At 46.2% G+C, this 142,436-nt stretch overlaps 3 protein-coding genes across 7 annotated transcripts in view; 2 read left to right on the top strand and 1 right to left on the bottom strand.

The window, feature by feature from the left end:
• Positions 1 to 7,090, top strand: part of PDIA4 (protein disulfide isomerase family A member 4) — a 12,522-nt gene extending 5,432 nt beyond the window's left edge. The window contains exons 4-10 of the mRNA XM_068152586.1: positions 680 to 818; positions 1,405 to 1,610; positions 3,001 to 3,159; positions 4,221 to 4,372; positions 5,211 to 5,367; positions 5,462 to 5,695; positions 6,343 to 7,090. Coding sequence (XP_068008687.1) covers positions 680 to 818; positions 1,405 to 1,610; positions 3,001 to 3,159; positions 4,221 to 4,372; positions 5,211 to 5,367; positions 5,462 to 5,695; positions 6,343 to 6,758 — 1,463 coding nt within the window. The 3' untranslated portion in view covers positions 6,759 to 7,090. The remainder of the gene's footprint in view (positions 1 to 679; positions 819 to 1,404; positions 1,611 to 3,000; positions 3,160 to 4,220; positions 4,373 to 5,210; positions 5,368 to 5,461; positions 5,696 to 6,342) is intronic.
• Positions 7,091 to 43,489: 36,399 nt separating this feature from the next.
• Positions 43,490 to 88,569, top strand: EZH2 (enhancer of zeste 2 polycomb repressive complex 2 subunit). Of its 5 annotated transcripts, none has more exons than XM_068152581.1 (20): positions 43,490 to 43,572; positions 58,962 to 59,085; positions 60,301 to 60,429; positions 64,437 to 64,553; positions 65,377 to 65,515; positions 69,078 to 69,221; positions 69,741 to 69,843; positions 70,890 to 71,053; positions 73,045 to 73,136; positions 74,271 to 74,511; positions 75,649 to 75,818; positions 76,204 to 76,298; positions 80,407 to 80,447; positions 81,545 to 81,670; positions 82,677 to 82,855; positions 85,171 to 85,266; positions 86,183 to 86,264; positions 87,258 to 87,338; positions 87,431 to 87,515; positions 88,214 to 88,569. In XM_068152581.1, the coding sequence occupies exons 2-20, from the start codon at positions 58,969 to 58,971 to the stop codon at positions 88,272 to 88,274; spliced, it is 2,262 nt and encodes a 753-aa protein (XP_068008682.1). In that variant the 5' UTR covers positions 43,490 to 43,572; positions 58,962 to 58,968; the 3' UTR covers positions 88,275 to 88,569. The 5 variants fall into 5 exon arrangements, with proteins under 5 accessions (XP_068008682.1, XP_068008685.1, XP_068008684.1 ...); XM_068152584.1 differs by lacking the exon at positions 43,490 to 43,572 and adding an exon at positions 43,906 to 43,988 and having other exon boundaries at positions 60,301 to 60,402; positions 65,377 to 65,497; XM_068152583.1 differs by lacking the exon at positions 43,490 to 43,572 and adding an exon at positions 43,906 to 43,988 and having other exon boundaries at positions 60,301 to 60,402.
• A 1,633-nt stretch (positions 88,570 to 90,202) lies between these two features.
• On the bottom strand, positions 90,203 to 140,441 carry CUL1 (cullin 1). Its single transcript, XM_068152579.1, has 22 exons — positions 140,356 to 140,441; positions 123,392 to 123,679; positions 117,578 to 117,752; positions 116,429 to 116,596; positions 115,423 to 115,473; positions 114,359 to 114,449; positions 112,224 to 112,387; positions 108,621 to 108,783; positions 106,922 to 107,052; positions 105,427 to 105,534; positions 105,222 to 105,328; positions 103,917 to 103,965; positions 101,801 to 101,932; positions 101,121 to 101,238; positions 99,549 to 99,625; positions 98,335 to 98,466; positions 96,800 to 96,892; positions 95,220 to 95,267; positions 95,030 to 95,112; positions 93,257 to 93,362; positions 91,661 to 91,774; positions 90,203 to 90,733 (listed from the first exon to the last, which is right to left on the bottom strand). The coding sequence occupies exons 2-22, from the start codon at positions 123,529 to 123,531 to the stop codon at positions 90,653 to 90,655; spliced, it is 2,331 nt and encodes a 776-aa protein (XP_068008680.1). The 5' UTR covers positions 123,532 to 123,679; positions 140,356 to 140,441; the 3' UTR covers positions 90,203 to 90,652.
• Positions 140,442 to 142,436: the final 1,995 nt, after the last annotated feature.

Genomic DNA, 142,436 nt, shown 5'->3' with positions numbered 1-142,436 from the left:
TAGTCTGGAGAAGAAGCAGATGAGCGGAGACCTTCTGGCTCTCTACAGCTTCCTGAAAGGAAGTTGGGGTGAGGTGGGGGTTGCTTTTTTCTCCCTAGTATCAGGTGATAGGAGAGGAAATGGCTTGAAATTGTGCTGGGGGAGGTTTAGGTTGGATATTGGGAAAAAATTTTCTCCTGAGTAGTCAGACATTGGAACAGGCTGCCCAGGGAGGTGGTGGAGTCACCATCCCTAGAAGTGTTCAAGAAATGTGTGGACATGGTGTTTGGTTTAATGACCATGGTGGTGTTAGATTGATGGTTGGACCTGAAGACCTTATAGGTCTTTTCCAACCCAAACTATTCTGTGATTCTATTTTAGAAGATAATTTTTGCAGCTGGGGGTAGTGTTGTTCCTGATAAAAGGTTTTTAGAAACATGACTAGAAGAGGGAGTAGTCTTATCCTTGCTGAAGGATAAGCTGTTAGCAACATCTGCTCTGTGTGCTGACTGTTTACAAAATCACTTCTTTCTTGCTTAGTGGCTGTGTCGCACCTTCATTCAGAGGAGGTTCTGTTCAGTTGAAGGCCGTGCTTGCCACTCTGACTTTAATCTCTTGCTACAATCACTTCACTTGCATTTGGTATACTACTGGTGTGGTACTGCAGACTTGCCAATTGGGCTGTTCAACTGTCTTTCAGCAATTGTGGCCAAGGTCAAGGAAATTTCTGACCCCAACTGGACCCCCCCACCAGAAGCAACTCTTGTGTTGACCCAGGAGAACTTTGACAACGTTGTGAATGATGCTGACATAATCCTGGTGGAATTCTATGCTCCATGGTAATCAAAGAAGCTGTCATCTGTACTTTACTAGCACAGCTGGGATGAGCACACTTGGTGACCCTGCCTTCTGTTGTTGTGCTGCTTTTTTAATGGTTGGGCTTGATCTTAAAGGTCTTTTTCAGCCCAAATGATTCTGTGATTCTCAAGAGGCTTTCTTCCTGCCAATGTGTGTAGCTCTGGTGTATCATAGTACCAATCGGGAGGTGGGATCACAGCATAACTTACTCAAAGGCACAACTGGATCTGTGTCTTAGCAAGGGATGGCCTCCACACCTTCACTAAAGATTCTCTCCTATAAATTGGTCAGTTTAGAACATACTGAGAAATACTGAAACCAAGAGGCAGTTGGTCCTCAGTTTTAAAAAGGCCTCTAAAAAATGAAGCTACATCTCTGAATGTGGGGCCAGACATAGAGGCTAGCTTCAGATTGGAGAGACAAGGCTTCCTTGACTGAAGTGTCCTCTGTAGACAGAGCAGCCTCATTTCTGCTTTCTGCCAGAAGACTTAATCTCTTCTGTTTCAGAGGCAGAAGGTACCTAGCAGGACTCATGGCTTGTAAGAACTGTCTTCTCTCCTTCCCTAGGTGTGGCCACTGCAAAAGGCTTGCTCCAGAGTACGAGAAGGCTGCCCAGGAGCTCAGCCAGCGCACGCCTCCGATTCCCCTGGCTAAAGTCGACGCTACTGCAGAGACTGAGCTGGCAAAGAGGTTTGATGTCAGTGGCTACCCAACTCTGAAGATATTCCGCAAGGGCAAACCTTATGACTACAATGGTCCTCGGGAAAAATACGGTACTGCAGCTCCTCTTGCTTTGGATTTTCTGAGAGATTGACTGCAGATGTTTTGATGTCTCTGTGGCAAAACAAACCCAGGAATGTTCCAGGCTTGGGGCAGAGTGGCTGGAAAGCTGGCCAGCAGAAAAGGACCTGAGGATGTTGATGGACAGCTGGCTGAAGATGAGACAGTTTGTGCCCAAGTGGCCAGAAAAGCCACCAATATCATGCTCCGGATCAGTAATGGTGTGACCAGAAGGACCAAGGAGGAAGGGATTGTTCCCCTGTCCTTAGTACTGTCAAAGCTACACCTTGAGTATGGGTTCAGTTTTGGGGTCCTCACTACAAGAAAAACATTGAGGTGCTGGAGCATGTCCAGAGAAGGGCAAGAAAGCTGATGGAGGGTGTGGAGAACAGGTCTGGTGAGGAGTGGCTGAGGGAACTAGTGTTGTTTAGTTGAGAGAAAAGAATGCAAGGAGAGCTTCTGGTTCTCTACAACTCCCTGAAAGGAGGATGTAGTGAGGGGGGTGTTGATCTCTTCTCCTTACTAACAAGTGAGGGGATGAGGCCTCAAGTCACACCAGAGGAGGTTTAGGTTGGTGGTTAGAAGAAACTTGTACACTGAAAAGGTTCTCAAAGACTGGCACAGTCTGCCCAGGGAGGTGGTTGAATCCCCATCCCTGGAGGTGTTTCAGAGGCAGAATTGTGGTACTGAGGGACATGGTTTAGCAGCAGAGTTAGAATTAGAGAATGGCTGGACTTGATGATGTTAAAGGTCTTCTCCAGCTGAAACAATTCTAGGACTTGCAGACTTGTTAATATCATAGCAGGGGCAGCTGTGGGAACTTCCAAACCTGTGCTCTCATACCTATGTAGGCCAGCAGTATACATCTGTCTCTCTAACAGCTTGTGGTGATGCTACAGCTCCTTCTAATGTGAAGAAAGTTCAGTCTACAGGGTTGAGCAGTGGCAGCATGAGTAAATGACCAGCTTTGATTTGCACTGGAATGCACCGTAAGTGCTGACAAAGCGCTCAGTATTTGGGTTTAATAAAAGAGAAGACTTAACCCTATCTGAATAGAACCTTGGCTCATATCAGTGCCAGGAGACAGTGGAGGGTCTGGAAGCTCAGAAAGGAGGATCACTTGGAAAATAAGCTGCTATCCATAGAACCTGTGCTTGTTTGAGTCTTCTGAAACCAACCTAGAGGAGAATACCCAGAACTGCAGCTTGAAAAGCTTGGACTGAGTTCTTGCTTATTTGGTCTTCTAGTTACCGTGTGAAGACTGCACAGAAAGAAAGGTGTCCATGGGAAGTGTGGTATCAAACAGTGCTGCAGAGCAATGCCTGACTCTTTCCCTTCAAGAAATGTTCTAAGCAGCTTTCTGAGGATGGGTTTCTCTTACAGGTATTGTCGACTACATGATTGAACAGGCTGGTCCTCCATCCAAACAGATCCAGGCTGCCAAGCAGGTACAGGAATTTCTGAAGGATGGTGATGATGTCATCATCATTGGTATCTTCAGTGGAGAGGATGACAAAGCCTACCAGCTCTATCAGGAAGCAGGTAAGGAGTGTTTTAAAATACTAATGAAATGTATGCTTTGTTGGCATCCCACCCAGGGCTTTGGACACAGAGAGTTCTCTTGTTTGTACTCTAGTTTAGTGAGGAGTAAAAGGAAGAAGAAAGAGTGATCTGCTTTGACTCAAGAAAAAAATCTCACACCAAATGTTAAGGATACAGCTCAAGTATCAGCCATGCCATTCACATGAGATACTTCCTCTTGGAACTGGTACCCTAAAAACTGCCAAACGGAGTGGGGAGAAAATTCCCAGCGTAGGAACAAACTGCAATTTCTTGCCCCCTTTCCATTTGCTATGGCTTGCTTTGTATCTGACAGCTGCAGAAACTGGGCTTTGAACTTATTTGGGGTTGGGGGAAGCCTGAAGAAAGCTAAACTGATCCAGAGGTGTATGGTGATTTTAAGCCATGGCTTTTAAAACCCCTTTGACATGACACAGTGGCAGTCCTGTGACTTGATGCGCTCAGTCTCATCAATCACTCCCTGTGTCGCATGATTGAATCAGTTGCAGCCGCTCTTGGCTTCTGTCAGAGCCTTGAGAAGGGCATAGTGGACAATACTCCTCCCTTGGCTATGCCTGCTTCTGGGGCCACCATTGTTTATAGTTGGATTAGGAGCTGATTTGGTTGCTCCAGCATGGCAAGATACACAACTGTTTCCCAGGCTGCCCCAAAGCAAACAGATTGACTGGGTGACCTTGTGGATTCTTTTCCAGCTCTGCTTTCTCTTATCTGGGAGGAAGCCAAGAGGTGGGAGACTGACAAACAAATGTCTATGTTTTGGAAGCTGTTCAGAGTTTTGAAATATGTAGCATAGCTCATCAAAGAGATGGGTTGTTGAACATCATTTACATAGTGCTACTCCAGCTGTCTGTGTTTGTACAAGCTTCTCACCCTGTGTGAGACTCTGGGTTGCTCCATATTCCATTGAGAATGGAAAGAGAGTTTCCCTGCAGTGGAATCTCCTGCAGTCTCCAGATTTTCAGTTGGAAGCTATCAGTTCACTTCTTGATGACCTTTCCTTTTCCACAACCTTCATTTTCCAGCTAATGGCTTAAGAGAAGATTACAAGTTCCACCACACGTTCAGCAATGAGATTGCAAAACTACTGAAAACATCTCCAGGAAAACTGGTTGTCATGCAACCAGAAAAATTTCAGTCAAAGCATGAGGCCAAGATGCATGTTTTGGATCTTAAAGTGAGTAACTAGTCCAGAGCTAGAAAGTTTGTGAGCAGATTGAAGGTTCTCTTTCTTTGCAGGTATGAGCAGTGGGCATCTTCCTGTTGGAAGTACTCCACTAGATATCTGAGGAGATTTGTTTTGTCCCTTTACTCTTGAGTGGGTCCAGTGGGGGCCAAAAAGATGATCAGAGGGCTGGAGCACCACTCCTCTGAAGACAGGTGGAAGGAACTGGGGCTGTTCAGCCTGGGGAAGAGAAGGCTTCAGGGAGACCTTAGAGCAGCCTTCCAGAAAAGCTGGAGAGGGACTTTTACAAAGGCATGTAATTACAGGTCATGGGGTTAATGGCTTCAAACTGGAAAAATCTGGATTTAGGTGAGACATTAGGAAGAAGTTCTTCCCCATGAGGGTGGTGAGGCGCTGGAATGGGTTGCCTAGGGAAGTTGTGATGCCTCTCCCTGGAGGTGTTCAGTGCCTGGTTGGATGAGGCCCTGAGCAATCTGGTTGAGTGGAAGGTTATGGCAGGGTGGCTGGAACTAGATGATCTTTAAGGTTCCTTCCAACCCAAACCATTCTATGAAATCATATTTCTTTCTTTGAGAAAGCTTCGTGAAATTAGCCCAGGGGTTACCTAGGCAAATAAGAATTCTCCATGTCCAGATTCAGTGTAAGAGCAGAACACTAAAATTATCTTCAGTGCTCAAGGTTCTGAAGACTATGGTGACAGCATTGTCTATGACATGTCCCTCTTTCTCACTCATGCACACATCACTATTAGCTTTCAGTAGAAAGCAGCAAAAATGCTACTGAAATCCCTTTGTCTGAACTTCTTTTTCCCAATTGTTTTCAAAACCAGGACTCTACAGATGGGTCAGAGATTAAAGAGCATGTGCTCAAACATGCTTTGCCTCTGGTTGGTCACCGCAAGCCTTCCAACGATGCCAAAAGATTCTCCAAGCGTCCTCTAGTAGTTGTCTACTACTCAGTAGACTTCAGCTTCGACTATCGTGTTGGTGAGTTACTCAAGCTTACCAGTGCCCCACTTGAGGAGGAAGCAAGTGGGGGCCACCAAGACACTGCTAATCCTGTTGTGCTCTGGTTTTTCAGCTACGCAGTACTGGAGAGGCAAAGTCCTGGAAGTGGCCAAAGACTTCCCTGAGTACGTGTTTGCAGTTTCTGATGAGGAAGATTATTCTTCTGAAATAAAAGATCTGGGCCTGCTGGAGAGTGGGGAGGATGTCAATGTGGCCATTCTGGATGAAGGAGGCAAGAAGTATGCCATGGAGCCAGAGGAGTTTGACTCTGATGTGCTCAGGCAGTTTGTAATGGCATTCAAAAAAGGTAAAACTTCTAATGTGGGGTTGTCTGAGCTGTGTGCTTTGGCTTCCCTTTGCTTGCCAAGAATCTTTGCTGAGGCAGTGGCTATAAAAGGGAGGTTTAGAGTGGATATTAGGAAAAATTCTTTTTCCTGCAAGAGTGGTCAGGCATTGGAACGGGCTGTCCAGAGTGGTGCTGCAGTCACCATCCCTAGAGGTGTTCAAGAAATGTGTGAACATAGCAACTGGGACATGATTTAGTGGGCATAGTAATCTTAGGTTGATGGTTGGACTCAGTGGTCTTGGAGGTCTTTCCCAACAAACACACTTCTATGGTTCTATGATTCTAACCCTCAGCAAGTCTAGAGGGCTGTTGCAGCTTTGAAATGTGAGCTGCTTGTTCATATTTGGGACCGATACAACAAACCATCATCTACTGCAGTGTGAGTGGGCAGCCATGAGCAGAGAGAGGAGGGTTCTAGGGAGCTGTGAAACAGCTTGTCGCCCCATTTCACAAAGGGATTGTGCTAACACATTCCCAGCAAGCTTACCTGTACTTTATGCAGAGCTGCATTCATTCCTGGTGCCAGGTTTCCCCCTTTTCTCCCTGGCAGAGATCAGAAGGATGACTGATCACATCCTAACCATGCTCTGTGTTTCACTTCCTCCTAGGAAAACTGAAGCCTATTGTGAAGTCCCAGCCAGTGCCAAAAACCAACAAAGGGCCTGTGAAGGTGGTGGTGGGTAAAACATTTGATGCCATAGTCATGGATCCCAAGAATGATGTTCTCATTGAGTTCTATGCCCCATGGTGTGGACACTGCAAGAAGCTAGAGCCAGTGTATACTGAGCTGGGCAGAAAGTACAAGAGCGAGAAGCACCTGGTGATTGCCAAGATGGATGCCACTGCCAACGACGTGCCCAGCGACCACTACAAAGTGGAGGGGTTCCCCACCATCTACTTTGCTCCGAGGGACAAGAAGAACAACCCCATTAAATTTGAAGGTGGGGACAGAGATTTAGAGCACTTGAGCAAATTTATAGAGGAGCATGCAACAAAACTCTCCAGAACAAAAGAAGAGCTTTAGATGGGATGGGAGTGGTGAAGAAAAGCCCTCGATGTGCTGTAGGGAGAAGCAAGTTCCTGACACAGCTCAAGCTAGAGAAGGCTTGAGCAGCTGGAGCCAGGAAATTATTGAGCTGTAAGGAAATGGCAGTACTTTTTGGTTTTCATGTATGGCAGAAGAGATTCTTTGGACACTGAACTTCTCTGACACAAATGTCTTCAGTTAGTTACTGTATGAACTTTTGGAGAAAAATACAGCTTTTATTTTTTGTGACTATCTTGAGCTTCATTCTTTGACTCCAATGCAACTGTTAAGAGATGTTAGCAAAAAGAGAACCAGATCCCTCTGCTGAACTGATTGTTTGTCTTATTTGGTGGCATGATTACAGTGTGGAGCAGTGGTTTGAGCCAGTCTGTCTTCTGTGATAGTTTTGTGTACCTTTGTGTGGAATCAAAGAATCATTTTGGTTGGAAAAGACCTTTCAGATCATCCAGTCCAACCATTCTCTACCAAATCTGGGGCTAAACCATGTCCCTCAGTACAACATCTCTGCATCTTTGAGACATCTCCAGGATGGGAATTCAGCATACTCCCTGGGTAGCCTGTTCCAGTGTTGGAGAACCCTTACAGTGAAGAAGTTGCTTCCATATCCAACCTAAACCTCCACTGGTACAACTTCAGGCCACTTTCCCTTGTCATTGTTCCTAAGGGGAAGAGACCAACTTGTTTCTACGCAGAGCAAAGTGTCCCCTTTCCTCTCCTTTCCTCCAAGGTAAATGGCCCAAGTTCACTCAACTGCTCTTTGCCAGACCTGCTCTCCAGACCATTCTCCAGCTTCATTGCCCTTCTCTGGGCACTCCCTAGCACCTGGATGTCTTTCTCGGAGTGAAGGGCCCAAAACTGAACACAGTACTCAAAGCGTGGCCTCACCAGTGCTGAGTCCAGAGGGACAATCCATTTCCTGGTCCTGCTGGCCACACTGTTGCTGATTCAGACCAGGATGCTGTTGGCTGCCTCCAAGTTTTGGGACACTTACTGCAAAAAAAGGCATTGAGGTGCTGGAGTGCATCCAGAGAAGGGCAATGAAGATGGAGAAGTTGTCTAGAGTACAGCAGAAGTGTCTGGTGATGAGCAGCTGAGGGAACTTGAATTGTTTATATTGGAAGAAAGGAGACAAATTCTCACTCTCTACAGCTCCCTGAAAGGAGGGTGGAGTGAGGTGAGTGTCACTCTCTTCTCCCAGGTAGCAAGCAACAGGAGGAGAGGACATGGCCTGAAATTGTGCAATGGGAGGTTTAGATTGGACATGAGGGACAATTTCTCCACTGCAACTGTGGCCAGACATTGGAACAGGCTGCCCACAACAATGATGGAATCCTCATCCCTGGAAATGTTCAAAAAACATGTAGATAAGATGCTGAGTGATAGAGTTTAGTGGTGGGCTAGGCAGTGTTGAGTTGGACTCGGTGAACTTTGAGATCTTTTCCAGCCTCTATGATTCTGTGAACAACTGGGTTTACATTGTTCCACTGTGCTGTTCATGACCCTTTCCAGTATTGCTTTCTGCACCATGCTTGAATGTCTGGCCAAGCTCCACACCCATAATACTGTCTTGTCTTGGCAGAGACTAGGTGACAGTGTGGGCATGGAAGGACTTGGGTCTGGAAGGGCATGGTTGTCCTTCAGATTAATTTCTGCATAGAGGAAGGAAGAGACCTGCTCTGTGAATGCCCATGGGTCTGTACCTGAAATGCCAGCTGCAGTTGCAGAGATGTTTGTTCAAATCCCAAGCTATCTGTGGCTTCATTGACAGAAAGGGAAAGGAGGTGAAGATGAATTTAAACCAGTCATGCAAAAATATTCCACAGCCCATGACCCCATCTGAGGTGAAGAGTCTGGAGAACAGGGCTTGTGTGGAGCAGCTGAGGGAACAGGGGTTGGTTAGTCTAGAGGAGGCTGAGGGGAGATCTGGCTCTCTGCAGCTACCTGACAGGAGGTTGCAGGCAGGTGGGGTTTGGTCTTCTCCTAGTAACAGGTGATAAGTGGAGAGGATATGGCCATAGTTGCACCAGGGGAGGTTTAGATTAGCCATTAGAAGTAGTTCCCTTTTTTTCTTGGAGAGCTCTGTACTGGATGCAGTACTTCAGCTGTGGCTGCACCAGGGCAGAGTAGAGGGGGAGGGAGACTGTCCCTTGACCTGCTGCCTGCGCTCTTCTTAATGCACTCCAGAATAGTGGAGGGCATGTTGCCTACCACTTGCCATGTGCTGTAACTGGCTGCAATTCCTTTCAGTTCATTTATGCACTGTTTTCTTAGCCACACCCTTCTTAATGCACCCCAGATCTTTGGCTTTGCTTTTGTACCTACCAGAAAGTTCCCCTCCGAAAACTTACTCCATGCTTGTTAGAGAACACTTCTTCCAATGCCTGCAGCATCAGCATCTCTGGTGTTAGCTTGTAGACTGGGAGCTGCAACCTGCCTCTCCTTGGGCTGGGGGCAGGTGTGGCAGGACTTAGTGTATAGCAAAGGGTAAAAGACGATCAAGGCAGAGGAGTTCCGGGGGGTCAGGAACACCCTCCCCCGTGTTCTGGCAGCAGCTGCCCAGCCCTACTCCAGCCATAAATCCTCTCCCAGCTGCACAGCAGCACTTCCTTCACCGTGCCCTTGTGTGTGCCCTGGTTCCCCACCAGCACCAAGGTGCAGCCCCACTCTGTCAATGTCTTTCCTGTCCTGGGGAGACCAGAATGGAACACATGCAGAAGCAACAAATGAGGGAGGAGAGCATTGTCTTGTTTGTTTGTTTTTTGGTTTTTTTTAAAGAAGGAATTAAAAGCTTTTAATAAAAGGTGATGACCAGTGACCTCTGGCAGCCTCCACCAGGGTCCCTCAGACCTCACTGGAGACCACAGGAGCGGCGGGAGCTTGTTGCACTCCCCTGGCACCACGGCCAGGCTCCAACAGCCTGTGCGGAGCTGCAGGGAAGTCCCAACAGGCTCCGACGATCGACTGATCGACGGTATTCCATGGTCCCCGCCTCTCTGACGGGCTCCGACGTCCTCTACTGGTATTCGATGTTCCCTGACGCCCTCCGATGGTCTCTGACCCTCTCCTTGGCTCTCCGAAGCTCTCCGTTCCTGGCGCTCTACAAGGGGCAGCTGCCGGCAGCAGGTGGCAGCCACTCTCCGTCTCTTGCCCATGGCTGCGGGCAGAGGAGATACCCTTTGTGAGGGGTGGGCTCTGGGGTGGTACAGCGACGAGTTCTGGGGAGCGCCCGGTGCCACTGTGGATAGCTCCGCTTACTGCTGGTGGCAGGGCTGGTGCCACTTGTTTGCAGCTGGGGGCTTGGAGCATCCCTGGGAGCCCCCGGCCGTCCTCCGACGCTTTGGGCCCCATGGTGATGCAGGCAACTGGGCCACGGTGGAGGAGTGTCCCAGGAGGCTTGATGGCACAGGATCCACTTCCATGGGCTGTGGCAGGTCCTGATGTGGATCCACCTCCATGGGCGGCATGGTGTTCCTTAGAGGGTCAGTCTCCCAAGCACAGTCAGTGTCACAGTACGGCTGCACAGCAAGCTGTGAGCCAATCGCAGGCCTGCTTCTTTGCATGGTCAACCAATCACAGGCTGTGGCTGTCATAAATGGAAATCGCTGTGGCCAATGGGCTTGAGGGCCCCACTGGAGCCGTCAGTTGAAGGCCCCCTGAGGGAAGCCATTGCAAGCCCAACTGGGGAGGCCACTGAGTGCCCCCTTGTGGGAAGCTGTTGACGGCCCCTCTGGGGAAAGCCACTGAAGTCCCCGTTGGGGAAGACCTTTAAAGTTGTTATTGTGGGTGGCCAAAGAAGGCACCACAGGCTGAGGCCATTGAAGTCCCCACTGGGAGAGACCACTGATGAGCCCATCAGGGGAGGTCACTGGAGGTCCCACTGGGGGAGATCATTGACATTCCCACTGGGGAATGCCACTGAAAAGACCTCTAAATTCACTGAGTCCAACTGTCAGCCTAAGACCACCGTGGTGCTTAAAACATGTCCTATAATGCCATGTCTACATGTTAACACTTACTTCTGGGGGTGTCAAAGAATTTATTTAGAATTTATTTATTTAGAATAAACCAGGTTGGAAGAGACCTTCAAGATCACCGTGTCCAACCCCTCAACCAATCCAACCCACCTAAACAACTAAACCATGGCACCAAGCACCCCATCAAGTCTCCTCCTGAACACCTCCAATGACAGCGACTCCACCGCCTCCTTGGGCAGCCCATTCCAATGGGCAATCACTCTCTCTCTATAGAACTTCTTCCTAACATCCAACCTAAACCTCCCCTGGTGCAGCCTGAGACTGTGTCCTCTGGTTTTGGTGCTGGCTACCTGGGAGAAGAGACAAACATCTGCCTGTCTACAACCTCCCTTGGGGTAGTTGTAGACAGCAGTAAGGTCTCCCCTGAGTCTCCTCGAGGCTAAGCAATCCCAGCTCCCTCAGTCTTTCCTCATAGGGCTTGTGTTCCAAACCCCTCACCAACTTCATTGCCCTTCTCTGGACTCGTTCCAGCAAGTCAACATCCTTCCTAAACTGAGGGGCCCAGAACTGGACACAGTACTCGAGGTGCAGCCTAACCAGTACAGTGTACAGGGGCAGAATGACCTCCCTGCTCCTGCTGGCCACACTGTTCTTGATGCAGGCCAGGATGCCATTGGCCCTCCTGGCTGCCTGGGCACACTGCCGGCTCATGTTCAGCCTACCATCGACCAGTATCCCCAGGTCCCTCTCTACCTGGCTGCTCTCCAGCCACTCTGACCCCAGCCTGTAGCTCTGCATGGGGTTGTTGTGGCCAATGTGCAGAACCTGGCACTTGGATGTGTTAAATCTCATGCCGCTGGATTCTGCCCATCTGTCCAACCTGTCGAGGTCCCTCTGCAGAGCCTCTCTACCCTCCAGCAGATCAACTCCTGGGGTGGTCACTCCACCATCTCCACCTTGACCACTCTGGCTGCTGGCCTTCTGCAGCTCAGCTGACTTGAGTTTGCTCCAGGTGTATCCCAGACCATCAGCACCACACTCAGTATAAAAGGGGAATTTTGGTATGAAGAGGGCAGCCTCTTGCCTGGGCTTCTCTTCAGGTTTCTCCTCACCCTGTTTCTCTTCTTTCTTATCTTCCCTCTCCTGCTCTTGAGGACACCTTCCCATGCGGTGGGTCTGCTGTGCCATTTCTGGGTGAGTGTAAAGTCATATACATTTCGTTGGTGTCGGTTTTGCTATTTCATTAAATCTATTTCCAATGCAGATCATTAGCTATGTAAGTGCAGGAATATATGGGAAAACCTTTAGTCAGAGAAGTGCAACAGCTCAGATACAGAACAAGTAGAGCAATATGAAGATGTTCTAGTGGGAATCATACATTTTGTGTTACTGTTTGGGAGGAAGCAGGGAGGAAGCCACAATACTGTGGCTGAAGCTTTCCTTTTGTAACTTTCCAGTGATGTTTCCAGTTTTATCACTTTCCACTTTTCTAATCACTATCTGAAGTCTGTAACCAATTTTGTAGAATGGAAAAGATCTTTAGGATCATCAATTCCAACCATTGTCTAACTCTGACAAGTCTGGTGCTAAGCCATGTCCCTCAGCACCACATCTCTGCCTCTTTGAAACCCCTCCAGAGAGGGGGATTCAGCAGCCTCCCTGGGCAGCCTGTTCCAATGTCTGCAAGGCTGCACCTTGAGGCCATTTCCTCTTCCTGTCACTTCTTACTAGGGAAAAGGCCACATGTCTTTTGTGGTGATAAAAGAATGAATGAGTGTTGCCTGACTCAGGAGAGGTGCTTATCTGAAAAGCAAAGAGACTAACTCTGACATCAGAGTCCATCAATTACGTTCAGAAATGTACTGCTTCACTTATTTGTTTGCCACCAGAACAAAGTGGTTGGTATGTGGTTCTCTGATGTCCATAGTATCTCCTTCCTCCTAGGCCAAGTTTTCATTGCAATAAAAGACTCAGTACTTAAGATTTAGGTGACTGGTCCTTGCCATGGGTTGTAAAGTCTGAAATTTGGCATTGGGGATGCACCTACAGGAGAAAAATCCTCCTGGGTTGGGAGAAGATCCAAAACAAACAGGGTAGAGAGTAAGGAGCAATCAAGCTCTAGTCAGCATGAAATGCTAAGGAAAGGGCCTGAAAGCCACCCCTCTTCCAGGCTTAAGGCAGACTTTGTGAGGCCACAGTCTGTAGTGATCTTCAGCATCGACCCGTCTCTGGAGAGCAAGTAAACAACTTGCCCCATTGAAGAGCTCTTTATGCAGGTGTAGCCCTCCACAGTTTTTACTGGTGGCTATAGCACCTGCTTGAGATCAAGAGCTATCTTCCCCTCAGAAATGCTTGGATGTGCATCTCTTGAGACAATGCTCTAGCTCTCTACCTGCCAGAGACAACTAGGCTGCCCACTCTGCTTCATCTTCTGTCAGTATCAATACAGGCTGGGAGCTGAGGTGCTTGAAAGCAGCCCCGAGGAGAAGGACTTTGGTGCTGGTGCGTGAAAAGCTGGACATGAGCTGACACTCTGCACTCTCAGACCAGAGCCAACCGTGTCCTGGGCTGAGCCCCAGCAGCGTGAGCAGCAGGTGGAGGGAGGGGATTCTGCCCCTCTGCTCTGCTGAGACTCCACATGCAATCTGGCGCCAGCTCTGGAACCCTCAGCACAGGAGAGACATGGTTGTTGAATCTCTGTCTCTGGAGGCCTTCAAAACCTGCTTGGACATGTTCATAGATTCGTTGAATGGTTTGTGTTGGAAGGGACCTTGAAGATCATTTAGTTCCAGCCTCCCTGGCATTGGCAGGGACACCCTCTGCTAGAACAAGATTGCTCATGGCCTCACTGCTCTGGGCCATGTTCCTGTGGGATTTACTCTAGGTGATCCTGCTTTAGCAGGGGGGTTAAACTAGGTGTTCTTCAGAGGTTCCTTCCAGCACCTAACAGGGAACATTGAGATAACAGGTACTGGATCAAAATAAGATTTTATAAAAGTGAACTTTTGAATAGATTTACATTTCACGGATCTCTATGCCACACCAAGTAGACGAGGTCGTGAAGAGGGCTGTGAGGCCTCACTGAGGTGCAAAAGACCAGTCAAGTGCAGTAGTGGGAAGGGGGGAAAGAGAGAACGAGGAGATCAATCTGTAACTGACTGTGAACAATCAATTGAGATGCCCCACTACCTTCGGACCAGCCGACAACTGTGTGCTAGCACAGACATATTTATACCTTCACTATTACAGTACTTCACAGCTGTGGCTAGTTGAAGAGTAGTGTGCCGTTGTTTTCTCTGGAAATGTACTTCTACTTCTAATGGGATGGCATGAAGAAAGCCACCATCAGAGCAAAGCCCTTGAAGAAGCCCAAGGAGATAGACTCTCTCGGGACGCAGCGGCCTCGCAGCATTCTGGGAGTGCAGTATGCAAATCTCCATGCACCGCCCCGCCTCCGTCCCGCCCGCCCTCCTGCGGCGGCGGCTCTGCCCAGTTTGTGTAGGGGCTGGGAGTGCTGGGGTTGCCGAAATAGCTCCAGCGATGAGCTGTGACGTGCTCAGGGTGTTTGAGGTTTTAGTGATGGCTGTAAAAGAGACACAACTGTTTGTGTCTTCAGATGCCAACAGAATCGTACAGGTCGGAAAAACTCTTCAAGGTCACTCAGTCCAACCATTAGCCCTACACTGCCATACCCACCACTAAACCACATCCCTCAGCTACACATCTTTTAAATCCCCCCAGGGATGGGGACTTCACTGTTTCCCTGAGCAGCCTGTTCCAGTAATTGAGAACCCTTTCAGTGAAAAAGTTTCTTCTAAGATCTGAAGTGAACTTCACCTGGTGCAACTTGAGGCCATTTCTCCTCGTGCTACCTGGAAGAAGACATTGATCCCCACCTGGCTCCAATCTCCTTTCAGGAAGTTGTAGAGAGCAAGACATTGTCCCCTCATCCTCCTCTTCTCCAGGGTGAAAAACCCTCGTTCCCTCAGCTGTTCTCATAAAACTCTCAGCTGCATTTCCAGACTCTTAGCCATCTTGGCTGCCCGTCTCTTGACATGCTCCAGCACCTGGATGTCCTTGGAGTGAGGGTCCCAAAACTGAACCCAGTACTCAAAAGTCTGGCCTCACCAATGCTGAGTTCAGGAGGACAATTACTTCCCTGGTCCTGCTGGCCACACTATTGCTGACCCAGGCTACACTTCAAACGCTACACTTGCAGTACTTGGTTTAAAATCATATGATAGGTTCTCAGTGTTATCCCTGTAGCAGAGATCCCTTTGGATTTTGAAGGGCCATGTCCCTTTTGAAAGGAGAGGAAGGTCTGCAGGTGGGGAATTTTTTGAAGCCCTGTGATGGAGACAGCTGAGTGCAACCAGCTGGGCTGCAAAAGGGAGCACAACTGTTGTCCCCTTCAATCAGTGCTTAGTTAAATATTAATGTGTGGCAAAGGAGAGTTACTGGAAGGTTATCTTTGGCCCTCATTAAGAAAAGGTTCCACACCCTTGGAGAAGGATGTAGTGAAATACCTTTAGGGAGGGAATCAGGAACTGGCAGATAAAATCCTGAAAGGAGAATTAAAAAAACTAAAAATTGATGGAATGCTCTGGCAGTATGCAGATTTCCACCAGTGTGTTCATGTTGTTTGGGAGTCTGGAAAGATACGAGCTTCCCGATTCCTAGAGCTGTGCCCGCTCACAGTGCAGCTGCATTTCATCACCTTTGTGTGTTCAGTCTGTGGACACAGTGAGAGGGAGGTGGTGGAGATGGTGATGGGAGTGTACCCTGCAACTTGGCCTCAGCAGCTCAGTCCACAAAAGGAAACTTTTGTTCATACGCTGTGTCTTTGTGGGGCTGGAAGGCATTTCTAAGGTCGCTGAAAGGAAGGCAATGGAAATAGAGCAGAGGTGAGTGGAAAAGAAAGGTAAACAGGAACAATAGTGGTTTAGCCATCAGCCTTCAATAACTGCACAATAAATGCTGATGTAAGGAACCTACAGGAAAATTAATCTGAACTGGTTGAGAGTATGTTCTTCTCAGCACAACTGCCATCTCACGGCTGACTTAAACCCCCAGTCTAGAAAGAGGGGGCTAAGATGGCCAGAGGTTTAGTGTTTCCCACCACCTGTGAGAAGTGATCATTAAAGAAATGATTGACCTGGGGCTGTTTAGCCTGGAGAAGACTGAGAGGCAATGTTCTTAATGTTTACAAATATCTGAAGGGTGGGTGTCAAGAAGGTGCTGGTCTCTTTTCAGTGATGTCCTGTGTTAGGACAAGGGGCAATGGATGACTGGAATACAAGAGGTTCCATCTCAGCATGAGTTAAAACTTGTTTATTTTAAGAGTGCTGGAGCACTGGAACAGGCTACCCCCAGATGTTGTGGAGTCTACTTCTCTGCAGACTCTCAAGACCCCTCTGAATGCCTTCCTGTGTCACCTGCCCTAGGCCATCAGGTAGTTGGATTTGATGATCTCTGGAGGTCCCTTCCAACCCCTACCGTTTTATGATTCTATGAAATATCTGAGGCTCATGATGATCAAAAATTAAGCAGCTTCGTGCATGAAACAAGGGCCTCTGCCTTGCTTAGCTACTGTTTTCCCTGCTAATCAAATAGCACATTTGCTTGAAGCACCTAGAGCAGAAATTCTTGCACCTTGTATGTGAGAGGTTTAGGCAGCCAGCATTTAATCTTTGCTGTTTATCCTTTTGTCCTGCTTCACTGAGCTGTGAACAGCATGCTTGAAGTTGTAAGCATGATGTAGCATAAACAAAACACGCATAATTAAATCAGAACCTCAGGTGAGTGACTCTTTGCCTCCTCTGTCCCCAGCAGTGAGCAGAGCAACACTTTCAACTGCCATTGCACTTTAAACACCTCTGAAGTCCAGAGGTTTTTAACAGTGGGGAAAATCAAGTAGCAGACACTGGCTTGTCAGAGACTGGGAAGAAAGCATATTTCATAACGGACTAAGACTGAAAACATATGTTCTGGTCTCAATGCTCATTTATTCCAGAAAATCAGAGGCTAACTAAACCTGTGACTTTACAAATTAAATTAGGGAATGGAACTTCCAAAAATATTTAAAGCACTTGGAAAAGCAGAAGCAGGATGAGGAAGGCTGGATTGCACGTGTAGTGCTGTAAATATCCTTAAACCCAAGAAATGTCCTCGACTCCATGCATCCCTGCCTTGTCCTCCCATTGGGAACTTATTCCCATCATGTCCAGCAGCAAAAGACTAGTCAAGTGCAGCAGTGGGAGTGGAGAAAGAACAAAGAAATCTGTAACTGACTGTGATCAATTAATTATAAATACCACTGCCATCGGACCAGCCGAGAGTCACTCCCTGCAGCAAAGCTAATTATAGCTCAGGAAACTATCTACTATGAAAGTCATGACGTTGAGTCTGGCCCTTGAAAAATCAAATGAGTGTGATTCTCTCTTTTCAGAGCAATGCAGCTGAAACTTTCTTAAACCCTAGAGTGTAAGACACTTCCCATAAACCTCTTGCTTTAGCCAAAACCGAGCACCGCTGCATGATGGGTAAGAGATATGCAAATCAGCATCCTCCAGCCAGCCGTTCCCCCGCACAGGCGTGCCGTTGCCTGCCTCTTTTCTCAGCAGCAAAGGAAGCGTTAAAGGTGATCTTTGACAGGAGAACCCCATCCTGTTTCCAGCTACTCTTTCTCATGGGAAGCGTGCAGAATTGACCGGAGCACCCAGTGCTGCATTTCTGCCTCTGCAGGCCTCCACAGACAGGCAGGGTCATGCGTGACCCATGCTGACAGAGCCTTTCACCGATGTCTGCTGGAGCTTCTAAGACGCACGCACCTTTCTCTGCTCGGGAGGGGCTGCTGGAGCCGTAGCTCTTGCTCCACAGCACAGCAGTGCTGTACAGGAGGAGATGCAAGACAACAGGAGCTGATGAACGTGAACGGGATCACAGAATCCTAGCATGGTGGGGGCTGGAAGGGACCTCTGGAGATGATCCAATTCAACCCCCTTGCTAAAGCAGGGTCACCCACAGCAGCTTGCCTTGGGTCACAATGTCCAGGTGAATTTGAACTCTCTCCAGAGTGGGAGACTTCACAGCCTCTCTGGGGAGCCTGCCCCAGGGCTGCAGCACCCTCACAGCAATGAATTTTCTCCGTATGTTTAGGTGGAACCTCCTGTGTTGCAGTTTGTACGCATTGCCTCTTGTCCTATCACTGGGTAGCACTGAAGAGTCTCACCCCATCCTCTTGCACCCCACCCTTTACCTCTTGATGAGTATTGAGAAGATCCCCTCTCAGTCTGTTTTTCTCCAGGCTAAACAACCCCAGGGGTCTCAGCCTCTCCTCTTCACAGAGATGCCTCAGTCCCTTCAGCATCTTTGTAGCCTCTGTTGGACTCTCTTCCGGTAGTTCCCTGTCTCTCTTGAACTGGGGAGCCCAGAACTGGACACAATACTCCAGATGTAGCCTGACTAGGGCAGACTAGACAGGCAGGAGAACCTGAAGGCTGAATTAAAGCCATAGAGGTTTCCCCCTACACTGGTTGTCTAGACTGTGTTACAGATGTTTTCCTTCAAGAGTTTTGGCACACTGCTTATGTGTGCTACAAATGGTAACCAGTCTTCTTGCCATTTTCTCAGTAACTGTCTCCAAAATGATGGTGTTAGAAAAGACCAAGGCTTAGAGACACAAGAAATTAAGGATAATTCAGTCCCTGTCGATCAGACGCCAACTGACTCCTAACTTTTGTATGTCTGAATGCTTCTGCAAAAGTGAGTCTCAGTGATCTGCTGTGTGCCTTCAAAGCAAACAAAACTAACTCTTCTTTTACCTTCTCTCTCCCCTGCATCTACAATTTAATAGAATAGAATTAACCAGGTTGGAAAAGACCTTTGAGATCAGGACCAACCCATCACCCAACACCATCTAATCAACTAAACCATAGCACCAAGTGCCTCATCCAGTCTCTTCTTAAATACCTCCAGTGATAAAGACTCCACCACCTCCCTGGGCAGCCCATTCCAATGGCCAATCACTCTTTCTGAAGAGTTAGTGAAGAACTTCTGTTAGTGAAGAACTTCTTCCTAACATCCAGCCTAAACCTCCCCTGGAAACATATTAGCATCCAAAAGAAGACATCTGGTCTGCTAGAAACCTGTCATAGACTCCTAGAATCATAAAATGGTTTGGGTTAGAGGGGACCTTAAAAATCATCTATGTCCTCTGCCAAGGATACCTCCTATTAGTCCAGGGTGCTTAAGCTTGCATCCAACTCAGCCTTGAACAACTCCAGGCCTGGAACCTCCACAACTTCAGGAGCCCAAGTTAATGATGTTACCAGTAGGCTGCCTAGACTGGTGCAGCCCTCTGACTACTACCCTTTACTAGTTATGCAGTTAGGGAATGATGATGTTGCAACCAGAACTCCCACGGCTATCAAAGATGACTTCAGGGCCCTGGGAGACCTGGTTGAGGGGTCAGGAGCACAAATAATTTTTTCATCAATACCCTTAGCTGCAGGAGGGAATACAGTAAGGAACAGGTCAGCAGCTATAGTTAACAAGTGGCTTAGAGGCTGGTGCAGTCAAAAGAATTTTGGTTTTTTTGATATTGGGAAACTTTCTACTGCACCAGACCAGCTGGCAACACATAGAGTACATCTGTCCCAGAGAAGGGGAAAGATCACTGTATATGAGAACGGACTGTCCCCCAAAGATAAAAAGATCCTGGGTAGGGAATTGGCGGGTCTCATCGACAGGGCTTTAAACTAGTTTCAAAGGGGGAAGGGGCTGAAAATAGTCCTCTCAGACAAGAGTCTGGGGGCGACAAGATAGAGTCAGAGGTGAAACCAGCAGCCCAGCTGAAGTGCATGTACACTAATGCATAAAGCATGGGTAACAAACAGGAGGAGCTGGAAGCCTTGATGCAGCAGGAAAGTTATGATGTAGTTGCCATCACAGAGACGTGGTGGGATGACTCACATGACTGGAGCGCTGCAATTGATGGCTACAGGCTCTTCAGGAGAGACAGGCGAGGAAGAAGGGGTGGAGGGGTGGCCCTTTACATCAGGAAGGCACTAGATGCCATTGAGATGGAGATTAGGGACGATCGGGTTGAATGCTTGTGGATAAGAATTAGAGGGAAGACCAGCAGGGCAGACACCCTGGTTGGAGTCTGTTATAGACCACCCAACCAGGAGGAAGATGTTGACGAAGCATTCTATAGGCAGCTTAGGGCTGTCTCAAGATCTCCGGACCTTGTTCTCATGGGCGACTTCAACCTGCCTGACATCTGCTGGGAACTCAACACGGCAGAGAGGAGACAGTCTAGAAGGTTCTTAGAATGCATGGAGGACAGCTTCTTATCCCAGGTGCTGCGAGAGCCTACCAGGGGTAAGGCTATGCTTGACCTCCTCTTCACCAACAGGGAAGGGCTGGTGGGTGATGTGGTGGTTGGAGGGTATTTGGGGTCCAGTGACCATGAGATAATTGAATTCTCGGTTTTTGGTCAAGCCAAGAGGGGCGGCAAGAAGACCTCCACTCTGGACTTCTGGAGGGCAGACTTCGGGTTACTCAAGGAACTAATTCAGAGGGTTCCTTGGGATAAAGCCCTTAAAAACAAAGGGGTCCAGGAGAGCTGGTCCTACTTCAATGAAGAATTGTTGAAGGCTCAGGGACAGGCTGTGCCAATGTGCCGGAAGATGAGCCGCCGGGGCAGACGGCCAGCCTGGATGGGTACTGAACTTTTAATGGAACTGAGGGATAAAAAGAGGGTGTATCACCTTTGGAAGAGAGGGGAGGCAACCCACAGAATGTTTAAGGATGTTGCTAGGTCTTGTAGGAAGAAAATTAGGGAGGCAAAAGCACACTTGGAGCTTAAACTGGCCTCTACTGTGAAGGACAACAAAAAGTCCTTCTATAAATACATTAATAGTAAGAAGAAGGGGAAGGAAAACCTCCACTCCTTGGTGGATACGGAGGGGAACATTGTAACAAAGGATGAGGAAAAGGCAGAGATACTTAACACCTTCTTTGCCCCAATTTTTACTAGAAGGACAGAACGTCTTCCTGACAGCTGGCCTGCAGAGCTGGCAGAAGGAGCCAGGGAGCTGCACAGTTTCCCTATGTTCCATGAGGAGGTGGTTGGAACTCTCCTTAGCAGCTTGGATCCCCACAAGTCCATGGGACCAGATGGGATTCATCCTAGGGTGCTGAGAGAGCTGGCAGATGAGCTGGCCAAGCCACTCTCCATAATTTTCCAGCAGTCCTGGCTCACTGGCGAGGTCCCAGAGTACTGGAAGCTGGCCAACATGGTGCCCATCCATAAGAAGGGCCGGTTGGATGAGCCAGGGAATTACAGGCCTGTCAGCCTGACCTCAGTGCCAGGCAAGATCATGGAACAGGTCATCCTGAGTGCAATAACACAACACTTACAGGATGGCCAAGGGGTCAGGCCTAGCCAGCATGGATTTAGGAAGGGCAGGTCCTGCCTGACCAACCTGATCTCCTTCTATGATCAGGTGACCCGCCTGGTGGATGTGGGGAGGCCTGTTGATGTAGTCTACCTGGACCTCAGCAAGGCCTTTGACACCGTCCCCCCTAGCAAACTGCTGGCCAAGCTGTCAGCCCATGGCTTGGACGGGAGCACACTGTGATGGGTTAGGAACTGGCTGGAGGGCCGAGCCCAGAGAGTGGTGGTGAATGGTGCCACATCCAGCTGGCAGCCAGTCACTAGTGGTGTGCCCCAAGGATCAGTGCTGGGCCCTGTGCTCTTTAACATCTTTATTGATGATCTGGATGAGGGCATTGAGTCCATCATCAGTAAATTTGCTGACGACACCAAGCTGGGGGCAAGAGTTGATCTGCTGGAGGGTAGAGAGGCTTTGCAGAGAGACCTCGACAGGCTGGGCAGAATCCAACGGCATGAGGTTTAACACATCCAAGTGCCGGGTTCTGCACATTGGCCACAACAACCCCATGCAGTGCTACAGGCTGGGGTCAGAGTGGCTAGAGAGCAGCCAGGCAGAGAGGGACCTGGGGGTGCTGGTTGATGGTAGGCTGAACATGAGCCTGCAGTGTGCCCAGGCAGCCAAGAGGGCCAATGGCATCCTGGCCTGCATCAAGAACAGTGTGGCCAGCAGGAGCAGGGAGGTCATTCTGCCCCTGTACACTGCACTGGTTAGGCCACACCTCGAGTCCTGTGTCCAGTTCTGGGCCCCTCAGTTTAGGAAGGATGTTGACTTGCTGGAACGAGTCCAGAGAAGGGCAATGAAGTTGGTGAGGGGCTTGGAACACAAGCCCTATGAGGAGAGGCTGAGGGAGCTGGGGCTGCTTAGCCTGGAGAAGAGGAGACTCAGGGGTGACCTTATCACTCTCTGCAACTACCTGAAGGGAGGTTGTAGACAGGCAGATGTTGGTCTCTTCTCCCAGGCAGCCAGTACCAGAACAAGAGGACACAGTCTCAGGCTGCGCCAGGGGAGGTTCAGGCTGGAGGTCAGGAGGAAGTTTTACACAGAGAGAGTGATTGCCCATTGGAATGGGCTGCCCAGGGAGGTGGTGGAGTCGCCGTCATTGGAGGTGTTCAGGGGGAGACTTGATGGGGTGCTTGGTGCCATGGTTTAGTTGTTTAGGTGGGTTGGATTGGTTGATGGGTTGGACACGATGATCTTTAAGGTCTCTTCCAACCTGGTTTGGTTTATTCTAATAATAATAAAGGTTTATTATTCTAATAACTTCTCTAGGCAACCTGTTCCAGTGCCTAACCATCCTCACAGCTACTTTCTATGCTTCAAAAATGTGCTGTGGCATGTGAGAGCAGGTTTTTGTTGAAAGACTGCTGTGTGCCAGGAAAGCAGGATGCAACTTTGGGAAAGATTCTCATGGGTTTTCTGTATCAAGGGAAAACAAAATCGTTATGTTACCCTTAAACTAACAGCTGCAATTTTACTTTGTATTCTGAGTTGTCAGTCACAGCTAATGAGGAATTTTAACTTCAGTTGAAATCATTCTGGTAGTGAACAGATTGCATTGAGTTGGAAGTGACCCTCAAAGGGCATCTTCTCCAGCCCCCCTGTAGGTGAGCAGGAACACCTCCAACTAGGTCAGGCTGCACAGGGCCACATTAAATCTGATCTTGAACATCTCCAGGGATGGAGCCTCCACCACCTCTCTCTTCAGCCTGTTCCAGTATTTGTCCACCCTCACTGTGAAGAACTCTTCCTAATGTTCAACCTAAATCTACTCTGTTCCAGTTTCAAACTATTGCCTCTCATCCTATTGCTACAGCCCCTCCTCAGCCTTTCTGTAGGCGCACTTCAGATACTGAAATGTTGTTCTAAGGTCTCCCTGGAGCTTTCTCTTCTGCAGGCTGACCAGCCCCAGCTCTTTCAGCCTGTCTTCATGGGAGAGGTGCTCCAGCCCTCTGAGATGTAGTAGTGATGTGATCCTTTAAAAGGTGCTTTATAAGACCTTTGAGCAGCACTGGGCAAGCACATGCATACACATGACTGCATAAATTCAAGCACAAGTAATGTTTATGTTGCTACAACAGTCAGGAATGACCTAAGGGATGTGAATTCAGTGTACATTTATAGTTATGCAGGCTGTCATCCAAGTTCAAGCCAGAGATTCTCATTCTGAAGGGCTTTCTTCTAGACTTTCTCTCCTTGTGTTGTAAAGCTTTTGTAAAAGTGCAGTTACATGAAAACTGCTACAAGAAATTGAAGTTCCTCCTGAATCTGGGTCCAAACCACAGCATTTAGGTACAAAAATCCCATGTGTTTGAGATCCTCTTCTCCTCTCTCTTTTTATTGTGTTGAATTCTTGCCTGTGAGAACATATTTTATTACTTTTGTTCATGCTGAGTGATGACATGAAAACACAGCTTTTAGATTATCAGGTGCAACAGTAACCATTTTCCTAATGCTTGGACTCTATGACCTTAACGGCCTTTTCCAGCCAAAATTATTTTATGATTCTAGGATTCTGTCTCTGCTTTTTTACCTGCTAGCTTACAGAAACTGGTGAGAACATTGAAATATGGAGTCACTAAGACTCTTCATAGAGTTTAGTTTAATTAGAATAGAATAGAATAGAATAGAATAGAATAGAATAGAATAGAATAGAATAGAATAGAATAGACCAGGTTGGAAAAGACCTTCGAGATCATCAAGTCCAACCTATCACCCAACACCATCTAATCAGCTAAACCATGGCACCAAGTGCCTCATCAAGTCTCTTCTTAAACATCTCCAGTGATAGTGACTCCACCACCTCCCTGGGCAGCCCATTCCAATGGCCAAGCAATCTTTAGGAAGAACTCCTTCCTAACATCCAGCCTAAACCTCCCCTGGTGCAGCTTGAGACTGTGTCCTCTTGTTCTGGTGCTGGTTGCCTGGGAGAAGAGACCAACCCCCACCTGGCTACAACCTCCCTTCAGGGAGTTTGAGACAGCAATAAGGTCACCCCTGAGCCTCCTCTTCTCCAGGCTAAGCAACCCCAGCTCCCTCAGCCTCATCTCATAGGGCTTGTGCTCCAAACCCCTCCCCAGCTTTGTTGCCCTTCTCTGGACACGTTCCAGCAACTCAACATCTTTCCTAAACTGAGGGGCCCAGAACTGGACACAGGACTCCAGGTGTGGCCTAAGCAGTGCTGAGTACAGGGGCACAATGACCTCCAAGAAGAAACCAAGTACAGAACCACAAAATCATGGAATTATATCAGTTAGAAAAGACATCAAGATGATTGAGTCCAGCCATTCTTTAACTCTTCCATGTCTGGTGCTAAACCATGTCCCTCAGCACCACATCTCTGCCTCTTTGAAACACCTCCAGGGTGGGAAATCAACCACCTCCCTGGGAGGCCTGTTCCAGTCTTTGAGAACCCTTTCAGTCAAGAAGTTTCTTCTAATATCCAACCTAAGCCTTTCCGAAGGCAATCACTTCAGGGCTTAAAATCATGGCTTTATTACTTCTGCCAAGCAAACAAACTAACAAAACACAAACTGAGAAACTCAGTGCTCCATACATAGAACAGTTAGTCCTTCTTGTTTCTGAGGTAAGAGCACATTGCACTGAACCATGTCCTAGGTGGTGAGAACTGAGAGACAGAACACAAAAATTTGAGAAGAAATGGCATTACTTTAACTACAGACTAATAGATGTAGCCAGCAGCTGGCAACCTGTCAGGAAAGCAGGTGCTGGAAAGACAGCCAAAAGACCAGTCAAGGCCAGCAGTGGGGTGGAATATAGAAAGGTTAGTTTAACTAACAGTAATAATTTCTGTTAACCCACTACCTTCGGACCAGCCAATGTGAATGCTCCTTTAGCTTTTATATAAACCTAACCAATCCATGTTCCACTCTAGTTAGGATGATTTGTTTAAGTAATCCAACCAAAGAAGATGTTTAATGTACAATATGAACTCATGTCAGGAACACCCTTTAACATTCTCTCTGTCCTCTTTCCCCATTTCTTTGCCACTTCAGGCAGTGAATTACTTCTTGGACTGCAACAAATTTGCATGATGGGAAATATAAGCAAATGGCTGAGCTGTAAACTCCTTTCTGTGCCATCAAAATTTTGAGCTGAGCCACTGCAGAGGGAGACCTACAAACAGCACTGGGTGCTTTGAAACTGCCGCAGAGATGGATTTTTCTGGGGCTTGTTCTACTTTCTGAGCTCTTCCGCATCTAACAAAGAAGCAAATCCCACTCCAGGAGCAGGGTGATAAAATGCAGCAGATGGCAGCAACATACAAAGGAAGCAGCACCCTTTGCTTATCCCAGGATTACCCTGAGCATACAGACTGCACCCTTCCTCACACTGACCCTGGAGCCCATGAATGGCTCTGTTTTACGTGTCTGGATTTCAACTCATTTTAATTTCTGCAAGGCTTCAACAGTGCCAAATGCCAGGTCCTGCACTTGGGTAACAACAGTCCCATGAATGCTTCCAAGCTTGGGGCAGAGTGGCCATAAACTGCCTAGCAGAGAAAGACCTGGGGGTGTCAATAGACAGCCAGCTGAAGATGAACCAGGGTGTGCCAAGGTGGCCAAGAAGGCCAACAGCATCCTGGTCTGCACCAGCAATAGTGTGGCCAGCAGGACCAGGGAGGAAATTGTTCATCTGGACTCAGCACTGTTGAGGCCATACCTTGAATAACAGTTCTCTTTTGGGCCCCTTACTAGAAGAAGAACATTGAGGTCCCAGAGCAGGTCCAGAGAAGGGCAACAAAGCTGGTGAAAGGTCTGGAGAACAGGAATGGTGGGGAGCAGCTGAGGAACACGGGGTTGTATAGTCTGGAGAAAAGGACACTGAGGAAAGACCTTCTTGCTCTCTACATCTCCCTGGAAGGAGGATGCAGTGAAGTCCATGTTGGTCTCTTCTCCCTAATAACAAGTGTTAAGACAGGAGGAAGTGGTCTCAAATTGCACCAGCAGGGGTTTAGGTAGGATATTAGAAAAAGCTTCCTATCTGAAAGGGTTCTCAAAGACTAGAACAGGCAACTTGGGAAAGTGGTTGAATCCCCATCCCTGGAGGTGTTTCAAAGAGGCAGAGATGTGGTGCTGAGGGGCATGGTTTAGCACCAGCCTTGTCAGAGTTAGAGAATGTTTGGACTCAATGACCTTTTCCAACTGAAACAATTATATGATTCTGTAACTAGTTATTTGTCAGCAAGTGTCTTAAATTAAGAATCAGACTAGGAGATTCAAAGCTGAATGCCTTTACATGTTCAAAAGAACATCACTGAGATTCTGTCAGCATAGATAAATAACCTGAAAGGAAAGAGCTGCTGATTTTAAGATGCACCTACTTGAAATAAGAGCATCATTTTTACTTCATTTTCACCATCTTTTAAAAGCACCTGAGCTGACAATTAAAAGGGTGAATCAGATGAGGGGCAATGGTTTGAAACTGAAACAGGGTGGTTTTAGATTGGACACTGGGAGGAAGTTCTTTACAATGAGAGTGGTAAAATACTGGAACAGGTTTCCCAGGGGTGTGTTTGAGGCCCCATTCCTGTAGACATTCAAAGTCAGACTTGATGGAGATGATCTTGTTGAAGATGTCCCTGCTGACTTCAAGAGAGTTGGACAAGATGACCTTTGAGGGTCTCTTCCAATCTGATGCAATCTGTGATCCTGTGAACACAATAAAGGATGATCTTAAAATTATATATTCTCATACATATAAGTATTTGTCCCTGCTCTGTAGGAAGCAGGAAGAGATAATTTGTTTTGTGGATGTAAAAGGTATGTTTTTTATGGACAGGCTTGAGAAGAGATGGCTTAGGGGAAACCTTGTTGCTGTGAACCAGTACATAAAGAGTGGCTACCAGGATCGTGGAGACTCTGTTTTCACAAGGAGCCCCATGGAAAAGAAAAGGGGTGATGGGTACAAGTTACTCCTGGGGAGATTCCCATTGGATTCCAGAAGAAAATGTTTCCCCATGTGAACAGTCAGACATTGGAATAATCTCCCAAGGGAAGCAATGGATTCCCCTACATTGGTAGGTTTTAAAACTCAGCATGGCAGGGTGCTGGGCCATCTCATTTCAACATGACTATCATCTAGAAAGGTTGGGCCAGATGATCCTTGGGGTCCCTTCCAAGCTGGCATTCTGTGATTCTGGGACATTTTATCTGCTCATTTCATTACTGTTTGAACTGTTTCACTTTAAATCATGCCACAGATGATTTATACAGGCTCAAACAGAATATTTATTAGAAGTGACGGTGAAGCCTGAATATAAATCGAGATGTTAAGTGAGTAGTCTCAGTGGACATTTATAATTAGCATGTGAATGTATAAACAGACATTAAGTGCAAGCTACCCAAAGAACTGAGACAAATCTAGCGTTTTCAGTATGAAGGGGGTTGGGTTTTATGTGGTTGCATTTTCTCATGCAGCACATCTGGGTAAACATGGATTCTCTGGACTCTCAGGGCCCCTGAACCCAGAGCACAGAGATTCTCTTAATGACTGGGGGTCATTCTTCACTCAAAAAAGAAGCTGGCTAGGACTGCTGTGCCCCAAGGATGGTCTTCTTACAAATCCTCCAGAGAGAGCAGTTGTGTGTGTGCCAAGCGGTGTGCAAGCAGCATGTTTAAAGAATGTTCTGCTGACTGTACTCCCAGAAGACCACAGTATGAGTGCCTAAATAGAGTCTCACATTCTCCCTGGCCCTGTCATTGCATGGGCATTGCTTACAGAATCACAGAATGCCAGCTTGGAAGGGACCCCAGGGATCATCTGACCCAACCTTCCTGGGTGATAGCCTAGTTGAAATGAGATCGCCTAGTACTCTGCCAAGCTGAGTTCTAAAACCTACCAGTGTAGGGGATCTACTGCTTCTCTTGGGAGATGATTCCATTGTCTGACTGTTCTCATGGTGACAGATTTTCTTCTGGAGTCCAATGGGAAGCTCCCCAGAAGTAGCTTGTACCCATCACCCCTTATTTTTTCCCCATGTGACTCCTTGTGAAAAAGGAATCTCTATGCTCCTGGTGGCCACTCTTTTTGTACTGGTTTGTGGTGATAAGGTCTCCCTTCAGCTTTTCCTTCTCAAGGCTGAACAAACCCAGTTCTCTCAGCTTTTCTACTTATACTGCAGCCTGATAGTGATCTGACTGCTCACTCTGCTTCCTATACTGCTGCTGGTAGGGAGGGAAGGAATTGGAATACAAATGGCACTTTCATTAGGGATTCACAAGTCCCAGTAAAACCCAGCTGACTCCAGCATCTGTCTCACTCTGTCGTGCTAATGGTAGTTAAGTGTCTGGTTGTGTCAACAGTACAAGCATGTGAAAGTCAGGGAGAGAAAAGCTACATCATGTAGTGAAGTAACAGTTTTTAGAGATGTATGGAACTGTTAGAATGGGTCCAGAGGAAGCCCTGAAGATGATTTGAGGGCTGAGAGAGTTGGCATGTTCAGGCCTGGAGAAGAGAAGACTCCTAAGTCAAGAGCAACATGTTGATGTGCCCACTCATCTGGATTGAGCACACACTCATGTGGACCTTGGCCACAAGGGATTACTTGTCCACAAGCCCTCCCAGAAACTTCTTCATGGTCCTGCTTTCCAGCAGATCAGCCCCTAATGTGTACTCATGCTTTGAGTTGTGGCCACTCTCTCCAGCTGCAGCAGCTTCAGAGTTAATATCTGGAACAACCTAACTAAACTGCCCCTGCTTGTTTGGAACTATATAATTAGACCCTTGCATAATAATAAAATACAGCTTGGTAATTAAATTATCAGAATCCACTGACTGCTGTGCTTCTGCTGCTTAATGCCTACTGTAAAACAAACCAGATGGACACTGTGACCAAATTAATGTTGCTGTAGGAGCTTAATAGTTGCATGTTGTGGTTGCTAATATCCTGCATTAGTGAATTAGAGAACAATTTTCTGCTGTAGGGTTTTTTGTTGTTGTTATCTTCAAGTGAAAAACACCCAGAAAGTGAATAACCAAGAGAGGATTCCCAGCACCACTCTGCTGAGGGAGCTTTAAAAATGTATACTCTTCCAAGGACTGCTGAAAGGGCTGTGGTAATTAGCATGTTCTTCACTAAATAATACGTGGTATTTGGCAGTTTGGTATCTGAATAACTTTTCACACACAACAAGCATTTCTGAAGCATTTCTGTAGTATCACTGACACTGCACACTGCTGGATATCATAGACTCATAGAATCTCAGAGTGGTTTGGGTTGGAAGGGACCACTTAAGATCACCTAGCCCAACCTCCCTGCAGTCAGCAGGGACATCTACAACTTGAGCAGGTTGCTAAGAGTCCCAAACAACCTGACCTGGGATGGTTCCAGGGTCTACACCCTCATTTTGTATATATATATATATATATATAAAAAAAATCTTCCTTCTATCTAGTCTAAATCTCCCTCTTCTAGTTCTAACCTTCACTTGTCACAACAGGCCCTGCTAAAAACATTGTCCTCTTCTTTCTTAAATGCCTCCTTTAACTATAAGGACTACCCAGAGACTTCTCTTCTCCAGGATGAACAACCCCAACTCTCAGTCTGGCCTCACAGCACAGAGCTTCCAGCCCTCCCTTCATGGCTGTGGACTCCTCTGGCCCCACTCCAGCAGGTCCATGTCTCTCTTGTGCAGAGGATTCCAGAGCTGGCCCCAGAACTGCAGATGTGGTCTCAACAGAGCTGAGGGGCACAATACCCTCCCTCCACTTGGGAGTGTTGGGGGATGGAAACCTCAACATGAGCTGACAAAATGTGCTTGCAGCCCTGTGTCCTGGGCTGCATCAAAAGAAGTGTGACCAACAGGACTAGGGAAGTGGTTCTGTCCCTCTGCTCTGCTCTGGTGAGAACCCACCTGGAGCACTGCATCCAGTTCTTTTGCCCCCAGCATAAAGAAGGGCATGCAACTGTTGGAGCAGGTCCAGTGGAGGCCATACAAATGATCAAAGGGCTGGAGCACCTTCCCTATGGGGACAAGCTGAGAGAGTTTGGGCTGTACAGCCTGAAGAAGATAAAGGCTCCCAGGAGACCTTAGATCAGCCTTCCAGTACCTGAGGGGGGCTACAAGAAAGCTGGGCAGGGACTTTTTACAAGGGCTTGTAGTGATAGGACAAGAGGCAATGGTTTTGAGCTTGAAGAGAGCAGATTTAGATTAGATATTAGGAAGAAATTCTTTACAGTGATGGTGGTGAGACATTGGAACTGGTTGCCCAGGGAGACTGTGGATGCCCCTTCCCTGGAAGGTATTCAAAACCAGGTTGGACGAGGCCTTAAGCAAGTTGGTCTAGTGGAAGGTGTCCCTGCCCATGGCAAGGAGGTTGGAACTGGATGACATTTAAAGTCCCTTCCAACCTGAACTATTCTATAAATCTATGAATCTGTGATCCGTGGTAGATATCAAGCCACAGCCAGACTGTGAGCTTTTGAAAATCTGCAAGAACTACACATAGACAAGCATTTGCTTGCTGTGTGGTGTAACTCACATGGCACATTGCCCTTGCTTATCTGAAAAGTTGATCCAGCTGTGGGCAAGGTTTCTCTCCCTGTGTATTTGGCCACCCAAAACAAATATGACATGATTTAACTCCCAGTTATCTGCTGATCCTGCATTTCAATATTGCATGCCAATCTTACAATCAAGAGCATACTTTGCAAATAAGTTAAAAATGTCACAAATGTGGATGTGAGTGACAACTTGCTATGGTACATTCCCATCAAAGAATGGCATCCTGAGATGCTGAAGCCAGCTTTTCTCTAGGAGGGAAAAATGCTCTGTAAACATTCATTAATTCTCCTCTCATTTTGGTAATGTGAGAATTGCAGGATCACAGAAACCCAGCATGTTGGGTGTTGAAAAGGACCTCTGGAGATCATCTAGTCCAACCCCCTGCTAAAGCAGGGTCACCCTCTGCATCTTGCCCACTATCTCAACATCCAGGTGGGTTTGGAGTCTCTCCAGAGAGAGAGACTCCACAACCTCTCTGGGCAGCATGCTCCAAAACTCCAACACCCTCATACCAAAGAAGTTTTTCCTCATGTTTAGGTGGAACTTCCTGGGTTCCAGTTTGTGCCTATTCCCCTTGTTGTGTCACTGGATACCACTGGGAAGAGTCTGACCCCATTCTTTTGCTCCCCACCCTTTAGCTCTTGCTGAGCATTGAGAAGATTCCCTCTCAGACTATTCTTTTCCAGGCTTCACAGCCCCAGGTCTCCCAGCCTCTTCTCCTCACAGAGATGCTTCATTCTCTTCAGCAACCTTGTAGCCTCTGTTTGACTTTCCCCAGTAGTTCCCCGTCTCTCTTGAACTGGGCATCACAGAACTGGACACAATACTCCAGGTGTGGCCTCACCAGGGCAGAGTAGAGGGGGAGAATCTCCCTCTACCTGCTGTCCACATTTTTTATTTATCTCAAGGTTTGATGGGTTTTGTCACAAGACCTGGACAGAATCCTATCCTACTTTTCCCACTTCGTGGATACCTGGAACATACCTACATGACTTCCATCAGAGCAGAAGGCACATACTTTTACCATTGGCACTGGGCTTGCACATACATCAATGAGCAATTTTACTGATAAATTCAGAGAGCCCCTTTGGCTTGGCAAACCTGTAACAGTCCCCAAATTGTTCCTCTCTTTGAAGCTAGTTTAAAGTATCCAACCCAAGACCAAACACACTCAGGAAAAGTGGCATACACAGAACATCAGCATTTTGCTAACTTGCAGTTTGTTTGCCAAACTGTGTCCTTCTCTGGAGGACTGCCATCCCAGGCCAGGAGGATGTCAAAAGCAAAGGAGATCTGCTTTTTAAAGGATGACACAATGGTGCGAAACACAAGATTTATGAAAAAATGCTGCCAGCTGCTCAATTTGCTGAGACATACTGAGAGTGCTGTGCAGATGAGAGGGCCGGTTTTGGCTGGGGAGCAGGAAATATCTTCTGCAGGAACAATCAGCCAACATGCAAGAAAAAGCCTGAAAATCTGCACTTGGGTCACACCAACCTCGTGAATGTTCCAGGGTTGGGGCAGAGCAATTGGAAAGTTGCCTGGCAGAAAGGGACCTGGGGATGCTGGTCAACAGTCAGCTGAAAATGAGCCTGTGTGGGGCCAGGTGGCCAAGAAGGCCAAGAGCATCTTGGCCTCGATCAACAATAGTGTGACCAGTAGGACCAGGGAAGTGATTGTCCCCCTGGACTTGGCACTGGTGAGGCCACAGCATGAGTACTGGGTTCAGTGTTGGGACCCTCAGTCCAAGAAGGACATTGAGAACCTGGAGCAGGTCCAGAGAAGGGCAATGAAGCTGCTGAAGGGTCTGGAGAACTGGTCTGGTAAGGAGTGGCTAAGAGACCTGAGGTTGTTTAGTGTGGAGATGACAAGGCTAGGAGGAGACACTAGCTCTCTATAGCTCTGTGAAAGGAGGCTGCAGTGAGGTGGGGGTTGGTCTCTTCTCCCTAGTATCAGGTGATAGAACAAGAGGAAATGGCCTGGAATTGTGTTGGGAGGTTTAGATTGGATATGGGGAAAAATTTCTTTCCTGAGTGGTCAGGCATTGGAACAGACTGCCCAGGGAGATGGTGGAGTCACCATTCCCTGTGGTTCAAGAAATGTGTGGACATGGCACTTTGGGACATTGCTTAGTGGCCATGGTCCTCCAGATGGTTGGAGTTGGTCATCTTGGAGGTCTTTTCCAACCAAAACAGTTCTATGATTCTATGAACCTGTAGGATTAATTATATCATATCTCTCTTTCCCAGTATGCTCAGATTTCAAACTGATGCTAATTTCCAGTAGTTAAAAGTATTTCAAGACATCACAGTGACTGAAATGCTGGTAACTACAAATGCTTGATTTTTAATTTTTTAATTTTTTAATTTTTTTTAAAATTTTTTTTTATTTTTACCTTTCCCACTACTAGAAGTTACAAATTGTTTAAATTTGAGGGATTTGGACTGGTTTTTATTTATGAGAGAAAATGCAGGGTAGTGAAGGCCAGTGAGTCCTCAGGAAAAAAGGAAAAACAAGCAAACAAACAAAACCCCCCAACCCAAGCTAAACAAACTAACCAACAAACAAGAACAGAAAACCAAACCACACAAGCAAAAAACCCAACAATTACATGGAGAGGAAAAGCCTCTAAGTTTTCAAAGAATAGTGAAGAGGTGATTGGGAACAGTCAGCATGGCTTTGCCAAGGGCAAATCCTGCCTGACCAACCTGGTGGCCTTCTATGAGCAGGTGACAAAATTAATAGATGAGGGGCGAGCAACTGATGTCGTTTACCTGGACCTGAGCAAAGCCTTCGACACTGTCCCACACCACATCCTGGTCTCCAAACTGGTGACACATGGGTTTGATGGGTGGACCACTAGATGGATAAGGAACTGGCTTGATGGCCGCACCCAAAGAGTGGCTGTCAATGGCTCCATGTCCCAGTGGAGGCCAGTGACAAGCGGAGTCCCTCAGGGATCAGTCCTGGGACCTGTCTTATTCAACATCTTTGTGGGGGACATGGACAGTGGCATTGAGTGCACCCTCAGCAAGTTTGCTGATGACACCAAGCTGTGTGGTGCAGCAGACACGCTGGAGGGAAGGGAGGCCATCCAGAGGGACCTTGACAGGCTGGAGAGGTGGGCACAGGCCAACCTCATGAAGTTCAATAAGAGCAAGTGCAGGGTCCTGCATCTGGGTCGAGGCAATCCCAGGCACAAATACAGGCTGGGCAGTGACTGGCTGGGAAGCAGCCCTGAGGAGAGAGACTTGGGGGTGCTGGTGGACAAAAAGCTCAACATGAGCTCTCAGTGTGCACTTGCAGCCCGCAAAGCCAATCAGATCCTGGGCTGCATCAGGAGAAGTGTGGCTAGCAGGTCGAGGGAGGTGATCCTCCCCCTCTACTCAGCCCTGGTGAGACCCCACCTGGAGTACTGTGTTCAGTTCTGGAGCCCCTATTACAAGAGGGATGTGGAGGTGCTGGAACGTGTCCAGAGAAGGGCCACAAGGATGATCAGAGGGCTGGAGCACCTCTCCTATGAGGACAGACTGAAGGAGTTGGGGCTGTTCAGTCTGCAGAAGAGAAGGCTCCGAGGTGACCTAATTGTGGCCTTCCAGTATCTGAAAGGGGCCTACAGGAAGGCTGGGGAAGGACTTCTCAGGATATCAGGTAGTGATAGGACTAGGGGGAATGGAATGAAGCTGGAGGTGGGGAGATTCAGGCTAGATGTGAGGAGGAGGTTCTTCACCATGAGAGTGGTGAAACCCTGGAATGTGTTGTCCAGGGAGGTGGTCGAGGCCCCGTCCCTGGGGGTGTTTAAGACCAGGCTGGATGAGGCTCTGTCCAGCCTGATCTAGTGTGGGGTGTCCCTGCCCATGGCAGGGGGGTTGGAACTAGATGATCCTTGTGGTCCCTTCCAACCCTGAATGAAACTATGAAACTATGAAACTATTCTAAGGTATTTCTTTTACCCATGCATCACTCCCATGGTTTGATTGGATTTTAGCAGTGTAGTATTGACTCCTAACCTCTTAATTGCATGCAGCTACAAAATGAATCATAGAATCACTGAATCATTTCAGTTGATCTTTCATATCATCCAGTCCAACTACTGTCAAACTCTACCAAGCCTGGTGCTAAACCATGTCCCTCAGCACCACATCTCTGCCTCTTAGAAAAACCTCCAGGGATGGGAATTCAACTACCTCCCTGGGCAGCCTGTTCCAGTCTTTGAGAACACTTTCAGTCAAGAAGTTTCTTCTCATGTCCAGCCTAAATCTCCCCTGGTGCAACTTGAGGCCATTTCCTCTCATTCTGTCACTTGTTGCAAGGGTGCGCAATCTTTTGTTCTAGCACATCATTTGCTCTAGAGCCCAGGAATGGTCTGGAGACCTGAGGAGCAACTGAGGGGTTCAGTCTGGAGAAAAAGAAGCTCAGGGGAGACCTTACTCTCTGCAGCTCCCTGGGGAAAGTCTCTTCCCCTGGGGAACAGATTGTGACCATTTGAGGCTATGCCTTTAAGAAAGGGTCAGTGCTGGAACACTCTGGCTGAACGTTTTGCAATAATAACGAAAACAATCAGATATTCTAAATGAATTTAATTGGTAGATTGGTAGAATGCAGTTTTAAGTTTTAGTGCAGCTGGAATTTTTTCTCAGTTTGTTCCTTTCCCTCTCCCTTCCAGCTTGCCTGCTTCTGGGCTCCTAGCCAGAGCGACCTTGGATAAAGATAAGCACTAATACTGCATGCGCTTTTAAGGCCTAACCAAATTTCATCCTTATTAATTACCTTTTTCTCTCTCTCTAGCCCTTTTTGGGAAAAAAAGGAGGTAGGGGGAGAGAGGGGGGTACAGGGGGGGGAACCCTCCTCTGTCCGGAGGAGGGAATTTTGTTCCTGTATTCTTTTTTTTCCCCTTGCTGTATATTTCTGTACATATATTGTAAATACTGTATATGTTGTATATCTAACCTGTCTTTCCACATTGCTTGTAAAATACAGCATTCCTTCCGCTTTCTCCAACTGAGTTTGCTGTGTTTTTTTTTCCTCTTTGTGGGGGAGAGAAAGCTAGGCCTTCTCTCTCAATCCACTACACAGATAAAGGACAGGAGGAAATGACCTCAAGTTGAACCAGAGGAGGTTTGGGTTGGGCATGAATATCATTGGACATGAGGAATGGTTTCTTCACCAGAAGGGTTGTCAGGCCCTGGACCAGGCTGCCCGAGGCAGTGGTGGAGTCCCCAATCCCTGGAACAGTTTTGAAGCCATGGAGATGTGGTGCTAAGGAACATGGTTTGGTGGTGACCTGGCAGTGCTGGGTTGTTGGTTGGACTCAGTGATCTTCAAGGTTTCTTCCAACACAAATGATTCAAGGATTCTGTGATTCTGAGAAGAGACCAACATCTGTCTCACTCCAACCTCCTTTTAGTGAGCATAAGAAGGTCTCTCCTCAGCTTCCTCTTCTCCAGACTAAAAGTGACAATAGAACATGATTCATACATGACAGAACAGAGCAAAGTTTTGTTCTGCTCTCTCTGTGCTGCTTGAAGGAATAAGCTTTTACAGTGCCAAAATTCTTGCTAGCCTTGTTAACTACTCTGGAAGCAAAAGAGCTGACATAAGGATAGCCAAATCTGTTCCTTTATGAAAGTGTAGTAAGACAGAAAATCACTTTATTGTCAGCTAATGCTTCAGTTTATATGACACAATTAAACTTGCAATAAAATACAAACAGATTTGGTCGTGTCACTCATAACAATCATCCTGGCAGAAGCAAGGGTGAACCATTCCATTCCCCAGTGCTACTGGGCTAAAAGCAACCTGCTGTGGGCTACCCAGTCCAGTTACACCAAAACCAGACTTAGGCACGTTATTGTTAATATTTTTTTGTCCCCAAAACTACATACCAAGCTTAGCTCTAGTCCACACATTTGGCTTGTTAGTCTAATCAAATGATGGGAAGAGCACACAGATGTCTGGATTGTTCAGCAAGCGTGACCCTGATCATTCACACACATGTAAAAGCCCTGCCATTGACTGCTGCGTGGGGCTTCTCATAAGAGCAAACAATGCCCTGCTCACTCATTCATTTCACCACCTAGTCACTGTTTCACTCACTGGGTTGACTCAGTCCTTCCTACTTACAGTCTTAGCTTCTCATCTTGCTTTCCCAATGAGTAATGCCAATTAAAATTCACTTAAGACCCATATAGATTGAGAAAACCAGAATCACACCCTCAATCTGAGAGACACTGAACTTCATCAAACAATCTCTCAGCATGATTTGGAAGTATTTTAAGAGTAGCTCTAAGGAGAATGACTTGGGGATGCTCGTGGATGAAAAGCTGGACATACGCTGGTACAATGCACTCCCAGCCCAGAGCCAACCATGCCCTGGGCAGATCCCTAGCAGTGTGAGCAGCAGGTGGAGGGAGGGGATTCTGCCCCTCTGCTCTGCTGAGACCCCGCCTGCAGTCTGGGGCCATCTCTGGAGTCCTCAATACAGGAGAGACATGGACCTGTTGCAGCAGGGCCAGAGGAGGCCACAATAATGATGGGAGGGCTAGAAGCTCTGTGTTGTGAGGCCAGGCTGGAAGAGTTAGGGCTGTTCAGTCTGGAGAAGGCTCCAAAGAGACTTTCTGGTGGCCTTTCAGGACTTAAAGGGGCCAATCACAAAGCTGGGGACAGACTTTTTAGCAGGGCCTGTTGTGACGGGACATGGGGGTGATGGTTTAAAGTAAAGGAGGAAGATTCAAACTGGAGAGAAGGAAGACCTTTTCTTTTGCACTGAGGGTGAGACACTGGCCCAGGTTGCCCAGGGAGGTGGTAGACACCCCATCCCTGGAACCATTCCAGGTCAGGTTGTTTGAGGCTCTGAGCAACCTTCTCTTGTTGAAGATGTCCCTGCTCACAGTGTGTGTGGGGTTTGGACTAGATGGCCTTTAGAGGTCATAAAGCATTCAGTGATTCTATGATTCTTAGGTCTTAAGTAGGACTTTAGTGCTGCACAGGCCTTGTCTGGTCTTCTCTTTTTCTCCTTTTTGCTTCACTTGCCTTGAAAGTAAAGGATGAGGTTCTGCCTTTGGGTTTATTTATCTAAGTAAATGTTATGGAGAGCTAAATATGGCCTTTTGCACATAAATGAAAGACAAGGTTTTAACACTTCCATAGCTGTCAGCAGTCCATCCTTCATAACACGCTTCTCAGCATCAGTCTGTGCAGACACTCATTTACTTCAATATTTCTTTGGCTAAAGTTCAGTTCCCTTAATTTCTCTTAGTTGTACATTTCATACCCAGCATGAAGGCTTCAGAGAGGTGCCCCATCCCTGGAACCATTCCAGGTTGGGTTGTTTGGAGTTGTGGGCAGCCTGCTCTGGCTGAAGGTGTCCCTGCTGACTGCACCAGGGTTGGACTGGGTAATGATTGGAGGTCCCTTCCAACCTGAACCAGTCTGTGATTTTGATTCTGTGAAAGCAGCTGTGTAACATCTTCAAGCTGTAAAACCAATGACCTTTTTTATTCTGTGATAAAAGTTAATGCAATAGGTGATTCTTGGCATCACATCCCTGACCAGCATATTCAGCTCACTCCTAAAATGTTGTGTTGCCTGCCCATGTTGTGGCCAGGTCCGACATCACTGCACAACAGACTTTAACACACAGGTCTGTCTATTTATGTACACGTGCATAAAGAACTGCACTACTGATCCTATCTGTCATCAAGCACCAAACACTCTCATCATCCTCCAGTTTTAGAAAGGGAATGGTATTTTGCCAGTAACAGCTTTCTCAGACCAGCAGTAGAATGAATTTTGGGTTTACTATTTTGATCTTCAGAGATATGTGTATGACAAAGAAACACGTATTTGGCTGCCAAAGAGACTGCCTGACAACTAGAATTCACAGAATCAGAGTGCATCAGGTTGGAAGGAAACCTCAAAAGTCATCTTGTCCAACCCCCCCTGCAGTCAGCAGGGACATCTCCAACTAGATCAGGTTTGCTCCGGGCCCCAGCAAGTTTGACCTTGAATGTCTCCAGGATGGGGCCTCCACCACATCTCTGGGCAACCTGTTCCAGTATTTCACCATTCTCATTGTGAAGAACTTCATGTTAATGTCCAACCTAAATATACACTGCTACAGTTTCAAACCAGCCCCTCATCCTATCACTACAAGCCCCCAGCCTTCCTGTAGGTTCCCTTGCAGGTACTGGAAGGCCACTATAAAGGGCTCCCTGGACCCTTCTCTCCAGGTTGAACAGCCCCAACTCTCTCAACCTGTCTTCATAGGAGATGTGCTCTGGCCCTCTGATCATCTTTGTGACCTTACTCTGGACCCTTTCCATCAGGTCCATGGGTCCATGTCTTTCTTCTGTTGGGGGCCCCAGAACTGGACATAGTACTACATGTGGGGGTCTCACCAGAGCAGAATTGCAAAATCACCTCTCTTGACCTGCTGGCCACAGTTCTTTTGATGCAGCCATTGGCCTTCAGGGCTGCAAGTGCCCCATTCCTTCCAACTCAGAAGTCAACTGATTGACACAATGTCATAGGAGGGAATGGGGCTGCAGAACCCTTTTTTACAATTTGCATTTATTTGTGAATATTTTGGTCAAGGGTTAAAACTGGGGAATAAACTCAGCTTACTACAGGCTCTCCACAAACATGCAGAGAAGGAAGAGGAATGGGGCAGCAACATTATATGGTCCTGGACCTGACAGAAGCTTTCTGCAACTCATGCCTAAGGGATGAAATTCGGAATAACTATAATTTCAAAATGCTTCTGAGTCATAAGAAACACCAGCACAACCCAGAAGCATGTTCAATTGGATATATATTTGGTACCTGCTATCTCTCTATAAACCTGTGTGAAGGACATCTTTCTTTTCTGATTTGCACTACAATTATAGAATTTTTTTGGGTTGAAAAAGACCTCTGATATCATTGAGTCCAATTATCAGCCTAATACCACCACACCCATTAAACCATGTCCTGAAGTACCATCTCCACACATTTTCTGAGCATCTCCACCACCTACCTGGGCAACCTGTTCAAAACCTGACCAGTGGGAACTTACTTATTGGTTGGAGGAGTATTGTTATATTTTTACTTTCTCTCTAAAGTCTTTCATCTTATTAAATTGACTTTCTGGAGAGTACAATTTCACGGAATCACAGAATGTTAGGGACCTCAAAAGATCATCTAGTCCAACACCCCTGCCAGAGCAGGATCACTCAGAGTAGGTCACACAGGAACTCGTCCAGACAGGGTTTAAATGTCTGTGGAGAAGGAGACTCCACAACCTCTCTGGGCAGCCTGTTCCAGTGTTTTGTCACCTTGACAGTGAAAAGGTTTTTCCCTATTTTCGTGTGGAACCTCCTGTGCTCCAGCTTGCATATGTTGCCTCACCAATGCTGAGCTCTGGGGGACAATCACTTCTTTGGCTCTTCTTTTTGGGAAATAAAAAACAGTAATTGTTGGGGTTTTTTTTTTCACTTTTAAAAGCAACAGGTCAGATGAGGCCTTGAGCAGGTTGGTGCAGTGGAAGCTGACCCTGGCCATGAGAGAGGGTTTGGAACTAGATGATCTTTAAGGTCCCTTCCAATGCAAAACGTTCTATGAATATATGAATTTAAAAGAAGGTGCTGATGGATTCATCCCCACCTATCATAGCACAGCAATGTGGCTAACACTTTGATGCTAGCTGCTTTTCTCAGAAGCACTACTGCACACTGCCATCATGAATTTGCTCTTTTCAGAATGACTTTTCAAAACACCAATTTGTCATTATTTCCAAGACATTTGCCTTAAGATGATGTCTGAATGTCTCTGTGTAAAGCAGATCCATGTTCAGACAGGTGTTCTTTAAAAACACAGAAGAAATAGAAAGCAATCTGGGTGGTTTATTCTGTGAAAGCAGAAAGCCTGCACAAAGCTCATTGCAACATTAAACTGCCTTGTGCAGCAAACAAAACAAAACAACTAACCAACTGCTAGAGTTCTCCTGGTTGTTTGAGGCAGCCTGATGGTTCCATCAGAAAATGGGCACCTAACAGAGTTTGTCACTGGGAAGCATATTGCTTTGAGAGTCTAGAAGGGAGCTTTGGTGGAAAGGTTGTTTTGCTACAGTGCGAAGGAGAAAGAGTAACTTAGTTCAAAACATGTATTTAATTTTCTAGTAAGGGTTCAGTTATAATGGGTGAATAATCCTCTGTGCAAGAGACAGACAAAGGAATCTGTGTGGAGGGTAGTTCACAGGGTAGGTTCTACAGCACAGATTTTTCCACCTTGAGCCTGATTGTTCCTCTTAAAGTCACCCTACGCTTATTTAGTGATGATTTATGTCTACTGTCTGACTAAAACCAGACTCCATGAAGTGCAGCTCTAACAAGAAATGACAAACTCTAAGTTCTGCAGAGGCTGGGTAGCCATTTTGGTGGTGGCTGCCAGCTTGGGACAGAACAGATTCAAGTAGCTGAATATCCAAAAATAATATTTTTGCAGATCTGAGAATTTTAAGATAATATTTCAAATCATCAGCCACTCCATTAGATATAGAGGAAGGGTATAGCAACCTGCTGCACTGATATGTAACTGTAAGAGCAAATAATTTCTGCTGCACATTTTGTATTCTTAACTCATAAACATTCACAAATTTAACAATAAAAATAAGCCACTAGTAGAAATCTGTTTTTAAGGCCATGAGATAACTCAAAACCAAACTGTGTAGGAATTCCCACTCTTAATGTCTTAATGTTGGAAGTTTAATATACCATGAAGTCAGGAAATTTGAAGCACTTACACATAGAAAGACAGAGACCTTTAGGAGGGACACTGAGCCTCCTAATGAGCCTTACATTTCACATGTAAGACAACTGCATGAATTGGGAATGAGGTAGTTCTTGTGACTTATTTCTCCCTCAAAAGACTTATATCACTCAGAACTTTGTTATGGTGGTATCTGCTTGAGTTTGGAGCTTTGCCCCTGAAGATTCTGGGGCCCTTAACACAAGAAGGACATGGAATTATTGGAGGGGGTTCAGAGGAGGACATGAAGATGATCAGAGGGCTGGAACACCTCCCCTGTGGGGACAGAGTGTGAGAGCTGTGGCTGTTCAGCCTGGAGAAGTCTCTGCGGAGGCCTTCCAGTAACTGAAGGGGGCCTACAAGAAAGTTGGGGAGGGACCTTTGACAAGGACTTTTAGTGATAGGACAAGAGGGAATGGATTGAAGATGGAAGAGGGTAGATTTGGACTGGATATTAGGAAGAAATTCTTTCCAGTGAGGGTGGTGAGACATTGGAACAGGGTGCCCAGGGTGATTGTGGATGCCCCCTTCCTGGAAGAGTTCAAGATGAAGTTGGATGGGGCCTTGAGCAACTTGGTCTAGCGGAAGGTGTCCCTGTCCATGGCAGAGAGGTTGAACCTAGATGATCTTTAAGGCCCCTTCCAACCCAAACCATTCTATGATTCTACATACAAAGGTAATCACAAGGAAAATGGGAGTAGCTCTTCTTCCTCTTTGAGGAACAGGATAAGGTAGGATGATGGGAGCAGACGCTGGAAACATGGATGCAGCTCATTCTCCAGTGCACCTCAAAACAGCATTCAATGTGGGTTGTGCAGAAAAGACATATGGTCACAAGGGAAGGCTAAGCACCCATTAAGGAACTTGATTTTCATTCCTGGTGATAAAGAAAGGCTGGAGTGACCAGAGAGTGAGATGAAACCTGACAAAAGGAGAATGAAACCTCAAGGTTTAAACACAACTTCAGCAACAGAAGACAGCATGGCTCACAGATTAGAAATGAGGAAAAACAGTTATAGGCTGGAGACATAACTAGCACTGAGATCTAAGCCTGATGTCAACATGTTACTGCTGCCAGGACAGGGTAGGTCAGAGTTTTTACAGTAGAGAAACCAAGGGAAACGGCAAGGTGCACAAAAACCAGCCAGAGCAGATGCTTGTGAAGTTTGAGTTTGCAAAGGTCAAATGACACGAGAAGGATGCAGCGAGGTAGGCGTGGCCTCTTCTCCCTAGTGAAAAGTGATAGGTTGGGATGAAAGGGCCTCAAGTTGACCAGGGGAGGTTCAGGCTAGGTATTAGAAGAAACTTCTTCACTGAAAGGGCTCTCGAAGACTAGAACAGGCTGCCCAGGGAGGTGGGAGGTGGTTGAATCCCTATCCCTGGAGCTGTTTCTTAGAGGCAGAGGTGCAGTGCTGAGGGACATAGACATAGTTTTGCCTCGGTAGAGTTGGTTGGACTCGATGATCTGAAAGGTCCTTTCCAACGGAAACGATTCTATGATGCTATGGTATCACGTAACACTAGAAAGTGAGTCAGACAGCCGACATCCGCCGGGGCGCCGGGGAGCGGCCGGAACGCCGGGCGGGAGCTGGGCTGTGTGTGTGTGTTTGAGCACTTTTCTCGGTTCACAGAGCCAGCCACAATCCTCTCACTGTGGCGCCGAGACACCGGCGGAGGCGAGCGGCGGACAGGAGCCGGCGGGGAGAGGCCACCCATACCCACTGGGGGAAGCAACAGGCGAGGAGAAGCGGCAGTGGCTGAGGGGAGAGACCGCCCGGCCCCCGCCTCTCCCACGGCGCTGCCGTCTCCCGCCCGCGCAGCTGTGGGACCGTTAAAAGCGTTACAGCTCCCACTTTCGAACTGATTCAAACTCGGCGAGCGCCGAACGGCGCAGCCCCTCCCCGGGCCGAGCCGCACTCCCCGCCCGCTGCCCGCCAATCCTCTCTCCTCCCCTCCTGTCCCCTCCCTCTTCTCCCACACACTCCACGTGAGACAGCGGAGAGTTTCGGGCTTCTCGCAGCCCGACGCGTCCCAGCCCGCTGCGGTGAGGGGGGAACCGGGGTCCGGGAGGCGGCGGGCGGGCGATGGGAAAGGGGCAGCTCGAAGCCCTAGCCGCGGGCCCTGCAGGCGGTAGCGAGAGAACAAAGAGTCTCATCCGCCCCTCCCCCGCTCCGCCATGCACGTGGGGAGTGAACTCCCGCCCCCCGCCCCGCCCCTGGCGTCCGATTGGCGCGGGCGGGCCCCCCGTCCGCCTCCATCCAATGGAGGCGGCACTCGGTGCTCGCCAATGAGCGCGATGCCGATTGGGCCGCCGCGTTTGGCGCTCGGTCCGGGAGGGTGAATCCGGCAGCCGGAGGCTGGAGGGGAGGGACGGAGAGCGGGCGGGCAAGCGGAGCGGAGCTGGCGGTGGCGGCAGCGGCGGCGGCGGGGCGGCAGCGGCGGCGTGAGGCCGGGGGGCGGGTGAGTGAGCGGGCGAGCGACACCTCGCGGGCTTGAGATGTTGGCGCCGGGAGCGGCTATTTATAACCGGCTCCCTTTGTAATGGCGAGAGGGGAGGAGGCGGCAGGGGCGACGGCTCTTGAGGGGTAGCCACCTTCCCCTTAAGCGGCAGCCGCCTCCCGGCCCCTTCCCGCCGGCGCGGCGGGTGGCGGGCGCCCGGTGAGGGGGTGTGGAGGGGAAGCCGGCGGCGAGACAGGCGCGCTGCCGGCCGGTGACAGCTGGAGGGGAGAGACATGGAGTCTGAAGTGTCCTTTGTCTAAGTTGGCTCCGTCTGGCCCGGCCGGCGGTTCCCGTTCCGATCCCTCGCCCGGCGGAGCGTAGCCCCGGGCTCAGGACAAGCTCGTCGTCGGTCCCCCTCGCTCCCTCTAGGGGTGGTAGGCGGGGTGCCGTGGGGGGAGAAGAGGGGAAAGGGGAAGACCCGGCGGTTTCCTTCCCCTCCTCCCAGTTCTGCCGACTGCATGCGGCGGCGGCTCCAGGCACAGTTGGATTCAGGGGCAGCGGGGAGGTGCATGTGTGCCCTCAGCGCTGCCGGCCGGGAAATCCGCGTACCTCTGGCACAAAGCTCCCCCTCCCCACGGCGAGGCACGCTCCCGGGAGGGTCGGACAGGTCCGCTCCGGCTCGGGCGCTCGGAGCCTCCCGAAAGCTGGCGCTCGGCAGGGCAAGCCTTGCGGGGAGACGAGCGCGCCCCGAGCCCTGCAGATCAGTCATGGGCTGGGGGTTGGCCGCCCTTCGGGGTCCGCTTCTGGTCAGGGAGGCTCCCAGCTTGAGGGAGGGAGCCGAAGAGGGCGAGGCGGTAAATCAGAAGGGGATCCGGCCAGCTTCCTAACGGGGAAAGGCACCGCGCCATCCTCATCATCCAGAGCGCTGCAAGAAAGTTCTTAGGGAGCTGGAAATTGTGGCAGTTGGATCTGATGTCACCAAGGACGGGTATACAGAGCACAGTCCAAAACCGGAATATCGGTGGGGGTTGCGGAGGAAGGTGCTGGGCAGAGCTGTCCCTCAGCAACACGTGTGTTGCAAGGTAGAGATGAAAGAATCGCTGTGTGGTGGCATCGCGCAGTGTGCTTGATACCAACAGGTATTCAGGGTGCTCCAGAAATTAGTATTAGTAGACAAAATAAGAGCAGGCTGTGCATAGAATGTAACAGGAACGAGATAATAAACTTGCACGTTGCTCACGATCCTCATTTCTCACCTCTAAAGCAGTATCTTTATTGGAGCTAGAGAAAAGTTTTGGATTTCATTGTTAACTGTGGAGCTGAAAGTTCAGACCATCAGTCTCCCTCATAAGCATATAAGAGTTTGAACACAGTCGTTTAATTGTTGCAAGATGGCTTTGTCTTTGTTTAAGCCTCGCAGCTGTAGTTGCGAGATTTCAGTGAAGAGTTTCACTGATGTGTTTAGTGTAACCTTCTAAACTGGGATACCCTCACAGATAGCTTTCCTTTTTTTTTTTTTTAAATCCTAGGGATTGGCAATCAGATTCTTTGTGTGATTTATAAAAGTTAAAAGGCCATTCTTTGTCCCCAGTATCTCTATCAAACTGGGGAATCTTATTTGTGGTAACAATAAAGCAACTTCAGAAGGGTGAATGTCACTTGTACATGGTATACTATAGCTGCTCTCGCTTAAGATTATTAAAATGTGGTTATTTGAGGTGTACAGTGTCTTTCAGAGAACACATCCCCAGGATATTTGGGGATAGGGCTCAAAAGTTAAGTGTTTTTAACTTGGAGAACTAGTGCTTTACCCAGTACTGGCTTTTTGTTACATCAAAACAGGCTACATTTCTTACTGTGGAGTTTCCTCTACCAAAAAACAGAGGAAAAATAACCTTTTTTTCCTTTCTTCTCCCCCCCTTCTTCTGTCTCTGCAAAGAATGAAAGTATCAATTAAACAACCTGTGGATAAATCTGTGATAGTAAAAATATTCCATGAGATGCTAACAGCTGTTTTGTCTGGAACTTTGGAAGAATTCAAGGTGGTAATTTAGGACAAAGATTAGGGAACCTTCCCCCTTTTTTTAGTTTTTCTGAGTTTTGGTTTTTTCCCTCTTAATCTGTAATTTCACTCTGGAAAGTGACAGACATGGAAAATCCTCATCCTCAAAAGGTCATATGATGTCTTTACTCAGTTTAAAACAAACTAAAGCAGGTCATACAGTGTCTTTGCTCGGGTTACTAAAGCAGTAACACGTAAACTGAGGCCAGAGACTTGCAATTCAGCCTCAACTTTTTTTTTCCCTTGCTGTACTTTTTTCCCCCCCTCTTGCTAGAATCACCAGTGAGCTGAACTCTGGGGATTTTGTTGAAGAGAGGTGTTCAAGTGGATTGTTGTTTGTCCTGTATCATTGCGACATTCATGGGTGCAGTGTAAATATGGTCTTGCACTTCTGCTCACCTGCAGAGCAGCTCTGGCTTGGTGAGAAGGGGCTTTTAAGGGGTGCATTATTAAATGCAGTAACTATACAGGGAGAATGGGTGAGCCTACTGTTGTAAAGCAGCTCACGACAAGAGGAAGCCATATGTAGTATCCAGTGCACTCCAGCACTGCTACAAGAAAATTCTGTGTGTTCCTCCAAAGTTCTTGAAATTAGTCAGAAGAATTTGTTCTTGTCACCGTTCACAGGACAGTTCAGCTCCTTTAGCTGGCTGCATCATGCATGTGTTTCACAGCTATAGTGTTAAAATGGAACCTTTTGTGACTGAACAGTGAGAGTTACTTCTAGAAATAATTGCAATGCTGATAGAATACTTTACGTGTGTGCTTTAAGTTGTGTTTGAGCACAAGTGATGTGAGAAATTTCTCAGTGTTGGCTGCAACCTGAAAGTTCTGTAATTCTACAGCTAGCACTTACAGATGCATCTTGGCTGACTTGAGGAAAAGTCTGTGAAACTTCAGGGAAAATAGAAGATTTCCCCAGCAGGAAACAGAATGTGGCCTTTGCTAAGTGGTTTACTGAGTCAAGGAGGTCATCTTTGCAGAATTACCTAGCCAAACAAAATTCTGCCTACCAGATCTTTTAAGACATGGAGGAAATGAACTGCATGCTGTAAATATAATTCTTAATGATTTGTTGAGTTGCTCAGATAATACATTAGGCAACAAGACTCCTGTTACTAGAAGCTGTAGGGCAGTAATGGGAAATCTTTTAGTCTTGAAGCTACCACCAACCTGTTCATACTGTTGTCAGGGCCCTTGGAGAATGGTGATAGCCTCATCAAAATGATGTCTGTTTGGAGACAGCACCTATGCTGCTATGCTGTCTTTATCTACACATTTAGCATCTATATGTATGACTGGTACAACTGTTTTAGAGTGGCTGAGCCTGCCTTTAAATGGCTGAGTTGCTCCAGTACTTCACAGCTGAAATGATAACTTCAGTGGATGATAAAAATGCTGGTTACAAGTTAGCAGAGTGCTTGGGCTTGATTTTTATCTCCAAGTAGATGCTTGGGACTTGGGTTGAACTAAAAATTAAAAGGAAATTAGTGTACAAAATTTTTTAACTAGGCATTCTGTCTGTTCTTACAGAGATCAGTTAGACACTGTGAAACTGAAGAGTGACATTTGTTGGAGGAGGGAGTAGGCTCTTGTGAGCTCCAGGCAAGGAGAACAGGAAAGTGCTCTAAAACACAGTACTGACAGTGCTGTTTTCTGGAAGTGATTCTAGGAGTTGATTTGACTGGCACAGGCTTTTTGTACACTAGGATGTCCACAAAGAGGTGTCAGACCATGGGCTTAAGGTCTGGGTCCTCAGCAATAGGTAGAAAACTCCCTCCAGTGTTGCAGTCAGAATATGCATTCTGAATTGAAAGGATAAAGTAACATGAGTAAACTTGGATTGGTGCAACCCTGAAGAAGAGTGAGAAGTAATGTTTGCATACAAGATTGGCAAATAAAGCTTCTTTTAGAATTGGTTCAAAAGAAGGGAATTCTTACATATCTAATGAATTATTTAACCACAGAGATGTGAGGGTTGCCATTTAATGAAATATCAGGAGAGAATAGGATGTGTTCAGAAAAGAAATTATAAACAAATCCCTCCCAGATGAACGTGTTGATGAGATTCCCTTAATTTAGGAATCTTTTGACTACCTGACAGACAAATCTCCATAGGATTTTCCAGTAATTGTAAAAGTGATCTCTGGGGTTTACCTTTATTGGCATCATACAATCTAACGGCTCTGCTCAATTTGTGATCAACACTGTTGTATTGGAAGGGTTTCTTCTGGTAAACTCAGTAGTGCTTGTAAGGTGAGAAGGCCATTTGGAAACCCCACTGGAGACTGTGCATTTTCTGAGCGCTGTGGATACAAGTGTAATGATGTGAGCGGATCAGGGCAGTATTGTCATGTGTTTGGAAATATCCTGTAGAGCTTCCAGAGCTGCTGATTTGGATATATACCATTTAACAAGTGAGGGAAAAATGATGGCTTACTGCATGCAACTGAATACTTTCTTGATACACCACTGCAGAGCAACTTCATCATTTGCTATTAATTTATTTTTATTTATTTAATTTTATTTATACATGTCTATATGCATCTGATGCCTGCTTTAATGATGTGGTGTGTGTCATTTTGCAAGCAAAGTTGTTCAAATTTCCGCCCAAGTCCTGGGCTTTCCAAGGTGACAATTGAAAAGAAATCTTCACAGGAGGGTGTGATTTCTTTCTACTGTGAAGTTATAGTTTTTAACCCAGAAGCAGGCCTGTTTCCCGTGTCAGTGTTTGTTGTATCTGGCTTCTTCCCACATTCTGCCTTTTCCATGGCTGGTTCAGTTTTTCCTGCCATGTGTTCCCTTGTTGACAGCCTGTGCGTTGGGTTTAAATCCCAAAGCCATCAGCTGTCATTTAAAGAAGCAAAGTACGTGAAAGGAACAAAACTTAAACCTTATGACGTATATATCTATATAACTAAATAAGTGTACATACATATAATGTTTATTTTAATCTGAACTGGTTTCCTTTCCATATTTCTTAGAGTGACAGGCTCTGGCAAGCTTCACGTTCTCGGTATGTCATTGTCTGATTTAATTTTTTACTAGCAAGATAAAAAAGATTACAGAGACGTTACTCAGTTTGCTGTTTTAGTCAGAAATCAGGCAGGGCAGATGCTTGATGTGCCTACAAAACTGTGCCATGGCAGATGGATTAAAGTCATTAATTGTTGGCTGAACATGAGCCAGCATGTGCACAGGTGGCCAAGAAGGCCACTAGCATCCTGGCCTGGATTAGCAACAGTATAGACAGCAGGACCAGGGACATGATTGTACGCCTGCACTCAGCACTGGTGAGGATGCACCTTGAGTAATAGGTTCCATTTTGGGTCCCTTACTCCAAGAAGGACATTGAGGTGCTCTAGCAGGTCCAGAGAATGGCAACAAAGCTGGAGAAAGGTCTGGTGAGGTGTGGCTGAGGGAACTGTGATTATTTAGTCTGGAGAAGAGCAAACTGAGGGGGAGACCTTATTGCTCTCTACAACTGTCACCCAGAAGGTTGAAGTGAGATAGGGGTCAGTCTGTTTTCCCTAGTACCAGGTGATAGAAAAAGAGGATATAGCCTCAAGTTGAACCAGGCCAGTTTTAGGGTGGATATGAAAAGAAACTGGAAGGGTTTTCAAAGACTAGAACAGGCTTCCCAGAGAGGTGGGTGAATCCCCTTCCCTGGAGGTGTTTCAAAGAAGCAAAGATGTGATGCTGAGGGACATGGTAGAGTTAGAGAATGGTTGGACTGGGTGATCTGAAAGGTCTTTTCCAACTGAAACAATTCCGTGCTTGTATGGTTCTAAGTTATCACTGCCTCTTTTTTAATGACACAACCTATAACCAGGGACAGCATAAAATGAATACATTATGTTAACTTCTTCCAGCTGTATATCCTCTAGTTTGTGCCGTGTTTCCGTTGAGTGCTTGGTGCAAAGTTAAATCCACTGTTTTAACTACCAAAAGAAGAAATGGGTGAATGTTGTTTTACTCTTAAAGTAGTTTAACCATTACTGGCTTTCACTCCATCATTTCTTTGAAACTGGGTGGCACAGCTGGTCTCTTTACATTACTACTTATCTTATCTAGTGGTAATTCTCTTCCACAGCCTAAGGCAGCTGATTTTGCTTTGTTTATGTTTTTGGGGGTTTTGTCCTCTGGAGGATGGTTGAGTTTGCTTGGTTGGATTGTTGTTTTTTTTTGTTACTTTGTTTTGGTTTGGCTTTTTTATTTGTTTTTAAGATAAACTTTCTCCTTAATTTTCTCTGTAAGATCTGGTAAAGTGGAACCACAGAATTGTTTTGTTTGGAAAAGACCTTTAAGATCATTGAGCCCAACCATTCTCTATCAAGGCTAAACCTTGTTGCTTAGCACCACATTTGTGCCTTAATTTCCTCTTGTCCTATAGCATCTTCCTAGGAAGAAGAAACCAATATCCACCTCACTCCAGCCTCCTTTCAGGGAGTTGTATAGAGCCAGAAGGTGTCTCCTCAGCCTCCTTTTCTCCATCCTAAACAACCCCAGTTCCTTCCACTGCTTCTCGCCAGACCTGTTCTCCAGACCCTTCACCAGCTTTGTTGCCATTCTCTGAACTCATTCCAGCACCTCAATGTGTTTCTTGGAGTGAATGACTCAAAATTCAACCCACTTCTTAAGATGTGGCCTCACTTGTGCTGCACTTGTGTGCATGGGGACAATCACTGCCCTGGTTCTGCTTGTCACAAAAAAAAAAGTCACCTCTGGGTTTTTGCCTTTCTAAACAACACATAATTGAAGGTACTGATGGATTAGTGCCCATCTACCTTATAGAATAGGGATGCAATACATTAGACCCAGTTATTTTGAGGACTTTAAGAGTTTTGTAAATCACTCTTGTGGTCAGTTTCATCATTTGAGGCTAATTTTGGAATTTTTCAGACAATTGGCAAACAGTATTTGAGCTCTGAAATCTGCCAGACTATTCTGCAATAAATTCTGCTTACAGGGAAGTGCGACGCCTTGCAAAGTTTAGGCTCTTTGCCTCTGCAGGAAAAGAAGTATGGAGTAAGTTATTGATCTGCTCGATTGTTGTGTTTCCAGTACAGAATGTGGGTTGGTTTTGTGCCTGTGGATTGAGCTGAAGGACCTGTGTCTAATTTAGTGGGTTTTGAGTAAAAAAGGTGTGTCCACAAAACAAGTTTGGGTGGAATAGTCGGCACACTTCAAATTCACACCCTGAATGACTTTGCCTGTGGAGACTTGCCTGAAGTGTTCCCAGCAAGTGATACAAATCTGCCAGATTTGTCTAGGATATTGAAAAGCTAAATTTTAAGATATGGAGGTGTTAGGTAACAGATTATTTGGAATGTGTGTGGGTGTCTCTTCTGGCTGTCTGAATGAATGTGAAGGGAGAAATCTGAAGGTACACCTCTGAGCAACTCCAAGGGGAAGTTCAAGTTTTGTGCATAAAACTTTAGTTTCTCCTGGCAAACAGCCAGGCTTGGTTCTGCATAAAAAAAAAGTGGGATGGTTTTAATAGTCACTTGTAAGAAACGTCATCACAAGTGGACTCCAAACCTTTTTCTGCTGTTCAGATTTCTAAAATGTTTTGTTCTTTTGATCCAAGTAGTCTTACTCACACATGCAAATATAATTAAGTATTTGAACATGCAGATACCCAATCACAAAGTAAATGGTTGCCTTACCAACTGCACCGTGTTCTGCTGATGTCTCCTCAGCTGAAGGTTGATTTCAGTTAGTGCCAATTTTGGTTTTATTTTTAATAATGGAATAGAATTATAGAATGGTTTGGGCTGGAAGGGACCTTAAGGGTCATCTAGCTCCAGTTCCCTCAGTCTGTCTTCACAGCAGGAGTGCTCCATCCCTCTGATCGTCTTTGTGACCATTCTCTGGACCCACTGTAACAATTTAATATCCTCCTTGTGTAGGAGGCTGGCCACAGTACTCCAGGTGGGTCAGTGGTCTGGAAAAGAAAATTCCACTGTTGGCTTTACCTGAGCATGAGACTGGATCAGATGACCTCTAGATGTACCTGCCAACCTGAACTGTTTTACGAGTCAATACAACTCAGGACTGGACCTGCCAGCTCAAAACCAAGGACCACGCTGTTGCTAAAGCTGATGCTATAGAGTTGGCTTGCCTTTTAAATTCCAGTTTAGTATTTCAGAAGATGAAAGTATTCACTGCTGCATTCTAAAATTGTTTTTTTTCAATCACCTACTGGTACAATTTGGAAAACACTGTTAATAAAAGAAAATAATTTGTCAAACAAAAGTCTGAAGGGCTCAATCAGACTGGTCTCTTCAGTTTGTTGTGTAAGCACTGATGGTTCTGATCAGTAGAAATATTTGTTATGCTGCAGGTTGCTTTCACAGCTCCAAACCTTTACAGAACCGTAGAATGGTAGGGGCTGGAAGGCACCTCTATTCGAGGTCAAGTCTGAAGCCCTATGCCAATGTAGGGTCACCTAGGGCATATTGCACAGGAAGGTTTTTAAAGCCTCCAGAGAAGGAGACTCCACAACCTCTCTGACAGCCTGGTCCAGTGCTCTGACAGCTTCACAGTAAAGACTTTTTTCTCTCATGTTGAGATGGAACTTTCTGGGTTCTAGTTTGTGTCCATTGCCTCTTGTCCTATCACAGGACACCACTGAAAAGAGACTGGCCCCTTCTTGATACTCACCCTTAAGGTATTTGTAAACATTAATAGTATCTCCTCTCAGCCTTCTCTTCTCTTTACCCTAAACAGCCCCAGGTCTCTCAGCCTTTCCTTGTTAGGCAAATGTTCTGGTCCCTTCATCATCCTTGTAGCCTCTGATGGACTTTCTCCATTAGTTCCCTGTCCCTTTTGAGCTGGGGAGTGCAGAACTGGACACAATACTCCAAATGTGGTCTCACCAGGGCAGAGTAGAGGGAAAAGAGAACCTCCCTGACCTGCTGCCCACACTCTTCTTAACGTACCCTGGGATACTATTGGCCTTTTGGCCATGAGGGCACATTCATGTCCCATGGATAACTTCCTGTCCACTAGCACTCCCAGGTATTTCATGGAGCTGCTTTCCAGCAGCTCAACACCTAACCTGTACTGGTGCACTGGTTTATTCCTCCCCAGGTGCAGAGGTTCCCTTTTGCCCAACTCTCCACATCTCCCTGAATGGCAGCACAACCTGCAGGGTGTCAGCCACTCGTCCCAGTTTGGTGTTGTCAGTAAACTTGCTGAGGGTACACTGTGTCCTCTCATCCAGGTGGTTGCTCACATACTCTTCCCTCTGCTATTCCCTGTGTTTGCTACTTGAAAAAAAGCCTTCTGGAGTCCTCAGTTCTACCTCTTAGAAACCATATTTTGAAAGGACAGACCAGAAAGCTAATTAAGAGTATCAGTGCAGTGCTAGGTACTCTCCATCACCTCACCATTATCTTTCAGATCAAAATGCCACACAGGAGCTGTTTTTCCAAATCAATTTTCTACTTATCTTAATAGGGTTCTGCTTCTCTTATGGCCCAACCAACTTCTGTGCCTTTGAAGTGTCACTCTTTTCAGACCTTTTACTTTCTGTTGTTTAAATGACTACAGCCTTACTCTGCACTTGGTGTACTTCAGACCAGGTGCCTGATCTCTCCTGTGGAACATGGAATGATTGGCTGTTTGGGGATTTTTGGGGATGTGGTGTTTCAGGCTTCAATTTCACTTTTTTCATTTTTAGGTATACTTAAAACACATTCTGGAAGTTATCAAGAAGCAAGTCCTGAGGTCTACATGTTCATAAAAAGCATGAGCTGCTTCTCCACAACTCCAAAGATGTGCCTCTTTCCCATGCACAACATCTGCCTTTTACTAGCCCAAAAGCTCCCCAAAAGTTAATAGCCAAGCTGATACTTCAGGTTATTCAAACTTACCAAGATGCTTGTCTCTGTATTTTGAGAAAGAATTTCAGCTTCTTTCCAAAGAGGCTTTAAAAAAAATAAATAACCCTTTTGTGTCAAATTTGCACTTGCTCATCACACGCTACCTTGATCAAGATGTCTATCATAACAAAGCATAGAATGTTTTGGGTTGGAAGGGACTATAATGATCATCTAGTTCCAACCCCTGGCCATTGGCAGGGACGTTATCCACTAGACCAGGTTGCTCAAGGTCTCATCCATTCCATGATGGGTACCTGTTTCCAACACTTGCAGGCTTGGAGCCTCCACAACTCCTCTGGGTAACTTGTTCCAGTGCTCACCATGCTCATGGGGAAAAATTTCCTCATAATGTCTCATCTAAATCCAGCTTCTTCCAGTTCAAAGCCATTACCCCTCATCCTGTCACTCCATGCCATTGTCAAAAGTCCCTCTCCAGCTGTCCAGTAGGTCTTCACATGTTGTGGGAGTCCTTCATTTAGGACGTTTACTCATCAAGAAAAAATGGTATGGGTGCTTCTCCTGGTTTGTTTTTTCTCAGTGAAAAATACAAAAGAGAAGCCTGTTATTAACAAACTAAGATGTCAAAACAAATAATTAGATTTCCAACACATTTCCTTAAACAAACAAAGGAGCAGACTTGAAAAAAACAACCCTACAATCTAGTATAATTTCTTTTGAGACAGCCTTTAAAGAGATAAATCCTTACTGGATTGTTAATCAGTCTGTATGTGCAAATCTACAACTTCCAAAGGTGTTCTTCCCTTCAGAAATTTTTGTGTATCCTTAGAGCTTCAGGATTTAGAGGAATAAAGCATGAAATAATTACTTTTGAGTAAGGGGATGAACTTCTGCTATGGAGCCATCAACACAAGGACTTGGAGCTTGGTCCAGAGGAGGCCACAAGGATCAGAGGGCTAGAGCACCTCTCCTCTGAAGAGAGGCTGGGGGAGTTGGGGCTGTTCAGCCTGGAGAAGAGAAGGCTTCAGGGGAACCTAACAGCAACCTTCTGGTATTTGAGCTGGAGAGGGACTTCTGACAAAGGTGTGGAGTGACAGGACGTGTGTGGAGTGAAGGGTAATGGCTTCAAACTGGAAGAAGCTGGATTGAGATGATATGTTAGGGGGAAATTCTTCCCTGCAAAGGTGGTGATGCACTGGAACAGGCCACCCAGAGGAGCTGTGGAGGCTCCAAGCCTGGAAGCGTTTAGAGCTAGGTGGGATGAGTCCTTGAGGAACCTGTTCTAGGAGGAGGTGTCCCTGCCAGTGGCAAGGGGCCTGGCTGATTTTTAATGTCCCTTCCAACCCAAACTGTTCTATGATTCTGTACTGAACCCTACTCACTGTGAAGAATCTTCTTTCTGTATTGAAATTAAATCCCTTGCTGAGTCTGCTGCCTCTTGTACTTCATATAGCACAGATTTGTGTGTCTCCCTAGAAGGGCTAGAACAGGCCTAGACGAGGGCTTTTGTAGTGACCCAGGTTTAGCTCTGGTTTGCACACAAAAGCCAGCAGTTCAGGGAATTATGCCTTTTACACATGGGTGAAGCTCTTGAAGTGACTCATCCAGTGTTCATAAGGCCTAGAGACAGGTAAGAACGTGAAACATGCTTAAAGGGTCTGTTCAGGAATTCAGGAGCCTTCATGTATAGTCATAGAATGATAGGGGTAGTAAGAGACCTCTAGAGATCATTGAGTCCATTCCCCCTGCCAAAGCAGTATCACCTAGGGCAGGTCACACAGGAATGCATCCTGGTGGGTCTTGAAAGTTTCCAGAGAAGGAATCTCCACAACCTCTCTGGGTAGCCTGCTCTATGATTCCATCACCCTCACAGCAAAGAAGTTTCTCTTCATGTTGAGGTGGAACTTCCTGTTCCAGTTTATAACTGTTGCCCTCATCCTATCACAGGGCCACATTAAAAAGAGACACATGTAATATGCTTAAAAATGGTTGGTACTGGAACATGCCTTGAAGCCTGAGTCTTGTACTAGTGATAGGAAATGGAAAATGGCTGTGGTTAACTAGTGACCAGAATCATACAATGGTTTATGTTGAAAGGGACCTTTAAAAGTCATCTGGTCTACTTCCCCCACCCCTCCCCCCCACAGTGAGCAAGGACATGGAATGGACCTTAAAGATCATCTAGTTACAACCCACTGCCATGAGCAGGGATGCTTTCCACTAGACCAGATTGCTCTAACCTGGCTTTGAACACCTCCAGGTAGAGGCCATCCACGCCTTCCCTGGGCAACCTGTTCCAATGTCTCACCATCCTTACTGTAAAGAATTTCTTTCTAATATTTGGTCTAAATCTACCTTCCTTATATCTTTTCATTGTTAATATATTTATCAGGTTGCTCAGAGCCCCATTCAACCTGACCTTGAATGTTTCCAGAGATGGAGTATCTACCACCTCTCTGGGCACCCTGGGACAGCTTTTTATCATCCTCAGTGTAGTGTCAAGAAACTCATATCTAGGCAGAGTCTCCCTCTTTTAGTTTAAACCCATCACCCCTTGTCCTGTCCATATGTGAGTATATACAATTGGGAATGGCTGCAGTGGGGTGTGTCAGGAGAGCTGAACAGTCCTACACCAGCTTTTTAGTCTCACACTGGGAACTAATACAGACTAGTTAAAAATGGTTGCTGCTGCTGGTTTGCTGCTCACTACACCACTGCAGAGCAATCTCAAGATGATTTGGAAATAGTGCTGTTCAGTATGTTCAGCAGTGGTACTGACAGCAACACTGAGGGCATGCTCAGCAAGTTTGAGGATGATACCAAGCTGAGTGGTGTGATTTATAAGGCTGAAGGATGAGTGCCACCCAGAGGGACCTAGACAAACTGGAGAGGTGGGCTGAGGAGAACTTCATGAGGTTCAGTAAGGCAAAGTGCAAGATCCTGCACTTAGGTACCTACAGCTGGAAATAGGTGGCAGCTTTGAAATCACAGCAGAGGAATTGCAGAATGCCAGGTTGGAAGGGACCCCAAGGATCATCTGGTCCAGCCTTTCTAGCTGATAATGTTGAAATGAGGTGGCCCAGCACCCTGCTAAGCTGGATCTTAAAACTGCACAGCATAGGGGAATCCACTGCTTCCCTTGAGAGATGATTCCAGCATCTGACTGCTCTCATGGGGAAACATTTTATTCTGGAGTCCAATAGGAATCTCCCCAGCAGTAACTTGTATCCATCACCCTTTGTCTTTTAATGCAACTCCTTGTAAAAAGGGAGTCTCCTGGTTGCCACCCTTCATGTACTGGTCCATGGTGATAAGGTCTTGACCATGATTTTCCATGAATATCTCTGGGCTGTTAAAAAAAGTTGGGTCTAAATATAGGAGAGAGATCTGGTAGATGAGACCATTGATTTCCATGTCACTTTCAAGCCTGTTTTGAAGTCAGGCAATGGATGCGTATGGTATGGATGGCTTGTTTTCATGTGCTTGGTAGTTGTAGTACATCTACTGGAAACTCTCTGGAAAGGTTTAGAGTAGGTTCATAAGAGGGTGTTCTCATGGTTTGCATTTAGGGTGCTGAAAGGAAAATGCTACAAGGAAATTTCTGACAGTTTCCAAGTAACAAAGTTCTTAGCTACAGCTGAACAATTGGTTGCGTTGGGCTGTGTAGAATTCTGTAAGGGAAAAGATGATGGCGTGGTGAATGTGCTGGAGGAGAGGGATGTCATCCAGTAACACCTGAGCAGCCTTGAGAGGTGGTCAGTGCCAACCTCATGAAGTTCAACAAGCCAAGTGCAAGGCCTTGCACCTGGATGTGGGACAGTCTCAAGCACAAATCCACAAACACAACTGTCCAAAAGTTAACTTACAAGGACTCCAGTTGGTGTCTTTGCAGAGTCTCAGCCTAGCCTACCTCAGCCCTTTCAGTCCATTAGGGTCCCTTTCCTGGAGAGGTACTAGAAGTGCTTAAAGCAAAGATGAATGGTCCCCCTGATTTGTAGTTAGAATCACTGGTGTTTGGTGTCTGTTTTAATTTATTGTTTTACATTTTTTGAGATGGTGTTGCCCACATCTGATTTGAAGGAATTCAGGTAATTAGCTGCAGAAGGTATTAAAATAATGTATCCATCTTTGTTAGATGTTGAATAGAAGTATCCAGAGAAGGGCAACAAAGCTGGTGAGAGGTTTGGAGCACAAGCCCTATGAGGAGAGATTGGAACAGGCCTCCCAGGGAGGTGGTTGATTTCCCACACTGGAAGTGTTTCAAAGAGGCAGAGATGTGGTGCTGAGGGACATGGTTTAGCACCAGACATGTAGAGTTAGAGAATGGCTGGACTCAATCATCTTGATGTCTTTTCCAACTGATATAATTCCATGATTTTGTGGTTCTGTACTTGGTTTCTTCTTGGAGGTCATTGTGCCCCTGTACTCAGCACTGCTTAGGCCACACCTGGAGTCCTGTGTCCAGTTCTGGGCCCTTCAGTTTAGGAAAGATGTTGAGTTGCTGGAACGTGTCCAGAGAAGGGTAACAAAGCTGGGGAGGGGTTTGGAGCACAAGCCCTATGAGGAGAGGCTGAGGGAGCTGGGGTTGCTTAGCCTGGAGAAGAGGAGGCTCAGGGGTGACCTTATTGCTCTCTACAACTTCCTGAAGGGAGGCTGTAGCCAGGTGGGGGTTGGTCTCTTCTCCAAGGCAACCAGCACCAGAACAAGAGGACACAGTCTCAAGCTGTACCAGCGGAGGTTTAGGCTGGATGTTAGGAAGGAGTTCTTCACAGAAAGAGTGATTGGCCATTGGAATGAGCTGCCCAGGGGGGTGGTGGAGTCACCATCACTGGAGGTGTTTAGGAAGAGACTTGGTGGGGCACTTGGTGCCATGGTTTAGTTGATTAGGTGGTTTGGATGATAGGTTGGCCTCAATGATCTTGAAGGTCTCTTCCAACCTGGTTTGGTCTATTCTATTCTATTCTATTCTATTCTATTCTATTCTATTCTATTCTATTCTATTCTATTCTATAATGTCTACCCTCACTCTAACTTCCTCTGTAAGCAGTGGCATCAGATTTGCTAATGTTATTGTGTCTCTTGCAGGATAATCATGGGTCAGACAGGAAAAAAGTCTGAGAAGGGACCAATCTGTTGGCGAAAACGTGTGAAATCAGAGTACATGAGGCTGAGGCAGCTCAAGAGGTTCCGCCGTGCGGATGAGGTAAAGGTATGTCACCTGCTGATGCTGTGGCTTAAAAATATGATGCAAAAACTCATTTTCTTCTGCAGAATGAGTTGTGCTGCAGTAACCATCAACTGGCTGAAAACTTGTCTTAACGCTGTGACTTTAGAAACAGGTTTGATGCATTTATATCTGACTGAGTCATGGAATTGTTATGGTTGGAAAAGACCTCTAAGACCATTGAGTCCAAGCATCAGTGCAACACCACCATGGCCATTAAATCATGTTCCGGTGTGCCATGTCCACATGTGTCTGGAACACCTCCAGGAACAGTGACTTTACCATCTCCCTGGGCAGCCTGTTCCAATGCCTAACTACTCTCACAGGAAAGAAATTTTTCTCAATATTCAACCTGACCCTCCCCTGGCACAATTTCATAGAATCTTAAAATCATAGAATCAATAAGGTTGGAAAAGACCTCAAAGACCATCAAGTCCAACCTATAACCCAAGACCTCATGACTACTAAACCATGGCACCTAGTGCCACGTCCAGTCCCCTCTTGAACACCTCTTTAGGATGGTGACTCCACCACCTCCCTGGGCAGCACATTCCAATGGCTAACAACTCTTTCTGTGAAGAACTTTCTCCTCACCTCAAGCCTAAACTTCCCCTGGCATAGCTTGAGACTGTGTCCCTTGTTCTGGTGCTGGTTGCCTGGGAGAAGAGACCAACCCCTTCCTGTCTACAGCCTCCCTTCAGGTAGTTATAGAGAGCAATAAGGTTTCCCCTGAGCCTCCTCTTCTTAAGCTCATTTCCTCCTGTTCTATCACCTGATACTAGGGAGAAGAGACCAATCCCCACCTCAGTTCAGCCTCCTGTCAGGGAGTTGTAGAGAGCAATGAAGTCTCCCTTCACCACCCTCCCCCCCTTGCATGTCAAGTAGTAGAAGATACTGTGGAGAGCGAGAGTGGCAAATCCTTCAGCCACATACTCTTTTCTAATTCCATTTAGCATTTAATTCCATGCTAAACCTCTGAGCTTTTAACCATGAGAACATGGTTTGAGTTAAAGGGATAATGAACTATCTAAGCCTGACATTGAACTAATATTTGGATGGCTGAGTTTCGAGGACTTTATCCTCTCTGCTTTTATGTAGCTGGCTATTAACTGTTGCAACGTGTTAAGACACCAGCAGGTGAATTCAGAGCCTTCCATTGGATTGGTAACTTTTTACCCTTGTGGTTTGGTTTTTTTTTAGGGTATGTTTAACTCTAACCGCCAGAAGATCCTGGAAAGAACAGAAATCTTAAATCAAGAGTGGAAACAACGTAGGATACAGCCTGTTCACATCATGACTTCTGTGAGCTCATTGCGCGGGACCAGGGAGGTTGGTTAACATGTGTTGTGGTAATTCCCCTTGCGAGGTCCCTAGCACGCTTCTGTTTTATTCCTGCAAACTTGGCTGTTCTTGCTTTTTCTTTTTCAGCATGATGTGACTTGGAAGCTGTAAATATTTCGTAGGAGCCTCTTAAAGAGTTTATTTATTACTTACTTTGATTGTAGAACTTTTGGAAAGCAATCAGTGCATAGCAGGCTACCTGTGGTGGTTTGAGCCTTAACTGGGGCTTAAAAGCTCAGATGGGGGCAAGGCTGAGAATCCCTTCCCTGTTTCCCCCCCTCATCTTCCCCAATAGGGAGAGGAAAAAAAAGGGAGGGGAGCAAATCCACCAAGAAATAATTTGGGTTTGGCTTGGAAGTAGAGAGGCAAAGAATTTTTCTTTACACAGTACATACATATATATATATATTTATGTAACCATGACAGGCAGGGTTCACAAGGGTAAGAAACAAGGATGGATGGGAAAAGGAAAAGAAAAAATATGAGATACAGAACCAGTCCTTGCAAAGTGTGGAAGCAGCAGGGAGGACCACGTGGCAGGAGAGCGGCAAGCCAGTAGCAACTCTCTTTCATTCCCACGAGGCAGAAGGAAGAAAGAGAGCAATGGCTGCAAGGTCCTCCCCTGCTGGACAAGGAGTGGGGGGCAGTGGAACAGACCAAGTCAGTTTCCCAGGGGGGAAAACACCCTCCAGGGAGGGGCAAAAACTCTCACAAGCCCTCCCCCCCTGTTTTCAGGATGGGCGTAGCCCACCACGATACCTAGCTTTGAAGGACACACACAACAGTGGAACTTCTTTATTTCGCAGTGTCACACAGTATCACAGTACATTAGAGGTTGCAAGGAACCTCAAGAGATCCTCAAGTCCAACCCCCCTGCCAAAGCATGATTAGGGTAATCCGCACAGGAATGCATCCAGGTGGGTTTTGAAAGTTTCCAGAGAAGGAGACTCCACAACCTCCCTGGGCTGCCTCTTCCAGGGCTCTGTCACCCACCCCTCAGATATTTATGCACATTGATGAGATCCCCTCTCAGTCTTCTCAAGACTAAATAGTCCCAGGTCTCTCAGTCTCTCTTCATAGGGGAAATGCTCAAGTCCCGTAACCATCCTTGTAGCTCTCCATTGGATTCTCTCCAGCATCTCTCTGTCTTTCTTGAACTGGGGAGCCCAAAACTGGATTTAGTATTCTGGGTGTGGTCTCACCTTGGATCATACCTCAGCAGCCTTCATCAAACTGGTTTTGTATCCCTGATGTTGGGCATTTAATCTTGCTCCTATTACAGCTCGCCCATGCAGCAGTACAAATGAGTTGTTAACTTTGTTTCTTACTGAGCTTAAGCACATGAAAGCTGTCAACATGGTGACTTGACCAAGTTACCTTTATATTAATTGAACTCAATTAACCACAGAGGTTCTTAGAGAAATTAGCTGAGTTGTTGCACTCTTGTGTTGCACAAGCAGACTGGGTACTAAATGCATGAAAAACACTTCCATGGTTGTGATGTAATTTGAGCACCTAAACTGGTTTTTGTGTTGGTAGATTGAAATTTAAGCTTCCTGTATTCAGCAGATGTTAACTTTTCTTGGTTGCTCTTCAGGCATTTTTCTGAGCTATACCAGTTTGAAGATGTTTTTACAGACTCATATAATGGTTTGACTTGGGAGGGACCTTAATGATCAACTAGTTTCAGCCCCCTGCTAGAGGCAGGGACACCTCTGACTAGACCAGATTGCTCAAGACCCAATCCAACCTGCCTTTCCACTTAGACATCAAGCCTTTGACTGTCACTCTTTGAGTACAGTACAGTCATAACCCCCAAAGTGACCTCCTTTCAGTAGGATGAGAAGGAAAAGGCTTTTCTGTGAACAAGTTAAAACCAAAACACAACACTTTTCTTCAAGGAAACTTCCCAGATTTTCCTCTTCCTAAAATTACAGTGGGGAGCTGGCAGGTTGTGTCCTAGAGGTGCGTTTGTCTGTCTGCATCTTCAAACTCAAAGGACCTTTGAGTGTGTTTTGAAACAAGACTGAATAGGTAGCTACTCATCTACATCTCTGATAGAGAGCTCTGATAATAATGAACATGGGTACACATCCAGTGTGGGTGCTTTTGTTAGTAAAGGATAATTATTTTTTTAGCTTGATTCACTATTTTGAATGTTAATTTCCTGTCTGAATTGATAGAGCACACGAATTGTTGAATTCAAATCCATTCTCTGCCTCATGAGTCAGAACTCTTATGTTTGATTTAAGATTGCCGTGATTTATTAGTGAGAGAAATGAGACAAAGCAGTGGTGAGGGTTTTAAAAGATCACTTTAAAAATCTTTCTTGCCTAACGTGCTAAACTCTTTTTGAGTTGCACAGGACACTGGCTAGAAGTTTAGTGACCTGATGGAAAGGTTTTGAAAGAGTCTTCATGTGCTTGGTGAAGTTTTCTCCTCTGATCCAGTCAGGATAAACCAGAGACCACAAGATATCCTGTGCTGGCCTAATAAACATCAAGCTGAGCTCCACACCAAAACAATCACAGAATGGTTCAGGTTGGAAGGGACCTTAAAGATCATCTAGTTCTTGCTATGGACAGGGACACCTTCCACTAGACCAGGTTGCTCAAAGCCCCACAGTAGTGGGGCAACAAACTCAGAGTTTAAGTCACTGTAGAATCCTAGGTGGAAGAGACCTTAAAGATCATTTTGACATTGCCCGTTATGGGTCAGGCTTCTAGTTCCAAAGATAAAAGTTAGTATTTTATTTTTTTACTGTTATATTTTTCTTGTGAAATACCTGAAAAATGTGGTCAGTGGTTGCTGGCTAGAAAATGAAACATGAATATGAAATGGGAATAAAGCTCTAGCATAGGACAGTGTCTTGAGTATTGACACACAGAACAGAAATCTTAATTTCATTTGCTGCAGATGAAAAAGGAAAGAAATGATTCTGGCTTGTGTCATTCTGGCAGGGTGCTGTCTGTGATGCTGTTTGTTACATTACTTTGTGTATTTCTTTAGAAATGTGAAGCTCTGTTCATCTTTCCCTTCTGGAAAGGTGAAAGATCTTTTGTCTCCACTTCCTTTTTTCCTTTCAGGTAGCTATGATAGCTGTTCTAAGCTTTGTTTTAACCTGCCTCCAAATCCTCTCTGTTGTACTCTCCCTGGCTTTTCTATGTTCCTCTCTGCTTTTGTTTGTAACCTTTTTTGTTTTTTTCAGATTTCTTCATGCTGCTGTCTAAATATTTGAGAAAAGTCTGTCTGTGTCTGTTAAGTGTTGAACAGATGCAAGAATAACCCACTTGTCTTGGTTTTTTTTCTATAGCAAGTTTATATCTTGGGGGCTACAGAAACCTCTGACTCTCAAACTGCTCCCCCCAGTTCCTGTAGCTGAAAACCTCACTGACACATCCAGAGTTGTGTATTAAGGGTTAATTTTCATTTCTCTGTTGTAGCAGTGAGGCCTGAGGTTAGGATCAAGATAAACAGCTGATAATGGGGAAACAGGGCAGGAATTAACAAGAGATCTGTGAGGTTTATTTACTTCAGATGTCTTGCTGACATTAAAGTAGAATTCTATTAAAAAAAAAAAGTAGAAATAAGCCATGATTTCTGTGCTGAAGCCAGAGGGAATTCAGTTGCCTCTCTGGTGGCCTGAGTAAATACTCAAACCTAGTGCAGGAGCAACAGATGCTGAATGAGTTTGGTGATACCGAACATCATTTGAGTAATCTGAACAAAATACTCTCACAACCACTTACTCCTCAGTGGAAAAAACCCTCAGCATCTGCTGGCAAATGTTGCGACAGAGAAATAATTCTAGCCTCTTTTTTTCCTGCTAAACCTGTTCTTCTAATTATGCCCTAAAGACCTGATGTATTTCTCAAAGGCTGATATGGACTCATTTTGACAAACACTGAATTTGGTATGTTTTAGACTGTCCTCCTGTGATTTTGGTTTTGTTTCTGATGTTGCTATGTAAGTGTAACTTCAGCCTCTTGTTGCAGTGCTCTGTTACCAGCGACATAGACTTTCCCAAACAAGTCATCCCACTGAAGACTCTTAATGCTGTTGCCTCTGTGCCTATAATGTATTCATGGTCTCCCCTTCAACAGAATTTTATGGTAAGTTTAAACAAGTGCTGGGTAGAGAACTGTGTGCAGAAAAGGGAAATAAACTAGCTAAAATCTGGTACCAGTTACCCTCCCTTTCTTTTTGGTATTGCTAGTAAGGCAGTTATAATCACAGAATGCCAGCATAGGGTGGGTTGGAAGGGACCTCTGAAGATCATCCAGTCCAACCCACAGTAGATTGCCCAGGATCACAGCATCTGAGTGGGTTTGGAATCTTTCCAGAGAAGGAGACTCCACAACCTTTTTGGGCAGCCTGCTCCAGGGCTCCAGCACCCTCAAAGCAAAGTTTCTCCTCATGTACTGATGGAGTCTCCTGCATTCCATTTTGTGTCCATTGCCCCTTGTCCTGCCACTGGACATTGAGGAGAGTCTGATTCCATCCTCCTGATGCTCACCCTTTAGATATTCATAGCCATTAATGAAATTCCCCCTCAGTTTCCTCTTCTCCAGGCTAAACAGCCTCAGGTCTTTCAGTTTCAGCTCTTGTAAGCTGTCTAGCTTCCAGTCCCCTCAGCATCTTTGTGGCTCTCCATTGGACTCTCTCTAGTAGTTCCCTGTCTCTCCTGAACTGGGAATCACAGGACTGGAAGCAGGGCCCACCTCTCAAGTCTGTCCAGGTGGCTCTGGATGATGAGATGAACAAAGATATGAGGGCTTTGTTTTGTTTGCCTGCTTAATGGTTCATGTGACAAAGCAGTGAAACCAGTTGGTAAACCTTAATAGCTAGACATGCATAGGTTGTGAAAACAGCAAAGCAAGAGTGGTCAGCTGACAAGGCAATTCATAATGATTTGATGATAAATGTTGTTACCAGGTAGAGGATGAAACTGTTTTACATAACATTCCATACATGGGAGATGAAGTGCTTGACCAGGATGGTACATTTATTGAAGAACTGATCAAGAACTATGATGGGAAAGTGCATGGAGACAGAGGTGAGCCCAAACACTCAGGTATACTAATCACTTCCTACTTAAATGATTGTTGTCAGTGTTGCTTGATTGTTACAGTAGAATCTCTAGAATCCTTAAATTGTGTGAACATTGGGTATCAGAGGCTTCCTTAGTTCCATAGATTACTTTGTGTTTTCATAAGGCTGCAAAGTATGGTAGTCCTGGGAAATTAAATGCATTAACTTATTCCCTATGACCATACATTGATTCATCTTAATGCCTAGTTGCAACCTTGATCTTGAATTTCATGTTCAGAGATTGGAATGTAATAGTGTAATTTCCTTATGTGTCTCCTGCCTAGCAGAAAGTGGCAGGAGAAATATGCAGGGCTCTGATAAATGATAACACTTGCAGCTGTGATTTGATTTTGATGGAATAACCACTTGTGGGTTTTAGTTTGTTGTTTGGTGGTAGTGGGTTTTTATTTTGTTTTGGGAATTTGTTTGGTGTGGTTTTGTTGGGTTTGGGGGTTTGTTTTTTTGGGGTTTGTGTCTTTTTCTGTTTGGTTTCTTTTGGGGTTTTGTAAGGGGGTTTGTTTGCTTGCTTTGGGTTTTGTTTTTTCCCTCTAAGAAAATTATTAGCTACTTAAAAACCTTTCTGTAAGTCAGCTCTACAAGGTTATATCCTCCTGTTGATACACTCTAGCTACGTATTATTAGGTGTAGTTTACCTTTTATTCTGTGCAGGAGCTGGAGTACTTGTGTTTTGGTTTGCTAAAGTCTCAGTGAGTCATCAACCTTCTGTGTCCTCTGTGTGCTTGCTCAGAATTGGCTTCTACATGCCTGAGCTACACAGTTGTTTTTCTGGCCTCTGTGTGTCCCCCTTCACAGAAATATTCCAAATCCCACCCCAAAATGGGCACTTGTTTTCTAAAACTCCTTAGACTTCTGTTCATGCTGGAGTGACTGAGACAGAGAACTGCATTTTTTGAGTACACCATGTGCCACTCATGAAGGTTCAGGCTGCAGTTCAACAGGAAATGATGCCCAGTCCTATGCCAGCCTCGTTAATGTCCTCAGGGTAGCTGGTATCTTGATATTTCATGAGGAACATAAAATGTTCCATGGAGGATATTTTCACAGGTATGCTGAGTGTTGACATCCTTGTCAGAAAACTGGTTATGGCAAGATGGTGACATTGCTAGTAAATGTCTTCAATTATTGCTTTAATTTATTATTAAATGAATCTAGCTTTAAAATCAATCTTGTTTCACTGTCTTGAGTCCCAGGATTATGATGGCAATTGCTGTTACTGTAGGTGCTTCAAAAACTATGGATTGAAAACAGAAAGATGTTGTATTTTGTTTGTTCTCCCAGTAACTGGTTTTCTTGAGTGACTGTAATTCAATGTCAAGGCTGTAGGAATCTGTAATCCAGAGGCTTTCCCATATAGGAGTCAGAATTGTCAACTTCCTCTGAAACTGCACTTTTGGGAGAAAAATTCATATTAACATTTTTGTGCATGTTTAATGAGGCATCTGGTGAGGGATAGACCCATTAGGGCCCTTCAGGTTACACTTTGGCCTGCAGCACAACAGTTCCACATAGCTCACAGTTTAGCAAAAAAATCACAGAATCCCAGTGTGATGAAGGTTGGAAGGGACCTCTGGGGATCATGAAGTCCAACTCCCATGCTAAAGCAGGGGAACCCACAGCAGGTTGCCAGGTGAATTTGGAATCTCTCCAGAGAAGGAGACTCCACAGCCTCACTGGGCAGCCTTCTCCAGGGCTGCAGCACCTTCACATAAAAAAAGTTTTTTCTGTCAGTAAGAGCCACTGAAAAGAGCCCAACCCCATCCTCTTGCCCTACACCCTTTGAGCATTGAGATCCCCTCTCAGGCTGCTCTTCTCCAGGCTAAACAGCCCCAGGACTCTCAGCCTCTCCTCCTCATAGAGATGCTCCAGTGCCCTCAGCATCTTTGTAGTCCCCACTGGACTCTCTGCAGTAGTTCCCTGCCTGTTTTGAACTGGGGAGCCTGCAACAGCACACAGTACTCCAGATGTGGCCTGACTAGAGCAGAGTACATGGGGAAGAGAGCCTCCCTCAACCTGCTGGTCACACTATTCTTAATGCACTCCAGGAGACTGTTGGCCTTCTTGGCCACAAGAGCACACTGCTGGCTCATGGTTGCCAGCAGTCTCTGTCAGCACCAACTCTGCTTTTCCGCTCTGCAGCAATGCTCTATGGGTCTGTGCTGCCCATTGAATGTCACAGCAGAATAGAAGCCAGGAAGCAGATCTGTGCATGAGATTTAACACATCCAAGTGCCAGGTTCTGCACATTGGCCACAACAACCCCATGCAGTGCTACAGGCTGGGGTCAGAGTGGCTGGAGAGCAGCCAGGCAGAGAGGGACCTGGGGGTACTGGTCAATGGTATGCTGAACATGAGCCTGCAGTGTGCCCAGGCAGCCAGGAGGGCCAATGGCATCCTGGCCTGCATCAGGAACAGTGTGACCAGCAGGAGCAGGGAAGTTATTCTGCCCCTGTACTCAGCACTGGTTAGGCCACACCTTGAGTCCTGTATCTAGTTCTGGGCCCCTCAGTTTAGGAAAGCTGTTGAGTTGCTGTAATGTGTCCAGAGAAGGGCAACAAAGTTGGGGAGGGGTTTGGAACACGAGCCCTATGAGAAGAGGCTGAGGGAGCTGGGGTTGCTTAGCCTGGAGAAGAGGAGGCTCAGGGGAGATCTCATTGCTGTCTAGAACTACCTTAAGGGAGGTTGTAGCCAGGTGGGGGTTGGTCTCTTCTCCTAGGTGAGCAGCACCAGAACAAGAGGACACAGTCTCAAGCTACACCAGGGGAGGTTTAGGCTGGATGTTAGGAAGAAGTTCTTCACAGAAAGAGTGATTGGCCATTGGAATGGGCTGCCCAGGGAGGTGGTGGAGTCACCATCACTGGAGGTGTTTAGGAAGAGACTTGGTGGGGCACTTGGTGCCATGGTTTAGTTGATTAGATGGCGTTGGACGATAGGTTGGACTCGATGATCTTGAAGGTCTTTTCCAACCTGGTTAATTCTATTCTATTTTTCAGTTTGCTCTTGAGGTGTCTGTAAAATAACTTGATTCTTTTTTAGCACCCTGCCATTGGCATCTGTAGTGGGGATGTGGATGCTCTGGAACTGCCAACCAAAACTTTCCCTTCCCTAGCTCCCCGGAGGATAGCTTCATAGACTGTTTGTATGCATGTCCAGGCTGGCTTAACCCAGCCATGCTGGAATTTGGATTCTGGTGTAAAATCTCCTCAGTACTCTAGCTGTGAAGTTATTTTTATGTCTTCCAAGGAAGAGATTTATTTATCTCTATTGACATGAAGCACAGGGGGTCAGGAAAAGAATAACTTTGCCAAGCTTCTTTCACCCCTTCCAAGCTGTCAGCCCAAGAAACAGATACTGAGTGTTCTACCTCTTTGTGGTTCATCCATTGAGAACAAAGAGGGGGAAAATCCCAAGATGTTTTTCATAAGTGACAACATTTGCCATAATTGAATACAAATATAAGCAGGACTGAAAATACTTCATCTGCACCTCATGCTTTTCTGTTCACTCCAAATTTTGCTGAATTGCAGAGTGTGGATTTATCAATGATGAAATATTTGTTGAGCTGGTCAATGCACTTGGTCAATATAGTGATGATGAAGATGATGATGATGGAGATGATAATCCTGAGGAAAGAGATGACAAGCAGAAAGATCGGGAAGGTACCAGGATGGGTATGTCTGCCGGCAAACTTGAAAACCAAAACCCCTTCTCTTTAATCACCCAATGCACTTGTTCACTCCTTTCTACTTGATAGTTTCCAGGTCCATAGTAGCATTGTCTTCTTCAGCGTTTCTTTTGACATCTACTTCAAGAGTTGTACAGAGAACACCACAAAAAGGTGGTTTTGCCAGTTTCTGGTTTATCTGCATACTGAGGCAGTCAAATGGACTCCAAATTAGTCATGGTCCTGCCTGATAAATGCTTTGGTGCTTCACAGAAATGAAAATATAGTTCTAAAGTAGGTAGAGATCTGAATTGCCATCTCCACCTGCTGGTGGAACAGCAGTTTCTCAAAGTTTGCTGGCAGGTTTTGTCTGTAATTTAGAAAGAGGCCCCTTTTGCTTCCTCTGTTTTTCATTTCACTATTAGTATTTTGGTGAAGTTACCCTTTCTCTGAGCACCATCTTGCAGCAGCAAAGGAGAAGAAACATAATTGGTTTTGTTTTCCCAATGTCGTGCTTCTTTGACAGAGAAAGAAAGCCACCCACCTCGACGCTTTCCTTCTGACAAGATATTTGAAGCCATTTCCTCGATGTTTCCAGACAAGGGTACAGCAGAAGAACTGAAAGAGAAGTAAGACAATATTCCTTAGGATATATTACTGCATAGGTTTGTGAAACTTGACTTTGAAGTATTTGTTCATTAGGAATGGTCCACCTTCCTGCTGGGTGCTGCAATGGTTGTGCAACTTGAAGGTTAGATTTATGGTCTTAGAGGTCTTGTCCAACCTTAACGATGCTGAGGGAGCTGGGCTTGCTTAGCCTGGAGAAGAGGAGGCTCAGGGGAGACCTTATTGCTCTCTACAGCTACCTGAAGGGAGATTGTAGACAGGAAGGGGTTGGTCTCTTCTCCCAGGCAACCAGCACCAGAACAAGAGGACAGAGTCTCAAGCTGTGCCAGGGGAAGTTTAGGCTCGAGGTGAGGAGAAAGTTCTTCACAGAGAGAGTTGTTAGTCATTGGAATGTGCTGCCCAGGGAGGTGGTGGAGTCACCATCCCTGGAGGTGTTCAAGAGGGGATTGGACATGGCACTTGGTGCCATGGTTTAGTAGTCATGAGGTGTTGGGTGACAGGTTGGACTTGATGATCTTTGAGGTCTTTTCCAACCTTATTGATTCTATGATTCTATGAACTTCTACAAGTGATACTTGAAGGAAACTGGCTGCTCCTGCCTAGTCATACAACACAGAGGTGCACATGCTTCATAATTTGTGTTAGTTTTTGAGGTGGTAAAATTAGGGATGTGGTCTAGTGGTGGACTTGACAGTGTTGGGTTGATGGTTAAACCTGATGATCTTGGGGGTCTTTTCCACCCATGATGACTCTTATGAATTAAAGCTTAAAGAAAAAGTCTCCTTTTTGGAGTTGGTGAGTAATATATATGAGGGGATGATGGTCCAGAAAACAAATGCATTCTTTCCCAACCAATTTTATAATTCTGTTAATGAGTGAGGAATTAATTACTTGTCACATTAGTGACACAGTGACCTTTCTAGCTGGCACCTCTTCCTTACATCTTTTTTTTTGGTTTGTCACATTCCAGAGGTACTGGAATGAAACCCAACGATTTGTTGTTATTATTCTTATGCTGAATAAATAACCCTTATTTCTTTCTCCTCAGATACAAAGAACTCACTGAGCAGCAGCTTCCTGGAGCTCTTCCTCCTGAATGCACACCAAACATAGATGGACCAAATGCCAAATCTGTTCAGAGGGAGCAAAGCCTGCACTCTTTTCACACACTCTTCTGTAGACGCTGTTTCAAGTACGATTGCTTCCTACATCGTAAGTACAGTCAGTCTTCTTGTCTAGCTCCTACTTTCTTGCAAGCCAGGAACATTTTAAAGTACTGAAAGATGCCGTGCAGAAAGAAAGAAAGGGCAGGAAAAAATTACAGCAGTAATACTGCTGAAACTTCATGAAAGCAACTTAGAGGATCATGGAATTGTTCTGGTTGGAAAAGACCTGAGATCATTGAGTCTAACCACCAACCCAACACCACCATGGCCATTAAACCATGTCCCCACATTTCTTGAGCACCTGATGGAAACCATGAGCCTGGGGGCATTGTCATTGAGGTGGTCAGGACACAAAGGAGAGTAGTGCTGGATGATGCTTGAGCAGAGAGCATCAGCTGGGAATGCAGCCCCCTGAAATGGCCCCAGCTCAAACTGTCCTCGTTTTCAAGCTGATTTTTTTGGTTAAATTCTGAATTTACACTTGGTGTGGAGCAAAAATTTTTACCAGAACTCTGGATACCACCAGTGCAAAATGCAGCCCAAGAAAAACCGGGAACGAACGACACCCCTCCATCAGTCCATGAAGGGATTCGGCTGAAGTCTGAGAGGAGCTGGTTTACAAAGAGGTTCCTCTGCAACTCTGACATCATTTTGTAGTGAAAACTAGACCTCAAAACACTGAATGCACATGTTGTGGGGTTGTTTGTGTCCTCTTTTTATGAGTTCATGCAGAATTTATGTCTTGGGCTAACCTGTGACATTACTCCTCTTTTTATACTCTTCAAGAAAAGCTCATAGTTTTCTACCACTATTTCTGTGTTACACTTCCTCAGTTTGTGCATGGAATATATTTCTCCATAAAAACCACCTGGTTCATCAGATTGGCTTCATTTTCCACCAGGGAGAATAAATACCCATGAAGAGTTTTATCTTTTATTCTCTCAGGTTACTTTCTACCCACATTACTTTGACAGGAAGAACAGTTTCATGAGTGAGTCTGAGAACTTGTGATGTCCTTTCCACTGAGTGGCTTTCCTGTTGCCCCATTCTGTTGAGGGAAGGATTTAACAGTGATGTGAGTTATGATGCTAGTTAGCAGTGATGTTAGTTTCCATTTGATAAGCATGGAGAAAGAGGGGAGATCCTGGACTGCTTCTTGAAACAATCTTTTTTCTAAGAATGGATTTAAATATAAAGGGGAACCTAAGAGTCCAAGCTGAAGTGGTTTCAGCTTGCAGTTGAGTACTGTGATGCCCTCTGTTTCAAATTAACTTCCTCTTTTGACTTCACTTGCATGTTCCACCCTGAGTGTGCATGCATGGGGTCGTTTAATCTGGAGGAGAAGAGGCTGAAGGGAGACCTCATTGCTCTCTACAGGAGGTTGGAGTGAGGTGAGGGTTGTTCTCTCCTCCCTAGTATCAAGTGATAGGATGAGAGGAAATAGCCTAAAATTGTGCCAGGGGAGGTTTAGGTTGGGTTTTAGGAAAAACTTCTTCCCTGCAGGAGTGGTCAGGCATTGGAGCAGGCTGCCCAGGAAGAGGTGGTGGAGTCACCATCCCTGGAAGTGTTCAAAAAATGTGCACATATTTTAGTGGTGGATTTGGCCATCTTGGGTTAATGGTTGGATTTGATGATCTCAGAGATATTTTCCAACCTCAGTGATTCTGTGATTCCATCTGGGTTTGTTGAGCATCTTGCTGCAGCCTTTCCAGATTTCAGTTAAAGAAGGTGTGTCTGGAAGAGTTTCTAAGACTTCCAGCACAACCAGGCAGGTCAGTCTCTCTGAAAACATCCTGCTGGGAGGCAGGGACTGCACGGGAGGAGCGCTGGTAGAGACGAGTGGGTAGGAAACTGCCATTCTCTGTGTGTTTAAGTGACAAGTGTGATGTCACTAGATAAGGGTGTCTTGGGTTTTGTTCTATTTACTGTCATTTTCATTTTGGATTAGGCAGGGGTTTGGTATACCTCATGTTCTGGGTACTGTTTGATGCATTGTTTCACATTCAGCCTTAGAAATGTGATGTTTTGATCCAACAGCATTCCATGCAACTCCCAACACCTACAAACGGAAGAACACAGAAACAGCGTTAGACAATAAGCCCTGTGGACCTCACTGCTATCAACATCTGGTAAGATAATGTCATCTGGTGGAATTCCATAAGTGGAATTATTAAGCAAGCTACACTTAGAGTAAGGACATGCTAGGTCTGTGAGCTGTGTGCGCTCAAGTGTGTTGTCTTCAGTCTGTGCGAAAGGGAAGAGTCAACTTCCAAGCATCAAATCAAAGTCTGAAGTATAAATAAGTTTTAGCTCTACAAGATGTAGCCTGAGATACTTGTAGGAAAGAAAGATTGTAAAGTTCTTCACAGAGAGAGTTGTTAGCCACTGGAATGGGCTGCCCCGGGAGGTGGTGGAGTCACTGTCCCTGGAGGTGTTCAAAAAGGGATTTTTGAACACTTGGTGCCATGGTTTAGTAGTCATGAGGTGTTGGGTGACAGGTTAGACTTGATGATCTTTGAGGTCTTTTCCAACCTTGTTGATTCTATGATTCTATGGTTATCCTGGGCTGCATCAAAAGCAATGTACACAGCAGGTCCAGGGAGGTGATTCTGCCCCTCCACTCTCCTGAGGCCCCACCTGGAGTATTGTGTCCAGTTCTGGAGTCCCCAGCACAAGATGATATCAAACTGTTGGAGCAGGTCATGAGAAGGCCATGAAGATGATCAGAGAACTGGAGCATCCTCTGCTGTGAGGACAGGCTGAGGGAGTTGTTCAGCCTGGAGAAGAGAAGGCTCTGAGGAGATCTTAGAGCAGCCTTCCTGTATTGGAAGGAGGCTACAGGAGAGCTGGAGAGGGACTTTTGACAAAGGGATGGAGTGACAGGATGAGGACTAATGGCTTCAAACTGGAAGAAGTTGGTTTGAGATGCGACCCTGGGAGGAAACTCTTCCCTGTGAAGTGGTGAGGCACTGAAACAGATTGTCCAGAGAAGCTGTGGAGACTTCAAGTCTGATAGTGTTGAAAGGCAGATTGGACAGGGCCTTGAGCAGATTGGTCTAGTGGAAGGTATCCCTGCCCATGTCAGGGAGGTGGGAACTAGATGATCTTTAAGGTCCCTCCCAACCCAAACCATTCTACAGTTCCGTGGCTTGTCAAGTTAGTGATAGAGTATGGAAGGAGAGCATGCTCTCCACCTCATGCCTGACCACAGGCAGAAACACTTTTTGATTCTTTTGCTGACAATTGTGGTGGTTTGTGTCCAGGAAGGGGCAAAGGAGTTTGCAGCTGCCTTGACCGCTGAGCGTATCAAGACACCGCCAAAGCGCCCAGGTGGCCGCCGAAGGGGAAGGCTTCCAAACAACACAAGCAGACCCAGCACACCAACCATAAATGTCTTGGAATCAAAGGACACAGACAGTGACAGAGAAGCTGGAACTGAAACTGGAGGAGAAAACAATGATAAGGAAGAAGAAGAAAAGAAAGATGAAACATCCAGTTCATCTGGTAAGGCTGGGCAGTGCTGCTGTGTTCAGTTAGCTGCAGTGCTTGAGAGGGTGGAAAAAACACCAAACAGTAGAGCAAGGAGATCCCAGAAGCCAAGTAGTGGAATGTGGGGAGTGGAGTGAAAAGCCACAGTGCTGCTATGGGTTAAATCAAATAGAGCCTTGGAAGGAGATTTCCAGACTGCCTCCTTTCCTGTGTGGAGTTGAGATCTAGCAAGCAAAGAGTCATTTCCGTAGTTACTGTGGCCTGATTCTTCATTTCTTTAAGAGGGATGTGAAAAGGTTAGAGTTTGACCTACTGGAAAGCTTCTTCATGCAGAAGGACCTGAGAATGCTGGTGGACAGCAAGTTCACCATGAGCCAGCAGTATGCTCTGGTGGCCAAGAAGACCAGTGGTCTCCTGGGGTGCGTTCAAAAGACTGTGGCCAGGTTCTCCTGCCCCTGTACTCTGCCCTAGTCAGGACACATAGGGGGTATCATGTCCAGTTGTGGGCTCCCCAGTTCAAGAGAGACAGGGAACTACTGGAGAGAGTCCAGTAGGGGCTTTGAAGGTGCTGAGGGACCTGGAGCATCTCTGTGAAGAGGAAAGGCTTAGAGCCCTGGGGCTGTTAAGCCTAGACCAGAGCATCCTGAGAGGGGATCTTCTCAGTGCTCAGCAAGAGCTAGAGGGTGGAGGGGCAAGAGGATGGGGCTGGGTTCTTTTCAGTGGTGCCTAGTGACAGGACAAGGGGCCATGGACACAAAATGGAACCCAGGAAGTTCCATCTGAACAGGAAGAGAAACTTATTTGCTCTGAGGGTGCTGGAGCCCTGGAGCAGGCTGCCCAGAGAGGTTGTGGAGTCTCCTCTGGAGAGATTCCAAACCCACCCAGACATTGTGATCCTGGGCAGCCTGCTGTGGGTGTCCCTGCTTTAGCAGAGGGGCTGGACTACAATGATCTGCAGAGGTCCCTTCCAACCAACCCCCACCATGCTGGGATTCTGTGAAAAGTGCTGTTTTGTTAGGATATATAGGTGAGGAAACCACAACAAAACCCTGGAATATTTTTAACTACAGTTAATAATTTGACATTTTATGGTCTCCATTAACATCCTGAATCGGCCTCACACTGAACCACACTCTCAACTGTTTTTCACAGAAGCAAATTCTAGGTGTCAAACACCAATAAAGATGAAGCCAAATATTGAGCCTCCAGAGAATGTGGAATGGAGTGGTGCAGAAGCCTCCATGTTTCGAGTTCTTATTGGCACTTACTATGACAACTTCTGTGCGATTGCCAGACTGATTGGGACCAAAACATGCAGGCAGGTAAGAAGGCAAGCTGCTCACTAAGGGCGATACTGTTTGACTTGTAAAATTGAAGCAAAGAAATAATAGTGTTGATTAGTACAAGGGGAAGTGATGTCATTTTCTTGGTTTGCCCAAGCACGAGAGTGCTGTGGTGCAGATGTGTGCCACAAACCTGTAAAAGTTAGCTTTGAAACGTTTTTTAAAATCAAATTTACAGGAAGTTTTAACTTAAACTGTTCTTAAATGACAAAAATAATCAACTTTAGACATACTGAAAAGAGCCTGTGAGTGGGTATGATCTGTGAGTTGTTGGTTAGAGGAAACCATACTGACTTAGCAAATGAGCAGCTTTCTACTGGTGAGAGATTTATTGTGGATGTATTGTGGTATCTCTTGTTGTTAGGTGTATGAGTTTAGAGTAAAGGAATCTAGTATTATTGCTCCAGTCCCTGCTGAAGATGTTGATACTCCTCCCAGAAAGAAGAAAAGGAAACACAGGTAAATCTGTTACTAAATTACCTTAGCCTAACAATACATTGGAGATACAGGGGATCAAACCTAAAAGTGTTTTGGAGGAAAAGTCATGCAACTCTCTTCTTTTTTACTTTCAACAAACAAAAATATATGCAGGAAATAGAAGAAAATGATGTTTGGTCACTTTTCTTCCTCTGTCCTCATATTGGCAGGTTCTTGTAGGTGTCTTGCTGCAAGTAGTCAAACTAAGTTTAAATTAGAAGTGCTCTTACACAGCTTGCTGTAACAATCAAGGCATTATGGTCTAATTCTGTTTGCAGCAGTAAACAGGAAATTTACAATCACAATGTGATCCAGCAATGAATGGTGGTGTTTTGTAAATTAAAACTCCTGGGGTTTTTATAGTGAAGTGTGTTCTGGTAATAGCAATAAGCAAAAATGTAGCAAACCAGGGGCATTGCCTGTTCTTTTTCTTTGAGAGAAGCTATTCCTTTGTAGCTCTCCCGTTTCATTAGCAGCTAGAACTTGAAAAACTGAACCTAACAATTCATTATTTTAATTTGCTGCAGTGAAGAGCAAATTCCAGCTTTTTGCTGGAGCCCCAGAGTCCCCCTGAAACAATTTCTGTTGAAATTAGAAACTTGGTGGCTACCATCTGTCATTGAAATGCATTTTGCTTTGAGCAGGCTGAAGTTTGAAAAGTGTGACTCTGCGCTGATTATTTTTGTTCCCGGGGATAAGAACATAGGAGACAAAAAAATGACTGAAAATTAGCAAGAACAGGGTTGGTTTTTTTCCTTCTGTAAGCAACAAGTACACTTTTGGTTTTTTGCTATAAAGTTTCCTATTTCTGTCTTTGTATTTCCTTATTTTCCCCCCAAGTTTGTTCTTGTCCAATCAGTTCTTGCTTCTCTCAAGTATATTACTATTTCTAGACTAGTGACATTCCTGGTACAGGCTCCAAGATACTGCTGACATGGAGTAGAATGTTTCAGCTTTGTGGTACAGAGGCAGCCAGCATGAGCTAGGAGGAGATTCTGTGAGCATCTGGAAGTGATTCTGTTTCTAGCAAAAACCTGTTGATTTATTTTAATGCTTTTGGCACAGCTTTGAAGCTGTTTTGGGCGTGTGGTGGCTTTGGCTGCTCAGATCTGCAGTTATTAGCCACAGTGCAGGTTTGGAATGTGCAGATGGGAATCAGCTTGCTTTCGGATTCCAGCAGATAGCCACAAAAATGGTGTCACCACATCATATTTGAAAAGAGCAGCTGGAGAGCTCAACTGTATTCTGCAGCTGAAATACATTGTGTTGTGAGCAGGTGTCGTGGGTTTGAGAGGAAGGCCCAGCCTTCTCCCCCCACAAAGAGAAAAAGAAATAAAAACCACAGCTAGCCACAGCCGGAGAAGCAAAAAGCCCCAGCACTGTCCCTTTCTTAAAGGCACAGCCTCAAACGGTCACAGCAGGTTGAAACATCATTTTGGAGGAGCTTAGAGATGGTTTTGCTTTGAGTTCTTTTTCCAAATTAATAAAAGCATGTACTCTTACACAGAATCATAGACCTTTAAGGACATTGAGTCCAACCACCATTTGAGTCCACCAAGTCTGGTGTTGAAGGCCACCAAAGAGGTGTTTCAGAGAGGCAGAGATGTGGTGCTGAGGGACATGGTTTAGCACCAGCCTTGGGAGAGTTAGAGAGTGGTTGGACTTGATGGTCTTAAAGGCCTTTTCTAGCTGAAATGATTCTATGATTCTATGCTATTAGATCCTTATTCTCTTGGATTGAGAGACATGCTTCTGTGAAAGAATTCTTCATACCCATTCTACTTGCTGAATGCCAGCTAGACAAAACAAAAAGTATTGTGATGTGCATTAGAGTAACTCAAGTCACAATTTGCACTACTTTCAGTTCTATGGGAGCTGTCTTCTTGCAAAGCATCAGCATCTCAGAATTCACAAACAGATGTTGGTAGCCTTTCTTCCGGACTCTTTAATAGGAACTTCATCCATTTATGACAGCCCTGACATTCTTGGGGTTCTCCTTAACTTCACGGACTTGGAGGAGTCTCCCTCTGGCTTTCCAACTCCAATGGGTTCCTTCAGATGCTCTTGAGAAATGCTGTTGAGCACTTAACATTGAGTCTCAGAGTAAGGTTTTGAGAGGCCAATTGCACAGAGAGCTTGTTCACCAAAAGCTGCTGGGTGTGGTGGGTGGCCAACAGGAGTAGCAGCTAAAAAATCCTACTGAAGTAGTTACAGGCAGAGATACTCTTTCAGCGTGCAGATTTTGGAGTGTTGTGCTCACTGGAGGGAGGGCAGCTCTCCAAGTTGCTGGGGCCTGTGCTCTCCAGCCTTTTGGCCTGCCAAGTAAATCTGCACAGAAAGGATGGGCATGAATCAGAGAATCACTGAACTGCTGAGGTTGGAAGAGACCTTTGAAATCATCAAGTCCAGCTGCTCACCTGCAGCTCACAATCCCACCAGTACTGCTAAACCACTCCACATCACTCAGCACCACATCCATGTCTTCTTTACATACTTCCAGGGACGGTGAATTCACCACCTCCCTGGGCAACCTGTTCCAGGGCCTGGGAACTCTTTGTCTGAAGAACCTTTTCCTAATATCCAGCCTGAACCTCCCCTGGCACAAGCTGAGGCTGTTTCTTCTTGTCCTGTCACTTGCTGCCTGTGAAAAGAACCAACCCTCACCTGCCTCAGCCTCCTTTGAGGGAGTTGTAGAGAGCAGTGAGGTGAAATATGGGTATTATTTGCCCAGGAAATGAGTCTTCTCCCATATTCTCCTAGTGTTGCTCTGGGATGTACTAAGAAAGCCCAAGAAGTACAAACTTTGAAAATCCTTCATCTAATTTTTGTTTGTTCAAGTGCTGGCTAAAGCACATAGAATTGGGAAAAACCCTAAAAACATTGATTTCTCCTTTAATTTTATGGATAGTGAAGTTTAAGTCTGGTTTTCCTTCTGCTACCTAAGGTCCAGACTGGTGGTTTTTCTGCATTGCTTCTGCCACAGCTGCTCATGGGATAATAGACATTTCCTGCCCAAAGAGTTCCAGTCTGAAACAGATACTTAAAAGGGGTAGTTGTAACCTGGAAGAACTTTAATGCATGATGACTCAACCTTATGACAACCAAAAGCATGATGTTCTTACAGAAATCCACCACCTCCATACCACCAAACCATCACTTCTTGCAAAGGCAGTGCTTAGCTGAGCTAACTGACGAAGGAAAGCTACAAGAACATAAGAAAAAGGCATCTAGAATGTGAAGGAGGAGGGAAAAGGCTTAGCACAGTTAACACCAGTGAGAACAAACTGGGGAAAACCCTGTCCAGCCAGAAGAAATAGTGAGACCCATGTGGCTGTGCCAGATGTGATCTCTTGCTGTATACTTTGAGCTCAGATGAAGGGGAACACCTGGCTGTGATCTGTAGACCACTAGTGTGGTACTGGGGCCAAGTCCAGTGAAAACATTAGTTTGGATAGTAGAAGAAACTTCTTGACTGGAAGGGTTCTCAGACACTGGAGCAGGCTGCCCAGGGAGATGGTTTGAGTCCCCACCCCTGGAGGTGTTTCCAAGAGGCAGAGATGTGGTGCTGGGGGACAGGGTTTAGCACCAGCCGTGGTAGAGTTAGAGAATGGTTGGACTTGATGATCTTGAGGGTCATCCAGCTGAACTGATTCTGTGATTCTATTCTATGATCCTAAGCAGGTGACAGACCTTCACCCCCCTACTTAGATGTGTCCCTCCATGTCTGCAGCGCCGTATCCTTCCTCCTGCTGCTGCTTCAGCCTGCTAGAAGCAGCTCCAGCAGCCTCCTCTTTGCAGATTTTCCTTTGAGGCCATCTGAATTGAAACCTCTCTGTAGCCTGGACTGGGTGGGGGCTGCTGGGCCAAGAGGAATGCCATGGGGAGGGGGTGGGAGCAGCCCTTAGAGCTTGTCAGCTCCAGGAGCCTGGGCAAGGGTGGTTCTGCTGCAGGCACTCCTGCCTTGCAGGCTGTCAGGCTGCCGAATCCTGCCCTGTTTTCAGTCAGCCTGGGTGCCGGCCGCGGCCACCTCTCACAGCCCCACTGCAGGAGGAGTTCCTGTCAACCTTCTTCTGTTCTGTGTTTTTTGCAGGTTGTGGGCTGCTCATTGCAGAAAGATACAGCTGAAAAAGGGTTAGCATCTTTCCATTCCATTTATGTCCTCAACTTCTAAGACCCTACTGTTGCTTTTTGTTGTTGTTGTTGTTTTCTGTTTTGGGGTTGGTTTTTTTTGGTAATGTCAGGCCATGCTCTGCCTGCCTTGGGGAGCTGGAAATTAGAGGGGGAATAAAAAGGCACAAAGTAAGTTCTCACTGCAGGTGCTGCAGGGACAAGAGGTGCTGTTTGATTTACTTGGCTGGACAAGCTCCTGATGATTCAATGAAAAGGGAAGGAGGTTGGATTTGCAGTCTTCTCAGTATGGCCTCACAGAAGCACAGCACAAAATTGCATGAACAGTAGTAAAGAACAGCATGTGGGTGGGTTAAAACCAGCTTATTTTAGCCTGTTGTCATCTGAAAATTGGTTGAGGGTGCTTGGGACTTGCAGCAACATAAATCATTGGTCAGTTTGTGTCTCTCTCCTTTTTGGTTGCCCCTTGCTAACTTGAGCATTGTAAGGAAGCCAAGCAAACCCAACATCAGCTCAGGAGGCTTAGCTGTAAATACAATGTACGTAACACCAAGTTCTCCTAGCTGCTCTGCAGGTCAAGCTCAAAGCTTGTTCCTCAGAGTCCCTCCCTGCCTACAAGATGTTGGTGCTGTCCATGTTGGAAAATTGACCTGGGGAAGCACAGTGGTATAATGACCAGCTGTTATTTTCCCAGCCTTGTCTGCCTGAAAGCTGACTGTTGCTCCAGAGTTGGTGTTTGGGCAGATGTGACTTTGCTGACTGACACCAGTGATGCTGCAGAGGATGCTCAGACAGGAAATTATACCATTGCTGTCTCGTTCCTCAGTTTTCCACAGTACCAAGTGTCCAGCTCCGAATGCTCCAAGCAGTGAAGCACACTAGGGAGGAGAGGCAGCTCATGCTGACGTTACAGCCCTGCTTTGGTGTCTGTGGGGCTTTTCACCCCACTCATCATAGCTTTGGGGTTTGTTGGTTTTTTCAGTTGATTCTCAGGGGGTTCTTAGTTAACTGCCACCAAAGGAATTTCTGATGTAAAGAGGGAACTGGACATTGTTTGTTTGTGCCCTTCAGCTTGACAAAATGTTGCTCTTTTCACTCAGATGGTTCATCCAATCATGTTTACAACTACCAGCCATGTGATCATCCCCGGCAGCCTTGTGATAGCTCCTGCCCGTGTGTCATTGCCCAGAACTTCTGTGAGAAGTTCTGTCAGTGCAGCTCAGAATGTAAGTAAAACACTTAGAAGCTGTCTCGTAAGTTTCTTTCACTGTCCCAGCCCCCAGCTCTGTACTAGCAGCCTGTGTGTGCTGCTGGTAGTGTTTGCAGGAGGAATAAATTGTGTTGGAGTGAGGAGGGAGAACATGTTCAGTTTAAGTGTCAAATGGTATGAGAATCAGCACTGTGCCCAGGTGGCCAAGAAGGTCACCAGCGTCCTAGCCTGTATCAGCAATGGCCAGCAGGAGTAAGGAAAGGATTGTCCCACTGGACTCAGCACTGGTGAGGCCACACCATGAGTGCTGGGGTCAGTTCTGTGGCCCTCCATCCAGTAAAGACGTTGAAGTGTTGGAGAGGTTTTCGAGAAGGACAACAAAGCTGGTGAAGGGTCTGCACAACAGGTCCGGTGAGGAGTGGCTGAAGGAACTGGGGTTGCTCAGTCTGGAGAAAAGGAGGCTGAGGGGAGACCTCCTCGCTCTCCCTGAAAGGGGGTTGGGGGATGGTCTGTTCTCCCTAGTAACAAGTGATGGGCTGGGAAGAAAGAGCCTCAAGTTGTACCAGGGAAGGTTTAGGTTGGACTTCAGAAGAAATTTTTGACTGAAAGGGTTCTCAAAGACTGGAACAGACTGCCCAGGGAAGTGGTTGAATCCCCATCCTGGGAGGTGTTTCAAAGAGGTGGTGAGGGACATGGTCTAGACCCGGATTTGGTGGAGTTGGATAGCAGTTGGACAGGCTGATCTTGAAGGTCTTTTTCAAGCACAGCAAGTCTGTGGGGAGGGATTGCATGCTCAGCTGAGTTGTTGACTCTTCACTAGCCACTAAATGAAGCCAGGCACACTGCTCAGGCTTGAAGCTGCAGCAGACCAAAGTAAAGCTGGGGAAGAATTCCCACACAGTACTTCCAAATGCCTTCAACGGGCACCAGATAGTCTGCTGTACTGTCACCTGCACTGGCTCAGTTTTTCATCCTGCTGTTCTTACCCTTGCCTCTTCTCTTTTTCCCCTGTCCCCGTGCAGGCCAGAACAGGTTCCCTGGCTGTCGCTGCAAGGCGCAGTGCAACACAAAGCAGTGCCCCTGCTACCTGGCCGTGCGCGAGTGCGACCCTGACCTCTGCCTCACCTGTGGAGCAGCTGACCACTGGGACAGCAAAAATGTTTCTTGCAAGAACTGCAGCATTCAGAGAGGATCCAAAAAGGTAGGGGGGCAGTTACACTATCTCTCGCCTGCTGCCTTGGCTGTGAGGTGGGATTGCATCTTCCCACTGGGGAGAGGAATTTAGAATCATGGAATCATAGAATCAATAAGGAAAAGACCTCAGAGATCATCAAGTCCAACCTATCACCCACCACCTCATGACTACTAAACCATGGCTTCAAGTGCCACGTCCAATCCCTTTTTGAGCACCTCCAGGGACAGTGACTCCACCACCTCTCTGGGCAGCACATTCCAATGGCCAATTACTCTTTCTGTGAAGAACCTTCTCTCCTCCTTGAGCCTAAACCTCCCCTGGTACAGCTTGAGACTGTGTCCTCTTGTTCTGGTGCTGGTTGCCTGGGAGAAGAAACCAACCCCCACGTGGCTACAACCTCCCTTCAGGTAGTTGTAGAGAGCAATAAGGTCTCCCCTGAGCCTCCTCTTCTCCAGGCTAAACAACCCCAGCTCCCTTAGCCTCTCCTCATAGGTGAGAGACCTCGAGCACAAGCCCTATGAGGAGAGGCTAAGGGAGCTGGGGTTGTTTAGCCTGGAGAAAAGAAGGCTCAGAGGAGACCTGTATTTCTTGGCCTTGGTTCTGTCAAATGGCACAAGAGCAGGAAGGGAAGCCATTGTCAGGCCACTTAAGTCTAGGTGCTGCTAATCTCTGTGTGGTTATGTCCAAGGAGCTGGTGTTTGCTGTGGAGCTCTGCAGTAGAACAGCTCTTTTCCCACTCTGCCCAGCATTGGTCAGCCCACCCCTGCAGCACTGTGTGCAGTTTTGGTCCCTGCTGTACAAAAAAGATGCAGTGTCCATAGAAGGGCCACAAGAATGAAGAGGGGGCTGGAGGAGCTGCTGTATGAGGAAAGGTTGAGAGACCTGGGTCTGTTCAACCTTGAGGAGAGAAGGCTTAGGGGGACCTTGTTACCATGTACCAGTACATTAAGGGTGGCTACCAGGACCATGGAGACTCCCTTCTCACAAGGAGTCCCCTGGAAAAGATAAAGGGTGATGGGTACAGGTTTCTGCTGGGGAGATTCCCATTGGACTCTAGAAGAAAATGTTTGCCATGAGAACAGCCAAATCCATTGGAATCATCTCCCAAGGGAAGCAGTGGATTCCCTACACTGGACAGTTTTAAGGCTCAGCTTGGCAGGGTGCTGGGCCATCTCCTATCAACTACACTATCAGCTAGAAAGCTTGGACCAGATGACCTGTGGGGTCCCTTTCAATGGATTTCCCTCGTCAGGCTTTGCTTGAGATCTACATCACAGGCTGCTCTTTTGAAGCATTAACTCCTCAGCCTTCCCCTACATCAGCATAAGCAAGTTTGGTTCAGGTGTTGATTCTAACACACAGCTTGTGCAGGGTCTGGTTGACTGTTCTCAGCCAAGCACTGAGCTGATCAGCACTTGTCTGCAGGCCCTTCAGGTTTGAAATCCCCACTGTGTGTTTTTATATAACATCCTGTCCTGGTTTCAGCTGGAGCAGAGTTAATTTTCTCCCTGACAGCTGGTTCAGTGCCATGTTTTGGGTTTTGTATGAGAAGAGCATTGATAACACGCTGATGTTTGGGTTGTTGCTGAGCAGCACTTATCCTAAGTTAAGGGGGGGGTTCAGTTTCCCATGCTCTGCCAGCCAGGAGGTGCTCAGAAGCTGGGAGGGACCATGCACAGGACACCTGTCCCCAACTAGCAATGGGGATATTCCATACAGCATATAAGCTGGGAGGGGCAGATCAGTGGGTGGTGAGAACTGCTTGTCTTGGGTTTGATTTCTCTTTCTTTTTGTTCTCTTCATTATGGTGCTGATTATATTTTACTTCAGTTATGAAACTGCTTAGGAAGAATGAGGGTGGTGAGACACTGGAAAAGGTTGCCTGGGGAAGTTGTGGGTGCAAGGCCAGGTTGGATGAGGCCTTGAGCAAACTGGTCTAGTGTCTCTGCCCAAGGCAGGGGAGTTGGAGCTAGATGATCTTTAAGGTCCCTTCCAACCCAAACCATTCTGTGATTCTCATCTCCACTGGGAGCAGAGGAGCAGCTGCGTGGTGCTTGGCTGTGGGCTGGGGTTAAACCAGGACACTCTTATTTCAAGCTTGAACTAAAATTTGTGTTAGGTTGCAAGTGCCTCATGTGGATTGTCTCTCCCATATGACTGCTGACCCACAAGCTGGGATTTTAGTGGGTGTTTGAAGAAGAGAAGAGTTGGTGTTTGCACATTTCATTAAGTGAGGCAATTAAAACCGAACCAACCAACAAAACAGCCCCCCCCAAATCTGAGCCAGGTATGTCTCAATGGTTCTTTTTTCTCTCTCCTAGCACTTGCTGTTGGCACCTTCAGATGTGGCAGGCTGGGGTATTTTCATCAAAGATCCTGTGCAGAAGAATGAATTCATCTCTGAGTACTGTGGTGAGGTAAGGGTGGAGAGCACTGGTCAGCTGAATTGGTGAAGTCATGTGTTGGAGCTCTGTGTCACGTTGAGGCAGAGAGATGTGACCAACTAAGGTACAGCTGCTGCTGCCAGAGGCTCCAAACCCAGCAGCCAGATGGCTGTGGTGCCACCAAACCTGAGGTTCCTTGCGAGAGCAAGAGGCTGGAGTGGTCGTTTGGCCCTGGAGGGGACTTCAGTGCAGACGTGCCTAGAATTCTGTGCAGAACCATTTAGGAGAGCACTAAAATTCAGCAGGCTTCCACCAAGTTAAATTCTGTCACAGTGAACCCCTGAGTTGGGAGTGCAGCCTCCCTTTTGAGAACTGACTCCTGCTTTCCTTCTGCTCTCCAAGAACTTCTTTATGCTCAGAGCAAACCAGGGGCCGTTGATGAGCACTGGAGGCTCCCTGAAAATGGAACTTTTTGCCCTCAATATTTTTAGTCCCAGAGAATAAAAGCCCTACCTTTCTTTCAGAGTGCATAGAATCATAGAACATTTTAGGCTGGCAAAGCCCCTGTGAGGTCAAGTCCAACCATCAACCATGGCCATTAAACCATGTCCCATGTCCGGGTGCCATATCAGCACATTGCTTGGAGCACCTCCAGGGATGGTGACTCCACCACCCTCCTGGGCAGCCTGTCCCAATGCCTGACCACTCTTGCAGCAAAGAATTTTTTCCTAATCTCCACAACCTAAACCTCCCCTGGCACCATTTCAGGCCATTCCCTCTCAATCTGTCACCTGATACTAGGGAGAAGATCCTGACCCCCACCTCACTCCATTCAAAGGATTGTACAGAGCAGTGAGGTCTCCTCTGGGGTTTGGGACCTTAAGCTGGTATGGACAGAAGAGGGAAGAGGAGCTCTCTTGCTCCCTTTCATGAGTGCTCTTTCTTCCAGATTATTTCTCAGGATGAGGCAGACAGAAGAGGCAAAGTGTATGACAAATACATGTGCAGCTTTCTCTTCAACTTGAACAACGGTACGGACCCACACCTCACAGCCCTGCCCCAGCAGCAGCACACATCCCACACGTGGTGGGGGTGGCAGGCACCTCTGGGGATCATCCAGTCCACCTCCCCTGCTAAAGCAGTCACCTACAGCAGTTTGCCCAGGATCACAATGTCCAGATGGGTTTGGAATCCCTCCAGAGGAGACTCCACAACCTCTCTGGGTAGCCTGCTCCAGGGCTCTGGCAGGTTTAGGCAGCCCTCTTCGTTTGCAGGCTGCAGGAAAGGGTTAGGAATTTTCCTCAGCTCATCCTTTCCCAGCAGCCTGTGGATGCCCAGTCTTGAGAGCCGGTGCTTATTTTGTTCCCTAAGTGCCAGTCAGCTAGAGAGCAGCCACAGAGCCTGTGACCAGCCATGATGAGCTGAGTAGAAGTAGAATTAATGGAGTAAAATGCTGCGCAAGCACCAAGTCAGGCAGCCCAAAGAATGTAAAAGGCTCACTGGGAATTGCCTGGAACAGTTTCATTATCTTTAAAATCTTTATTTATTTATCTAATTGTCTATTTATTTAACTTAAATTAGCAGTGAGGTCTGATGGTAGTTCTGTGGGGAGTGAGTGGGACATGCTAGCAGAGAGATGTGGCAAAGAGGAAAACTTAGCCCACAGCATGTCAGGTGTGGAGCATCAGGAAAGATTGGACAGGAATTAAAACAAAGCTGTTCTGTCAGCATTGCCCTCGGTGTGCTCATGGAGCTTGTCCCTGGGAAGTACAGGCAGGGAAGCTCCAAAGGAGAAGGCAGCGCAGTGCTGCTGTGGCAGAAGGTAAATGCAAGGTCAGTGTGGGGCAGCCAGGAGTATTTGGAGCCCTCCAGAAAACAGAGCCAGCCCTTCCCTGGGGGTAGCTGGGCAGCTATCTCTGCCAGCCACTCCAACCCAAGCACACTGGGGGTTAAACACAAAAGCTGTTTCCTAGGTGACCTCTCCATCACCTGTGGGATTTGTTGTTTTTCTTCCCCCCCTTTAGATTTTGTGGTTGATGCAACACGCAAGGGCAACAAAATCAGATTTGCAAACCATTCAGTAAATCCCAACTGCTATGCAAAAGGTAAGCTCTGCACTGGTGGGGGTAGTGGGGCAGGAGGTGGTGCTGCAGGGCTGGTGCTGCAGCCTCTTGCTAACACAGGTTCTTCCCAACAGTGATGATGGTTAATGGCGACCACAGAATAGGAATCTTTGCTAAAAGAGCCATTCAGACTGGTGAAGAACTGTTCTTTGACTACAGGTGGGCAAATGGCTTTTGTTACCTCTCCCTGGCATGATCTGGTTAGCTGTCAGCTCAGGGGCTGTGCCTGTCTCCTTCCCACCAGCTGTGGAACTCAGATATCCTGGCATTTGGGTTTTAAGCCGTAGTCAGACTGACTTGAGCAAAGCAGCAGGGTAAGGACCTTGCAAACTTATAACTGCAGCTTGTAGAGGGAAGGTTCAGTGACAGCTGGGGACAGACCTGCATGTTAAACTTTTATCTGGTGGGGCTCCCTAGGGACCAGGGTGGGATGTCTCCCCCATCACTCAGAAATGGGCAAGAGGTGTTCCTGTGTTAATACAGAGGAGGGCTTGTAAGGCTGTGGTGATGCTGTTTTCTCATTCTTTCACCTCAAGTGAAGAAAGGCAGCTGTCTGGTGAGGACACTGCCTCAGCCAGCCCTGGCAAGTGCAGCTGCTTTCCTCTAGTTAAGCTGAATTTCAGCATTGCAAGAGCCAAGGCAAAACAAGGGAGCCGTCAGCGTTTTGCTCCCTCTTGGTCACTCCCCTACAAGCAGGTTTTGGGGCAGTCAGTGTTCTGTGATTCCCACCAGGACTAAAGGCCCCAGTTTGTGAGGAAACACTGGGGAAAGAAGTCTGAGAGTGCTGCCCTGTCAGAGCAGGCTGCCAGGGCCACCAGCATGGCTTCTCACCTGGGGGTTTCTGGTTTTAATTTCAGATATAGCCAAGCTGATGCCCTCAAGTACGTGGGCATTGAAAGAGAAATGGAAATCCCTTGACACCAGCTACCTCCTCTTTTAAAGAAAGAAACAAACAGCTGCCTTATCTTCAGGAATTTTGAGTACTGTGGGCAAGTTCAGAGCGCTGACGAGTGATGCAGCTTGAAAGCCTGTATTTGCAAAGTACTGTAACAGTTAATTTATAGTAACAAAGTTTGACAAGAAACAAACCAACTTTTTATTGCCTTCTCACCAGCTGCAAAGTGTTTTGTACCGATGAACTTTTGCAATAAGGGTGTGGTACATTTTTCAACCTTGAATAAAGGATACTTGAACTTCTTCATTTTTACTGTGAGCGAGCTGGGGCTTTGTATCAGCCAGGGGAGGAAAGCAAGGCCAAGGGTTCCTGTAACTCCACACACATCCACTTCCCGTGGTTCAGGTCACATCTAAGTAAGATTCATGTGAAGGTGTAAACAGGGTAGGAGACCTCAGGCTGAGTATGAACTTCAGTATAAAGCACCAAAGTACAACTCTTGGTCGTGCAGCTCTCATGAATCATAGAACTGTTTAGGCTGGACAAGCCCTCTAAGATCATAGAGTCTAACTGTCACCCACTGCCAACATGGCCATTAAACCATGTCCCTGTGGACCATGCCCACAGGTTTCTAGAACACCTCCAGGGATGGTGACTCCACCACCTCCCTGGGGAGCCTGTTCCAGTGCCTAACAACTCTTGCAGGGAAGAAAGTCTTCCTAATAAACCCTTGGTATGAAGCTGCAGGCACATTCACTGACGTGATGGCTACAGCTTAGAATCTCTGCAGCCAACCTCCTGTCTGTAGCAGGTGCGCTGAAGTTGTATTTCTGTCCAGTAGCATTCAATGGGAGGGGAAAAGGGTCTCCCTTCAAGAAAAAAACCCAAACCGAACAGAACAGCTGCAATTTCGGGCACAAACCTGACTGTCCAGACAGTTGTGGTATGAGGCACCAAGCCACAAAGTGGTCAAGGCCAGGTTAGATGAGGTCTTGAGCAACCTGGTCTAGTGGAAGGTGTCCCTGCCCATGACAGAGGGGATAGACTAGATGATCTTTAAGGTCCCTTCCAACCCAAACCACTCTGTGAACGTGTAAGGTTTGCTTCTAGCTGCCTGTTAGCTTCAGGTGCCAGAGCTCTCTTCACTGTTCACTCAGTATGGAAATAACACAGACAAGGACAGAATCCCTGCATGGTGGGCGTTGGAAGGGACCTCTGGAGCTCATCCAGTTCAACCCCCAGGCTATAGCAGGGTCATCTGCAGCAGGTTGCCAACGATCACAATGTCCAGGGGGCAGTGAAATCTCCAGAGGAGACTCCACAACCTGTCTGAGCAGCCTGCTCCAGGGCTCCGTCACCCTCACAGCTAAGAAATTCTTCCTGCATTCCAGGTTGTGTCTAGTGCCCTGCCACTGGGCAACGTTGCTGTGGCAGCCAAGGCTCATTTCACAGATGTGTAACAAACACCAAACACCCTGAAAAGAACAGAACTAAACCTGATCAAGGAATATAGACGTAGCAACACTCAAGAGTTTTAATTCCCATCACAGCTCACATTCCATGGGAGCTCACCTTTAGGATCATAAGCCCGTTAGTCAGGGCAGCCCTTAAGCAAAGGTGATGCATTTTACAGTGCACCATTAAAACCAGCTCCAGTTTCAGCTGACCCAAGCACTGCCAGCTCTATTCCAAGTGTTCTCCAGTGTTTCTCTGGTGCGATCACCTGCTCAAAGCACAGCCCCGCCTCCTGCCAAAGCAGTACCCTGCACTCACCGCAGTGCTGCTCACTCCCTGTCCCAGTGCCAGTTTCTTCAGCCTGCTGCAAGCCCCAGGAGCCAGGGAGAAAGAGGCAAAGCGACACGAGTTTCTCTGGCTCTCATAACCATTATACCTCTTTATTTACATTTAGAAAGGTTAAAGTTGTGAAACTTAAAACGATAAAACCAGATGCGACTTGTACAGAAACCTTTTTAATTCCTTTGTTTTATTTATCACACATTAAAAAATGAAACACACTATACAAATGGGGTTTCATAGCAGAGTACACATGGCTCCATTCAGACTCGCTCTCCAAGTGCTGCCAAACATTTCAGCTCTAGCCAATGTATTGATTTAGATGCAGTAGCATGCAACCCTGGGAGGAGAAGGGTTTTGGTTCCTCTCTCTTCTTAAATTAGGTTAAATGGCATCGGTGTCCGTATTTACATACTTGAAATGTATCAATCCTGAGCAGTTCTGATGTAAGCCTGAGACTGGCTGATGGGAGTCCTGGTCTCAGTCAGTAAAAAGGGAGGTCCAAATGGCAGCAGGGTGGCTGCTATGAAGTTCGGTGGCATTGGTTCTTCCCGTCACATACCTAGTCGCTGGGTGTCACACAGTCAAGTCATTGCTAAGGAAAACGTTAAGCCAGGTAACTGTAGGTGTCCTTCTCCCCATCCACACGCTCCAAGTACTCCTTCTCAATCAGAATGTCGATGCATTTCTGTGGGACAAACACAGGTGAACAGGAGGATGCTGGCACAACAGTCCTCTGCAGGGCTACCACTGACCTGGAAGGATTTCGGCGACCCAAGATTCAGGGCAGGTAGAGGATGGGATCAGGTGATGGGCACAGACCATTGCCGTTTGCTCTCCTGTTTCTGACCCTATTCCAGCAGGGAACCTCATTACCCACCTGGATCCTGTGGGACCTGTCCTAGGTGATCCTGCTCTGACAGGGGGGTTGGACTAGATGATCTCCAGAGGTCCCTTCCAGCTCCTACTATTCTATGATACCCCACCAAACTGCACCATACTTGATGCCATTCCAGAGCAGAGACTGGGAGAGTAACTGCTCACCAGTATGCTGAGCAACTCCATAGCAAGCCAATGAAGACCTAAACCAAGCTGCTTGCTGTAAAGTTACTAATGACAGTAATTGTCTGCCTGCTTCACAACCAGACTGGGAGCAGCACTTCCATCACTGGTGCCAGTTCTATGCAGTTGCTCTCCACTGCCTGGTGGATGTAAAAGTCACTGGTAAGATCACTTAGAAGTGATGAGTTCTGCAAAATTGTCCCCCATCCCAACACTGCTGTTCTAGGAAGGAGGGGGAAACTGTTCTAGTGAGGGAGGTGGCTCACAAGCAGTAGTACTCCCACAGCTGGAAAACCAGGAACAAGAGGGGAGCCTGGAGCAGAGGCTGCTGTGAGCTGGCACTGAAGATGCCATCAAATTACTATTTTACTACTGCCAACAATACGAAACATGCATGCTACCCTATAGCAGTACTGGTGATTAAAGTATTTCCTACTTATTTACAACCCCTCCTTACCCACCCCATCTCCTCAGCTCCCCTTTTGAATTCAGAAGTATGCTTTTTGGCTCTCACCTCCTGGAACATGGGTTCAGAGATGTGGTTCTCACATACCTTAATGACTGGAACTCGTGGCTTGAACCTTGAGGACAGCTGTGTTAGCACTTCTCCGAGCAGTTGCTGGTGTTTTAGAACCTTCCTCATTTTCATGATTCTCACAATAGCAGCCTGCACAGCAAAGTCAGAGAGGTGTGCCTTAGGAGCTGACTCCTTGTCCTTCTGGACAAAGCCATTTTATTGCCCTGGCAGATGAGGCCTGCTGGTGCAAAAGCATCATTGCAGCAGACCTGAGAAGCAGGTGGGCAGAAGCCTGCCTACAAATGCCAACCACTGTAAAGCTCTCAGAGCTCCAATTCTGTGTAGCAGCAGTCAGCAGAAAGGGTTTGGACACAGGGAGACACATACATTGGAACTACTCCACTTACAAGCAGTGCTAACAATAGCACCCACTAGGACCAAGAGTAACATGAAACTACTCAGAGCAGAAAACCTCAGTTACATATTTCACTTTACTGCCACACTCTCCTGGTAGTACACTGGAATTTTCTTCCCTGCTCCTTTGCTTCTCAAGTAGATTTGAAATGACATCACTAAAAGACTTGGTAATAAGATTCTCCTAAAGCTGACAGGAAAGCCTGGGATGCATAAAGAAGACTGGGGGAGGTTCTTCTCCCATGCTACTCTGCCATAAATGAGGCTACATCTGATGTATTGTGTCCAGTTCTGGGCTCCCCAGTTCAAAAGGGACAGGGAACTACTGCAGACAGTCATGGGGAGAACACAAAGATGCTGAGGGCCCTGGAGCATTGCTGTGAGGAGGAAAGGCTGAAAGCCCTGGAGCTATTTAGCCTGGAGAAGAGCAGCCTGAGAGGGAATCTTCTCAATGCTCAGCAAGAGCTAGGGGGTGGAGGGCAAGAGGATGGGACTAAACTCTTCTCAGCATTGCCCAGTGATAGGACAGGGGGCAGAACCCAGGAAGTTTCATCTAAACACAAGGAAAACTACTTTGGTGTGAGGGTGCTGGAGCTCTGGAGCAGGCTGCCCAGAGGGGTTGTGGAGTCTCCTTCTCTGGAAAGATTCCAAACTCACCAGGACGTTGTGATCCTGGGCAGCCTGCTGTGGGTGACCCTGCCCATGGCAGAGGGTTGGAACTAGATCTCCAGAGTTCCTTTTACCCCCAGTCTGTGATTCTGTGTAAGCACTGATAGTTTCATGCTAACGAGTCTTCACTCCAGAACTGCTGAGTTGTTCATCCATGAAACGTAAACAGCCATCTACATGATGGTAGAACAGGATGAACAGTGCCACAGACTCATAGAATGGTTAAAGATCCTCTCATTCCAACCCCCTGCCATAGGCAGGGCCATCTTCCACTAGCCCAGCTTGCTCCAGGCCCCATCCAACCTGGCCTTGAACACTTCTCCAGGCTTGGAGCCTCTACAGCTCCACATCCTAACACACCTTTCTCCCTGTTCTGTTTCAGAATCCAAACACCTTTAAGAACGCTGTAGATACATTTTAGCTCCCCCAGAGTGTTCTGCAATGGCATGTTGACTTTTGATATAAGACAACCCCTGGGAACTTCATTGAAGGGTCACAAAGCTGCAGGTCTGAGCTGATAGCCCAGCAGTGTTCTGCTAGACAAGTCACCTGGATCAGTAGTTTCCTATCTTCCTCTATATTTTTATGTGTAGTTTCCTGCTCCTGCTTCTGTTCAGTCTTCATTGGCACATTGATGTTGACCCTTAACTTTTTGCTGCAAAGACAAACAGGTGTTATTTTTAATCCATTATTTATTAATAAAGCAACTAGCCTGCTTACAAACAACCCCCACCAAAGCTCCCCCCACTACAAACAGCAAACTAAACCCAATGCTAAAGTAAATGCCACCCCACCACAGCTATTTACAGCTAGCATAGATGAGTGCTCTCAAGACCAGGTACTGTGTCACCAGCTGAATGAGCCTCTGCACCGGGTGCCCAGCCTGCTGGCCCCACTGGGAAATGCTGCAGTGGAAGGGGGATCTGTTATTTTTTTCACCAGTTCTGTGTGTCACAAACTGGGACCCATCAAGCCACACAGTGCAGTGATGCTGAGCTCTTTCCACCCCCACATTAACCTCACCAACCATGAATTCTCAAACCTTTAATTATTGGTCAAGGAGGGGAGAAAACAGGTAAAGGATAGAATAGAATAGACCAGGTTGGAAAAGACCTTTGAGATCATTGAGTACAACCTATCACCTAACACTATCTAATCAACTAAACCATGGCACCAAGCACCCCAGAGAGTGAAGTACAGGGAAAAGTTTTTAAATGCTTCTTGCACTTGAGATGTTATCTTCAGGAAGCACTGAACTCCTCACTGGATTTATGTGTGTTTATGTCCATGCTCTGGTAAGCTTGATAAACAGTCACCACAACTTGAAACACAGGAGCGCTGAAAGCAGTGCTGGCTAAAGTAGGCAATAAAAGCTACTGAAAATCATGCTGATTAACTCCTCCAATCCCCACATGCTCTGAAGTGCTACAATGAGCCTGCTGATCTTCAACTTGTCTCCAGTTGGATGAACATTTTGCCATGGTCAAACTCTGCCCAAATTGATGGGTTGAAATAATAAAAAAGGGGGCAACTTCTGTCCCTGAGCTAAACTCTCCTTTGTTAACACATTGCTGCCCACCTCTCCTACCCCACCAAAATGCAGGCTGCTTAATCCACTTTGATTAGCCTAACTGCTGGTGTTGCACTGAGGTCCACACAGGTGATGCTCCCCGTGACCCACGCAGTGAAGCTGCTGAGCACAGTGTCAACAGCCTGTCCCCAGGAAAAAGCAGCAGATGAAGTTTGCAGCACCTCCCAACACAGTTAAAATGTCTTCTGAGGTTTGCTCAGCTAACTTTCACCTTCTCCCTCCCCAAAAGCAGCAACCTGCCTTTTTAAGCATTGAAATGGATGTCAGAGACACAGGAGGCAGAAAGCAGCCAGTCCACTTTTGTCACCAGGTCAGGCTGAGTTACCAGGAGGGACAAGCTGGAGCCAAGGAGGAGAAGCTTTGGCCCTTGCTGGCCACCGTGCACTCCTGTAGCCTCATAAAATGTGCATTCTGCTGAGTGCAAGTCACACAGCTCAGTCAAGGCCAGCACAATTTCTTACCAGAAATAAACTATAAAAGAACAAAACAAGAACCAAGAAACCAAAGGACACAAAAAAGTGTGCAAGGCCTTGACTGACTTCATGACAAAGTCAGAGAGCTGACCGGTAACCAAGCCCCTCCTTTCGCTGGGACACGTCGGATCTATACTTGAACTGGCACTGAGACCCTGGAGCTTTCACACCAGAGAGATTTTACCCAGATTCTGAGAGCAGAGGAGTAGGCTGCTACCCATCAGACACAAGTGATATGCTGCTGAAGGGTCTCCTTACTTTTTATAACCCAGATACAGTTTTATTAAGGTATCTGGTTTTAACTCCACCTCATCAACGTTTGCATTTTCGTCTTCCAAAACCTGCAAGAAATGAAGCAGACACAAAAATAAACATTCACTGACACCTTCTGCTGAGGGTGAAGCAGGCCACAAAAACAAACCACAGCCAACAACAAAAGAGTACTCACAAGCAATTTTGATTTCAGCAGGATCTGGAGAACTTGTGCCAAGATATCCTACAAAGCACAGAAAACGTGATCAGCACAGGCAGACAGCACTTTTCTGCAGCTTCAAACACTTCAACAAAAATACACTCATTATTTAAGACTTGAGGACTAGTAAGTGCAGAACACTGCAAAACCAGAGAGGAAACAGTAAAAGGGCAGTAAGAATAGAGTTGACAAAATGGAATAAAGACCCTGTTGGATGTTAGGACAGCTCCCTCAGCCTTTCCTCAGAAGGGAGATGGTCTCTGTGCTGGACTCTCTCAAGCAGTTCCCCAAGGTCCTTCTTGAACTGAGGGGCCCAGAATTGGACACAATATTCCTGATGTGGCCTCACCAGGGCAGAATAGAGGGGGAAGAGAACGTACTAACCACACCACTTCTAATACACTGGGATGTGATTGACCTTAGCCGCAAGGGCACATTGCTGCTTGTAGTCATCCTGTTGTCCACCAGCACTTATATCCATGTCCTTTACTCCAGAGTTGCTCTCCAGTCCCCAGCCCACCCTTGTCCATGAGGATGTTCTTTCCCAGAGGCAAGACTCTATGCTTACCCTTGCTGTATGATCTACTCTACCAAATCCAGGGCTAAACCATGTCCCTTAGCACCACACTCTCTGCCTCCTGGAAACACCACCAGCGATGGGGACTCAGCCACTTTCCTGGGGAACCTGTTCCTGAGAACTCTTTCAGTCAAGAAGTTTCTTCTAATATCCAACCTAAACCTCCCCTGGTGCAACTTGAGGCCATTTCCTCTCCTCCTATCACTTGTTACTAGGGAATAGAGACCAATCCCCACCTGGCTCCATCCTCCTTTCAGGGAGTCATAGACAGCGTGAAGGTTTCCCTTCTACTTGCATATACAGATGTACAGATATACACATACATATACACACAGAGATATGTGTACATATGAATACAGATATATGTATGCACACACACACACATTTATATATGCAAACAAACATCTGTAACCAATGGCACCACCAGAAGAATGGTGGCACCATTTAGGCAAAAAGCTGGCTTTCCTAGAAATTTGTGTTTTTACATCAAAATGTCTGTAGTGAAACACTGAAAACTTCCTAGCAGAGGTCAGCAGGACATGCACAGAGGTGTACATATACACTAAGACTCATCAGAAGATTAGACAGTTATGATTAGAATCACAGAATTCTTTCTGTTGGAAAAGACCCCTAAGACCACCAAGTCCAGCCATCAACCTAGCACCACCATGGCCATTAAACCATGTCCCAGTGTACTGTGGCCACACATTTCATGAACACCTCCAGGGACGGTGACTCCAGCAACTCCCTGGGCAGCCTGTTCCAGAGTCTGACCACTCTGCCAGTACAAAAATTGCTCCTAATATTCAACTACAGGAAAGTAAACCAGGAGAGCAAGTTGAGCAAGAGCTGTCCTTCAGGACAGAACTGAACTCTGGCTGTCCAACTGTCTAATCCCAATTTCTTATGTGGGCATGAAGAGCCCTGAAGACCAACAGCCTTGTTCACAAGGAGGTGGTAACACGTGCCATGCCAGTACCATTTTGATTTGAGTGCTGTCTGTCAGCTGCTGCACGGTGTAGGCGTCTTCTGTGTTGTACTGCAGCAAAATTGCCATCTGGAATGTGGATGCCTAATGGACCACAAAAAAAAAAGCAGAAGGAAGAGAGGGGAGTGGAGAACGCAATGAGAATGAACAAACAGGCGCCATCAACAACCTGAAATTCATCACTGGAGCATTTGGGCACCCAGCTGGTGCTGATCATGACATAACACAGACAAATCTGATGCTCCTTATACAGCCAGAGTTTGACCTTCCAGCATTAGCTAAACATAAACCCTGAGATGATGATCATTAAAGACACTTCATCAAGTCTTCTATTATGGTCTCAAAGCCTTAGCCTTCTACTTGCTAATGTAATTTAAATGATTTTCCTCTGTCACCACCTGACCCTCACCCATTTAATCTTCATTAAAACCTACAAAGACTACTGACATCATCCTCCCAACTGCAGCAGAATAATGAACCCCCATTTATAAGCTGGGCAACTACCAGTGGCTTATTCCTGTCTGTCACCAGATGGTTAACATCTGCTGGTGACAAGTCCAGAGCCTGAAATATCTTGTTTCTTATCCCTGTTGTGAGCTTTCCTCCTCTATCTATTTTACAAGGGAAAGCAGGGAAGGAAGTCCCAATATGTTCATGAATGTTCTGACATACAAATAACATCACAGAATGCTTTGGGTTGGAAGGTACCTCAAAGTTCCAGCCTCCCTGCCATGGGAGTCTCCTACAAGACCTCCTAGAACACTTGCTTGCTACCAGAACAGGTTGGTCATGGCCCCATCCAACCTGCCTTTTAACATCTCCAGGCAGAGAGACTCCAAAAATTCCCTGGGCAACCTGTTCCAATGCCTTACCACCCTCGTGGGGAATAACTTCTTGATGTCTCATCTAAATCCAGCTTCTTCCATTCTAACAGTTCCATATTCTTCTCATGTTGGGGGCTCCAAAGCTGGACATGGTACTCCAGGTGAGGTCTCACCGGAGTAGAGGTGCAGAATCCCCTCCCTCCACCTGCTGCCCACTCTGCTTTTCATGCAGCCCAGGACATGGTTGGGTCTGAGCTGCAGGCTCACATTGCGCTCTCATGTTGAGCTTCTCATCACTCAGCACCACTGAGTCCTTCCTCTCTCAGCACTGCTCTCCATCCATTCGCCACCCAGCCTGGATTTGTCCTTGGTATTGTCCCAAGCCAGGTGCAGGACCTTGTACTTGGTCTTGCTAAACTCGATGAAATGGGCATAGGCCTGTCCAGGTCCCTCTGGATGGCCATCCCCTCCCTCCAGCGTGCCAGCTGAGCTACACACCATGGTGTTGTTAGCAAACATGCTGAGGGTGCCTCCATCCCACTGTCCCTGCCACCAACACAGGCCCATTTCATTGTGTGATGGATGAAATCCAGGCTGCGTGCGGGCAGAGGCATTCCCATGAACTCCACTGCAACAGACCAGCATTCATCCTCTGAACGCATCCATCAGCCACTGTGTCTCCTGGCACCATGCCCAGCTCACCTGTAAGGTGTATCTGTTTTTGAAGCAGTTGGTAACCAATTCCCCCTTGGACAGCTGGTACAACCATGTTAGTTTTCTTCCACTATGGCGACTGGCATAAAACGCAGTAAACCTCTGATAGCTGCGCTCTAACTGCATGGAAGCAACAAAGAATATTATATACCTTCGTTTACCATGCTCTGGAAGACAGGAGTTAAATCTGATCACCCTTACTTGTCTAAGTAAGACAAACAGAAATGCAAAGTATTTGAGTTCTTCAGACCAAGTGAAAATTCCCCTTTTAACAGAGGTCAACTCGTAGCAAAGTGTCGTTAATAGCACAATGCTATTGTGCTTGTTTAGGTTCCACTCTTCCTTTGATGGTATCACAGAATCATAGAATTATTTGGCTTGGAAGGCACCTTAAAGATCATCTAGTTCCAACCTCCCTGCCATAGACAGGGACACCTTCCACTAGACATGAAGTAGGTGAAGAAGGCCTACTGGAAACCTGGGGAGGGGCTTTTTACCAGGGCTTGCAGTGACAGGACAAGAGGAAATAGATTGAAGCTGGAAGAGAGGAGATTTGGACTGGATGTTAGCAAGAAATTACTTACGGTGATGGTGGTGAGACACTGGAAGAGGTTGCTCAGAGAATCAGTGGGATGTCCTGTCCCAGGAGGTGTTCAAGGACAGGTTAGACAGGAACTTGAGCAACATGGTCTAGGGGAAGGTGTCCTTGCCCATAGCAGGAGGGTTGGAACTAGATGATCTTTAAGGTCCCTCCCAACCCATCCCATTACATGACTTTATGACAGAGCAGTTATTTATTAAGCAAGGACAGAAAGGCAATTTCTTTTAACCACCTTCTTCCTCCAGGTAAGACCAGTTAGAACTTAATTCTCCTGTGGAGTATTCATGTCTTGTCTATTCTGGTTAAAATTACTACAATAGCTAAAGGTTTTACTGGACAGAGCTGAAGTGACAGCAAGAGAAATGTTTCTTCAATAAAAGTACACACAGAAAAATACACTGGCAAAGATTTGTTTCAGCTACTCTGGAATGTTCTGGAGGAAGATCCAATACCCAGGCTCTTTGCACAGGAGAAAACAGTTTTGTATTTCACACAATTCCCTCCCCAACAAACACCAGAACAGGAGGAGACACCATCCTTGTAAAACAAACTTCTCACATGAGCATTCCATGTTGGGATGAAGCAAGTGCAAGCTCCTCACCTCAGATGGCAGAGCAAACGTGCAGGATTGCTGGAACGGCCATGATCCAGAACTTAGCACCTGGATACTGAAATCCACTGTAAGAGAGGTGGAAAGGCTGAGCTGCATTATTCCACATGCAGCCACCCCCTCCTCAAGCACTTAGTCCCAGTTCTAATACAGACAAGAAAAGGTTCTGCCTTTTGCTCAAAGTTAACACAATGAAAACTCATGAAGCAGTCTGCACTTTTTTCACCCAGACTACAAACCAAACAAATTCATGCAAGATGTTGCTGCACGTGGAAGGCTTCAGACTGCCTGTGACAGTCACTCCATGTTCTATTGTTTGTAGAAGTTATTCCCTGGTTTCTATCTCCACAGGGAATTTCTCTTTTAACATGGAAGTTACAAAGTGAAAAAAAATGCAAAGTGTTCATTTTCACGTGTCTCAAACTCATCACTCCACAGCACACAACTGCAGGAGAAAGCTTTTCATGTTTATGCTTGGAAGGCATTTGGGGCTGATCACTAAAACTAAGGCAAAGCTAAGCAAAAATGAAGGCTGGTAACTGATAGTTCTAACTCTAATCCAGCAAATCAACAATTCTTTACAGAGCCTGTTTCAACATGCTTCAATGTAAACAGTATTTCTTTATAAAGAAGGGATGGGGCTGTCTAACAACCTCAAACACAACACAGGTTTAGCAGCACACTTCTCAGAGTTAGATTATGGTTTGGCTTAGTGATCCTGAGGGTTTTTTCCCAAAACAATTCTATGATTCTATCCTTTTTATCCTTAATTCTATCCTTTTTTTCCTTCATGTTCTACACAAATATGAACTTGAACCATGGAATCATTGAGGTTGGAAAAGACCTCTAAGACCATCAAGTCAAGCCTTCTACCCATGACCACTGGAGACCATGTCCTAAAGTACCACACCTGCTATTTGTTCTTTTTTAACACTTCCAGGGATGGTGACTCCAGCACGTTGTGCTCAAAATCTGAATTGTTTAAAGAAAAATGTCCTTTTAGTCACACAAAAAAGAAGACAGAATTCAAATTATTATAACTACAGAAATAAACATCAGGTTCAAAAATCAGGAGGAGGCTACTGAGAGGATATAAAGTGCCATTAGAAGACAAAGTTGAGAACTGAAAGGTTAATCTAAAAATCCAAGCTAATACCAGCTTCCAGGTGGGGGCTGGTCTCTTCTCCCAGGCAACTAGCACCAGAACAAGAGAACACAGTCTCAAGCTGCACCAGGGGAGGTTTAGGCTGGATGTTAGGAAGAAGTTCTTCATAGAAAGAGTGATTGGCCATTGCAATGGGCTGCCCAGGGAGGTGGTGGAGTCACCATGATTGGAGGTGTTTACGAAGAGACTGGATGGGGTGCTTGGTGTCATGGTTTAGTTGATTAGATAGTGTTGGATGATAGGTTGGACTTGATGATCTCAAAGGTCTTTTCCAACCTGGTTAATTCTATTCTATTCTAGGGACATGATGTCTAAATTGGGCATTTCCTTCATTCAGTTAGATCTGTAGGAGAGGAAGTTAACTACCCAACAGCAACTTAGGTAAAAGCATTACTTACAATCTAAAGGTTCTGAGTTGGTCAGGTGCTTTTTAAACTGCTCATTCAAGTCCTTGCTTACACCAATGTCTTGGAACATCCGCTGCAGCTTGGAGGTATACTCAAAACCACAAGCTTGCTGCATTTTGAAAGCAGAGACATGTCAGTAAGACGCACTTCTGACACTGGAGACTGAGAAAAAACAAAGTATGGGAGCCTATTTCTTTAAAATGGGATGTAAAAAGTTCAGTATTTCCTTTAGTCAAAGTGTTGATCCCTGAGACATGTCATCCAAAAAAGTGAAGGAAATTTAGGTTAAAAATGAAGCAAAACACCCACAGAAAGAGAAAACCAAAAGACTATTAGATTGTACTTTGCTTGACCCTGAATGAACAAGGGTTAAGGAAATCAAACAATTTTCCAGCAGTCACCCCACTGGATAATTACATCTACTTCATTCATTTGGATAAGACTAACCAAGCTTAACTCCCTCAGACAGAGAGAGTACAAGCTCCTGGGAGGTTAAATAAAAGGGTAAGAACCAGGTTTTGTGGTTTTCAGCCGGACATAAGATCATGAAACAGAAGGAGCCCCACCACAAAAGAAGCCCCACCCACTGAAAGAAGCCCCACCAATGCTTATCCAAGGTAGGCTGAAGGCCTGCAGCGCGGTAGGTGATGGGACACTCAAGGAATACTCACTTTTAGTTTAGAGATCATGCTTGCCTCAGCATCATCACTGGCACTGTTCTGGTGCACAAGTCGCTTGGCCAGCATCTTCGCGTAGAATTTTTGAAAGACATCTTTGTCCTCAATGTACTTGAAGACAACCATCTGGAAAAGATCAGACAGTTTGTAATGGAACAAATAAAACCAACTTAAACCAACAAACAACCTAAGCATTTAAATACTTTGGGCTCTAAATTGGAAAGGCAGGGGTGTGATGGGTTGACCGCTCAGCAAATAAGGAGTTGGCTGGATTTTCTCTCACTCAAGAGAGCTGAGACCAATGGCTCAACTCCAAAGGGAGACCAGTGACCAGTGACATCTTTGTCAGCAACATGGAAAGTGGGATTGAAGCACCCTCAGCAAGTTTGCTGAGGACACCAAGGTGTGTGGTTGACACGCTGGAGGGAAGCAATGCCATCCAGAGGGACCTGGTGGCCAGGAGGCAACTGTGTCTTGGGCTGCATCAAAACCATGTGGGCAGCAGGTCAAAGAACAGGTTAGGACTGGTCTAGAAAAGGGCCATGAAGATAACCTGAGGGCTGGAGCATCTCTGCTATGTAGATAGGCTGAGAGAGTTGGGGTTTTTCAGCTGGAGACGAGAAAGCTCCAGAAAAACCTAACAATAGTGTCAGAGTATCTGAAGGGGCCTAGAGGAGGCCTAGAGAGGGACTTCTGACAAGGCACAAAGTGACAGGACAAGGGGTAATGGCTTCAAACTGGAAGAAGCTGGATTGAGATGACATATGAAGAGGAAGTTCTTCCCCATGAGGCTGATGAGGCACTGGAACAGGTTGCTGATGGTAGTTGTAGAGGCTCCAGGCCTGGAAGGTGTTGCAAGCCAGGCTGGATGAGGCCTGGAGCAACCTGGTTTAGCAGGAGACGTCCCTGCCTGTGGCAGGGGGTTGGAACGAGATGTTCTTTAAGGTCCTTTCCAACCTAAACCAATCTGAGATTCTATGAATTTTCTTGGGGGAAAAAAACCAATCAACCAAGCTATTTGAAGTAGCAGTAGCTACTTAATTTAAACTTAGATTTTGAAGAGCTGAGGTTCTGGGCTTTTTGAAAATGTATTTTTTGGAGCAGAGAGTGGTGGTATGGGTTTGGTTTAAATATGGATACTGCCTTGAACACATGAAGTGTATGTTCCTCATCTGTATTGATTTGTAAGGCTGTATGTGTCATGTGTCTATGTAATGATGAGAATATACACTATCAAAATGATACATATCTACATGTACAGAATAATGAAGTGAAAGCATAACCTCTGTGTAGCCATTTCACATCCACTGCAAAGGGCTTTTTTTCCCCCATTTAAAAAAAGATACAACTACCCAGGCCACACACAGATCAAGGTTATTACTGGAAAACTGGTATTGGAAATGACATAAAAGAATCCAACAAAGAAAAGGTTCTCTCTTGTCTGACTTGTGTCAGAGTTGAAACTGTCCTGAGCTGCATCAAGGAGTGTGTCAAGAGAGGTGATCCTGGCCCTTTTCTCTACTCTTATGAGACCCCACCTTGAATACTGTGCCCAGGTCTGGTGTCCCCACCACAAGGACACAGAGCTGTTGGAGCGAGTCCAGAGGAGGACCACAAAGATGTTCCAAAGGCTGAAGCACCTCTGCTGTGAGGATGGACTGAGGGAGCTGGGGTTGCTCAGCCTGGAGAAGACTCCAGGGGGAGCTTACAGCTGCCTTCCAATACCTGAAAGGAGCCTACAGGAAGACTGGAGAGGGACTTTCCATAAGGGTGTCTGGCAACAGGACTAGGGGGAAACAGTTTTAAGCTGAGGGAGAGTAGGCTTAGGCTGGATCTTAGGAAGAAATCCTTCAGTACAAGGGTGGTGAGACTCTGGAACAGGTTGCCCAGAGTGGTTCTGGATGACCCCTCCCTGGAGATGTTTAAGGCCATACTAGATGTTTAAGGACAGACTCCAACCAAGTCTATTTGGAGAGGCATTCCTGCCCATGGCAGTGGTGACTGGAGTAGATGATCTCTGAGGTTCCTTCCAAGGTAAGGCATTCTGTAATTCTGTGATCATCCCTAACTTGTCAAAGTTTACAGAGAACTATATACATAGACATCTCACCACTTGATTGAGGGTATCTTCCAATTCTGCTTCTTCTGGATTCTTCGAGCTGCAATTCAAGAAGTGTATTTTTAACAAGTCCTGAAACTGCTGAATTAAAACAACATATGGATGTATAGGGAGAGTTTTATAAATAGAAGGGACAAAGATTGAGTAGTTCTGCTACCAAAGACTCTTCAGAGAGAGAAAACAGGGTCATGAAATGAACACTTTACAATCCCACATAAAGGCAATTCTGAAGTATGGTATTTTGGAATAATAAGTTGAAGTTCTGGACCATGACCACCAGCCTTGGTTAGATGATGGTTGGACTCAATGATTGGACTCAATGGTTGGACTCAATGACCTACCAAAATGATTCTATGAATTGCTCAGGATTTCCTGCTTCCTGACACTTCTCAGCATTTATGGGCTTGAACATCAATGTCTCTCTTCCTGCCTTTTTTCCTGCTGCTAAATGCTATCACATTTCTTATCTTAGTACAGTAAAAACAGCTCAGAGAGCTTGACTGCATGAGAGCTCAGAGAGTACCGGTTTTCCTCCATACCAAGCTTGTCCATCAGGCCTGCCCCAAATCTCCCCTGCAGAAGGGGAAAAGTAAATCCTTTGTGGTAGGTAAGAGGGAATAGGGAAGGAAAAGTGAGCAAGTTCTCCTGGTTTTGGGTTGCTTGGTGGTGAGTTGTTTCCTTCCCTAAACCAGCTAGTAAGGCTGCCAGTGACAAAACTGACACCAACCCAGTAAGAACTGAACTGATGCCAACTCAACACGCAAGCTGCCGAATCATATGAAACCATACATCTTGGCTTAGAACTAAGATATTTTAAGGTCTCTTCCAACCCAAACTATGCTATGACCTTCCCTAAATGATGAACCATGAGAGGTTAGAAAGCACTTTTTGGCCTCCCCAGTTACTGCCCAGGTGGAGGAAGATGTATAGGAAACAACAGGAAGCAAGCAAGAGGCTTCACAGAACAAGGGAACACGTGTCTCCTCTTTGCAACATACATCACAGTTCTGTGGGACAAAACCAAACCAAACTAAATCCCCCTTCTGTTTTATTAGAAACATGTAACTTGGCTTCCAAGATCTTTGATTATCTCCATTCTATTATACAAGAAAAGCAGCCTCCATACAGTCTTTAGGAATGCTGCTACTAATTTCTTTGCATTCAGAATGTGGTACAAACGATTTTTTCTTGGAAGGTTAAGTTCTCTTTCTGAAGACTTGTATAAAACCCTACCTGCTAAACCCTCTGAACACCAAAGCCACCCTGAATCAGTAACTTCTGTCTTTGAGGACATACCTTTTCTTTAGTAAGGAGTCACAGTATCGTGCCAGTAGCTCTGGGGATTTACTGGATGACTGAGCCATTTTTGTCACTGCATTATTGTTTATAAATCGACCACAAGCCTGTAAATCACAAAAGACAGTGAAATTTTGGGAGACAAAACGCTGAGTAGAGGCAGAAAAACCCAAAGTGTCCACCTTGTACCACTACATTTACTTACTTTGTCTAGTGCAGCCACAAAGCCAGCATCATTGTTGAATGCAGACATGACTAAAGCATTGTATTTCTTATGGACATCCAACACTGTCTGTACATACATTTTTGGATCCTGCAAGAAAAAGAGGTTGCTTTGGGAGCCCATCAACATTCTGCTTTCTATCTCTTCTAAAATCAAGCTAGTAAATAGAATAGAATTAACCAGGTTGGAAGAGACCTTCGAGATCATCGTGTCCAACCTATCACCCAACACCATCTAATCAACTAAACCATGGCACCAAGCACCCCATCCAGTCTCTTCGTAAACACCTCCAGTGATGGTGACTCCACCACCTCCCTGGGCAGCACATTCCCATGGCCAATCACTCTTTCTGTGAAGAACTTCTTCCTAACATCCTGCCTAAACCTCCCCGGTGCAGCTTGAGACTGTGTTCTCTTGTTCTGGTGCTGGTTGCCTGGGAGAAGAGACCAACATCCTTCTGGCTACAACCTCCCTTCAGGTAGTTGTAGACAGCAATAAGGTCTCCCCTGAGCCTCCTCTTCTCCAGGCTAAGCAACCCCAGCTACCTCAGCCTGTCAATGAACCATTAGCAGACTAGCATAGGTCACGGGCGCAGGACAGACTTAATTAGCACAAGGTCTCATTTACACCAACCAGAGTGTAGTACAAAAAGACAACCAAAGCAGTCACTCAGCCACTGCCACCACTTCCTATGAGCACCTCTCCCATGAGAGAATTGTGGCTGTCCAGGCTTGACACAAGAAAGACCTGAGAGCAGAATTTTAATATTTGACCAGGACCTAGAGGAAGTCTGGGGAAGGACTGTTTAGAAGGGACTGCAGTGACAGGATGAGAGGCAATGGTTTGAAATTGGGGCAAGGCAGATTTAGGTTGGGCATAAAGAGGAAGTTCTTCACAGTGAGAGGGGTGACATACTGGAACAGGTTGCCCAGGAATGTGGTTGAGGCCCCATCCCTGGAGACAGTCAAGATCAGACTTGATGTGGCCCTTCGGCAATCTGAGCTAGTTGGAGGTGTCCCTGCTGACTGCAGGGGGGTTGGACAAGATGACATTTGAGGGTCCCTTCCAAACCAATGCATTCTGTGAATCTGTCTGAAAATGAAATAAAATGCAAACCACTGGAGAGAATGCTTATTGAAGCAGTGGACTTCCAGGAGTTTGTGCAAGTGTAAGATATTCTATTTGCACAGCCATCTTTCCAAGCAGCATGACACCCTGATAGAGAGCAAACTCACAGGGGGAAAACCAACCAACCAGCAGCAACACCAAAACCCCAAACCCCAATGCCCACTGGACAGTAACACAGGGGTGTGACTTGTTTTAAGATGATGATCAACCCTTGAGACCTCCCTGGGCCTCAAAAGTTTGAACAGCCAGAGGGAAAACACAATCCAACTGGAAACAGTATCAGGAAGAGCTCACACTCATGTGAAACTGGCAGCAACCACACACAGCCTTATTTTGGTGGGATACTTGCATTTAGAGCAGCTTCTCCACACTTCTCAATTGCAGCTAGACCCTGATTATGAATGTGGGTTTCCAAAAGCTTTTTCAGCTCTCCAAGGCCATCCTGGATTCGAGATACAAGGTTATACATGCGTCCCAAGTCTGAAAAAAACCACAAGAGAAAAGCCAACATCTCCTATTTGTACTGGGTACAACTCCAATTTCTTAACAGTTGTCAACAGGAGTTAACATCCATCACCAACAAAAACATACCTGCAGCTGCTCCTGTAACAGCCTAGAAAACACTACAGGAGGAGGAAAAAAAGCCAAACCACCCCCACCCCCCCAGCAGCATAGCAAGTCTTTGCAGCAAGCTTGAAAGGTAAGACTGGTTAAAGAGAAAACAAATTGCTAACATCTGATTTACCTTCACAATGCTGCATAAGTCTCCAAAAAAGCCCAACCTGATTTGCAGAAATCTGCATACTTTCTGTTTCTAGGGCTCAGTAACTCAAAGAGATGAAATGGTTTAAAAAGGGAGTTAAAACCCTCTCATGTAGATAAACTTTTCAAGAGTTACTACAAATTAGGACTGTTATTATACAATCATAGAATCATTTTGGTTGGAAAAGACCTTTAAGATCGAGTCCAACCAGTACGTAACTCCAAGGCTGGAGCCAAACCATGCTCCTGTGCCTCTTGGAAACACTTCCCAGGATGGAAATTCTACCACCTTCCTGGGCAGCCTTTTCCCAGTATTTAAGAACCCTTTCAAGGATGAAGTTTCTTCTAATATCCAACCTAAACCTCCCCTGGTGCAACTTGAGGCCATTTCCTCCCATCCTACCCTTGCTGACCACCTTGTTCTATCCTCCTTTCAGGGAATTGTAGAGAGCAATGAGGTCTCCCCTCAGCCTCCTTTACCAAAAAACTAAAGAAGCCCAGTTCCCTCAGCTCCTCCTCACCAGACCTGCTCTCCAGACCCTTCATGAGCTTTGTTGCCCTTCTCTGGACCTGCTTCAGCACCTCAATGTCTGTTTTGTAGTGAGAGCCCCAAAACTGAACTCAGTGTTCAATCTGTGATGGCCTCAGCAGGGCTGAGCCCAGGGGTACAATCACTTCACTACCCCTGCTGGACACACTATTGCTCATCCAGACTAGGATGCTGGTGGCCTTCTTGGCCACCTGGGCACATGCTGGCTCATGTCCAGCCAGTTGTTTACACAGTTCTTTCTGTGCTGGGCAGTTTCCAGCAGTTTTGTGTATTTATATATTTTGATTTAGAAGTTCCTTATTTGCTTCTACTCATTTTTAACACTTCCTATACACACTTGTGGAAAACTTGGACTTCAAAATTCTCACTGCTGACTCAGACAGAACCATGGAAGAAACTGAAACAGATGGCAAGACTACTGGTCTGGTTTTCGTCTCACACCTCTCTCACACATGCTTCAGCTCCTGTGGGAAGGACAGTTCTTGGAAGTTCTTCCAGCCATGCATAGAGAAATCAAAGTTGGTGCTGTTTTGCCTTTATGTTGGGGATAAGAATAGATTTGAGACAATATCCTAAACCACCTCACTTTGATCAAAAGCTGCTTGACAGATTCTATCTTCTCTCCCCATTTAATTTCTGAACAAATCATGTTTAGGTATCACCAGAATTTCCAGTAGTCACTAACCACTACCATGGAGGAGCTCTAAGCCTAAACCCAACGTTTGAATCTCCTTACCTTCATTTTTGTCAGCATCCAGCAGATTCTGGAACTCTGTGTGAAAGATCTCCAGGTGCTTTTCAATAAGTACCTGCTCACATTTTCGTGCTAACTCATCTTGTGTGCTCTCATGGAGGTACACCTGAACTCTACGCTGCTCCTCGAGCAGGCGAGCTTCAGCCTGTGGGGGGGAGACAGAGAGAAGCATGAAACCTGTGTGGAAGGCACAAGAGAAACCCAACAGCAGGGAGCAGCTGCCTGTTTGGTGAGGTCAGCCAGAAAACAACAACAAACCTCTCACTAATGTGCTGTTATGCTCCACCTCCTTAAGACAAAACATGAACCTATCTCAGACCTCCACAAAAGAAAAAGGCAGAAAACACCAAAAAAATTTATCATGGAATCACAGAATGCACTGGGTTAGAAGGGACTCTCAAAGGTCACCTTTGTTCAAGCCCCACTGCAGTCAGTACAACCTTCTCCAGCTAGGTCAGGTTGCTCAGGACCCCAGGCAGTTTGAGCTTGAACACCTCCTGGGATAGGGCCTCAATCACCTCTCTGAGCAATCCGTTACAGTATTTCACCACCTATCTCCCCCTGGACACTGAAAATGTGAATGCTCTCATCTACATTCTTACACAGAACAGCTTTTCAACAATTTACAACCATTTACATCACACCAGCATTTCCTCTGGCACACGTAATGCTACATAAGTCTATCTTTCTGGCAAAGCAGAATGCTAAATGCCACTCAAGAAACTCAGCTTACACCAAAATGTAAACCTGTTTATGCAACAATGACCTCCAGCTTGTTTGCAAAACCCTCAAAGATTCACTTTATAAGCCATTGTAAGGAATAAAGTGCCCAGGTCCCCTTCTCAATCCTAGTGATTTAAATTAAGATCACCAAGGGAAGGAAATGAAGTTAATGCACTCTCCCAGTATTTTAGAATACTGGCTGTGTATGAAAGGTCATACTACGGACACCAACAACAGCACAATGACACTGTGAGTACACTGCATCGCACACAGGAGCCTTAAATCATGGAATCACAGAATGGCTGGGGCTGGACAGAACCTCCAGAGATCACTGACTCCAACCCCCCTACCAAAGCAGGGTCACCTAAGGCAGATCACACAAGAACACATTCAGGCAGGTTTTGAAAGTCTCCAGGGAAGGAGACTCCATATCCTCTCTGGGCAGCCTGCTCCAGGGCTCCAGCACCACTCTTTGGGCCTGGCCACCCACCCATATTTTTACCCAGAGAAGTGTCCACCCCCTCAAGCCATAAGCAGACAGTTTCTTCAGAAGGATGCTGTGGGAGACAGTGTCAAAGGCTTTACTAAAGTCCAGGTAAACAACATCCACAGACTTTCCCCTCATCCGCTGAGCAGGTCACCTTGGCATAGGAGATCAGGTCTGTGACTAAGGACCTGTCAATTCATGAACCCATGCTGAGTAGGCCTGATCCCCTGATTGCCCTGCCTATGTTTCATAATGGCACTGAGGATGATCTTCCCCGGCATCAAGGTCAGACTGACAGATCTGTAGTTCCCCAGATCTTTCTTCCAGCCCTTCTTATAGGTGGGCATCACATTCACAATCTCCAGTCATCTGGGACCTCCTCAGTTAGCCAGGACTCTGTATATGATACAACATGCTGGTGTGCATGAAGGTGCTCCAATAGGTTTCTTTTTGAGGGTTTGGTGTGTGCGTGTTTGGATTTTTTCCTTAAGTCTGTACCATTTTGCAAGCTATGATCATAGTTACTGTATAGCCTAATGCATATCTTTTCCAGTTTCATCATTTGTACCCCAGGAAACAAGCAACAAAACCAGTTTCTTGTTAAGGTTGATTTCAATAGCTCCATGTTATCCATGAGGAGATGCCAAGACAGCCCAACCAGCTCACATACATCTCTAGTATATTAATTTGAGCAGAAGCTCTAGGCTACACCCTTTGTTGATGAAGATTCCTCCTCCTTTCCCCTCACTTGAGATGTGTTTTCAGCTTCAGCACCAGGTTCAAACAAAGTGAGTTGCCCTTCTGTGGATTTCTGAAGTTGTGAGGACTGTTTAGGGTAAAAATTAAGTTCTTTCTACTTGCTACTAATCTCTAGTTCTTGAAATAGCAATGCCCTTCAGACAGCTTTTTACTGTCCTGCACCAAGGAAGCCTGGATTAGCTCAGGCATTCAGGTTATCAACGACTGAGATTCTGGTTTTAGGATTGAAGACAAGGCATTGAAAGAGAAGCAGCAAAACCCCAATCATTAATTCATTAACAGAAAAGCAAACACAGGTAGATCTGGGCACTACTGGACAACTACCTCAATGGAGGGTTCATTTTACTGTGCAAATTCTAGAGTTGGGTTTTTTTTTCCCCCCAGTAAATCAGACTTTAATTCCAAGACTCAGACAGGATGTGTTCTGTGGCAAAAAAAAGGAGAGTTCTCCAAAATAAACACCAAACACCAAGATCCTGCAGGGAGGGATGTGTATCTGCCCACTGCATACTCAAAAAGCTTGCTCTTTTTTTTTTTAATTGAACTAAAAGTGGAAAAAAACCCAACACAACCAAGCAGCAATTCAGAAAGTGAGAAAATGTGCTGAGAATGATAGATACAGCAGCACTCGTCCAGGGTAGAAGATGATCTGTTGCACATTAGTAAGACTGACCCAAAAACCAGGCTAGAAATAGTCAGTGTTTATTCAGCTTGCTCTTACATTGACCTTCCTGGGATCCCCTAAACCAGAGACTAAGAATTTAAATCTGTCCTCTGTTGAGCAAAAGCACTGGCTGGGGCTGGTTGCATTAAAATATTCTGAGGGAATTTCCCTGGCCATCTTGATCAGGAAGAGATTCAATAAAATGTGCTGACACACAACTGGATAGGAAGAGTAAACTTCTAGATCAGAATTAGAACAACTATTTTGGTGTTTTGAAGTCAACTAAAATCTGATTTTAATCATTCTCTTCTGGTTTGGCCAGTATAAAGTCTCAAACTTTCATTGTACTTCCTGAAACAGAATCATAGAATGGTTTGGGTGGGAAGGGACCTTAAAGACCATTTAGTTCCAACCCCCATGCCACAGACAGGGACACCACCTATGAGACCAGGTTGCTTAAGGCCCCATCCAACCTGGTTTTCAACATTTCTGGGCTTGAAGCCTCCACAGCTTCTCTGTGCAACCTGTTCCAATGCCTCTACACCCTCATGAGAAAGAATTTCTTCCTCATGTCTCATCTAAATTGAGCTTCTTTCAGTTTGAAGCCATTAGCCCTCATCCTGTCACTCCATGCCTCTGTCAAGAAGTCCCTCTCCAGCGGCCCTGGAGGGCCCCTTCAAATGCTAGAAGGCTGCTCTAAGGTCTCCCTTGAGTCTTCTCTAAGATGAACAACCCCAACTATCTCAGCTCATCAACAGACTAAGGAGACAAATACCAGACCAGATTAACACAGAAGCAAATCACCACAGGGAAAAAAGAGTGAATTTTCTCTGTAAAATACTAGCATTATAAAAAACTGATAATAAAAGCCAAGAGTTTTTTTATTTCTTTACCTCTAAAAAAAAAATACTCACATCCAGAAAATACTGACAAAGCTCATTAAATAGCTCACCTTCTTCATGTACTCTGTGACTGGGTTCTGTTGCAAGAATTCAGTACTTTCCCGTGTATAAAACCTCTCTGTGTCAGCAAGAAACTGAGACTCAAAGGATTCTTTATAGACAGTTAGTGTAGGTCCTTTTGCAAAGGCATCATCTTCATTCAGTCCCAGCTCCACTACAAAAAGAACAAGTAATGACACAATTCTCTTTTACCATAGAATAACAGAATGGTTTTGGTTGTAAGGGACCTTAAAGATCATCTAGTTGGAACTCCCCTGCCATGGACAGGGACACCTTGCACTAGACCAGGCTGCCCAAGGCCCCATTCAACCTGGCCAAGAACACTTCCAGAGAAGGGGCACTTACGACGCGGTCTCTTGCAAACAAACTACACAAAGGTAATCACTTGTGACAGCGTGAGCACCCCTTCTCTAAAGCTTTCAGAGAATCCAATTTATTCTGCAGGTAAAAAATATGCAGTGGAAGACATTAGTCCTGTAAACTGCACTTTTTGATACACTAAATGGATGAGAGGATTTGGAACACATCACTAGATTATTAGTTCAAACTGCCCTTCCATTTCCCCCACCCCCACAGATTCACAAACTGCATTGGGTTGGAAGGGACATCAATGGTCATCTTGTCTGACACCACTGCAGTCAGCAGGGACACCTCCAACTAGATCAGATTGCCCAAGGGCCACATCAAGTCTGATCTTGAATGACCCCAGGGACAGGGCCTCAACCACATCCCTGGGGAACCTGTTCCATTATTTACCACTCTCTCACTGTGAAGAGCTTCCTCCTACTGTCCAACATGCATCTACCCTGCTCCACTTTCAAACCACTGCCCCTCATCCTATCACTACAAGCCCTTCTAAACAGTCCTTCCCCAGACTTCCTGTAGGTCCCCTTCAGATATTGAAATGTTGCTACAAGATCTCCCTGGACCCTTCTCTTCTCCAGACTGAACAACCCCAACTCTCTCATCCTTTCTTCACAAGAGAGGTGCTCCAGCCCTCTGATCATCTTTTTGGCCCTCTGGACCAGGTCCAGCAGGTCCATGTCTCTCTTGTGTTGGTTCTCCCATAGCTGGACACAGCATGCCAGGTGAGGTCTCACCAGAGCCAAGCAGAATTTTCCTCTTGCAGTTTTAAATTAAGTACTCATTCTTCTTATTATTAATGACCAGTTTCAATGTTAACAACAGCAATCAGAATGACAAACTCAGTTTCACATAAATAGGAAAAACCAATCCCACTCCACTCTGAAAACTGCTATGCTTTCCCTCTTCCAAATTTAGTTCCTACATGACTGAGTCCTAAACAATGAATGCTCTTGTCAGCTGTAGAATAGAATAGAATTAACCAGGTTGGAAGAGACCTTTGAGATCATCGCGTCCAACCTATCATCCAACACCATCTAATCAAATAAAGCATGGCACCAAGCACCCCATCCAGTCTCCTCCTAAACATCTCCAGTGATGGTGACTCCACCACCTCCCTAGGCAGCCCATTCCAATGGCCAATCCCTTTCTATGAATAATTTCTTCCTAACATCCAGTCTAAACCTCCCCTGGAGCAGCTTGAGACTGTGTCCTCTTGTTCTGGTGCTGGTTGCCTGGGAGAAGAGACCAACCCCCACCTGGCTACAACCTCCCTTCAAGTAGATGTAGAGAGCAATAAGGTCTCCCCTGAGCCTCCTCTTCTCCAGGCTAAGCAAGCCCAGCTCCCTCAGCCTCTCCTCATAGGGCTTGTGCTCCAAACCCCTCCCCAGCTTTGTTGCCCTTCTCTGGACACATTCCAGCAACTCAACATCTTTCCTAAACTGAGGGGCCCAGAACTGGACACAGGACTCAAGGTGTGCCCCAACCAGTGCAGTGTACAGGGGCAGAATGACCTCCCTGCTCCTGCTGGCCACACTGCTCCTGATACAGGCCATTCAAGACTTACAAAAAATCGTATCATCAACTAATTGTGTCCAGTGTCACTGCAAACATGAAGTTAAAACAGTACATAAATGTGCTTATTTTACTGAAAATCTTTGCTGGACATCCAAGGAGGTGCTCTGACAGAGGATACACTTTTACTTATTTTTAAGAAAGTAACAAAACCTTAAATAAATAAAACCTGCTTTATTACACTTACCATAAGATTGTACAACTCCACTGATCAGCCTTGTATTGATAGTTTCCCCATTTCTCTCTTTTTCAATCAGTTTCAAAACAGCATTTGTTACCTTGGAAAACAGGGATTAAAAGTCAATCAGGCACAGAGAAAGCAACTGGTAGTCAAGCACAGTAGTTAAGCAGAATTGTATTCCTCTATTCAAGGCAAGTCAAGCCTCTTGGGAACAAAACTGAAGGACAACTGAGCATACAAAAAAATCCTACAAAGTATGCTGCACCATTAAGTTCTACAATGTAATTCCAGTCCAAATAATAGTGAGCTGTATAAAAGACTATGAAAGTGCTTGTTCTTTTCTTGTTTGGTTGTTTTAATTTCAAAAAGCACCTTCTAAACCGAATTTGGTTTGCACCTGAAATACAAGAAAATTTTGCAGTGAGAGCTGAGCTAACCATCTGTACTTCACACAAATAAAGCCATTGGTTCATGCTGACAAATATGGTACAGCTACTGTTCCGCTCCACTGCAACCTAGCTTTGTAATACAACAGTGTTTTCAGCACAAAGTACTGATAAGTAAGAGTGAAATCAACATCTTGCTTTATGTTGAGCTGATTTGCTACTTAGATATATTTGTTTGAGCTGAATATCCAAGGCATCAGCATAACTATTCATAGCAACATTAGAAGAGACCAAAAATCCCAGGCCTTCCACCATCTGTCCCCACACAATCTTGACCCTCAAACCTTAAGACTTGACCTGTAACTCCTGCAACCCACCACACCTGGCTTGGAAACAGCTGAAGTTGCTACTTCATTTAAGTCCCCATAGCTTTTAAAAAAAAAGCCAAGGGTCCTGTGTGCAACTAGGCAACAGGAGAGTTTTGATATAAAAGTTCAACCACACACCCAGAGAAAAGCTTATTCACCCCAAAATGTTATCTTTTCAACATCACAAAGGAAGGCTCCTGCTTCTTTTCTGGGTCTTCCACTGCCAGCCTCCAAACTCTCCTTGGAATAATTACTAACAATATATAAAATTAACCTTATAAAGTACCACTGCAGTTGTAACACATACAATACATACCTGCTTATTTAATGGCCTGAATAAACAGTCTCTCCAGGTCACCAAGGCAAGCTGGAAGTAAAAGAAGGGAGATGAAGGAGGGCATAAAGAAAATATTTTTTATACATATACACATATACATATTCATGCAGATAACTCCTTAAGGAAAGCTCATATAGCATGCTAAATACTCAGAAATTCTTTAGTGATTATGTTTTGGCACACACATTTCCCAGGCAATAAGACTGCTTGACAAGAAAATCACCATTTGCTTCATTGCTACCTCTACCTAAGGTAACACAGGCAACTCTACTACCCTCTTCTGACAGTGATCCACTGCCAACTCTGAAAATTAACAAACCCTGTGAGTTACTTTGACAATACAGAGCTTGTTTTCTTGCCCATCTTTTCAGGCTAACACAGTCCCTTAGCATTAGGTAGTGAAGTTAGGAGGGAGGAAAGTAAGGGAAGGAAGTGGTGAAATAATAGAACACTCTCCTAGAAGTTCACCAGTAAGGACAACAATTATCCTATATATATAACAAAAAGAAAAGAAAAGAAAAAGGTTCTTTTAGTCTGAGAGACAGAACTTCTGCTATCCTTCCCTTCACATTACAAAAAAATACCAAGTATCAATCTTTCACAACTGTACCAAAATAATTCTACTGCCAAACAAATGTTGACTGAATCTTAACAGCTTGCACACTGAAAAGTCTGCAGAGATGCATTGAAGTTGATTTAAAAATAAAAACGTAATTTACTTCTCCATTCTCTATTTGAAACACTTGACTGAATTCTGAGTGGGATGACAAGGACACATTGATGCCCAGAAACAGACCACCCTCTCCAGCCTGATACTGGTAAAATCCCAGTACAAGGCAGACTGAGTATCTCACAAGTTTAGACCTGTGGGATTGTCATTAATATACTGGGGTGGAAGCACAGAAAGTTAGGAGATGCCCACTTTTTCAAAAGTTCTGGGAACCTGACAGAACAAATGGGTAAATCCCTCCCAAAAACTACTTACTGAATAAATTTCATAGATTCCTTTACGACCTTCATCACACTCACGCCGAACCCAGTGTCGATTGAGGTAGGCACATATCCCATTCAATACTTTGCTTGAAAACCTATAATCTTCCCACTGCTGAGTGTAGAACTTCAGCACACTCTCATCCATCAAATCTTCACCATCCTGAAATGATAACAGCTTGCCAGTACTGTTGGGTAGTTTTAATGTACAACCAAGGGAGGTGAGGGTGTGCAAACTGACTGTGTAATCCACTTCCACCATGCCACGTATTTCTGGGAAACAGTGCTGCTACATCTTCTTCTACACTAAGAAAGCACAAGGCCAGTATGAGAGATTGGACAAAGCTTTGAGCACCCCGGTCTAGTAGAAGCTGTTCCTGCCCATGGCAGGGAGGTTGGAACTAGATGATCTTTTAAGTCCCTTCCAATCCAAACCATTCTATGATTCTGTGATTCAGAAATTAAAGCACTGGTAGACAAGAAATGCACAACATGGACTAAGCTCCAGGAGAGACTCCCATCCTTCCTACAGGAGAGACTACGAAGCCACATTACAATAAGGCAGCAAACACCAATGAGTGTGCTAGGTAAAACATGCCAGTGCATTCAACAAGGATGATCTTCCTAAAACATACATCCATCCCACTGCTGCTGCCCATGGGACTAAAACACCAGCATGGACAGGGCCTTCTCTAGCAACCTGTCAGGTAGGAAATGGAACCCTGTGTTGTTGAAAAAAGGACTGGTATTACAGAATCACAGAATTGTTAGGATTGGAAGGGTCTTCAAAATCATCTAGCTCCAACCCCCTCCCACCATGGGCAGGGATACCTTCCACTAGACCAGCTTGCTCAAAGCCTCCTCCAACCTGGCCTTGAACACTTCCAGGGAGGGGGGCATCCACAACCTCTCTGAGCAACATGTTCCAGTATCTCCCCAGCCTCACTGGAAAGAATTTCTTCCAAATATCCAGTCTAAATCTCCCTTCTTCCATCTCAAAGTCATTCCCCCTCATCCTGTCACTACAAGCCCTTGTAAAAAGTCCCTCCCCAGCTCTTCTGTAGCCACTTCAGGTCTCCCCAAGCCTTCTCTTCTCCAGGCTGAACAGCCCCAAACAGAGCTTTGATTTATAGACCCTTCTTACCTTCAGGAGATTTGTCAAGTAGTTCTTCAGGAATTCTTTTAGCCGTTTGTACAATTCCAAGCCAACAAACTGAGCACCCCCAGGTGTCTGACCCTTTTTGGATTTGGAAGGGGGCACTCCAGCTCCCCGTGCTTGGTTAGACTGGTGGACGCTAGTACAGTAGTTATAAACATGACTGACAGGGGAGTTAAGGAACAGGTCAGCTTGGGACTTGAAAAATACAACAAGATTTTCGTTTCTATCAGCTATCTCTGTGTGCCTGTAAATGAGTGAGCCATGACACAAGATGCATTAGTCCACATAAAACCAGAGCATCATTTAAGTTGCAAAAGACTATGATCATCAAGTCCAACCATTCTCTAACTCTACCAAAGCTGGTGCTAAACCACGTCCCTCAGTACCACATCTCTGCCTCTTGGAAGGATTCAATCACCTTCTTAGGCACCCTGTTCCTGTCTTTGAGAATCTCTTCACTCAAGAAATTTCTCATATCAAATCTAAACCTCCCCTGGTGCAACTTCAGACCATTTCTCCTCATCCCATCACTTGTTACCTGAAAGAAGTGATTTATCCCCACCTGGCCACAACCTCCTTTCAGGGAGTTGTAGAGAGCAATCAGGTCTCCCCTCAGCATCCTCTTCTCCAGACAAAATAACCCCAGGTCCCTCAGCAGCACCTCACCAGACCTGTTCTCCACACCTTTCAACAGCTTCCTTGCCCTTTTCTGGGCCCACTCCAGCACCTCAATTTTCCTGCCACTGCCTGCTACTTCAGCCACCTACAGACTGATTTCAGAATTCCCTGGTCAGGTAGGGAAAAGCCACATGGCATAACTATTTTTCTCTAGAGACACAAGTTACTTACTTTGACAACCAAGAAAAACAGGGCTTACCTCATAGTTTAACTTTCAAATAGTTAATATAATGCCCTCTGAATTGCAGAGGGAGAAGCCTCTCCATCACGATACACGGAATCTAGGGCCAATACAGAAATACCCAGCTGGCAGCCTTGCCTCCTCGTTCACCTACCTCTCCCATCCTGAGTGGCTCTGAGCCAACCTGAAAACACAAGGATTGTCCAGACCATGGGGAGAAACCCAGAAAGAATAATCACAACAGACCTCAGGAAGATATAAGCGTGGAATTAGAAGACAGAAGCCTGTTAAAACCAAGATTCCTTGTAACCACTGAGACCTTTTGTCCATGTCAGAGTAATCAGCTCAGAGCTGGATTAAAAATACACCAGTAAAGCCCGTCCTTACTCGTTATTCCAGCTTGAGCCTTGCTAGCCAAAGCATCCAAGGCAGCACTTTTGAAATGCTCAAGTTTTGTTGTGCTACCCAAGTCCAACTGCCTCTGCAGAAGTGAGCTAGCAAGTGTGAATCATTCCTTGATACATTATAAACACAAGAGCACCCTCTCACACTGCTGACAATCTGTGTCCCCACTGACATACTCAAACTCAAGACTTGTGTGCAAGGAATAACAGGGCACTCCATCTGAGAATCACACCAGGAACACTATGAGAAGAATTCTTGGTTGCAGAAGGCAAACCAATCCCCTCAACTGCTTCCTATGCTGGAAGCCATGTGTGTCTCCAAGCAGCTCTTAGAAAACTGGTCTGGGGGCATCTGTGCTATTCTGCAGAGCAATTTGCCTTCTACAACAAGCAGAGAAGTTAATTCGTCAGGGGAATAGGTTGCACTACAGGAAAGCCATGCTGCTTCCCAAGTTTCTGGCTGATGAACTTTGCATTTGCCCCAGAGACCATCAGGAAGAGGAAGAGAAATCCTTCTCTACCTTCTTCACTTTCCTTAGGGTGAAAAAGTGATAGGAGAGGAAATGGCCTGAAAATGCACTAGGGAGGTTCAGGTTGAATATTAGGGAAAAATTTCTTTCCTGCAAGACTGGCCAGGCATTGGGACAGGCTGCCCAGGGAGGTGGTGGAGTCACAGCCCTGGAGGTGTTCAAAGAATGTGCAGACAAGGCACTTTGGGGACATGGTTTAATGGCCATGGTGGTGCTGGGTTGATGGTTGGACTCTATGATCTTAAAGTTTGAACCACAGAATTGTTTTGCTTGGAAGAGACAAGGTTGCTTCTCTTAATTAAAAACTTGAGGTAGAAGACTGCAAGGAAGTTTATAAATTGTTTTGGAATTGTGCTGTTCAAGGTGAAAAATCTTTCAGAACTTTATTCTTCTCTGGAACTCTTCAAAATGGGTTAGAAGAAGCAGCCAAGGACTATTTCACTACCACTGTCTTTACTATAATTAATACTACTTTTGACAGCCTTTCTAAAGATGGGAAATGCAAAGGAGAAAGAAAAAATCCACCCCAAAACCTTTAACAATAGAATAGAATTAACCAGGTTGGAAAAGATCTTTGAGAACAAGTCCAGCCTATCATCCAACATTACCTAATCAACTAAACCATGGCACCAAGCACCCCATCCACTCTCTTCCTAAACACCTCCAGTGATGGTGACTCCACCACCTCCCTGGGCAGCCCATTCCAATGCCCAATCACTCTGTCTGTGAAGAACTTCCTCCTAACAACCAGCCTAAACCTCCACTGGTGCAGCTTGAGACTGTGTCCTCTTGTTCTGGTGCTGGTTGCCTGGGAGAAGAGAACAACTCCCACCTGGGGCAGGAAAGTCATTCTGCCCCTGTACTAAGCACTGGTTAGGCCACACCTTGAGTCCTGTGTGGAGTTCTGGGCCCCTCAGTTTAGGAAGGACATTGAGAGACTTGAAGGTGTCCAGAGAAGGGCAACAAAGCTGGGGAGGGGTTTGGAGCACAGCCCTGTGAGGAAAAGCAGAGGGAGCTGGGGTTGCTTAGCATGGAGAAGAAGAGGCTCAGAGGAGGCCTTATTGCTGTCTACAACTACCTGAAGGGAGGATGCCACACAATAATGAACTCATTGCCTTGTAGGACATCATTTGTACTGAAGGCACCAATCCTGACACACAATGCATCTGGCGGGCCACTTGCTCTTCCAGCAGCCTGGGAGTTGATGCAGGCAGCAAGCAACTTGGACTGGGGAACTGACTAACCATTGTTCCTGCTCCTAGATCCTTTGCTGGTGCAGATCTGAACTTCAGTGTCCACATAGTGACAGCAAAAGAGGCTCTTTCAGTCATGGTGCATATATCTTTTGAGCAAGTTCTCCACCAAAACACAAGCTTCAGCATGCCGGTCACCTCTAATCTACTCTCCACCCCAGAGAGGCACCACAGTACTTGGTGCAGCACTTCACTCTCCCTCCAGGAGCAAACAGCAATTGCACAAGACAAGGATCAGTTTTGTAGTTCGACATACAACAGACAAACACTCATGCTTTGCACTAATGGGCGCAATTGCTCAATTTTGCTCTTCAATTTTGTACAGAGAAAACACTTTTGCTGAACCACAGAATGGTAGGGGTTGGAAGGGACCTCCAGAGATCAAAGCCCAACATCCCTGCAAAAGTAGGTTCACCTAAAGGTCACACAGGAATATCTTCAGACAAGTTCTGAATGTCCCCAGAGACGGAAACTCCACCACTTCTCTGGGCAGGCTGTTCCAGTGCTCCATCACCCTTAAATTAAAGAAGTTTCTCCTCATGTTTAGATGGAGCTTTTTTGTTCAAGTTTGTGCCTGTTATCCCTTGTCCTGCATCTAGACACCATTGAAAAAAGACTGGTCCCATCCTCCTGACACTCACCCTTTAAGTATTGATCAGCATTGATAAGGTCCCCCCTCAGTCTGCTCTTTTCCAGACTAAAAAGTTTAAACTCTCTCAGTCTTTCTTCACAAGAGAGATGGCTCCAGTTCCCTCAGCATTTTGTAGCCCTTTCCTGTTCTCTTTCAAGTATTTACCTTGTCCTCCTTGACCTGGGGAGCCCAGAACTAGACACAATACTCCTGATGTGGCCCCACCAACACAGAGTAGAGGTGAGAAGGACCTCCCTTGACCTGAAGCAGTAATTTGTTTCCATTCTAGCAGTAACATTTGGATTCCCAGAGTTTTAAGGAACTCAAAGGGAAGCAGAGTTCAAGTGTAGCACAAAACTATAGGGCAGGGGGAAATGACAAGGAAGCTTTTGAAAAGGAGGAACATGCAACAACAAAAGATGAACAACTCTTAACAGAGCTTCTCTCTCCTCACTTCTAGCCTCTAAAATAAAGGTCAGGTTTAGGTGTAAATTTACTGTTTCACAGAACAGTAGAACTTGGAAGAGACCTCAGGAGATCATTCAGTCCAATCCTCCTGCTAAAGCAGAATCACCTAGGGCAGGTCACACAGGAATGCATCCAGGCAGGTTTTGAAGGTGTCTAGAGAAGGAGACTCCACAACCTCTGTGGGTAGCCTGGTCCAGAGCTCCAGCATCCTCACACCAAAGAAGTATCTCCTCATGTTGAGGTGGAACCTCCTGTGTTCCAGCTTGTACCCACTGCTCCCACTGGGCACCACTGAAGAGAGACTGGCCCCTTCTTCAGACACCCACCCCTCAGACATTTATAGACATTAATAAGATCTCTTCTCAGCCTTTCCTCATCAGACAGGTGCTCAAGTCCCTTAATCATCCTCATTGCCTTCCACTGGACTCTCTTCAGTATATCCCTGTCCCTCTTGAACTGGCAAGGCCAGAACTGGACACAGTACTCCAGGTATGGTCTCACCAGGGCAGAGTAGAAGAGGAGGAAAACCTCCCTTAACCTGCAGGTCGCACTTTTCTTAATGCACCCCAGGAGACCATTGGCCTTCTTGGCCATAAGGCCACCTCGCTGTCCCATGAATCATTTTTTTTCCACCAGGCCCTTCTCCATGGAGCTGCTTCCCAGCAAATCAACCCCTCTCTGTACTGGTGCAGGGGGGTATTCCTCCCCAGGTGCAGGACTGTGTACTTGCCCCTGTTGAACTCTAGAGAGTCCCAAATCTTAAGCAATAATGAACTCTACATGCTGAGTGCTGTGTCACCTGAACAGCTGGCCTGCAGAAACAGGTTGAGAGGAGTTCCCCTGCTCTCACAGATTTCTGTTTTCCCAGATTACACCAAAGGCAAAGAACAACATAGAGAAACTCACTGAAAATACTGATAGGAACATTGCCAGGAGGGACTATGGAAGTTTTGTACTCTTGTAAAACCACTTGTAATGCAAACAATACAGCCTACTCTATTTGCTGGAGAACAGCTTTACACATTATCTTCCATACCATTAAAACCACTTCAGCTCCTGTATCATCCAGAAAACCAACCAGCATTTAAGCACACACCTACATGGGTGAACACAAGCCCAACACCTTGTAACAACTCCCTGAGAGGGAAGATGCTGGAAAATTTCAATAGCTCTCGGATGCAAGCTAGGAATTCAAGAGAAATCCACTGAGAGTATTCCATTCCAGATGGAAAAGCATAAACATGACTCAAGTACCACCCTGAGACTGACAAAAGAAAAAACATCCAGTGAGACCTGCAGCATAATGCCCAAGACTACTATGTAACAGAAAAAACATTTCTGTGTTCTTCTGCTGTGTTGTGGACTCAAAATTGACCTATTAATAAAATCACTTTAAGTATCTGCTCTGTCAACAGCAATCCAACCTGAGTTCAGGGGTAGCCATAATTATGAAGACAGTTTGTATCAGAAAACAGAATGTTCCTGCTTATCTGCCAGCAAGATTAAGCAGAAAAAGCTGCTCTTCAAGATAAAGATATATTCTTAAAAGCCACTAAGTCAAACAGTGATGAGGCAATTCTGAGTTTAGAAAGGTAAAAGGCTCTCTCTAATCTACTAACAGGGAAAGTACTAACTGGCTTTGGCAGTAGGATACGTGTAGAGTTCCATGTATCTGGATTTTGCCATGCTTTGTCTGGTGTAAACCTGCTGAATTCCAGCTCTTAGGTCATCCCATATCTGGTCGAGACCAATCTGCTTAAGTCCATGTGGGTTCTGACTCCTATTGGATGACATTTTGTCCTTCCTGTAAAGTCTTCCAGCACAGCAGCCCAAGATCTGGTTATTCCTCCATCAGAATCTCCAGTGACATTCTAAACTCAGTTGCAGCACTACAGCAAGATATTCTCTACATATGAAGAGTGATGGTTCCTAGGAAGGTAATCTGCAAAAAGGAAAAGAAAGCATGTTAGGGAACAGTGAAAACTCCTTCCCACCACAGAAAAAGGAATGAAATTAATGATTTCACTGGAACACCTTCAATTGCACATTTAGTAAGCAATCTTTCCTTCCCATACAACAGCAAAACCCCAGTATTTCCCATCAGCTCAGGGGCCTGTGGTAACTCATTGTTCATCAAGCATGCTGTTGGATATTCAAGACTAACCAGAAGAGAGCTAAAATGTACTATTTTGCTTTGGTTACCAATAATTCTTCCAGACTTTTATCCCAAGTAACCTGAAAGCCCATGGTATTCTGGAGCAGGGAATTTTTCTCTCTGGAAACACCTGCTCATAGTTTGGGCTATTCAGCCTGGAGAAGGCTCCAGGGAGACCTTAGAGTGGCCTTCCAGTACGTGAAGGGTACAGGAGAGCTGGAGAGGGACTTTCTACAAAGGCTTGAAGTGATAGAATAAGGGGGAATGGCTTTGAGCTGGAAGAGGGGAGATTTAGACTAGGTATTAGGAAGAGATTCTTTACAATGAGGGTGGTGAGACTCTGGAACAGGTTGCCCAGGGAAGCTATAGATGCCCCCTCCCTGGAAGTGTTTAAGGCCAGGTTGGAGGAGGCTTTGAGCAATCTGGTCTAGTGGAAGGTGTCCCTGCTGATGGCAGGGAAGTTGGAACAAGATGATCTTCAAGATCCTTTCCAACTCAAACCATTCTATGATTCTACAAATGTGTCTGATAAATATCTGGATACCATTTCCTTCAAAACCATTATGATAAACCTGTCCTCTAATGGAGCCTGCCATCCAAAGCTCTTATGAACCTTTCCATAACTTCAAAGACAGTATAGGCAGAGACTTGATAAATCTTATTATTTGGGTTTGACCTTTGAGCAGCGGAAAACAAAGATAGTCCTTCAGGATTTACAGGATGTTACAGGCACTTCTACCCTACTGCAAGCTCCATTTCAGGTTTCACTCAGTTTTAAAGATTAAGTCTAGAACAGAATAAACCAGGTTGGAAAAGACTTTTGAGATCGAGTCCAACCTATCATCCAACACCATCTAATCAACTAAACCATGGCACCAAACACCCCATCCACTCTCTTCCTAAACACCTCCAGTGGTGGTGACTCCACCACCTCCCCAGGCAGCCCATTCCAATGGCCAATCACTCTCTCTACGAAGAACTTCTTCCTAACATCCAGCCTAAACCTCCCCTGGTGCAACTTGAGACTGTGTCCTCTTGTTCTGGTGCTGGTTGCCTGGGAGAAGAGACCAACCCCCACCTGGCTACAGCCTCCCTTCAGGGAGTTGTAGAGACCAATAAGGTCTGCCCTGAGCCTCCTACTCTCCAGGCTAAGCAACCCCAGCCCCCTCAGCCTCTCCTCGTAAGGCTTGTGCTCCAAACCCCTCCCCAGCTTTGTAGCCCTTCTCTGGACATGTTCCAGCAGCTCAACATCTTTCCTAAACTGAGGGGCCGAATAGTGTGCCCACTTATTTGTAGGGCTTCTCTTCTGCCTTTATCCTTGACCGTAAGAAGACCAGCAAAGGCAGAGATATTTCACAGTATCACAGTATAACTTAGGTTGGAAAGGACCTCGAGGATCATCGAGTCCAACCTATCAACATAGACCCCATGACTAGACCATGGCACCAAGTGCCACGTCCAATCCCCTCTTGAACACCTCCAGGGATGGTGACTCCACCACCTCCCTGGGCAGCACATTCCAATGACGAACGACTCACTCGGTGAAGAACTTTCTCCTCACCTCAAGTCTAAACCTCCCCTGGCGCAGCTTGAGACTGTGTCCTCTTGTTCTGGTGCTGGTTGCCTGGGAGAAGAGACCAACCCCTTCCCGGCTACAACCACCTTTCAGGTAGTTGTAGAGGGCAATGAGGTCACCCCTGAGCCTTCTCTTCTCCAGGCTAAACAATCCCAGCTCCCTCAGCCTCTCCTCATAGGGCTTGTGTTCAAGGCCTCTCCCCAGCCTTGTTGCCCTTCTCCGGACACGTTCAAGTGTTTTGATGTCCTTCTTAAACTGAGGGGCCCAGAACTGGACACAGTATTCAAGCTGTGGCCTAACCAAAGCAGAGTTCAGTTGTTTTAGTGAATGACTTTCTTAAAGCAGTGACACAGAAGTTATCAATGCTCATAGTTTATCTACTATTCATCCATACATAGTCCATCTAGCATCCCTCACCCATAAGCATTTTAAATCTCAATCTTTAAGTAAAGAGCAGAAGGATGTTTGTTATGTCAATCTGAGCAACAAGGACTGTCTCATTTCCATCAGGCAAACTGCTTCTGTAGCTGATTTTTCTTCTTCCATGAGCAACAACTTAAACGACCAGGCTGACAAACAAATTCAAAACATACCTTACAAAACACACTTAAAATCCAGCCTTTCCATTCTGTTTCTATAATTACAGCAAACTGGTTCATAAAGACACACAGGAATAAAGTGCAATACAGACCACACTTGGGTTGTATTTAAACTTCTGTCATTTCTGGAAACCAAACCTGCTGCAGCACCAACAGCAACAGATTTTCATGACTGAGCAATGAAATCCAGAAGGAACAAAGGTTCACCAGCAGCCCCTAATGTGGGCAACACTGTGCAGGCTACACACCCACGAGCTTGGACTATGATCTTAAGTTAGCACTGCAGGACAAAGCAAGAAAATTAATTTCACACTGACAATCCAGAAAGGAAGGAATCTTCTGGTTCCTTAAATCAGGTGCAATCTGAGTTTTCCACAGAAGCAAAAGACGACACAGGAATCTACAATTCTACTAGATCTGATGTGTAAAAAGTAACTATTACTCTCTTATTAACCTGCTAAAAGCAAGGAGCCTAGAATTATCACACCCCTCTGTAAAGATGTTTGGTGTAACTAACAAACTTCTTCACTGCTCTACAGAGGTTTGTTAACAGAAGGCCAAGCCCATGCTAGCTGGCAGAGACCACAACCATTACAATAGCTCACAATGGGGCCAAGGTCCCTTCCCTGGCACCCCACAGAGGAGGAACAGCCAGGGCTTTTACTCAGTCACCCCTCCATGTGCCACACTAAGAGGCAACTACCCTTCCATTATAGAACCACAGAGTAATTTTGGTTGGAAAAGACCTTTAAGATCATCCAGTCCAACCATTATCTAACACTACCACGGCTGGTGCTAAACCATGTCCCTCAGCACCACATCTCTGCCTCTTGGAAACAGCTCCAGGGATGGGGATTCACCCACTTCTCTGGGCAACTTGTTCCAGTCTTTGAGAAGCCCTTCAGTCAAGAAGTTTCTTCTAATGCCCAATCTAAACCTCACCAAGATTTCTCACCCAAACAGATGATACCTGCTGGCATCCTGCTTCATGGTCAGGACTATCTGTCACACTAGCTCTGGACCAGAGGAACCAGACTTCATTTTATCTTCAGGGCCAGTTATATTTTCATGAAGTTAAGTTAGGTCTGAAGTCTCCAGCAACAGGCAATTTGATGCAGTGTGCAACACCACCCTCTTTCAACCCTGCAATTAAAACTGTCAAGCAAAACTGTAATTTTGTCAAATGTCACAGAACCACAGAATTTCAGGAGCTGGAAGGGACCTTGAAAGATCATCTAGTCCAACCTCCCTGCCAGAGCAGTATCACCTACACCAGGTTACACAAGAACGCATCCAGGCGAGTCAAGAGGAGGCAGTCACTTTAGAACAGCCTTGAAGGACAGAGGGAAATGCTGTTTTCATTACTGAGGAGGACGCACCATGACACACCTCATAGGCAAAGAAACACATCACATTGGAAAGCAGTGGCTTTGCTTTTACTGTCTGTCTAATAAAAAACAGTGTTGGCATTTGATATCCCTTTCAAGGAAAATTACACGTATCATAGAATGGTTTGGGTTGGAAGGGACCTTAAAGATCACCTAGCTCCCATGGGAAGGGACACCTTGCACAAGACCAGGTTGCTCAAGGCCCTATCCAACCTTCATTTAAACACTTCCAGGCTCTTCCAGTGCATGTCAAATCAGGCCCAGAAGAAAATCTGAGTTAACAAAACCCAGCAGATTTACAGCATCTCAAGGCATCTGCTGGAGCTACCATTAGACCATTTCATGCTCTAATACAACAGAACTGTCAGTTCAACAAACACTTCTTTCTAAACTACAGATTTCAGGACAGCTGACTTCAAATTCTCTATGTTACTATTGAAGTTGTCAGCTCCTTGGTCCAGAGCAAGGGTTTCCAGATGACTCAAAAGCCATTTTTCAGACTAGAATAGGAATAGATGAATTAACCAGGTTGGAAAAGACCTTCAAAATCAAGTCCAACCTATCATCCAACACCATCTAATCAACTAAACCATGGCACCAAGTGCCCCATCCAGTCTCTTCCTAAACACCTCCAGTGATGGTGACTCCACCACCTCCCTGGGCAGCACATTCCAATGCCCAATCACTCTTTCTGTGAAGAACTTCTTCCTCACCTCAAGCCTAAACCTCCCCTGTCACAGCTTGAGACTGTGTCCTCTTGTTCTAGTGCTGGTCGCCTGGGAGAAGAGACCAACCCCCACCTGCCTACAACCTCCCTTCAGGTAGTTGTAGACAGCAATAAGGTCTGCTCTGAGCCTCCTCCTCTCCAGGCTAAGCAACCCCAGCTCCCTCAGCCTCTCCTTATAGGGCTGTGCTCCAAACCCCTCCCCAGCTTTGTTGCCCTTCTCTGGACACATTACAGCAACTCAACAGCTTTCCTAAACTGAGGGGCCCAGAACTGGACACAGAACTCAAGGTGTGGCCTAACCAGTGCTGAGTACAGGGGCAGAATAACTTCCCTGCTCCTGCTGGCCACACTATTCCTGATACAGGCCAGGATGCCATTGGCCTTCTTGGCCACCTGGGCACACTGCAGGATCACGTTCAGCCTACTACCAACCAGTACTCCCAGGTCCCTCTCTACCAGGCCACTCTCCAGCCACTCTGACCCCAGCCTGTAGCACTGTCTGGGGTTGTTGTGGCCAATGTGCAGAACCTGGCACTTGGATGTATTAAATCTCATGCCCTTGTCCAAACCTTTCTTGAACATGGCACTTTGGGACATGGTCTGATGGCCACAGTGGTGCTAGATTGACAGTTGGTCTTGATAATCTTTGAGGTATTTTCCAACCCAACCAAGTTAATGACTGTAAAAAACATTTAACCTTTGGCTTCAAAAGGCAAGAAAAGAAGGAAGTTTCATATAGGCACAGATTTTAAAATGGAAGATGAAATTCCTCTTGCCAAACTCATCCCTCTCCATTTTTCCAGCTTGATTCCTCTAATTTCCTCCTGTTGCTGCATTTCAGGAAGCTTGATCCAGAAAATGAACAGATGCTACTGTATTCAGCAAACAGCTACACTCAATAAGGTTCCCAACCAGTTTTATTCCCTCAAAGTCACTACCTCCACACTAAGCAAAGGCAACTATTAAGGTTATTCACCCAAGATATGCCACCCTGACTGAACCAACACCACACAAGAAGTATTTTCAGAGAACTAAACCAGAAGCAGATAAAATGCTACCTTCCTTCTCACACAATCTGTTTGCTAGCTTTTATCCTATTTTTAAACCCAATTAAGATCCTGGATGCTGGTTTATATTCTAGCTCACAGAAACTTCCAAATTGCTGTAGCTGAAGTCACCTTCAAGCACTATCACATCAAAATCTGTGACAAATTTTGGCCTCACAATAAACATCCCTAGGCTCATCTATAGTTTTGCTAGGCTTGATACAAAACATATAAATAAATTTAAAAGATAGCCCAAACCCCTCCCCTAACCAAATCTTCATTTTATTATTCATATATTCTCTCTTGCCAAGCATGGACAGTTTCACAGATGATCCACCCTACAAGCCAAGCTTAAGATGGCTCTTGAAGTTGTGCTCAAACACAAACCTCTGGAAAGGCAGGTACATCTGAGAACACACCTGCCTCCACTGCTGGTTAGCCTGCAAGGTACAATCTATAGACAAAAGCACTGGGACTTTGCTTCCACTTGACAGTTTATAAGGTGTTTCCTGGAAATGTTTATTACAGGTTAAACACCACCCCTTGAATCCTGAAGGACACAACCTCCATTCCAATACACACTTATGTCTGATGGAGTGGAAAGAGCCAAGAGAAATAATTCTATTTTGTCCCTGTAATCACTTGCACTCACAATTTATGATTCCAAAGGGACTTTATATCCATGCTTCCACAAGCAATTAATTTGTGCTTACTTGACTTCAGTTGAGGTTACCACTATGAGCTCAAAACCATAACATAGTTCAGCCACAGTCCTGCACCCAACATTTTGTACTGACATTTCTGCCCAGAGGTATTTTAGGTCACTAAATCCACAGACTATAAGCTGGGCAGACAATCTATGGATGTAAAGTGATCCAAGCCCTGGAGCAAGCACAGTGTCTGCAGCATTCCTCGTGCTCCAAGTGTGCAATTAATCGACACATGGAGAATCTCTCCACAGTAGCTATTTCTACTGTGGCCCAGCAAATGAAAGGGTCAGGTTGTCATGAAGGTTTTGAGTAGAAAGTTGGACTTGATGAACTTAAAGGTCTTTTCCAACCTCAGTGATTCTTTGGTTCTGCTGTAAACCACAGGTATTCCAAAAATCATATCAGAACCTGGAGAGAAATGTTTATGAGTATTTTCTCCTTTTTCAAAGTTGTAAAGTTGTTTAACAGACAAATTATGCAGATTACAACATTCACTTCTTATGTTTACAACATCCTGACATAGATGTAGCAGAAAAAGCTTTATTTTCCAGAGAGCTAAATTCAGCTTGTTTCATTAAAAGGCACATGTATACATGCATACACTCCTCTCTTCCAAAACTTGTCTTCTTGCAGCAGCTACCTTCCCTCCTGGACAATGCCGTCAGAGGGCTTCAGTGTTCTTCCCACATCGCCTCTTCAATGTACCACAGCTCTGATCAATACCCACAGCACTACAAGGAACACACCCTTACACAGCTTCATGTGCCAATGACATGGTTGCCAGATGAATTAAAATAAAAGCCTGGATGGAGAGTTGCATGGAGGGGAACCTCATGAAGTTCAGCAAGGGCAAGTGTAGGGTCCCGCACATAGGGAGAAACAATTCCCTGCACCAGTACAGGAAAGGGGCTGTCCTGCTGGATACCAGCCCCATGGAGAACACTGGAGTGCTGGTGAAGAACAAGTTCACCATTAGCCAGAAGTGTGTTCTTGTGGCCAAGAAGGCAAATGGAGTCCTGGGGTGCACAAAAAAGAGTGTGACCAGCAGGTCGGCAGAGGTTCTCTTCCCCCTCTATTCTGCCCAAGTGAGGCTGCATCTGGTGCACTGTCCAGTTCTGGGGTCCTCAGTTCACAAGGGAGTCAGGGAACTACTGCAGAGTCCAATGGAAGCTACAAAGATGCTGAGGGGTGTGGAGCATCTCTGCAAGAAGCAGAAGCAGCCAAGGCCTGGGGCTGTTTAGCCTGAAGGAGAGCAGCCTGAGAGGGAATCTTCTCAATTCTCAGCAAGAGCTAAAGGGTGGGGGCAAGAGGAAGGGGCTGGGCTCTTTTCAGTGATGCCCAGTGACAGGACCAGGAGCAGTGAACACAAACACAGGAGGTTTCACTTGAACTTAGGGAGAAACTGCTTTGCTGTGAGGGTGCTGGAGCCCTGGAGCAGGCTGCCCAGAGAGGTTGTGGAGTCTCCTTCTCTGAAGAGATTCCAAACCTACCTGGACACTGATCCTGGGCAACCTGCTGTGGATGACCCTGCTTTAGTAGGGGGGCTGGACCAGATGGTGTCCAGAGGTCCCTCCAAACCCCTACCATTCTGGGATTCTGTGATGTGTTCTTCACAGCTAGAAAGACACTTAAAATTCAGGCTTATTTTCTGATTTAGATAGAAGTATCTTTGAATTGCAGTTTCTATACCTTTACCTAAGTTATGCATGACCACATTCACTGAAAGCCTTTTTAACTGACATGGTTTTAATTTGGATGCCTGATTACATGGATTTTTCCAAAACATGAATGAGTTTTCTAAGAAGAGCACCAAGCAAGTCTGAGTGTGCTACTTCTTTGCTTCCCTTCACCCATTTTTTCATTAGTTCTTTAACATTCTCCCTTTACTTCTTGATTCCAGCTTTATCCTCACCTTCCTCCAGCAAACAGCTCCTGCAACCTCTGACAGAGATCTCACTGCACTACACTATAGTTAATACAAAACAGACAAATAAAAACTCATATCCCTGAGCCTAGGTTCAGACTAGACAAGGTTTGCTGATGTGGCTGTAACAAACTCTCCCTTCTGGGCTGGCACCAATATTGACAGTCCTGCCAACAAGAAAAGTTTCATGGTATTCTTCCACCATCAACCTCCCAAATAATCACAGAATTGTTTTGGTTGGAAAAGACTCCTAAGATTGAGTCCAACCATCCACCTAAGACCACTGCAGCCATTAAACTGTATCCCAGAGTGCCATGTCCACACATTTCCTGAACGCCTCCAGGGATGGTGACTCCACACCCTCAGTAATTTGGAGATGACAATAAATTGGGTGGAAGTGTTGATCTCCTTGAGGATAGGAGGGCTCTGCAAAGAGATCTGGACAGGCTGGACTGATGGGCTGAGGTCAGCTGTATGAGGTTTAACGAGGTTAAGTGCTAGGTCCTGCACTTGGGTCACAACAATCTCATGAACACCCCAGGCTTGGGGCAGGGAGGCTGGAAAGCTGCCCAGCAGAAAAAAAACTGGAGGTGCTGGTTGACAACTGGCTGAACATGAGCCAGCATATGCCCAGGTGGTCAAGAAGGCCAACAGCATCCTGGCCTGGATCAGAAATATTGTGGTCAGCAGGACCAGACAGTGATTATCCCCCATGGATTCAGCACTGGTGAGACTGCACCTTGAATACTGGGTTCAGTTTCAGGCCCCTCACTCTAAGAAAGGCATTGAGGCACTGAAGCAGGTCCAAAGAAGGGCAATGAAGCTGGTGAAGGGTCTGGAGAGCAGGTCTAGTGAGGGGCAGCTGAGGGAGTTGGGGTTGTTCAGTTTGAAGAGGAGGCCCAGGGGACACCTCATTGCTGTCTACAATTCACAGGAAAGAGGTTGGACTGGGGTGGGAGTTGGTCTCTTCTCCTTAATATCAGGTGACAGAATGAGAAAATATGCCTGAAATTGTGCCAGGAAGGTTTAGGTTGGACACCAGGAAAAATGCCTTTCTGGCAAGAGTGGTCAGGCATTGGAGCAGGCTGACCAGGGAAGTAGTGGAGTCACTGTCCCTGGAGGTGTGTAAGGAACTATCCTTAAGTCTACTCAACAGGTAAAACTTTTCAGGTTTTGTTTGGTCATCTTTAAGAGAGTTCACTTTTTTTGCTGTTCTAGTAATCCTTATCATGATGGTTTTAGGCTATGCCTTTAAAATGTTAATGCTGGGGGGAAACTTCAACCCACCACACTTATGAACAAAGCTTGTAGACTACTCCTGAACTGCAGTGTCCTAATCCAGGCTCTCAAGTTTTCCTGTGGGGGATGCAGATCCCAGAGTGTATTTTAACTGAGCCTGAAGTAATAAGCTTCACAGCTTCTTAGAACTGTGATTATGCTCAACTCTTACACCTTGGAAAAGGAAGGGTGCAAACTAGGAAATGAGCAATGCTGTTAGCAGAGACAGTCAGGTCAAGATAGAAGTGCACTGAAGAGGAGGAAGAAAGGTTTACAGAAGACAAAGGGCCTTGAGTGTTCTCCCTCTGGCTTAAATCATATAGAGATAGACCCTGCACTCAAACCCTCAAACAGCAACAAAGAACAAATACACATATGAAGATGCTTTTCTTGAATCAGCCAAGAAAAGGAAAATGAGAGAGGACAAGCCGTGAAAGCACGATGCTAGGCACCCAACATGCTACGTAGAACACAGAACAATACAACTTTTTGGTAGTGGCAGAGGGGAGTAAGACCAAATACAATTTAGTGAGAACACACACAGAAGGCTCCACAATACCTTGGGCTCCTTGTTGCTCCTGCAGACAATTCTTAAACATAACTGCTTTCTGAAAAACTCTTACCACCATCAAAAATATAACAAAATCCAATTCAGCAAGCAGAACTGCCATGGTCCTACTGATCTCCAAAAGGAAAATCTTGGTATGGTCTTCACAGCCTGCTTCAGACACAGCATGACCTTCACCAGAACACACAGGGCAAGTCTCTGAGCTCTGACACAAATCCTCCTGAGAAGTACTGAGGAGAAGGTGCTGCAGGATGAGAAGTACAGGATGAGCCAGCAATGTGTGCTTGCAGCCCAGAAAGCTAACCATATCCTGGGCTGCATCAAAAGCAGCATGGGAAGCAGGTCAAGAGAGGATTCTACCCCTCTGCTCTCTTGAGACCCCACCTGGAGTACTGTGCCCAGCTGTGGAGTCCCCAGCATAAGGAGAGCATGGAACTGCTGGAGCAGGTCCAGAGGAGGGCCACAAAGATGATCAGAAAGCTGGAGCACCTCTCCCATAAAGACAGGCTGGGAGAGTTGTGGTTCTGAGCCTGGAGAAGACAAGGCTCCTGGGAGACCTCAGAGCAGCCTTCCAGCATTTGAAGGGGGCTACAGGAGAGACGAAGAGGGACTTTTTATAAAAGCATGGAGTGATGGGACAAGGGGTAATGACTTCAAACCAGAAGAAGCTGGATTTAGATGAGATACTAGGAAGAAATTCTTCCCCAAGAGCGTGGTGAGACACTGGAAGAGGTTGCCCAGAGAAGCTGTTGAGGGTCTGAATGTGAAAGTGTTCAAGGCCAGATTGAATGAGGCCTTGAGCAACCTGGTCTAGAGAAAGGTGTCCCTGCCCTTTGGAGGGGTTTGGAACTAAATGATCTTTAAGGTTATTTCCAACCCAAACCATTCTATGATTCCATGATTTTGTAAAAGATGAAGCTGATGCACATCCCCAAGAGCCACACTTAAATCCTGCTTGATTTAGCTTGCACCATTCAGCTTTAAAGCTAAGCTTCAACTGAAATCTTACAAAATAAATTTCATTCCTCAAGCATATACATTTGATTTGATACTACATCTGTTAGTGGTGACACCCTTGCAAGGGCATGCTTGCAGAGATAACACAACTTTTCCAAAGATATCTTTGAAAGAAACACACTGAGGGAACAGTTTGTTTTCTTAAGAACACAGGGACATTCTTAAAAAGCATTTTCAACTTCAGAGTGAAAACCTTCTCCTTTGGCTACCCAGAAGCAAGGAGAACACTTGACCATGACATTATTAGAAGCAAGATGGAAAGACTAACAGCTAACAAACAAAGATCTACTTCCTATAACCCCCTTTTCTTCCCCTCAAAACCTTTCAGTACTCCAAACATAAGCTTAGAATCACAGAAGACAGACTCCACTGCTGTCAGCCTAGAGGAGCATGCAAATCTACATATGAAATTAAGTTTCAATTACAGAGCTAAACAGGGTGAACCAAGGTCACTGCAGCAGCCTTACTTCTGAACTCTTAATCCACATTAAAATACCGGCCCGCCTTAAACAGAGAGTAAGGAAGAGCCAAGTTACACCAGATGCAAACTGAAAATACAATGTTTCCAAGTGTAGCTATGGCTGAAATTGCATTCCCAGGAACCCAAATTCTTGTAGCTCCCTGTTTTAACTCAAAAAAATTAACCTGGCTCTACTCAGTACATCCAGGTCCTACCAGCACCTGCATGAGCACGGGAGAAGTGCGTACATGTCTTCAAAAGAGCTGTAAGTAGCCAGATGAGAGCGAGAAGCTCCCCACACTGCAGAAAACAGCCTATAGTATTGAACCAGTATTCAAATCTGGTGCAGAATTACAACGACCTCAGACAATCCTTTATTCATAGCACTGATGTCAAGCAATGTGTCCTACCTGCCAGGCAGGTAGGGACAGCAGGGAACCTTCTGACTCTGACCAAAACAATCAAAAGGCAGATAAGTGAGAAAAGGTGGTAACATCATCCAACTATCCAAATTCTCCAGCTATCAGGATAGCTGGAGAGAGACTTTTTACAAAGGTATGGAGTCATAGGATAGGAGCAATGGCTTCAAACTGGAAAGAGCTGGATTTAGATGAGACATTATGAAGAAATTCTTCCCCATGAGGCTGGTGAGGCATTGGAACAGATTGACCAGAAGAGCTGCACAGGTTCCAAGCCTGGAACCATTCAAAGCCAGGTTGGAAGGGGCCTTGAGCAACCTAGTCTAGTAGGAGGTGTCCCTGCCTATGGCAGGGGAGTTGAAACTAGATGATCTTTAAGCTCCCTTCCAGCCCAACCCAAAATGATTCTATGATCATTAATTTTTCCTAAGTTTTTTGGAAGAACACCACATCAACATTATGCTCTTTATTCAAGAATCACAAAATGGTTTGGGTTGGAAGTGACCTTTAAAGACATAGTTCCAATCCATCTGCCACAGGCAGGGGCACCTTTCACTAGATTAGGCTACTCAAAGCCCTATCCAATCTGACCTTGAACACTTTCAGGGAGAGGCTATCTAAAAGTTTTTTGGGTAACCTCCGCAGGTGTCTCACTACCCTTGTAATACAGAACATCGTCTTTATATCCAATCTAAATCTACCCTCTTTCAGTTTAAAACTGTTGCCCCTTGTCCTATTACAACATAACCTGGAAAAAAGTATCTCACCATCTTATAATTCCCCCTTTGAGTACTGAAAGCCCTCAGTACAGGCTCCCTGAAGCCTTTGCTTCTCCAGGCTGAACAACCCCAATTCTCCCAGCCTGTCCCAATAGCAGAGGGGCTCCAGCCCTCTGATCATTTTTGCAGTCTCCTCTGGACCTCAGAGGACCATTTGCCTTCTTTCTAGTTCAGGACAATTTCATTACCCAGTCATTTAGTTGTGTCTGCAACAGGTGAGAACTGCAGTGTTGCAGAAACACCGCTAGTCAACCCATAGTAGTTCCTCCACTGAAAACCCCACAACTCTTCTAATACAATAGTAAGTTACTCATGCAGACAAACTCAACAGCCCCCTATAATTTTCCACTCATTAGATCAAAAAAAATAATAGTTTAAGTTTGTAAACTGTATAGGTGATAACTTTTACCTAGACCTCAAAATGTTATTTCCAACAAATGGTTTGTCACATGGAGACTGCCTTGAAAAATGCACTAATTGTAAGGTTTTTATTAGTGTACTCAACACCAAGTGAATCCTAGCATTTAAGTCCTCCCTTTAAAGCAAGTTCACACATTCCTAAAGCACAGACAGAACTTCCAAGACCAAATTTTCCATGCTCTTCTTTCTTCCAGATCTATGCATCACAGGAAGACTGTCTCAGCCCACAGTCTGCTGGGATTGCCTGTGCATGACCTCCTGGCATGCCCATCCAAGTGAGACACCTACTCTTCTTTTCTTCCTGATGTACACAGACAGTCCCTTTTGGACAGCCGGACTGATCTGGCCACCTTACACATTCATCTGAAAATCCTGGTTGCAAAGTGTAGTACACATGACATTGGTATCCACCTGTGAGACTGGCAGCCTTTTAACTAGACAACCCCCTCACTTCACTGATGCCACCAATTTTTCATTTTTCAAGAGAAGCAGAAGTGGTAAATCTGCAAAGCTGTTTCATCCACTAGGAAAAACACCACAAACTTCAACATCAAGAGAGAAGGCTCCAGGTATTCCCAATTCAGGCAACTTCTGACACCCAAGATGTGGCTCATCAGTAAGCTGGGCCATACTGGAAAAATTGTGACTGCACAAAACCTGGTACTAGTTGAGAGACACAACAGATGAAAACATCTTAACATCAGTAACTCAGAGATCTTAACATCTAAGTTGTAAGAAAACACTTTTAAAGTTGAACATCTGAGAACTTTCTGAAAGGACTCTACTGTTTTCAAAACAAAACACAGAATGGTAGAGGATGGAAGGGACTCCAAAGACCATAGAGTTCAAGTCCCTGACAAGGCAGGTTCACCTAGAGAAGGTCACACAGGAACATGTCCAGGCAAGTTTCAGATCTCTCCAGAGATGGAGACTCTACCACCTCTCTGGGCAACCTGGTCCAGGGGCTCCATCACTCTTAAATTAAAGAAGTTCCTCTTCATGTTTAGATGGACTATTAGAAGTTCAAGTTTGTGCCTGTTACCCCTTGCCCTGTCACTAGGCACCTCTGAAAACACAGAATTTAAAACCATGCTTCAAGACTAAGCTGGATTCAAAAAAAAAAAAACAACCCAAACCCAATACCCCCCAAATCAGTATCCAAATAAGGGGATGCATCAAGGTGTAAAGTAGGGATATAAAGTAAAGCAATGCGATTTTTCTCATGCCAACAGACCAAGTAACAGGCCCATGATTACAAGGCAAATTCAGACTAACTAAAAAGCAGTTGAATTACTTAGCACAGTTATTTTGCCACCCAAGAGGCAAGGGTGCATATGCCTAGTTTAGATACCAAAACTAAGAAATTGTTCTCTACATGATCCCTGGATAGGCACTGGCAAGTTTCCTCCAGACGGGTACTTCAGAGCAGAAGCCTAATTCTGCTGCCCTTAGCTGTTGCTGAGTTATTAGGATTTGTGTGTAGTCAGCTGAGAAAATAAGAAGCTGTTAACACCAGGAACCAAACTTGAATTCTAGAGTCAGGGACATAAATCTCTCCCGACGCCAAGCAACTCCATGCTCCCTACAACTCCATATCCAACTCCACATCCAACTGCACCTCAAATATACAGTGATGATATGACTCTGAAATGCCTTTAAGAACAAAAACAAACAAAGGCATAAAATAAGAAGTTGGGCAATGAGCACTGAGAAACAAGAGAAGTGGCAAAACAGAAGGAAAAGACTTCTTCCTGGTAGAACCACCAGCAGAGAGACGGTGCCACTGCAACAGAGCCACCTAACAACATCACGGCAGCCCACTGTGAGCATCTCTGGAGTGAAATCTACACACTGTGGTACCCATGAAGCACCTTACGACATCCCAAAGCCCCTCCACACCAATTAAGTACCACCTCACAACATGGTATTACAAACAATATTTAACCTAATTGAAGTTACACGGCCACATGGTGTTTCTTTTCTCTGCAGACCACCCCTACTCCTGCCAAAAAAAGCCACTTCAAAGACAGAATCTTTTTCTCCCCATGGTATGTATATTAAGGGTGTGTGTATGATTACAGAAAAACACATACGTGAGGGGAAAAGTTGTTGAGGATGTTGAGATAAGAGAATTAAGATAAACCAAGTAATTCCTGTCCCTTTCACATTGACCAGCATATAGGGTTAAATTCCTCTCTCCTCAAAGGCACAGCTGGAAGATTTAGAGACAAAGTAGGGGAGACAGCATGCGAGCCTACAAAGCAAAGGAGTATGTGGAAAGACTATTAGGTGAGCTCACAAGGAAGATTTTAATGACAGGAAAAGAAGGGCAAAAAAATCATGGTAAGGGAAATAGCTACTGTGAGACAAACTGAAAAGGGAAAGGTAACAGAGAGATAATAATAGTGATGGAATACAACTTGAAGAAACAAGGATGAGCAAAGGATCGCTGTAAGGATACAGCTTGCAGTGGCAAAGTTACTGGGAAACAAATGAGGTGATAATGTGCAATGACAAAGAACTGCAGGAGTACTCATCTGGACGGAAGCAATAAAGGCACAAACAGATAAAAGGTTACCAGAGAAGGGGGCACCTTGTCTGTTAAGGTCCCAACAGCAAGTGATAACAAGGGGAAGTCTGGTGCACAGTCCTTGACAGTGAGAGAAACCTGGAGAAGGTGACAAGGAGGAGCTGGGGAAATATCCCCCAGCAGCCACAACAGCACCGGGGACACCGGGGAATTTCTCGAAGTACAACCTCACAGCTCCTAGGCAGATCTGAGTGTCACTACGGCTCTGGAATATACGAGGGTGAAAAGAGACAGTACAGAGATGGGCAAGGAGGCCATAAAGCAGGTGAGCACCCAAACCCAGTGCCCAGTGAGAATATGCAAGAAAGCTCATGGGGAGAGAAGAGCAGAGGCCTAGCAGGAGCAGGGCTGGCTGGGGTGGGCAGTCCCGAGGACGGGGGCGGTAAGCAGAGCGAGGGCCCGGGAGGGCGGGCCGGAGGTACCCGTGGCGGGGGGGGCGGCGGGGGAGAAGGCAGGAGCAGCCACCGAGACGGCCCCGGCCACGCGAGGGCCGCGGTCACGGAGGGCAGAGAAGCGGAAAGGAAAGCCGGGCCGGGCCACCACGGGGACGGAGCGGGCAGGCCGGCGGCAGGCAGATCCGGCGGCACCGGGGCAGCCGGACAGCAGGCGGGGCGGGCTCCGGTGCCCCAAAGAGGGCGATGCATTATGAGTGCGCACTTCGGCGGCCTCCTCGCTCCGAGCCGCGCTCCTGGGGCCGGATATGCCAGCGGCTCCCACAGCAGCACCCGCTGCCTCCTCCGCTCCGCAGCCAGGTGCGCGCCCGGGAGAAGAAAGGCGGGCGGGCGGCAGGCCGGGGCCCGGCCTCCCCTTCCCCCGCTCCCCACGGCGTGACTCGGTTGCCGGGCCTCGCTCCGCCAGGCCCACGAAGCCTCGGCCCAGCGGGGCCCGCACCGCCGCCGCCTCCCGGGCCGAGTCCAGCCCAGCCTCACTGCGACACAACGCCGCGGCCTCCCCGCACTCACCAGCATCGCGCGTCCCGCAGAGTCAGGCCGCGTCCGCCCGCCCCTTCCGCCTCCGCCAGGCCCGGATCTGCCGCCGCCGTCGCCTCCCCCTCCCCCCGCCCAGCGCGGCCCGAAGAGTGGGGATGCACCGCCCCTCCGCCGCCCGCCCCGCCCCGGCGCTCGGAGCTGGGAGGCCCCGCGGCTTGCGGGGCGGGTCCGGGCGGCGGTCTGGGAGGTCGTGCGCTCCCTCTTTCCTCTGCTCTGAAGACGGGCAGGGCCTGTCTTCACCCGCTGCGCTGGCAGAGAGCGGGGTAGACCCGCGCCTGACCGCCTTCTCTGGCTCTCCCCCAGGTGGAAGAGCTGGTGTAGGTCGGGGCCTGGCCTTGCAACCACTTCGGCTGCGGTAGCGAGGGGCCTGGGCGCGGGGTCCCGGGCCTCTGTGCTAGGCGGCTGCGCTTCTATTGGGAAAGGTGGCCTCCAGCGCGTTCTGCGTGAACCGAGCTGCAGCGTGCCCAGTTGCAGAGCCCAAGTGGATAGCACAGCGGTGCGCTACACCAGCTTGTTCTTGTCCAGCAAGCGTTAAAACAAACTGCACGGCTCCCTTTTGAAGCCTTCTCTGAATTGGATTACTTAGATTGGATGTTGGAAGAAACTTCCTGACTGAGGCAGTTCTCAAAGGCTGAAAGAGGTGTCCCAGGGAGGTGGCTGAATCCCCAGCCCCTGAGGTGTTTGCAAGAGGCAGAGATGTAGTGCTGAGGAGCATGGTTTAGCCCCAGCCTTGGTAGGCTTAGAGCGTGGTTGAACTGGATGATCTTTGTGGTGGGTTGAAAATTCCTCCCCCCCAACATTACATTTGCCAGCTGGAAACAAATGAAGCTGTATTTACAGGCATAACTACAATCTACAATGAGTATGTACAAAATACACAGTATTTACAATATTTACAGGTATTTACGATTAATAAACAGCACAAGAACCTCCCTGGCCAAAGACCAAGGGAGCTGATAGCTTCTCCCTCCCTCCCCCCCCCTTCCCCCTTGGACACAAAGGGACAAGTGAAAGAGCAGGGAGATGTTAGAATTTAGCCAAAACAGTGCAGCCAAGGTCAAGCAGAAGCCAGCAGAAGCACAAAGTTAGTATGTCCCAGAGGGAAGAAGCCAAAAGAGAGATTGTTTACCAAATATTCTTATGGCAGATACCTCTCCAATGGGATTCGTTAGAACTATCATTACTTCCTTTTTACACCCAATAGTGATTTATTTACATTCTACCACTTTCTGTTCAAGATCTGTAGAAAATTTTAAAGGTACAGCCTAAAACTACTACAATGTTAAAGGCTTTTTCCAACCAAAACCATCCTAAGATTCCATGAAATATTCCCATCACGGCTCTCCTGGAAGTGAACCTTGCATTTAGAATTTGTGATAGCCATCAAAATGTGGCTGTTGTGAGAACATAGTTATAAATGCGTTTATAATCATGATTTTCAGATTAATGGAGAAACAGCTTGGAGAACAACATCCTGTTTAATATCTTCATTGATGATCTGGATGAGGGACTCGAGTCAGTCATCAGGAAATTTGCAGATGATACCAAGTTGGGAGCAGATGTTGATCAGTTAGAGGGTAGAAGGGCTTGCCAGAAGGACCTTGACAGACTGGACAGATGGGCAGAGTCCAACATGATGGCATTCAACAAGTCCAAGTGCCAGGTGCTGCACTTTGGCCACAACAACCCCATGCAGTGCTACAGGCTGAGGTCGGAGTGGCTGGAGAGCTGCCAAACAGAAAGGAACCTGGGGGTGCTGATTGACAGCTGTCTGAACACGAGCCAGCAGTGTGCCCATGTGGCCAAGAAGGCCGATGGCATCCTGGCCTGTATCAGGAATGGTGTGGCCAGCAGGAGCAGGGGAGTCATTGTGCCCCTGTACTTAGCACTGGTTAGGCCACACCTTGACTCCTGTGTCCAGTTCTGGGCTCCTCAATTTAAGAAGGACATCGAGACACTTGAAGGTGTCCAGAGAAGGGCAACAAGGCTGAGAAGAGGCCTCGAGCACAAGCCCTACGAGGAGAGGCTGAGGGAGCTGGGGTTTTTTAGCCTGG

This window comes from Melanerpes formicivorus, unplaced genomic scaffold (assembly GCF_026170545.1).
Source record: "Melanerpes formicivorus ecotype bairdi unplaced genomic scaffold, bMelFor1.0.p_v2 SCAF_24, whole genome shotgun sequence".
NCBI lineage: Eukaryota > Metazoa > Chordata > Aves > Piciformes > Picidae > Melanerpes > Melanerpes formicivorus.
Note: the sequence above shows the minus strand (reverse complement) of the source record. Positions and strands in the feature narration are given on the sequence as shown.

Bases quoted from the DNA above. Each gene is read 5' to 3' on its own strand.
- EZH2 (XM_068152581.1), top strand. From the start codon at position 58,969: ATGGGTCAGACAGGAAAAAAGTCTGAGAAGGGACCAATCTGTTGGCGA. The intron at 64,554-65,376 runs GTAAGTTTAAAC...TGTTGTTACCAG, and splicing joins CCCTTCAACAGAATTTTATG to GTAGAGGATGAAACTGTTTT. The intron at 69,222-69,740 runs GTATGTCTGCCG...CTTCTTTGACAG, and splicing joins TCGGGAAGGTACCAGGATGG to AGAAAGAAAGCCACCCACCT.
- CUL1 (XM_068152579.1), bottom strand. From the start codon at position 123,531: ATGTCATCCAATAGGAGTCAGAACCCACATGGACTTAAGCAGATTGGT. The intron at 115,474-116,428 runs GTAAGTAGTTTT...TTTTACTTCCAG, and splicing joins GAATCTATGAAATTTATTCA to CTTGCCTTGGTGACCTGGAG. The intron at 98,467-99,548 runs GTGAGGAGCTTG...GCTTCCATGCAG, and splicing joins CGTTTGCTCTGCCATCTGAG to TTAGAGCGCAGCTATCAGAG.